Below are 141,317 nucleotides of genomic sequence, written 5' to 3'. Positions count from 1 at the left end.
TTTGTCTCTGCGTTTTCTCACGGAGGTATTGGGTAAATGTGTTACCTTGTGGGCAAACACTTCAGACGTTGATTCAGAAATGAGGAAAGTGCCGGAAATGAAGAAAACCTTGCCAATCCAGTTAGGAAACCGCCACCAGCTGTGACAGCACAGAAACCCTGAAGCTGGTGAAAAGACATCAAAAAACATAATAATCATTTGTTAAAATCCAGACGAGGGGTGGGCGATATAGCCCTAAAATAATATCACGATATTTCAGGCTGTTTTTGGCGATAAGTCAAAACACTGAAAATTAATTTTATTAATTCAATTGCAACTAAAGTGTTATTTTCATATTTGTTATATTTTAAATATACAGGGGTCCTCAACTTACGACGTTGATTCGTTCCTACATCGCGTCGTAAACCGATTTTCGGTGTAAGTCGGAACATACGTACATACTGTACATAAATAACATTCTGTAAGCTCTTATCCTATCCTAACACCTATCCTCCTTGATCCCGAGCCGCGTAACCGTGTATTCTTCCGCTGCGCACGCCAAACACGAAGTTCACGTTACAACGTTTACGACGCAAAACCACTTAAGTCAAAACAAGGCTTTATACAGTAAATGGGAGATGTGTCGTAACCACGAAACATCGTAACTCGGGACTGACGTAAACTGAGGACCTCCTGTACCGTTTATATTAAAATTATTAAGTGTTTTTAATTATTAAAAATGTTATTTAACTACAAACGTAACTGTTTCAAACATTGAGAACAAGGAATGAAAACGTGTGTCAACATTTGCTTGTTTTGAATTCTGATTTTGTATAAAATAAATAATGTAGTGTATAAATAACAAGGGCAGAGAATTTAGTGTGTGTTTATAAACAGCAAATGTAAACAAATAAACAGAAATGAACCTTTTAAAGCTTCACAGTAAATAACTAAAGAAGCCCAGAGTGGTGTCTGTGTGGAGTCAGTGGAGGTTATCTTCTGGGGTTAGAGCTCATTGGCTGCTGAACTCTTCTAACAGACATTTTGATTTTTCTCGTCCTCAGCCGGGTGCTTCTGCTCAAGACGGTGAATCAGATTAGTCGTGTTTCCCCCTTCTATTTTTACAGGCTTCTTTCATTTCTTACATAACACCATGGTTTCTGTACGTCTGATATTTTGTAACCAGTCCACCTCCACACGACTGTAGTCCCCCCCCCCCATTCCTCCACCTCAGAGCCACTTTCTACCGTACCGCACTGAGCCTAATGACTCTCATGAAGAACGTAAGCTGCGTTACAGTTAACTCGGTGACGTCATTGAGAAAACAAATCAGAATATCACTAATATCACGATATTTATTTTTTTAAAAATCATTTGAAATATATTGACGATATTATCGTGAACGATGCGAAGCGGCACAGCCCTGATCCCGACGCTCGCTCGTCTCAGACCTGTGAGCTCGTTTTTCAAGTCGTTCTGTATGAAGACAGTGAGGATGTGTCATCGTTTAAGGGCAGGAAAAGGAAGGGTGTTTTTACAGCGAAAGTTTTTGGAAATCGTGTGCTTGGCTCATCTTACATCAGTTCTTCTTTAATCAAAGACAGAATGTCCACAGATGTCTTAATCAAGTCCTCTCTCCTCTCAAAGACAAAACTGACCAACTGTGAAGGCCAAGATAGTATTAGGAATAATGTTTATACTCATTTATCAGCGCACGAGCCTAAGCTGTCCATGCTCAATGCTAATATTCAGGCTGAGTGCTATCAAATCCTCCCCACAATGTTCCCACATCTAGTAACATCTAGCAGATAGAAGGTAGACGTGCTCTCTGTAGAAGAATCTTGGTGAGTCCTTGAGTGCCTTATACTCTTGAGAGACGTTGGGTTTTCTGTGGTTTTGACCGCTGTTTCTGATCCCCCAGGTTTATAGCGGGTCCGTGTGCCCACCTCCTACACATTCAGGCCGAGGTGAGCCGGAGAGCCCAGCCCAACGCCGTGCTGGAGAAAGTGTTTACATCCATCTCAAAGGTACCACTAACCCTCCTCTCTTTATCCTGTGAGGCCTGTTTTATTGGGGATCATCAGCTCAGAAACACAGTTAGAACAGACACAGATGAATGAATACAGTAAATAGTGCCTTGGTGAATGTTAAAGAGCATCGTCAGTAAATAATTAAAAAAAATCCCAAGGTGAGATTTTGTTGATGTGAGAAACGTTTCTTTTCCAGTTAATCTCAGTTGGAAGTCTCCATTTAGCGTTTGCCGTGATGTCAGCAGCTCCTTGGGGCACGACCTAAAAATACATTTAACAGCAGGGCAACAAAATTCAAACACATACACACACACTGAGAAATGTACTAGTGTGTAGTAATTGCAAGCACAAACTAATGAACAACACATACACACACACACACTGCATCATACATCATGAAAACCAGAGTTAACCCTGTCTGTTAAAAACACACACACACACACACACAGACATACACTAGTGTGTAGTAATTGCAAGCACAAACTAGTGAACAACACACACACACACACACTGCATTATACATCATGAAATCCAGAGTTAACCCTGTCTGTTAAACACACACACACACACTGACATATACTAGTGAGTAGTAATTGCAAGCACAAACTAATGAACAACACACACACACTGCATTATACATCATGAAAACCAGAGTTAACCCTGTCTGTTAAAATAACACACACACACACTGACATATACTAGTGAGTAGTAATTGCAAGCACAAACTAATGAACAACACACACACACTGCATCATACATCATGAAATCCAGAGTTAACCCTGTCTGTTAAAAACACACACACACACACACACACACTGCATCATACATCATGAAATCCAGAGTTAACCCTGTCTGTTAAAAAAACACACACACACACACACACACACACACACTGCATCATACATCATGAAATCCAGAGTTAACCCTGTCTGTTAAAATAACACACACACACACTGACATATACTAGTGAGTAGTAATTGCAAGCACAAACTAATGAACAACACACACACACACTGCATCATACATCATGAAATCCAGAGTTAACCCTGTCTGTTAAAAAAACACACACACACACACACACACACACACACACACTGCATCATACATCATGAAATCCAGAGTTAACCCTGTCTGTTAAAAACACACACACACTGCATCATACATCATGAAATCCAGAGTTAACCCTGTCTGTTAAACACACACACACAGACATACACTAGTGTGTAGTAATTGCAAGCACAAACTAATGAACAACACACACACACATACGTACAGAAATATACTAGTGTGTAGTAATTGCAAGCACAAACTAATGAACAGTACACACACACACACGCACACAGAGCATTATACATCATGAAAACCAGAGTTAACCCTGTGTGTTAAAAATGCACAGGGAGTTGAGACTGAGTTAAACGGCCTCTGGTGCTGCTCTTTAATGTTTGCTCTTAACCATTTCCAAACCACACCTTAAAGCAGCCGCGTGTTAATCTCAAGCTTTAAGCCAGTACCTAGAAACACACTCACTGGAGTTAAATAATTAGCTTTGGTGCCTAAGACTTGTGTCCAGAGCTACGCCTTTTCACAGCCTCTTTACAGAGAAGAGCCATTTTCACATGGTGTAAGAAGCATGGGCTGGCGCTACAGAACCAGGCAGAGAATATCCTCACGGCATCTGTGTCTTAAAGAGCTGAGCCGCAGTGTTCTCTCCCTGCTCCACTCCCACTGTACACAGTCCGTCCCCATACGTCAGGCACAGTCCAGTCCCGTAGTAGCACTAATACACTCTTCTCACAAAAAAGAAAAAAAAAAAAAAAGGAAAGTCTTGGTCTTAGAAAGTCTTTTATGAAGCTCCCCCACCCCCTTCCTTTGTCTTTTACAGCAGGGGACCTACTCTTTTACTGTGTGTTTACAGCGACTTCGCCTTTACCCTTATCCTATAGCCCAGAGAGAACAACTGAGCCTTTACTGTCACAATAGGGTCAGGTTCAAAGCAGTGCTTCTTTTTCCAATCTCCAACAAGACTCCAAGGGCCGCTCTGAGCCAAGCTTTAAAGACCAGCCTGGCTCTAGATGACCGTGCTGCTGCGCTGTAGTAGTTTCAGGGATTCCTGAGTGCTGACACTACAGTTTATTGTTATAAAATGCACCCTTGCCCATGTTTATATCCAGCAGTGTGTCAGACAGAGGTAGAAAGTCTATCTGAGATTACGTTAAGGACCTTGTCATGGAAAACTAAATGTTCCTCACTATGTTTTTTGTTGAGCACTTTGATGTGTTATTAACCATCGTTAGTGTTTCCAGATCCACCTGGAACTGCCCTCTCCACCTATCACAGACGGGTTGTTCCTGTCCTAAGAGAACCCTGTGCATTTAAGTTGTGTGTTTTTTTTTTTTTTTTTTTTTTTTTTTTTTTTTTGTTTTTTTTTTTTTAATCCCTAGATTTGTTTGCTGTTTTCACACATGAACTGATCGCTGACACACTGTCAAGTGTGTGTTCACCTATTGAGTATACTCCATTTGGTTCTGATCTTGCTGTGCTTCAGACGTCAAGTGGAGAGTTTAGAATGGCCCAGCCCCCTGGTCTGAGTCTGTCCAATCACAGCGCTGGACCCGCGTTTATGTGAGAACACAAAGACGAAGTAAAATGCAGCAAAACAGACTCAGAAGAAGAAAGAGAACAGAGCAAAAACAGCTAAAAACCAGAGCTTCTGCTCCTCACTGCTGTGCACTCGGGGTCGGGGTGAACAGCGAGCGGCTCATTATCATTTAAAGGAACAGGTGCTGAAAGCGGGCGTTCTGAACAGGGTGTTTACACAGGGGGAGAACACTGCTGTGGGGCTTTAGTTTATTTTATAATATGTTTATAAACTGTCAGAAAAGATAAGCACACATGAAGATGATAATTGAAATAAGTGTGTGTGTCTCTCAGTCCCCAGATGTGCGCCAGCTCGATGGCCTCTCCAAACAGCTGGACTGGGAGGTGCGAAAGATCCAGCGATGGTTCCGACACCGGCGGAACCAGGACAAGCCCAGCACGAGAACCAAGTTCTGCGAGAGCATGTAGGTTCCCCTGCACGGGTTTTGGTCTTTACTCCACACCTGCCGACATGTAACCTCGCACCTTTTGTCACTGCTGCCAGGGTAGATTAGAGGGATAGGATTGTTGTCAGTGTCACCCTCGGCTTGGACTGACTCCAGATGGGAACTGGAGAGTGTATGTGGCCAGGTGGTTACACGTGTGTGTGTGTGTGTGTGTGTAAGCCTCAGTTCTTCTGCAGACGTAATGAGTTTAAGGCCTTGTTCTGATGAACGCATGTTCCTTTAACTCCAGGCCTGTGATTTTCTTTCAGGTGGAGGTTTACGTTTTATCTGTGCATATTTACCTACGGATTCTGCTTTCTGTGGCAGGTGAGCCGCACGCCATCAAACCAGTTTCTGAAAGGTGTTCTGTCGCTCAGTTAAGGGCAGGACAATGAGAGCTAAATTAACGAATTAAGGCATTCACAAAGGCGACGGAAAGAGGACTCTAGGTTTCACCAGCGACGGAACCACGGAACAGTTTCATTTACAGTGATGAGTTTCACAGAAATTCAGTTTATAACTTTTCCTCTTACTCCATTACAGTCGAATAGAGTTGAGCTTTGATTTATTTTTTTTACATTATTGTGAGGAACAGTAGCACAAAACAGCTCAGATAAAACAAAAAGTAATAATAAATAAATAAATAAATATTAATGAATTGTATAAAGAACACTGTAAACATGTTTCTGATTAGTGTCAAGAAATGTAGCATAGAGAATGGACAATGGTACATTGTCGTTGTGTGTGTGTGTGTTTATAGAACCCCTGGATGTGGGACACACGGCAGTGTTGGTACAATTACCCCTATCAGGTGAGGTAAACTGAGCCATAGTTTAACATTGCCTTTGTTTCTGTACACAGATGAATTGTTTTTGTTGTGTCTTTTATTTTATTGAGGTGTGTGTGTGTCTGTAAAGGTCCTCACTCCAGGACTGTATCACTACTACGTGACAGAGCTGGCCTTCTACTGGTCTCTAGTCTTCTCCCAGTTTACAGACATCAAAAGGAAGGTAGGTGTGTGTGTGTGTGTGTGTGTGTGTGTTATTGCTGTACTTGTTCTTGAAGAGTGTAACAGTGACAGGTCTGTTGTTCTGACTGAGTCTTTCCTGGTGGTAAAGGATTTGTTAAAGTTGCGTTCTTCAAAGGAAAATGGCTAAAGTCTTCTTTTAACTTCTATTCTCTCATTTGACTCTGAATCATTTGCAAATGAATCTTAAGAACATTAAAGTGTTGTTCATTCTTAAATAACTCTGCGTTGCTTGCAGTGAAGAAAACTGGTGACCCACTGCCATACTGACTGACACACACACACACACACACACACACACACCCTCTAGAATGGCCTTGCCTTTTGCACTGCCTCAAATACAACAACCATTCAGTTCAAAATACGTGTTGTATTTTTTTTCCTTTTTTTTCTTTTACAACAGAGTGTGCTTCAGTGAGAAGAGACTAAGCCCTGTGTGCTATGATATTATTGTTGGTTAATATTTATGGGCTGCTTTACCACACGTTACTCTTTGGGTTTTGGCTGGGTTTCTGTTGATGTGACACATGTTGAGCTTTGACCGAACTTTGTCCCTGGTCTTAGACAGGAATCCTTCACCTTTATGGTTTAATAAAAACTGAACGATGTTCTCGGTGGATGGTTTTTATCATAAGTCTTGTTATATATTACAGACTCTCGGGCTTCGAGGCTGTACTGGACCTTGTTTCTTTTGGGTCAGAGCAGCAGAATCAGATCAGTCGCGTGACTCTGGAATGTTAACTGTAACAGAATAATTGAAATTCTTGGGTTTGGACTGTGTGGGGGATATGTACAGTTCTGCTGTGTTTTGGGGGGTTTATAATTCCTCCTGGTTCTCCTTCAGTCGTTGGAGGTACAGTCTGCCTCGGGGTTTGTCTGTCTTCACACCAATAGTTTACACTACGGTCTGCACCATTTATATGAGGATTTGATGGCATACAGCTGCTTAAATATTAGTGAGGTCAAGTGCTGATGATAAATGATTAATTCTGGATCACTGACCCCTCCTGAAGTTATTGGGTGGAGCTACAACTCAAGAGAACACTGCTACACTCTCAGAAAAAAGGTACGGTGCGGGTCCATTACAGGTCACTAAAGGTACAGCAGTGGTGTTAAAGTCCAGTTTTGTTCCTAAAGGTCCTGGGGCCTCGTGTAAATGGCACATACGCACAGAAATGAGTCTGAAATGTGGGTACGCAACATCCAAACTGATTTAGAAAGACCCAATGCGTACCCAGAATACATTGCAGAGCGTGAGAATCGGCGTCATGTGGTAAATCAGAGAATTACAAGTAAATGTCCGAACCGTCTTCACGCACATCTACTTTATTTGTCGTATTGTTTTATTTCACTTATTATTTAAAATTATTTAAATTATTGTAGTCTATTTTGTTTTATGTTGCTGTAATAAATTGATTTGCAAAGTGCTTTTTAATCTCTGATGTAATGCCATATACATGAAGTTTGTTGTTGTTATTAAAGAATTAAAGTCCATAATAAATAGACAGTAAATGGACATGGGAGTGTCGCAGTCACACAGCTCCAGGGACCTGGAGGTTGTGGGTTCGATTCCCACTCCGGGTGACTGTCTGTGAGGAGTGTGGTGTGTTCTCTCTGTGTCTGCGTGGGTTTCCTCCGGGTGACTGTCTGTGAGGAGTGTGGTGTGTTCTCTCCGTGACTGCATGGGTTTCCTCCGGGTGACTGTCTGTGAGGAGTGTGGTGTGTTCTCCCTGTGTCTGTGTGGGTTTCCTTCATTTGACTGTCTGTGAGGAGTGTGGTGTGTTCTCCCTGTGTCTGCGTGGGTTTCCTCCGGGTGACTGTCTGTGAGGAGTGTGGTGTGTTCTCCCTGTGTCTGCGTGGGTTTCCTCCGGGTGACTGTCTGTGAGGAGTGTGGTGTGTTCTCCCTGTGTCTGCATGGGTTTCCTCCGGGTGACTGTCTGTGAGGAGTGTGGTGTGTTCTCCCTGTGTCTGCTTGGGTTTCCTCCAGGTGCTCCGGTTTCCTCCCACAGTCCAACAACACGTTGGAAGGTGGATTGGTGACTCAAAAGTGTCCGTAGGGGTGAGTGAATGTGTGTGTGTGTGTGTCGCCCTGTGAAGGACTGGTGCCCCCTCCAGGGTGTATTCCCGCCTTGCGCCTAATGATTCCAGGTAGGCTCTGGACCCACCGTGACCCTGAACTGGATAAGGGTTACAGATAATGAATGAATGAATGAATGAATGGACATGGGCAGTTAATTACTGCAGATAATTCCAAGCCTAAACAGCTGTGACTTGAACAGAATCACAGGTCTTCAGTAGTGCATCAGCCTCTTCCCTGTCTGTGGCGATGGCTTGTTTGGCGCTCACTGACAAATAAGGCGACAGCATGTTTACAGAGATCATGATTATTTTATTCACTGCGAATGATGATGACGGTTTAATGAGCTCCATTTAACACTGTTTACCGCTGCAGCCACTCGACGAACTTACACCAAACAACACATTTTTCTCGCCTCAACCTCGGAAACAATAACGTCTACAGCGCAGTCTCTAAAGCTTCTCTGGTTTTGTCTCTCAGTCCTCTGTTGTTTCCACTCTCTCGTGCGAAAATGAACGGAGAAGCCCGTATTTAAATATTCACCAGGTTATTTGCATTGACCAGAGGCAGATCATGAGACTGGTTCATCTGCACGTGTTTGGAAGAAGTATGTGAACATAGTCCAATGCTGGTTGGCTGTAGACTTCTCGGGCCGTTACTGGGCACTGGGCATGGGGACGTAAGGCTTATATGTGGCTCCTGGAGTCTGTCATTTCTTTGTAGGACGTCATAACTTTGAGAACCTTGAGGGGCCCCCTCCTCCCTCGCAGGGTTTTACCAAACCCCCCTTCACACAGCCTCAGGGGCTCGGGCCACAGTTTTTTTTTTTGTTTTGTTTTTTTTTTAATATAGCGTTATCATCACTCCCCACATCTCACACACTGCTCGAATGTGGTTTATGGTGCTGTAGCACAGTGTGGCAATTGCTATGCAGTCGTTTGCCGTAGTTTTTATTTTGTTAAAGGCAGTTTAGAGCGAATTACTCATTAAAATAACGTGCAGTTTGCTTAGAGCATTAACGTCCGCCGTAACCTGAGCTGACTCTGAGCGGAAGCGATGTTTTAAGCCCATCTGTACCCAGCAGCTGTCAGACGCTCCTGGCATATGTCTGTTATTGTTCTGTTTGCTGGTCTTTTGTGAGTTTTTGCGACCTGTTCCACGGTGTCCTGCGTGTGCCCAGGGATCAGCATTGTAAATTTACTCAGAGTGATGCTTTGAAAAGGACCTTCGTAGATCAGTGAGTGGAAAGAGATCTCCATGAGTGAAAGTGGTCTGACCTAATTGTTTTGAGTAGATTTTCATATCATTTCCATCACAGGAAGCAAAGCCTCAGATGTAGAAGCAGTGTCTGATTACATCAGCGGGGCCGTCACCTTTTCTCACTCGATGAGGCATTCATTAAAACGTGACTTGCTAAAACTTGTGGAGATGGTTTGACTGCGGGGTTGAGGATAACCCTCTCAGTCAGAAACAGTGGGTTTAACTGTGTTCAAGTTTATCTTTCACTGTTTGTAGTGTTTTGTAAGCTTTAAACAAGATGTATTATGATAAAAATTCTTTGTTTGATGATTGTGGACAGTCAGTGGAGTAGCTGGAGCCCACCAACACACACACTGTGAAACAAGAACACCAGTCTGTTTTCTGTGGATTGACTAATGGCAGAAAAAATGGTATAGAGATGGGAAACATTCTGATTCCGCTGCACGTCAGACGTCAAGTCTGATGACTTTAGAATGGCCCCGCCCCCTCGTCTGAGTCTGTCCAGTCACAGCGCTGGACCCGCGTTTATATGAGAGTGCAAAGACACAGTTAAGCATGGAGAAATAAGACGTCCTCGCTCCTCACTGCTGTGCACTCAGGGTCGGGGTGAACGGCGAGCGGCTCGTTATCATTTAAAGGAACAGGCGCTTGAGATCGCAGTGTGTTTGAAAATTCAGTCAGTTTTTAGATGAAACAGTTGCACAAGGCCACTGTTATTGCGCAGTGTTAAAGCACAGCTCAGTGTGCCACACTGTTTACAGTCTTGAAAAACCTGTTTTCCCCCAGCTTTACTGTTTTTAAAAGCTTCAGATGTTGAGACTAAATTAAAGGTCAGTGGAGAGGTCAGGTTTTAAGAAGCAGAACAGCCATTGAATGCATTAATAGCTTCCCTTCTTATGACAATTGTTGCTTGGGGCTACTTTAACCGCATTTGTCATGGTCAGGCGCTTTTCAGCACTTTTTGTCGCTGCCTATTGTTGTCATTAACTGCTTTGGAGTTGCTTTTCCAAGCTCAGTCCAGTCCTGGATCCTTTCAAACCTCCACAGGACGTTGGAACTGAACTCCTGTGCCCTGTGTGAAATAAATAAATAAATGAAATGCATGAGAAGTTGATGTGAAGTGTTTAGAGGTTGGGTTTCATATAAAACACTGCTTTGTTTAAGTGAATTAAAGGTCTGTTGTTCATCTTTTATTCACAGTGTTTATCTTGCGTTAAATGAAAGCAGTTAACGTCTTTGCAGAGAAAATGAGCTCACAGAGGAGCACAGAGCGAGGCATTCAGAGGCCTGACAAAGGAAACACCTGTCACAGGAGGCTCTCAACCTGCAGGACTGTTTTTAACGTTGCAGAAGAGGATGTTATTAGTTCCACTGTGCCATGAAGGCTCTGAATGCTCTTTAGAGCTGTTTTTTTTTTTTAGTCCTCTGAGGTTAGTGGTGCGCTCAAATTACACTGAAAGTGTGTGGGCACCTGCTCCTCCAGCGTTTCTTCTGAAGTGAAGTGTATTAAGCGAGAATTCCATTTTTTAACGGAAGAAAGAGTTGTATCTGTGAGGAGCTGTGAGGAGTTGATGGCATTCAGCCGTGAGACGTGTCGTGAGGTTGGGTGCAGGTTGTTTTACATTCTTGTGATCGTGCAGTGTATCAAACGCATTATTCATTCATGTACTGCACCTTCTTCTTCTTCCCCTGTGTTCTCAGGACTTCCTCATCATGTTTGTGCACCACCTGGCCACGGTGACTCTGATCAGTTTCTCATACGCCAACAACATGGCGCGAGTGGGCAGCCTGGTCCTGTGCATCCACGACACGTCCGACTTCCTCCTGGAGGTATGACTTTTATCTTAGATTTTAATGAGAGAGAGAGGGAGAGGAAATAAGGAGGGAGTGACAGATTGATTGATGTAGCGAGAGAGGGAGGTAAAGGGTGAGAGATAAGGAAGGGGAAAACCAAGAGATAAAAAGAAAGAGAGAAGAGAGAGACAGAAAGAGAGGGTGACAGAGGAATAAGAAAAAAGTTGAGTTGTGAAAAGGTAAGAAAAATGAGAGAGAGAGAGACACACACACACAGACAGACAGACAGAGAGAGAGAGAGACACAGACGGACAGAGAGAGAGAGAGAGACACACAGACGGACAGAGAGAGAGAGAGAGACACACAGACGGACAGAGAGAGAGAGAGACACACAGACGGACAGAGAGAGAGAGAGACACACAGACGGACACAGAGAGAGAGAGAGACACACAGACGGACAGAGAGAGAGAGAGACACACAGACGGACAGAGAGAGAGAGAGACACACAGACGGACAGAGAGAGAGAGACACACACAGACGGACATAGAGAGAGAGAGACACACACAGACGGACAGAGAGAGAGAGAGACACACACACACACAGACGGACAGAGAGAGAGAGAGAGAGAGAGAGAGACACAGACGGACAGAGAGAGAGAGAGAGATGACATGACAGTTGCTTGGTTGTGGTTCTGGGGACCTCTCTCTTTAAGGCCACTCAGGGCCCAAGCTTTGAGATATTAGTGTTTTATTACAAACATACTGTTCTCATAAGATGTCTCTTTAAATATCAGCAGGTCATCGGCATCCAATCTACAGCCGTCATATCCCCAACTAAGAGTTTGACATTTGTGCTGTACTCGAAATCAGCTGATGCCTGTCATTCTCATTATTTCTTTACTTTGCTTTAGTTCCTTTTAACAGCGTGTTTACACCAGAGGTGGGCGATACCGGGAAGTAAATACAGGGCCAGTATCAGTGATATCGATACCACTACTCTTCACCACGTGCCAGTGCAGAAGCAAATGGGGGGGGGGGTGCTGCTCTGCACTGAGTCACACACAGACTTTAGCGGGAGAGCAGCAGGAGAGAACAAAAGCTTGAGTATCGATCTTTTTACACGAGTATTGATCAATACCAATACCAGCGTTTGTATCGATATTCTCAATATTTGGATCATTCCGCCCACCTCTAGTTTACACCCGCACTTTATAGACCGGTTTAATTTGCCCCTTGGTATGAACGCGGATCAAAACAACACATTGAGAGGTGCAGTTCTCTAGAGCAGTTCTTTTGTGGTGAGAATGTGAACCCCCATCCTGCAGGTGGCGTTTAGAGCGGTTTACTGCATAGAGAATGACTGAAGCTATGAGGACGTGCCATTCTTCTGCTCTCCCTGCTACAGAGAACCACGCGCTGGTCCAGAACACCGGACCTACTTCTGCTGTTTACTTTCTTACTCCATTTGAGACAGGTCTGAGGAGGAGAGAGTGTTGTGATCCGTTTTGGTTCATTTGGATCTTTCCATGTGAAAACAGACCAAACCAAGGGGAAAACACTTAGAGTTGCCAAACGTAACAGATTCAGACCCGAGCAAAACAAACCGCAGGTGTGAGAGCGCCCCGGGCTACGTCTCCACATACTTGAAGGAGCCACCGTGCAGTTTAAACGTGACAAGCTTCTGCTGAAGTCATTGCCGTGGAGCACCTTGGGATTTGAGGTGGTGTTTCGTGTGTTTGGTGAAACGTTGAGCTTCTCTCTTACAGGCTGCCAAGCTGGCCAACTACGCCAAATACCAGCGGCTGTGTGACTTCCTGTTTGTGGTGTTCGGAGCAGCCTTCATCGGAACGAGGCTCATCATTTACCCTTTCTGGTGGGTGCCTTTCTGTGTTTTTTTTTTTTTCACGTAAAGGGCTTTGTGTTATGCGTAAAATAATAGAACGATGGTCCTTTCCCTCTGAGATAAAACAGCTACAGGACAGAAGCAGTCATGTGACTGTAGTCTTAGAGTCATCTGCATTAATGCGAGTCTAAAAGCACAATTAGGTGCTTTTGAGGCCGCGCGCAGGGATGGTTCAGATTGCCTCCAGTGGGAGTCCGTAATGCGAGACGGCAGATTCAGTGTCCAGGGTTTTGGGTTCGAGCCCTGACGTCCTTCACTGCGGACAGTAATCCACACCGGCTCACGATGGCCATGAGAACCCGACCTAAAGCACGTTCTCCGCTTGATGACTACACCACGGGGGCTGCGATCCAGAATGTGCACTTGACTCGGTTTGGTTTCTAAAATGTCACTATGGCGCCATCACATCACTATTACTCAGAGTTCATTCATTCATCTATTGTAACCACTTCAGGTAGATTCTAGATGTCCCTCAGAGCTGAACAGGATGGAGTGATTGGGCGCAAGGCAGGAACACACCCTGGACGGGGCATCTCTCACTCACCCTGTCTCACACACACACTCACTCTCTCACACACACACACACTCTCGGACACACACACTCTCTCACACACACACACACACACACACACACTCACTCTCGGACACAGACAGTCACACACACACTCACTCTCGGACTCTCACACTCACACACACACACACACACACACACACACACACACTCTCTCTCTCTCACACACACACACACACACACACTCTCTCTCTCTCGGACACTCGCACACACACACTCACTCTCTCTCGGACACTCGCGCACACACACTCACTCACTCTCTCTCGGACACTCGCGCACACACACTCACTCACTCTCTCTCGGACACTCGCGCACACACACTCACTCACTCTCTCTCGGACACTCGCGCACACACACTCACTCACTCTCTCTCGGACACTCGCGCACACACACTCACTCACTCTCTCTCGGACACTCGCGCACACACACTCACTCACTCTCTCTCGGACACACACTGGACACTGTCCAATCTTAGAGATGATCCACCATCATTCATTAAAGACTTGCTCCCTTGTGCCCTCTACTGTTGTGCTGTTCTGGGTAGTTTTGTTGGTCATAAATATGTCACTAATACTGAAGCATGATTCTGAGGACTGGACAGTGACGTACGTACATACGCGTGTGTGTGTGATGCAGGATCCTGAACAGTACGATGTTCGAGAGCTGGGACATCGTGGGGCCGTTCCCCTCCTGGTGGCTCTTCAACTCTCTGCTGCTGGTGCTTCAGGTGCTGCACATAATCTGGTCCTACCTCATCGCCCGCATCGCCTACAAAGCCGTCATGAGAGGGAAGGTGAGCAGCTCTGTGCGACCTGAAGAGGGCGCCAATGCATCTTTAATCCTGGCGTAGATCTTACTTTAAAGCATGAAAAATGAGCAGTGTATTAGTGTTTGGTGTTTTCTATTCTCTTCTCTGCAGCATCTACAAGCTTCCACTGTCTCTGCCTCTCTCCTGACTCCCCTCCTCTTTCTCCACTGGCTTCTTTCCCTCCCTCTCTCCTCCTCCTCCTCCTCCTCCTCCTTTCGGAAGGCAGTTGTTGTCTTTCCTTTACTCTTTCCCGACTCCGACCTAGTCTGCCTGCTCTAAGCACACTCGCTTCTGTCGCCTAGTAGAGTCCTCCTCTCTCACTCCTCAGCAGTAAGTCTGTCTCTCTGCCACACATTTATAGTAACTCTTTCATGTCCAGCCCTTTATTCCACTTTAGGATTCATTTTAAAAAACCAGAAGTGTAGAAAAGCATCAAGGAGCTTCAAGAAGGTGTAGTTATCTTGTCATTTAATGAAGAATATAAAGGTAAAGGGCCCTAACTATGTTGCGAGGGAAGAGGTAGTAAAAAGGACATGTTTATAAAATGCTTAGGATCCAAACGATCGCCCTGCAGCTCCCCCCCGAGTCGAACCTCACCGTTTCTGCATTTGCAGGTTTCCAAAGACGTCCGAAGCGACATCGAAAGCAGCTCAGAGGAAGAGACGGAAACGAGCCAAAGTCACGCAGTTTCAGCCAAACGCGAGAACGGCACCAACGGCCACTTCGCCTCCAAACCCTGGACCCAGAACCAGGAGAGCTGGTGACCCAGCGACCCGTCCGTCACAGACCTGCTGTCGACACGGCATCTTAATGGGACTTTACCTTCTTCTGATTCCCGAGCGAAACACAGGGGGATGTTTGAGACTGTTCGCACAATCCCTATTTTTACCGCGCACTTGAGTTGACTTTAGTGAGCCTTATTTTGGCTTCGTGGACACTGACGCTTAACGTGTGGAAAAAGTAAAAACAAAAACAAAAAAAAAAAAAAAGACACAAAGGACGAGGTGAGAGATTAAACGAGTGATTTTTGCATTTACTTGTTTCCAAAGCAGAAGCGTGCTCACTGTCTTCCTGAAGCTTCACGTTTTACTGAAGTCAGGGAAGACGTCCTGTCCCAGTTTTATTCCCCTACTGTCTGACGTACTTGAGGTTTATTTGTTGTTATTGTTGTTGTTGTTTATCTAGTCACTATTATTTTTGATGTCTTTTGCCTTTTCTGTTTTTCAATTTGCCTCATTTTTATTTGAGACCAAATAAGTTTATTAAAATATGATTCAATTTCTCCACGCTGTGAGGGATGGATTGTAACCAGCACCTTGTGTGAGTTCTTTTGCAGGATTACACACGACATTCATTCATTCATTATCTGTAATCTGGAATCATTGGGCGCAAGGTGGGAATACACTCCTCACAGACATTCACCCGGAGGAAACCCACGCAGCCACAGGGAGAACACGCCACACTCCTCACAGACAGTCACCCGGAGGAACCCCACGCAGACACAGGGAGAACACGCCACACTCCTCACAGACAGTCACCCGGAGGAAACCCACGTAGACACAGGGAGAACACGCCACACTCCTCACAGACAGTCACCCGGAGGAAACCCACGCAGACACAGGGAGAACACACCACACTCCTCACTGACAGTCATCCGGAGGAAACCCACGCAGACACAGGGAGAACACACCACACTCCTCACAGACAGTCACCCGGAGGACACCCTCACAGACACAGGGAGAACACGCCACACTCCTCACAGACAGTCACTCGGAGGAAACCCACGTAGACACAGGGAGAACACGCCACACTCCTCACTGACAGTCACCAGGAGGAAACCCACGCGGACACAGGGAGAACACGCCACACTCCTCACAGACAGTCACCCGGAGGAAACCCACGCAGACACAGGGAGAACACACCACACTCCTCACTGACAGTCATCCGGAGGAAACCCACGCAGACACAGGGAGAACACACCACACTCCTCACAGACAGTCACCCGGAGGAAACCCACACAGACACAGGGAGAACACACCACACTCCTCACAGACAGTCACCCGGAGGAAACCCACACAGACACAGGGAGAACACACCACACTCCTCACAGACAGTCACCCGGAGGAAACCCACACAGACACAGGGAGAACACACCACACTCCTCACAGACAGTCACCCGGAGGAAACCCACACAGACACAGGGAGAACACACCACACTCCTCACAGACAGTCACCCGGAGTGGGAATTGAACCCACAACCTCCAGGACCCTGGAGATTACACACGACATGAACAGGGCAAATTGTACATTATTGCTTTGGCAGACTCACTGCAGACTGAGGAGCCGACACTGTGCCATTTCAGAAATCAGTAGCACTTCAGAATACGACTGTTTACTGATGGTGATTAAGTAGGTTGTAAATGCATTAATACTCAGTTCTAACACATAGTTAGTGCAACAGTGACTTGCTCTTTGCCAAATAGTGAACCCACATCCATCTACAGTTAAAGCTCATGTCTTGCAGAAAACTCCATCTGTCGACATTAACCCTGTCAGCTCCAGCACTTATTTGTTACCTGTTAATGGGTTGATTTTAACTCCAAAAAAAAAAACCCAAGCATTCCTGGTGAGGTGTTGAGAGCATGACTAACAGGGAGGAGGCCCCGGGGAAGACCCAGAACATTCTGGAGAGACTACATGTCTCGACTGGCCTGGGAATGCCTCTGTATACGTCCGGAGGAGCTGGAAGCAGTGGCTGAGGAGAGGGAGGTCTGGGTTTCTTTACTCGGACTGCTTCCCCCGCGACCTGGACCTGGATAAGCGGTGGATGGATTGTTGAACCATCAAGTGTAACGAGTTAACCTCAGATGGAATGTCTGGTGATAATATGGTGCACCTTAACATGTGAAATGACTAAACTCACATTCTCAGGTCTGAGCTTATTCTTTACCTCTACATTTTCAGTTTTGACACTCACTATTAGACTCAAAGAGCTCACTGTATGTCTTTTTATCTCTGTGCTACACAAGCTTATTAATTATAATCATCAGTACAGTACGGCTCCCTGTGTAGCAGAATAATGAGAAATTGTTGTGGCACTGAAATCCTCCTGCGACTTCAGAACTGCTGTATGAGATGTCCACAAACCTTTGGCCACCGTGTATAAAGAGGTGGCTCCTCCGGGTGACTGTCTGTGAGGAGTGTGGTGTGTTCTCCCTGTGTCTGCGTGGGTGTCCGTAAGTGTGAGTGAGTGTGTGTGTTGCCCTGTGAAGGACTGGCGCCCCCTCCAGGGTGTATTCCTGCCTTGCACCCAATGATTCCAGGTAGGCTCTGGACCCTGAACTGGATAAGGGTTACAGATAATGAATGAATGAATGAATAATCAGCTCATTAGTTGCCTCAGGTATGTTGGGAGAAGAGGAATCTCTAAAACGTTTAGGCAGCGGCCCACCAGGACCACAACTGGGAAACAATGGCACATACCCTGTACATTCACTGCAATCAAATGTCCACTCCCACTGAGAGGAAACAGCAGAATCCCAGTGAGGAATCACTTTCAACTCACAGCCCTTTAATATTTTACAAACGCACACCACACCACAAGGACCTTTGTGACATTAATTCCTGCATAAAATGGTTACAGTAGATTTCCTTAAAGACGGAACTGAATCTGAAGTGTTGAAGATGAGAGGAAATCTCCTTTGGTCGAATTTTACGTCTCCATCCATGGGATTTAATAAAAGGTAAATGTCTGTTTGGGAGACCACACTTCAGCGGACCAGGCGTCTCAGTCCTTGACCACCTCCGGGTCCATGTTCTGGTTCTGAGCGGCCAGTTGGAGCTCTTTCTTGCGCTGCACGTAGCGATACGCTCGCAAGGTGCAGAGATAACCTCCGTAAACAGTGAGCAGCATCATGGAACCAGAGAACAGACGGTAGCCCACATCAGCCATACGCTTGGCACTCAGCATGGTGGCTCCCTTTAGGGCGACAAAAGAGTTACTGAAGTATGTTAAAGCCAAACAGTTCCTTCTTTTGGTAAGGAGTATTTTCACAGCTTGTCTATAAATTGCAATAAAGGATCAAGACAAAAAAGACCTTGGAGTTTACTAACTCCTGCAGCACTGCTGTGTCTGATCCACTCACACAAACACAACACACACTAACACACCACCACCACGTCACACCTGCTCTCCTTAGTGGTCCTGTCCATTAAAGAACAGGGTGAAAATAAAGTATTCACAGCAACACATGGACTACAAAGTGCTCCTGTGTGGTCAGTAGTCATTCTATGCCTGATCTGTGTTTAATGGATTATGAGTATCGCAGAGCACTAGGGAAGTTGTAGATTAATTAAACATTAAGCAGGTTACTGGGTGTTTTTACGAAGTTCGTCAGTAAAAGGAAACACTTCAGTTATGTCTGATCGCCCTATCGACACATTCAGGAGTTTATGACATATATAATATAGATTAAAACGTAGTTTCTTATCCCGGAGTGTTCACACAATTACCACATTTACAGGTGTATGTATGAACTATTAAAAATGACTCATAATTAATACAGAGAGGAATTAGTACAGGGTTTACATCGGAATTGGTTAAATATAAGACTTTGAGCAAAGGTTTATAAAAATTATAATAACAACAATCAACATTTATCCGGTATGTTAATTAGCTGACATTATAATGCCAGTACAGTCTGTTATAATGACAGTTTTATCTTAAATCACTATATCTACCCTCTCGGCTTAAATACTCTGAGCTGATCGAACACGTCATAAATGTTTAAAACACTTCAGTAAAGAATTTTAAAAAATATTTACCTGTTTATTTATTCCTCTCTGAATTTCTATCTGTAGGACTTCAATGACAATATGCTTCTGAAGACGGTGCTACGGATGCGCACAAGGGACACACCTCACCAAACGCGTTTTCAAATTTATACTGAATTAAAGTACTGCTAACTAGACGGAGAGCATTTTAAAATGTTTTATTCTGCGCCCACTGCCTCCTGTGTTATCCACCGTGGTAGTGTTTTAATCGGCTCCGGTTTTAGAGATTATTCCCGCCTCAGGAAACACGGTGGCTCTTATTTTGAAGAGTTAGAAAATGGCGCTGTCCGGAGACGGTGAGGGTCTAGAGGAGAAGGAAGACCCAGGAGCGGCTCCTTTTGGGAATTTTATGAATTATTACAGCTTTAATCCTCCAGAGAACCGCCTCACTTTAATACCGCCCACCCTGCTGCAGGAGCTCGGCCTGAGCCCCGAATCAGAACCGGTTCTGCTTCTGGACGTGGGCTGCAACTCCGGGGTGAGACTTCCTCTCAGAAATAACTAAATATATAACTGAATTATTCACACTAAATAATTCTTTTCTCAGCTCAGTAAACAATTAACTAAATAATTCACAATAATTTCTTCTGTCAGAAATAACAATATATATATATAAATAATGATCAAACATTCCTCTCAGAGATCACTGAATAAATACTAAACACTCCTTTTTAATTTACTAACTAAACTAGAAGTACTGCTCATTAATATCTAAACAACTAATTTAATAACAGGCATACCCATCCCAGTAGGGCACCAGCAAGTTTGGTCCATGGGTTAAAGGCTGGCCCCATACAATAATGTCCTCCAAGGTCAGTGATGGGCTAAGAACCCTCTATAAATTAAGATAAATTCACCCATACATAAAGAGATACTGAGCTGCCCACCTAAGTCTCACTAAAAGTTCATATACCAACGTACCATGGGCCCATGCCCAGTTTGTCCCAGCTAGCTCATGATCAACCCATGTGGGCCCCAATAACCAGCTTACTAACAGTCTTACAAATACATTCACTAATCTCCCCTTCAGATGGGACGACTTTTCACTGAGTGAATCAAACTAACTAACCAAGTTACTTATAAACTATAACAAATTTACCATTAGCTTGTTTTTCTAACTAAAGCAGTGAATAACAAACAAACTAATAATTAACAATCTAACCCAGCCAGCACGCCTTAGTGGCACCCACATGGGTTTAAAATGTTTGAGCTGGGTTCAAAAGAAGCATGGGTACTGGGTGGGTTGGCACATGGGCAATATGCGAGACTCCAGTGGACTGCCTATATATAATAAATAAAACCCTGTAAATCTGTATACATGGGTCAATATAGGGAAGCCCATACTGGCCTTACTTTTAAACCCATCCTGGTGCCAACACTGACCCTGGAGGCCTTCCATAGGAGGGTACGACCTTTAACGTGGACAAAACCTGCTGTGCTGCTCATGTGCGCCCCCACGTGGATGAGCTGACTGGCTGGCTAACAATCCAACAAACAGTATGACTTTCAAACTAGCAGCAGATCCAACAAACTAGGGAACAGATAAACATACAAATAAAATAGATTTAAACAAAAAACAGAGAGGCCTCCCAGGCCATAGCTATACAGAGATTTGTAATTTCCAGTTTAACTGAACTGAAGAAAGCTGTGCTAATTTACAAACAAGTTGAGCATGGGGTGTAGGAATGTGTGTAGCCTCTATGCAGCTGAACTTGCATTTATATGTTGATGAACCAGTAAAAACTGACACTTCAATTTGCTTTGTTTTGTTTGACAGGACCTGTCTATCGCACTGTTTAAGCATATTCTTCAAGATCGTCCATCTCACAGCCAGCTTCCAAACATTCACCTGCTTGGATTTGATCTCGATCAAGATCTGATCTCACGGGCCCAAATCTCCAACCCGTTCCCTGAAAATATTCAGTTTATTCCGCTTGACATCACCCAGGAGTCGAGCCACGGTGAATTATGTGCTTACCTGAAGAAATTTGGATGTAGTCGTTTTCATTTATGCTCATGTTTTGCGGTGACCATGTGGGTTCACCTGAACCACGGAGATGCTGCGTTTTTAGCCCTACTCTCCAGACTTGCTTCTGTCTGTGAATATTTATTACTTGAGGTACAGCCGTGGAAATGCTACCGTTCGGCCGCCAGACGTTTGCGCAAACTTGGACGCAGCGACTTTGACCACTTCAAGACTTTGGAAATCCGTGGAGACATGGCAGCACACGCTAAAGACCATTTAGAAAAGCAATGTAACATGGAGCTAGCACAGAGCTTCGGGAGTACATCATGGGACAGAAGCCTTCTGCTATTTAAGAGGCAGTATAAAAATAAATGAAAGGGAAAAATAGAAAGTGAATGGTGATAAGTTTGGTGAAGAAATCATTTTTTTTCTTTATAAAAAAAAGTTTTATAAAGTGGAGATATATGGACATTGGAGAAATGAAGAAGAACATGATGAGAGATTACAGATCAATTTTATCTATGTTAAATTTATTTACCTCAGTTTATGTTATACCAGGTCATAAAGTGTTAGAAAGTACGTTGACCAGTCAGTCATGAATCACTGAACACTGAGGGGAGTGAGCATTAGCACCATGCTAATGGAAGAGCACAATGCTTTGTCACCCCTGTAGCTCAAATGTAAAGCAAACGTAAAACACAAAACTCCATTTATTGTAAAAAGAACATTCAAATATTATGTTTATTTTTGTTTATTTATGTAATTATTTGGCCGAATTATCGCTTGAATTAAAGCCTAAGCAGGAAAACGCGTGTTATTGTTTGAACACAAGGGGGCAGTGTTGTCATTTGATTCTGTTGAAGAAACGTTAAGCTTTTTTTTTTAAACATATTTCAAACATAACCTTTAAAGTGTTATTTTTCATGGGTCTTGTTTCCTAGAACAAGCAAGTAACTTTCTGTATCCGTTTATCTCCTCATTCGCTAACGTTAGCACAAGCCCCTCGACAATAAAACAAATCATGAGGTGATTTTTCTCCAGCCGATATGGCGATTTTAAGCCAGAAAACCGTCAGTGGGGACCCTTCCCTTCCTTTCTAGCTCTTATCTGTTCACTAAAAGTGCTTTCAGCTGATAAGAGAGAATGAAAACTTGCAGATAAAGTGATGAACGTCTGCTAAAGTTTCAGTGAAGAAGAGGAGCTTTTGTGTTCTTGGAGAAAAAAAAGAGTGTCCAAGCATTAAATGCTCTCACTAAGCTCTAAAAGCCAGGCTTTAAAGCACATTGTGACACAAGGGGAAGCAGTTACTGTCTGTTCAGTGCCGACTGGCTTCTCTTATCCTTCAATATCAGTTAGAAACAGTTTGACATGCTTTTTGTTTGTGTCGATTATTGCAAATATGTCATGAATCATCGGTTCCATTTTGAATGTTAAAGAGTTATGGTAAATGTGTTCAGTCTCCGAGTAAAATAATGTTTAATAGGTACATGTTCATTTCATATAATCAGATACACACTTCACAGTAATTAACTCATCTTCATTTGAGAGAATAATATTGAAATCAGCTCTATTCATAAAGAAAATCAACAACAGATAAAGCTCCTTGTTACAAAGCTGTGAAATAACTCTCTTCAGGCTTTAAGCAGTTTCATAAAACTATTTTAAACATACTGTTGATGTTGGATTAATGCCTGGGGGTGGTCCACAAAGAAGGATTTCACTGTTTTAAACAAGTAACTCGAACATAGCCAGACTGATGTATAATTCCTATTTTTAACACTCGCTTTTACAAAATCTCACAACAAACAGATCAATGCTTCCAAATCCCTCCAGATTACATTTCTTTTCATTAACATACACTGTAAGTTAAAGGCAGCTTTTATTATAGTTGCTTTTTGGAGATACGTGTTTCGTTCAGACGGCGAGGAGGTGCTTTATTCCATGCTTCAGTGTGTGCTGAATCTGCTGTCTCTGGTCTCCGTGGTTTTAATCAGGATTTTCGGAGGTGGAGAGCTCATCTGCTGGTAGCCGTTCATCCCCTTAGAGCCTGGGGTAGAAACAGGGACTTTTAACTGACCCTATTAACAGGCGAAAGGGTTGTATCATATTCACACAGATTTAAACTCTACAGTTGTCCAAACTTCTCAGTGTACTCACTGTAACTGGGCATCGACTGGATGCTGACAATGGCCTGTTGTCCAAGTCTAAAAGTAAACAAACAAACAAACAATAAATACATCAGATTCAGTCAGAATCAGAAGTTTACACACACATCCCTTCACTTACTCTTCTAGGTTAACATTGTAGGAACATGGCTGTGAGGATTTAATTGCATTTAATTCCAGCTCATCCCAGTCATCGGCTTGAGCTCTATTCGTCCAGTGAAGGCAGTTCCACTGCTGGACTGGCCAGTGCTGAGAGCCTTTACACCCCTCCTGCTGACTGATAGCATTGGGCATGGTAGAGCTCATGTGCAGCTGCTCCAGAGCCATTCTGTTGGCAGTGCTTTTTAATGGAGTTTGTGTGCAGCTTAATGTAGATGAACTGACTACACTGAAGAGTGTGTATCTTACCGGTCCTCCTCGCCCTCCAGCAGCTTCCTGTAGGTGGCGATCTCGATGTCCAGCGCCAGTTTGACGTTCATGAGCTCCTGGTACTCGCGCAGCTGCCGGGCCATGTCCTGCTTGGCCCTCTGCAGCGCCTCCTCCAGGTCCCTGATCCGAGCTTTAGCCTCCTTCACGGCCAGCTCCCCACGACCCTCAGCCTCGGCGATCTGGTTCTCCAGGTTAGCGCGCTGGGAATGTGGGGAGAGGGGAGGGAAGACATTAGCCAGTTTGGACTGGATCTCCAAACTGACAAGGTTTTATCTGGATGAATAACATTTGTTCCGCAGTAGAGTAGGGATCTGGACTTGAGGTGAAGACCCCTGTTATACACCACACACACCTATGGCCACTGGAGTGAAGGAAAGACCAAGGTCTTCTAGACATTTTGGAGGCCGTTTGTTTTCTTTTACCTGTGCCTTCACAGTTTCGATCTCACTCTGCAGGCGGCTGATCATTCGGTTCAGCTCTGCGATCTCCCCCTTGGTGTTTCTCAGATCGTCTCCGTACTGAGAAGCCTGGCTGGCCATCTGGTCAAACTGGAGAACAGACACAGTAATAAATCAGTAATAAATAATAATTAATTACACTTTTATTTTGTAATAATTAGCTGCGAGGGACGTTTGAAGCGGCACAAATCTGACTTGGTTTCTCCAGAACACAGAAATGTCACCCCAGGTCCCTCTGGATGACTTTTAATAACATTAATTGTGATGATACATTTGGAAAATTGGTGGAATTGCCCTCTATCAAATGTTAAATATGTTACAAACTAAGCTACGGTGGCTAATCTCCAAATGATGCAGTTGATCTCTCGTTTCTGACAGTGTCTCTGTACCTTAGACTTGTACCAGGACTCGGCCTCCTCTCGACTCTTCGCTGCGATCTCCTCGTACTGGGCCTTCACTTCAGCCACGATCTGGTCCATGTTCAGATTGCGGGAGTTGTCCATTTGCACAATGACTGAGGTGTCCTTGATGCTGGCCTGCATCTCACGCAGCTCCTGAAACAAACAAGTAAGGAATGTCAGTACATATATATGATTTGGCTAAATGGAATACGCACGTATCCCAGCCCTTGTAAATAATCTCTAGTGACCTCTAACCTCAGATTGTTAAAACCCCAGTTGAAGATCTGTTCTTATTAATATACATTTTTTGTTCTGCATGTGTGGAAGGTTTATTACCTCGTCATAAACGCTCCTGAGGAAGTTGATCTCATCGGTCAGAGCACCCACTTTGTCCTCCAGGTCGGCCTTCACCAGGTACGCGGAGTCCACATCCTGCACGACACATGACCACAGCACACACCCTCATTAGATATCACACCATCAACCTGAAATATCAGCCTTAGATTAAAGTCAGCTCCTGGTAACTGCTTCTACACTGACCACACAGGAGCACTTTGTAGTTCTACAATTACAGCCTGTGGTTTAGAGTGAAAGCCCCCTTCCCCCCTGTTCTTCAGTGCTCAGGGCCCCCACAGAGCAGGTGTGAGGTGGTGGTGGATCATCCTCAGCGCTGCAGTGACACTGACGTGGTGGTGGTGTGTTAGTGTGTGTTGTGCTGGTGTAGAGTGGATCAGACACAGCAGTGCTACTGGAGTTTTTAAACCCTCATTGTCACTGCTGGAGTTGTTGGAATAGTCCACTGTGCAGCGACTGTCCCTGACTTTACATCTACAAGGTGGACCAACGAGGGAGGAGTGACTCACAGAGTGGACAGAGAGTGGACACAGGGTTTAAAAACTCCAGCAGCACTGCTGTGTCTGATCCACTCTACACCAGCACACCTGCTCTGTGGGGGACCTGAACATTGAAGAGCAGTGTGAAAGGGGGCTAACAAAGTATGCAGAGCCACATATGGACTACAGTATGTAAATGTAGAATAACACAGTGCTCCTGTTTGGTGAACACTTCATTTACCGGTTAAAGGTTTACCGTCCTTTTTACAGCTCTGGCCTCCACCCAGGCCTTTGTTTGGAGAGATATGATCCTCATACGTCCAGGTATCATCTAAAATAAAAGGTGTTCAGCTCCTCTATTGTTGACTCTCCTGCTCTGACTCCCTTTTTGCTAAAGCAGTGGCTATGGTTTACTCTTTCCTGTTCCCTTGTTGCTTAATTACCCGCCCTCTCAGAGATCCCAGCACAGTGAGGTCACACTCGCTATGTTTCAAAGCCCCTCTGTGTTTTTTTTTTTTGAGTGCCTCAGAAGGCAGCAGCTCAAACCTTTTTCAGAATCACAAAGTCGTTCTCCAGGTTGTTCCTCTTGTTGATCTCATCCTCGTATCTGGGTCAGACACAAGACAATGGCACAGTTTAGTGGAAATGGCAGAGGAGGCAAGTTTCATCAACAGACAGCACCTAGTGAGCACAATGCACCTCCAAAAGTTTGAGGACGTCCTTTTATATGAGTGAACACAGGGATACGGTTTGTGTAATCTACATAGAAAAGCATGGAAAGGTCTAGAGCAGCTGCACATGAGCCTAAAATCACAATGCCCAATGCCAAGCGTGAGCTAGAGGGGTTTAAAACCGCTTGCACTTGGCTGTGGGGATGTGGAGCTGTGTTCTCTGGGGAGTTCTCGGGATGGAGCTCCATCTAATAACACTGGGATGAGTTGAAGTGGTGTTTAAAGGAACACTGTGTGATATTTTACCTTAAAATTACAGCTTCAAAATCATTGTGATGTTTCACTGAGCTGTAATAAGGTGAGAAGTGTCTTTGTCATTGCTGCTGAGTGCTCAGCACTGCAGAGACTACTGTGTAACTTTTGGAGCAGGGTAGGAAATCACCTCCAAGGAGGAGGCCCATGCACAGTGTTATCGGCTGTATCAATCAGGGAAACCTACTTGTGCTTGAAGTCCTCCACCAGCCCCTGCATGTTCCTCAGCTCTCCGTCCAGCTTGATTTTGTCGTTGTTGACCACGTCCAACTGTCGGCGGAGGTTAGCCATGTAGGCCTCAAACATGGGCTCGATGTTGGACCTGCTGGGGCTCTGAGTGTGCAGGAGGTCAAATTTGGTCTCCAGCATCTTGTTCTGCTGCTCTAGGAACCTCACCTGAGGAGGATGAGATTTATATTTATGTATTTTTTCATTTACATTGGGCACATTGAACACTTAAAAGCGCTGTAGTAATATAATGTATTGATGTGTGTTATTATTATTTTTGTTCTTTTTGTTGTAACTTACTGTTTAATCATGTTACAGAGGTAGAGGAACACTTTGTAGAATCCTAGAACCCTCTGAGAAATGTTTTTTAATCGTCAACACGTGTCTGTGTGCTGAGCTGAACTGCACATCGCCGAAAACCCTTCGCTCGATTTTGCAATCACAGATATGAGGCTCACGCAGCTCGACAGTGTACCCCTCCCCCTACCGTAATACCATATATCATGCTAATATTTTGACACGGCGTAAAAATGTGGAAGTGGGTTCTCCCTGTGCCTGAGTGGGTTTCCTCCGGGTGACTGTCTGTGAGGAGTGTGGTGTGTTCTCCCTGTGTCTGCGTGGGTTTCCTCCGGGTGACTGTCTGTGAGGAGTGTGGTGTGTTCTCTTTGTGTCTGCGTGGGTTTCCTCCGGGTGACTGTCTGTGAGGAGTGTGGTGTGTTCTCTTTGTGTCTGCGTGGGTTTCCTCCGGGTGACTGTCTGTGAGGAGTGTGGTGTGTTCTCCCTGTGTCTGCGTGGGTTTCCTCCGGGTGACTGTCTGTGAGGAGTGTGGTGTGCTCTTCCTGTGTCTGCGTGGGTTTTCTCCAGGTGACTGTCTGTAAGGAGTGTGGTGTGTTGTCTCTGTGTCTCTCTGAGAAGGGCATTGAACCCCGTACTGTGATCTGCATATAATTAAGTTATTAATTAGTAACATGAATTTAATAGTAATTTAAATGTTGAAGTGTTGCCACAGAGATCTAAGAGTTGTCCCCTGTCATGAAAAGATCGCTGAGTCAAACCAAAACTTGCAAAGATGCTTCCATCTTCTCCTTTACCATTGAGATCCGGTGTCTCCCTTTGGGGCATGTTATTATCAGAGACTGGGTGTGGTGCTCAGCAGGTTACAGTTTCACCACCTTTACTTTTATTTTTTGGAGAACATCTGCTTGTTGAAAGCCATAAAAGTGAATTGGTATTTACCCTGTGAGCAAGAACAGGGATGTTGTGCAGAGCATGCTTCCCTGGAATTTGGGGATTTAATTGGATAACGAATGCCCTGGTCTGCTGCACATGTTGAAAGCCAGAGTGCTTTAACTGATAGCCCTTGTGCCAGTTTAGTGACTCTAATAGAGAAACTCTACCCCACCATTACGTGCCTTGCAGCACTTGAGAGACAAGTCATTGACCCAGATCAGCTACCACCTCCCAAAGCTAATCTAAGAGCCTTTAAAGACTGATCTGAGGCCTGTAGTTACAGCCTCCCCTTTTCCTGCCCTACCTGCAACAGTGAAAGTCTCTGTTTCAGTCCCCGGAGGCCAGGGGATTGGGTTGCCATTGTGCCCCAGCTCACAAAAGCTCTGTTCATACTCTCTGAGATAGTGGTGTCTTGGGTAACTTGGCCAAGTCTGACCTGGTTTTCATCAGGTTACAGCCCAGCTTTGGAGAAATGGGCCACGGTGCTAAAGCTCAACTATCGTTTTCGTGCACTTTCTACCTGTTTTGGGAACGTGCCTCCTGCCTGAGAGCACTCCAGAGTCTTGGGTGTCTAGAATTAAATCCCTTTGGTTCGACTTTGGCTTGCTATCAAGTCACAGGCTCAGGACGCGGTACAATACCTTCCTTTGTGGGGCAGACCTTTCTACTGCGATGGTTTAATATGAAGTCCCACTAAATATATTCCCCTCTGAGACCCCGGGAAACTCAGCAAGGTCCTACCTTGTCGATGAAGGATGCGAAGCGGTTATTCAGGGACTTGATCTGCTCCTTCTCCTGGGTGCGCACCATCTGGATGTTGGGGTCGATCTCCAGATTGAGAGGGGCCAGTAAGCTCTTGTTGACGGAAATGCTGGCTACTGGAGCGCCCAGGTAGGTGCTGCTGCTGCTGAAGCCGGGGGACGAGGCTCCGAGGGACATCCCGCTGAAACCACCGCTGTACCCGAAGCCCCCGAGCTTCCCGCTGCTCCGCACGGAACTGCTGGAGCTGATGCGCTTGCTCCTCAGACTCATGGCTCACGGCTCAGAGAAGGATGGATGGAAGGCGAGGATGGTGAGCAGGTGGAGGATGCCGTGGGAGTTTACCCGACCAGAGTGGGAACCTGGCCTTTTAAATCCCAGTCGGAACTGGGTGGAGTGACGCTGATGTGGGAAAACACCCTCGGACCGTCCTCTCTCTCTCTATGGGTCTCTTGTCCCTGTCTCCGAGAGCCACACTCAGTTCCGCTCCACATCCGCCCACTGATATTACACACTCACCCCTCCCAACTCTCCCTCTCTCCTTCTCTTTCATCCCCCTCTCAAACACTCTCCACCTTCCTCGGGTTTCCAAAGGAACTGTGGATGGACAACAACACGCCTCAGATCTCACTGGGAGGACGACACCGTCCCAAACCTCTGCTTGGACAGTCTTCATTTATGTAGAAGTGTCATGAACTAATGGGGGTTTTAAAACGTTTGCCATCAGAACAGAACCTTGTATCATGTCGCTGTGGCCAAAACTGTGTGGACAGCCACCTGTTTGTCCTGCATTTCTCCTGAAATCATGAGTCGGTTGCGGTGTTAGTTGCAGTAACTGCTTCTGGGAAGGGTTTCCACTGGATGTTGGAAGATGATCCACGATGTAACTCTCTGGTCCACGGTATGCTTTGGTCACAGTGGCCTTAAGCTCATATGCAGCTGCTCAAGGGTGTCCCATTTCACTTCATGCGTTTCTTCAATTTAAGGAGATGATTTGGACCCATAGTGGAGATCAGGAAGGCTACACTCAGGGAGAGGTAGCTGTGTTGGTAGAACCTCAGGTACGCGTGAAACCCGAGTGTGCCACTTACCCACTGCTGGACTGGCTTTATTATGGGGGACAGTGGATAAAGGCTGATGTTTCCAGTGTAATAGATCTGCTCCGGAATCAAATCTGATCTGGAAACCAAACCTACACCCTTTTCCATTGCAGTGAAACACAGCAGCCACAGCATGGTTCAAGGGAATCACTGCGGAATCTCAGGAAGGAAGTGTAAAGCTGCAGATTACATTGTGAAAAACTATTATATGTTACACACACACACACTGCAGTCACAGATCAACTACTGTCTACAAGGCAAACCGACGAGGTAGAGGTCATAGGGTTTAAAAACTCCAGCAGCACTGCTGTGTCTGATCCACTCTACACCAGCACAACACACACTAACACACCACCACCACGTCAGTGTCACTGCAGCGCTGAGAATGATCCACCACCACATCACACCTGCTCTGTGGGGGAAAGGGGGCTAACAAAGTATGCAGAGCAACAGGTTTGTAGTGGAATTGTAGTCTTTCAGTATTAGGAAGTGCAGGAGTGGAACAGTGTGAGGATCAGAGCAGTGAAAGAGCACTCCCGTGTGGTCACTCCTGGATCACCTCATGCTGCGATGGCCTTCTGGGTTTCATCGTCTCTTTATGGAAAACTACTGTAAATGAATTTGAGAATGTTTCACAGCCTTAAACTGAGCGCTGAGAAATTTCAGTTTCAACTGACACTGAGACACATTAAAAACGTAGGTTTGGTGCCCTGTAGAAATGAAGAGCACTTTATTAAAATGCTCGTGGAACTCGTTTTTTTTTATGGTGAATGTTGTGTTACTTTTAAAAACAATGATTCTCACTCTTGGACTCTTCACCACTGTGGGTCCTGAGGCTCTACGTCCCTCTGGGTCTCTGCACCCTGTCTGCATTAAAGCCCCGCCCCTCCCCTCCCCCCAGAATTACTACGTTCTACAACAGAAAAGAACCCGAGAGGGTCCTGGTCCATTACCTTCACATTTAAATAAAACAGTTGATCTTTTTTTCAGTCGGTGGTTATTCGTCATGTTTAGCACCAGGTGCTTATACTGACACCTTGTGGCCTGGATGTAAAAGATCCTATTCTAAACCACAGAGAAAAACCATGTGATACTGCTGAGAGCTTTATTTATTTATTTATTTATTTATTTATATTATATTGTATTTCACAGTGTCAGGGGGCCCTAGGGCCCCACTCCGCTCCGCCTTCGGCTCGCTCAGGGTGTTCTTGGCTTCAGAGATCCAACTAAGTTTCTCAAAGATTGTGGCTAAAATTTTATAAAAAAAAAAAAGCTTAGTCTTTTTTCAGGGGATTGGTGCAATGCACTCTGGTCTCAAAGGAGCAGAGAACTAGATCATTTCAGGCTGTCCAGTTTGCCTCACCTGCTCACAAGAGCAGAACGTGTCAAAAGTGGGTAGTCCTACTTGACCCGCCCACACTGGGCGGGGCTTAGATCGTGCAAGTCAGAAAACTCTCCCAGAACACACTCAGAGAAAGAGACAGATTGTTTTTCGGCCAGGTTTAATATGATAACATATCCTATGAAATGACTAAAGTTCTCAAGGATGGCGAAGAAAGCTCTAATTCCTGTCATTTTTTGTTAATTCACCATGAATTAAAAGAATAGACATCTGAGGGCCCATTTAAAACACTGAATTCAACTCATTATGTTAATTAAGCAGGTCCTGACTTACACAGGGGTGGGATTATTTTCAGCCTATCTCTTCCCAAAGCTGAGACATGAGGACTAACGTAACAGGGACGTTCAATAACGCAAAATACAGATGCAATGTAGGATATATTGGACTGACTAGGCTTTTCTGATCGCACCCTTCTACTCATATGTTTACCTAGCTCCACTGGAAGTAGGAATCCCATCATGAAATTTACAGTTATAAATTTTATGCAGTACAACATGTCCCTATAACAGAGGTCGCTCTCTGGCCTGGTGTGCCTAGTCAAATAATGGGTGTGTTCATAGAAGTCATGTGATACTGCTGAGAGGTATTTTTATTTTTTTTAATTGATTTATTTATTTATATTATATTGTATTTCACAGTGTCAGGGGGCCCTAGGGCCCCGCTCCGCTCCGCCTTCAGCTCGCTCAGGGTGTTCTTGGCTTCAGAGATCCAACTATGTTTCTCAAAGATAGTGGCTAAAATTTTGGTTCGCTCTCTGGCCTGTTGTGCCTAGCCAAATTGTGTGTGTGTCCACAGAAGTCATGTGATACAGCTGAGAGATTTTTTTTTTGCCACACTGGTCGGAGCTTAGATCGTGCAAGTCAGAAAACTCTCCCAAAACACACAGAAAGAGAAAGAGACAGATTGTTTTTCGGCCAGGTTTAATATGATAACATATCCTATGAAATGACTAAAGTTCTCAAGGATGGCGAAGAAAGCTCTAATTCCTGCCATTTTTGTCATAGGGTCACACACACACACACACACTCTCTCACACACACACACACACACACACACACTCTCACACACACACTCTCTCACACACACACACACTTTCTCTCTCACACACACACACACACACTCTCTCTCTCACACACACACACACACTCTCTCTCACACACACACACACTCTCTCTCACACACACACTTTCTCTCACACACACACACACTCTCTCTCTCACACACACACACACTTTCTCTCTCTCTCTCACACACACACACACACTCTCTCACACACACACGCACAGACAGACATGCACATGCACATGCACATACACACACACACACTCTCACACACACAGACACACACACACTCTTACGCACACAGACACACACAATCTCACACACACACACTCTCACACACACAAGGACACACACACACTGAAAGAGAAAAAAACAGTTCAGGTAAGAACACGTTTCCAACAAATCTTCTCATACTTCACATTTCTGTTTTTATTGGACGTCCCACCCTCGTGTTCGGGCTTTAGTTCTGGGGAATACAACCCCCCCATTCTTTTCTAAACAAAGGAGATTTGTTTCTTCTTGCCTTCGTGTCATTTTCTGCTCATCTTTGTCTTTAAATTCGCACTGCTGTGTCTGATCCACTCTACACCAGCACAACACACACTAACACACCACCACCACGTCAGTGTCACTGCAGCGCTGAGAATGACCCATCACCACATCACACCTGCTCTGTGGGGGTCCTGAGCGCTGAGGAACAGGGGGAAATGGGGCTAACAAAGTATGCAGAGCAACAACAAACTACAGTCTGTAACTGTAGAACTCCAACGTGCTCCTGTGTGGTCAGTGGTGCTGAGAGAATGCACAGTGAGTGGAGAAACAAGGTTATGTTAATGTCCTGGCTGATAAGTGAGTGAGTGAGTGAGGTAAGGTGATCAGGATCAACATCAGGTGTGTGGGGAAATTAGTGGGCGGAGCTAGAGCTGGAATGAACCATTCCAACCCAGAAGGGTGGGGGGTGTCATGTTGCAGTGTTCTCTGTTGTTTTGGGTGCAGCTTTTATCTCAGAGTTAATACCTTGGAATGTGGGAATAATAAACGTTCTTTAAATTTACATTAAACAAAAGTCTAGTGTAGAATACTGTGTAAAATTTTAAAAGCAATCACCCCCCGTCTCTCATCGTAAATAACACAATAATGAACACAGAGGGGCTGACAGATGGGGAAGCGTCTGTTTCTCATGCGAGCTGCTTGACCGCAGTGTGTTCCTCTTACTGCCAGACAAAACCCAACACTCATCTCTCTCACTCATCTGCGGAAATGTGTGTTTGAGGCACTGCAATTACTTTAAATACACGTATAGGAGTAGATACATCTCGCCAATCTAGTATCTACTCATTTCCTTACTTCAGTAACGTCATAATGAGTCTTTTATGTAATTACACACTTAAACTAGGGTAGATCTGTGAAGTAAAATATCACCTGACTATAAAGATGCAGTGGTAACATCATCATCATACGCAGAAACGGAACCTGAGGCTTGTTAAAATGTGCTACTGCAGTACACACTGCCACGGGGAATGATTTCAACATCAGCTGTAGTTATATTGTTATTATAAGTGTTATTAATGCATAACAACACACCGTGCGCATATGTAAATGAATCAAGATGTTAAATCTCATTTTTACGACTGCTACACTCATTATCTTAATTTAACAAAGCCTAGTACGTGAATAGTAAAAAAGCTGTGTTTACGTTGTTGTTACATGTGTTATTGATCTATAATTACATAGTTATTACTTAAATGATTTGAAAACTTGAAAATCAACTCGGATCTTAAATCTCTCTTCATACTCAGTGCTTTACATAACAGCCCTAATTATTTTAACAATGCTTAGTCTTTGAAAAGTGAAACATCAGCTGTAGTTACATTGTTGTTACAAGTGTTATTAATGCATAACAACACACTTAACATACGCATGTGTAAAGGAATCAAGGTGTTGAATCTCATTTTACAATTGCTACACTCATATCTTAATTTAACAAAGCCTAGTGTGTGAATAGTGAAAAAGTTGTGTTTATGTTGTTATTACATGTTATTGGTGTATAACTACATAGTTATTACTTAAATAATTTGAAAACTTGTAGATCAACTCGGATCTTAAATCTCTCTTCATACTCAGTGCTTTGCATAACCATAATTATTTTAACAATTCTTAGTCTTTGAAAAGTGAAACATCAACTGTAGTTACATTGTTGTTACATGTGTTATTGATGTATAACTACATAGTTATTACTTAAATAATTTGAAAACTTCTACGTCAAATCTCTCTTTATAATCAGTGCTTTACATAACAACCCTAATTATTTTAACACTGTTTAGTCTTTGAGAAGTGAAACATTCTGTAGTTACATTGTTGTTACAAGTGTTATTAGTGCATAACAACACACTTAACATGCCCATATGTAAATGAATCAAGATGTTGAATTTCATTTTACGATTGCTACACTCATATCTTAATTTAACAAAGTATAGTATGTGAATAGTGAAAAAGCTGTGTTTACGTTATTACATGTGTTATTGATGTATAACTACACAGTTATTACTTAAATGGTTTGAAAACTCGGATCTTAAATCTCTCTTCATACTCAGTGCTTTACATAACAGCCCTAATTATTTTAACAATGCTTAGTCTTTGAAAAGTGAAACATCAGCTGTAGTTACATTGTTGTTACAAGTGTTATTAGTGCATAACAACACACTTAACATGCCCATATGTAAATGAATCAAGATGTTGAATTTCATTTTACGATTGCTACACTCATATCTTAATTTAACAAAGTATAGTATGTGAATAGTGAAAAAGCTGTGTTTACGTTATTACATGTGTTATTGATGTATAACTACACAGTTATTACTTAAATGGTTTGAAAACTTGTATATCAAATCTCTCTTCATACTCAGTGCTTTACATAACAGCCCTAATTATTTTAACAATGCTTAGTCTTTGAGAAGTGAAACATTAGCTGTAGTCACATTGTTATTACGTGTTATTATTAATGTGTAACTACACAGTAATTACTAACACTTCCTACAAAATAGGATTGTTCTTGAGTTTAAGCCAAATGCTCCTTTGTCAGGAATGTTTGCAGTGTCATTAATATCGTCAGAAAGACAAGCCATGGACATGGCAGCACCTGTAGTTTGTAAACAAAGCTAAAAGAATTCACCACGCAGTAATGAGACATTCCCCGAGGCTCTGTTTGCCGTATTCAAATGAGCCTCACTGAGCTCTGCCTTTGTAACAGACGTCTGTTGCCGTTGCGACCTGCGGTGGAGATTACAGCTTTCTGCTTCCTGAACTGAAAGTGCAGACTTTGGGGGTTTTGCATTGTTTTGCATTCGGACTTCTCCTCTCCGTTCATTCAGATTCCCCTTCTCTTCGCTGACGGACGCGAGCAGAGGTGGGTCGGAACTCTCATTTACTCAAGTACACGCACTTAAGGGCAGGTTACACACCGCTGAGAGCGCTCAGGTGGAAACTAGACCCACTGCAGCTCTGTAAGGAACGCCGCTCTGGAGCTGAATCAAGGCTTTCCTCTCAGAAACGTTTAAGTTTTTTTATGTTTTTATCAGCACTTTTACTCACACTCAGCTGTGGTTGTGTCATCCTTGTAATACTCCCTTGTTAAGACTAGGACTAATAGCTCGTGTAAAAGAAGAGCAGCGTGAGTCAGTCTCTAATGAGTCTGAACATTTGAGCCAAGCCCAGAGGCAGCGGTTACTGCTCAAACGTTGCTCTTTAAAGGCTTTGGTGTCAAAGGTGATCCTCCTGAAATGTATCAGCAGTTATGTTGGTCGTTCCGAGCCCAGAGGGAGACACAGGTGAGAATCCTGGGCTCTTTGTCTTAGGAGAATTGTTGGCTCAGAGTATTTAAGGAGACACTGTAGAGGTATTGGGTAGTAACTAATACAAAGATATTAAACGTAAAAGAGATATTTAGGAGATGCATTTCTTGAGCGATTGAAGTGTCCTCACACTCTTCTGGGACGTACCGTGTGGAGCTGTGTGTAAACAGGCTGTGACTGTGCACTTGGGGCTTCTGATGTTGTCTGTAATCTCTCCTCTGTTTTTCCTGCTTCCTCTGGGAACTTCCTTAAAACACTGAGACTCTAATGTGTGTCGGTTGCTGCCAGGCTTCGAGGTGTGGCTTTCGTCCACATTATCACACGCCTCCTGGGACACCGCTGTTGTTTGTTGTGGCTGGTTGATGTCTGGGGCTGGGCTTGAGTGACAGCTGTGAGCCGGCCAATCAGAGAGCAGGATCCCTCTGTAAGTTTTGCTGAGGACTTTGTGTTTCACATTAGTCCCTTTGCCGTCCCTCAGGGTGCTTCCTGTCGTATATCTCTGAGCTTCAGAAGTGAGTGCTGTATTTTTTTATTGTGATTATTGTGTTGTTTTTGAACTGTGTAGTTTTCAGTCATTATCGTGTGTTGTATTTTTTTGTATTGAATGGGACTTCAAAGGCTTGACTTGCTGGTTATTTCAGTGCTTTTGAAATACAGTACAACCTCAGTGGGCTTAAAACTCAAGGCCCCTGGCTTATTACATTTACCACCTCCTGGAGTTGTCCTGAGCGTGTCTCAGCGTGTTGTACAACAAAACACAGGCTCAATACAGTGGCAACCTACATGTTCCTATGTTACTCTTTTAAGGATCCTTCAAAACATGCATAATCTTGGTTATTAACGAGAATTTGTTATTTGTTCTTAGTTATTCATGAGCCACACTCATTACAGCTCCATTTAATGAGTTTAAAAGTGAGAGTGTTATTTAGAAACAGTCACCCCATAAATGACCAGGAGCCTGTGGCATGTCCAGGCTTGCACCCCTCCACTGTAGTTCATTAAAGTTGAACCGAATTTCCATGCAATTACATAGTAATAAACCTGTAATAAGCCAAGCATTTAAAGGGTTAAAAAATAGCAAAGTTCCACTTGTTTGTTGTGAGTTCTGTTGAATTACATTTCCTTGTTCAGTGCCACTTGGACTTTGTTTTACGCTTCTGGAGCCCAGGACTATCACCCAGTTACTGACACTGAGATTATTATGATTTACTCTATCACTCTTCCCCACAAATGATGATGCAACAACTGCTGTAACATATGGAGTAATTTTTTAAGTCATCTATGCGGCACATATGAGGAATCATTTCATTCTGCAACATGAAACCAAGGTCACCGAGAGCGGTTTTGTGTGAATATCATCGTCAGGACTATTCCCAGTGTTGGTGAATGGAACCAGACGTCTGAAGATTTTCATTCTACATTTGAGTCGTCCTTACAGAGGTACAGCTGTGGGTTCACTGCCTGTACTAAATAAAAAAGCCCTATCTGTGCTACACACACTGTGATCCCTTTCATCTCAGATCTCTCAGAGAGACACAGAGCGACTGGTGTGGAGCACAATAGCGCCCCTTGTGGTACAGTCCATAAATGTGAGGGAACATGTGAATATGATGCTTGTTCATCTGTGGTATATCATCAGTACACTTTCATACTTTTTAAAATGTGAAGCACCTCATTGGTTGGCTGTTGGTTTTTCACTCTCTTACTCACTCACTCAAACCACATCTCCACAAGGGGGTGCTATACTGTGCTTACAGAATCAGGACAGTGTCCTTGTGTTTGGAAGATGTTTAGTTTGAATCCCGGAGAGTCATTGAATTCATATCAGTCACAAATCCACACCCACAACTTTGAGAAGATAAAGGAAAGCGTTTCCGACGACTCGGGGCCTCGTGTCTCCGGTATCAGCTCCGGTGTGTGTTCTTTATCACGCCCACTTTCTAAAACAGAGTGAGTCTTTGATCAGTGGGTTTTAAGCTGTTTTTAACAGTAGAACGGCTCTGTTTCAGACCTGTTTTTCTGCTTTCTCAGGAGAAACGCTCAGCCGGTTTGAACTGTGACTGTCACCATGTGAAAGGATTATTTGGATGAATCCTGATTAAGATCTTTGTGTTGCCACATTTTAAAAAGAGCTCTGTGGCTGAAAACAAATGGAAGGCAACGCCCACCTTTTATCTCGTGTAAAACATTTCCGCAAAAGTGTATCACAGGATCGATGACGTTATTATCATTGTTTTGGTCTTTTCTCACTTTCACCTTCTTAAAAGATTAATTAAATAATCTGTAAAAAAAAAATAAAATAAAGTCATCTGTTCCATGATCTAACTGACACATTTTAAAGGGCCCATACCATGGAAAACTGAACGTCTTTACCCCTCCAACAATCAAAGACCAATGTATTTACATACGTCTACATATTTAGCCCCGCCCCTTTCACGCTGAAGTTGTGTTGTTAACATGTGACAGAGTGAGTGTATGAGTGAGTTCAAGGCTAAACCTCCTAAGCCTCTTTTGATATAGTCTTTGACTCAGAGAAGTTACGGCTCTAAAGTAAATGTCCAAATAAAATGAGTGCTTTATTTATATTGTGCAGGAATCATGAAGATCGCCTCTTTCAACATCCAGAAGTTCGGGAAGCGGAAACTCTCAGATCCGGCAGTTATCGCAACTCTGGTGAAGGTAAAGAAAACCCTAAATTATTTATATTTATATTTATTTCCAGCACTTAGTTTGTGTTACATTCATTCATTTTAATTGAGTAGAATCATGAAGAATATGTAGTGTCTCTATCACAGCTCCAGGGTCCTGGAGGTTGAGGGTTTGAGTCCTGCTCCGGGTGACTGTCTGTGAGGAGTGTGGTGTGTTCTCTCTGTGTCTGCGTGGGTTTCCTCCGGGTGACTGTCTGTGAGGAGTGTGGTGTGTTCTCTCTGTGTCTGCGTGGGTTTCCTCCGGGTGACTGTCTGTGAGGAGTGTGGTGTGTTCTCTCTGTGTCTGCGTGGGTTTCCTTCGGGTGACTGTCTGTGAGGAGTGTGGTGTGTTCTCTCTGTGTCTGCGTGGGTTTCCTCCGGGTGACTGTCTGTGAGGAGTGTGGTGTGTTCTCTCTGTGTCTGTGTGGGTTTCCTCCGGATGACTGTCTGTGAGGAGTGTGGTGTGTTCTCTCTGTGTCTGCGTGGGTTTCCTCCGGGTGACTGTCTGTGAGGAGTGTGGTGTGTTCTCTCTGTGTCTGCGTGGGTTTCCTCCGGGTGACTGTCTGTGAGGAGTGTGGTGTGTTCTCTCTGTGTCTGTGTGGGTTTCCTCCGGATGACTGTCTGTGAGGAGTGTGGTGTGTTCTCTCTGTGTCTGTGTGGGTTTCCTCCGGATGACTGTCTGTGAGGAGTGTGGTGTGTTCTCTCTGTGTCTGCGTGGGTTTCCTCCGGGTGCTCCGGTTTCCTCCCACAGTCCAAAAACACACATTGGTAGGTGGATTGGCGACTCAAAAGTGTCCGTAGGTGTGAGTGTGTGTCTGTGCTGCTCTGTGAAGGACTGGCGCCCCCTTCCAGGGTGTGTTCCCGCCTTGCGCCCAATGATTCTGGGTAGACTCCGGACCCACCGCGACCCTGAACTGGATAAGAGTTACAGACAATCAATGAATGAATGAGAATCATGAAAGTGTTTGCAGTGAAGCTTTGGACTGAAATAATTTATTTTCCTGGTTATTTCCCTTAACCTCTCCTGTGAAAATGATCCTGAGGTCCTGTGTTTTTCAGATCGTGTCTCGCTATGACATCGTTGTGATTTTGGAGGTGGTGGACGGAAGCGGGAAAACTGTGGACACGTTTCTGAAGGAGCTCAATAAGTGAGAGGATCTTTCAGTTCGCTGAAATCGTTTGACGACCTTGGAGAACTGAAGTAGAATTTGATAGAAAAGTGTTTATTTTTTTTACAGAAACGACCCGAAGCGTCAGTACACGATGAAGATCAGCACACGTCTCGGAAGAACCGTCTACAAGGAGCAATTTCTCTTCATTTACAGGTGAGCAGAACACATCCACAGTGTGCACTGTTCCTACAGTCACTGACCACACAGGAGCACTTTGTAGTTCTACAATTACAGACTGTAGTCTATCTGTTGCTCTGCATACTTCCTCAGCCCCCTTTCCCCCTGTTCCTCAGCGCTCAGGACCCCCACAGAGCAGGTGTGATGTGGTGGTGGATCATTCTCAGCGCTGCAGTGACACTGACGTGGTGGTGGTGTGTTAGTGTGTGTTGTGCTGGTGTAGAGTGGATCAGACACAGCAGTGCTGCTGAAGTTTTTAAACCCTGTGTCCACTCTCTGTCCACTCTGTGAGACACTCCTCCCTCGTTGGTCCACCTTGTAGATGTAAAGTCAGAGACACTAGCTCATCTGTCGCTGCACAGTGTGTGTCGCTCGTCCTCTAGTCCTTCATCAGTGACACAGGACGCTGTCGGCTGGATGTTTTTGGTCGGTGGACTGTTCTCGGTCCAGACACTGAGGGGTTTAAAAACTCCAGCAGCACTGCTGTGTCTGATCCACTCTACACCAGCACAACACACCTACCACATTCATACCATACATTTCAACAGAAACACAAGACAAGTGGCTGCCTACAAACCTGTGGACATATGTCACCAAGTTAAGCGCCTCATATCTAAGAGTGTAGCTGTCTCTTATTGTCGTGTTACTGTGTGGGTGAATGGCAGGGAGGACGTGGCGAAAGTGGTCGGGACGTATCAGTATGAGGACAACCAGCCTGGAGATGAGGACGCCTTCGACAGAGAACCCTACATTCTGCGCTTCTCCTGTCCGTCCACGGGTGAGACACGTCAGAGCCCAAATATAAAAACTGCCTGGATTTTATTATGTTGCTGCCGCACAGCTCCAGCGCTCTGGGGTGGTGGGTTCGAGCCCTGCCTCGGGTCACTGAGGAGCGTGGTGTGTTCTCCCTGTGTCTGTGTGGGTTTCCTTTCACAGTTAAAAAAAAAAAAAAAACGAAAAGGAGAAAACACACTCAATGGTAGGTAAATTGGCTAAACAAACGTGTGAGTGACTGGGTGAGTGTGTGAAACTGTGCACGGGTGAGTGTGTGCGAGTGACTCGGTGAGTGTGTGAAACTGCCCGCAGGTGAGTGTGCGAGTGACTGGGTGAGTGTGTGAAACTGCCCGCAGGTGAGTGTGTGAGTGACTGGGTGAGTGTGTGCAAGTGACTGGGTGAGTGTGTGAGTGACTGGGTGAGTGTGTGCAAGTGACTGGGTGAGTGTGTGAGTGACTGGGTGAGTGTGCGAGTGACTGGGTGAGTGTGTGAAACTGCCCGCAGGTGTGTGTGTGAGTGACTGGGTGAGTGTGTGAAACTGCCCGCACGTGAGTGTGCGAGTGACTGGGTGAGTGTGTGCGAGTGACTGGGTGAGTGTGTGAAACTGTGCAGAGGTGTGAGTGACTGGGTGAGTGTGTGAAACTGTCCACAGGTGAGTGTGTGAATGACTGGGTGTGTGGGTGAAACTGTCCACAGGTGAGTGTGTGTGATTGACTGGGTGAGTGTGAGTGAGTGACAGGGTGAGTGTGCGAATGACTAGCTGAGTGTGTAACGTCCAGTGAATGTTCTTAGCTCATGCCTAATGATTTCAGGTAGACTCTGTACCAGCTGTGACCCAGAACAGGATGCTGTGGAGGCTATGAATGAATGAATACCTTACATGTTTATACAGATGTATTTGGTGACAGTACAGCACACCATATCTGGCTCCAGGGCTAAACAGACAGTGTAACAACTCTCCTGTCCTTAACGAGAAATAATAGTTTGTAATTGACAGCGCAAGTCTTGGGGATTAATAGTGAATTCTAAGTTACTGGTGTTTTATTTGCAGTGGTGAAAGACCTGGTGATGATCCCTGTCCACACAAAGCCTGAGGACTCGGAGAAAGAGATAGACGAGTTTTTCGATGTGGTCCAAGTCGTGAGAGACAAGTGGAAAACGGACGTAAGTTGAAGTCAATGGCTTTAATGACTGTGACAGACAGGGTATGAGGTGTAGAAGTAATTTGCAAAGCGATTTTGTGCAAAACAAAGATGGGGCTGAGCTGCAGCTATATTATTGATTACAAGGAATTATAAAGGTGAAAGAAATTGTGAAATATGAGGTGTATTTTTTTCTTTTCTTTTTTCACACTGTGCTGCATAACTACATCCTTTTGTGTTTTCCTTTATGCATCTTTACTGTTTTTACCTCGTCTGTTGTGTTTGCTGGACTCAGAACATCATGATCCTGGGAGACTTCAACGCAGACGGCGGCTATGTTTCTAAAAAAGAGATGAAACTGATTCGTATTTTCACTGATAAAAACTTCCACTGGTTGATCAACGACGACGTGGACACCACCACACGCCAGAAGAACGACAACACCTACGACAGGTTTGACCACCATCATCCTGTAGGTGTCAGGAAATATATCACATACTGCATGAGGCATAGGGTCACTGTCTGAGGAGTGTGGTGTGTTCTCCCTGTGTCTGCGTGGGTTTCCTCCCACCGTCTACACACACACACATTCTGGTGGGTGGAGTGTCTCTGTGAAACTAACCCCAGGTGTGAGTGAATGTGACATTTTCCACAGATGTGTGATTAGATTAGTTCAGGGTCTGTTCCTGCTTTGTGCTCCATAAATAACATTTAAAAAATGCCTTACAAGTAAATGACATTTACAGTCTCTCTCTAAACTCATGCAGGATCGTGGTTTACGGAAAAGCTCTTCTAGACGCCGTTGTGCCAAATTCCGCCAAAGCTTTCAACTTCCAGCAGGAGTACGGTCTGACTGAAGCTGATGTGAGTACAGTTATTATATCATCATCACCACATAAAAGTAAACATTCATCTGTATTTTAAGAAAAACCATGGACCATTTCTACTAAAGCAGTCTTCCAGACGGTTTTGTATGTTGCAAAATACATTGATCTTATCATTTACAAACTCTTCTATGACACAGGCCGTTTAAACTCTTTCTGCCTGTCATTGCTACCTCACGTTAGCGAGTGCTGTTCTTTAAAGGCTGTGAAACGTTTGTGTCCAGGCGCTGAAAGTGAGTGACCACTACCCTGTGGAGGTGGAGATGAAAAAAGCCAGTAAGAGTAAGCAATGTTAACTTTTATTTGTACATCCGAATTATTACAATGTGATCGCAATGTCTATGACACAACCAGTCGGTTAAACTACAAAAGCAAAGAAAACAAACCTCCCTCTTGTTTCAGGCTCAGGGAAACGTGGAAAATAACACAGTGGGAGAACAAGTGACAACCTGCAGCGGAGCTGGACATCGCCGCTTTCTGGAGAATGGGCAAAACGTGGATGAAATATCAGTTTTAAATGTGTTTTGACCTGTACTCTTATCTTTGGGTGTGTCGGGGGACTGTCCCAGGCAGTTGTAAATGTTATTACAGATGTGTGAACTTACAGAAGGGATGCAAAGAATTAGAAATGCTATTTCATGTACATGTGTGTGTGTGCACCCAGAGGAGCAGAGAACGGCAGTTAGTTCAGTAGATTACACCCACTTCATTTCTTCCCAGACTTTTTAATTCCTCCACCAGCTGCGAACAGAGAAGCAAAAAGAGTAGAGCATTAATGACAGAGCGAATCCAGGATGAATTATTCTAGCCCCAATGATAACAACAGCTTTACTGTTAGCTCAATACTGCCATCTACAGTGACGCAGAGTCAGAACATCAATCTCTAAAAGCTCAGGGAGATTCATACTTAAAGGTCCTTTTCCTGCTGCTTTGGCTTTCATTGCCTCCATGGCTTTCTGGTCCTCCTTCTGCTTCTGTTTGTAGGCCACTTCATCCTGTGTGTGTGTGTGTGGATGGAATACAAATGTTAGCGTGTAGCCAAAAAGGCTTTAGAAACAATTTCTGCAACAATTACTCCACACTTGTTTGTATCATCTGCAGCGAATAAACTCACCTCATCCATTTCCTTGGACTGTTTCTTGGGAGCCTTAAGGGGCTTCTTCTTGCCTCCTGGAAGGGTAAATAAGCATGGAGCTCAGACTACATTCACAAAACTGCTCTGTTCATACGAGTTTAATGAGTAAAGGAAAATAGCGAATACACACACAGCACCCAGGGGGCGACCCAGGTGCAGAGGACAGTGTTAATCTACAGAAATCCATGAGTCATATTCTAAATCCTGCTGGTAGGAGCAGCTCGCGCTGTACGCAACACACACATCGACAAATGTTATGTAACAAAACTTCTAAATTAAATAAATCATATAGAATTGTGTGCAGAAATCATAGGCACCTTAAATGATATTTAAAATGGTTTATTTACTGTTTTCAATCTTCAGGGAGATGACAGGAACCAAGCTGATGTTCTTCCAAACAACCTTACAATGAACTGTTTATTAAACATAAACCTGGTACGTGGTAAAACCAGCTTTGTGTTTACATCAAGGTTTACAAAACACACTCAGCCTAACGGTCACTTTATGGGAAAACCTCCTTGTTGGTAAAACTGGCACCTGCTAAACGACAGTGTCCATCTGCTGTTGCAAGCCTGAAATACTCTAGAATACACTCTAGAATAACTCCGGAGTATCAGGTCTGGGGATTTCACAACATGCTCTGTTTATACATGAGGTGCACAGGAGATTTTCTATTAGATGTGGTCTCTTAGCAGCACGCGCAGGAGATACTCCGGGACATTATCGGCACCATTCACACATGTGCTGACTCCAAGTTTAACATTTTACTCTGCTTCAAGGAGTAGTCCCTGAGGACTACTGCAGTAGTGGCATCAGCCATCTTTCTTGGAGTGGTCTGCTGGGGCAGCAGCATCTCCGCCACAGACAGGAGGAGGAGGAGATTGGTCAAACTCATTCGGAGGGCCCACTCTGTCCAGGGAAGTCCCCAGACCCGGTACAGGGGGTGGGAGACAGGAGGGTGCTCATGAAATTGTCATCAATGCTATTGCAGGTCCTTCCTTCCTGCTGCTGCTCCCAGTAAACCACTTACATCTACCCTGACATTTTACTTGCAATAAGAATACAGAACGTACACTTTTTGGATAATATATAATAAGTAATATTTAACAGAATATAATGTGCAATATTTCAGTCTACCAGTGAGCAATATTCAATGTACAATAGTCATTTACATTTGTTATTACTGAGTACTATCTGCTGTAACACACTATTTCCATAAGAGATGTGGCCAGTTTCACAGTTGCCAGTGGTTTATGAGGTTTAACTGTTTAAACCTATGGCTCCCATCAATACCATTGTGTACAACTGAACTGGAAAATACATTTCTCTAAAACTGACAGTTTAACGTCAAAAACACGACGAGCCGCGTGGTTTACATCCTAACAATGTAATTATTAAAAACTGTGTAAAAATAAATTGGATTAAAGAGTGAATGATGTGTTATAAGTTATATCTAAAATTATCTTGAAATTAGCTTCATGTGCTACGAACTGCTGTCCATTTAAGGTGGAGCGACGAGAACGCAATAAGGACCCAATTTCAATTTAACATGGCATTTCAGAATAACAGGTTACTTTAATTAAACAACAAATCGCCAAAGTAAATCTACTAAAGTTGGTCTTTTTTAAAAAATGTTATTTTACTCCTAAATGTCTCAACAGCAAAAAGCCCGCCTACTGTAGCCTAGCTTTGAGAAACGAGCTCTAAAGCCAAACCTAGACCTTTTACTGAGCACTTTAAACAAGCTGAGGACTAAATGGCATATATTATTAAAGTAAAGCCAGGAATAAACCCAGAAATGGGTTTAAATACACACCTTCTCTTCCAGACATGATAAGTATTAGTGGCTAAACGTGTGAGAGCTGCTTTTCTCTGAGGACCATCAGGCGCAGTGTTGCCAGATCCATTAAATATGCTCATGCCTAATAAGTCACCTCGAAAAGCTGAGGCTGCTTCAGTTATTTAGTACTTAAATAGCTTTTCTGTACTGCTTTGTGTTGCATTCTTAGTTTTACTGCTGTTCTAATTTCACATTTACCACGACGTAAGAATATTTTTGTTATTGATTTCCGTGGCTTTATGTCAGTACTAATTGTAAATTATACGTAAAACCAACGGACCTGGCAACCTTCACATAACGGCTTTCTGGACCGGATATGCAGGCTTCTCATTCGCCAGCTTCTTACTCGAATACTCCGTTCCACCTTAAATGCTCCATAGAACCGCGTCGTCATTTAAGGTGGAACGGAAGGTTTGTCTGAAAATGTGCCTAAATGAAAAGTTAGCCGGTTTTTGTAGCATGACTTTCATTGAGGAGAGCTACCTCTGATTTAATAGTTCACAATAGAGTTATTTATGTGTTAAAATGTTCGTTTTTTCGCTCGAACAGAGACCAGAGTAGACAAGAAGAGAACTGGTATGTGAATTTGGTGCTATGTTTTAGTTTTTAAAATAAATGAACTAGGAGACAGGTAGCTTCGTATTGGTCAGTTATTTACATGGGATAACATCGGTTAAATTGAGTCTCAGGTTATTAAGTATTTATTAATTCTCTAAAACCCTAATATAAGGATTTTATTTATTATTATTATTATTATTATTATTATTTTGCCTTTACTGCTATTATAGTGTACCCCTGCAGGAACAGTGACAGTGAAAATGTATGGTTGTCTATAATAAACTAAAATGTATGTTGTATTCCTGCCTCACAAACAGTATTTTTGCCACATGTCACAGGTTTCAGGTGTGTTTTCGTCCCAAATGAAAGAAAGTCAATGAGGTACAGAGGGAGCTGTATACTATCAAGGAGCTATGGCACCTGCCTCTACCTCCTACAAACTCCAGGCAGAGCTCAGTATAATGTCTCCATCAGCAGAACATACTGTTCCTCAAAACCAAGCCCACGGGAGAAGGCAGTGTCCGGTCAGGAGAAGGCTTCAGCCACGCTGAAAAATGTAGCAGAACTCGGGAAACAGTGGGGACAGAGTTCAGTAAGAACCATGACCACCACTATCAACTACTGGTGGGAAAGGTATGAGGAATTTGTGGGCCTCAATGAAGTCCGAGATGCCCAGAGCAAAGTTACTGAGGTAAGATACAGTACTAAAGCTTGTAGATCAGTTTAACAGACTCAGAATATCAAGGCCTTGATTACAAAGTGTTTTTGATGATGAAACACAACATAATTCATGCTGTGTGAATCTATGTATTTAAACAAACACGCAGTAAATCTATGTTAGGTCCTAACAGTGTGTCTCTCATTTCATCATAAGGCAGAGAAGGCGTTCATGGTTGCCAGAGGAATGGTCCGTGAGGCTCATTTAAGTTTGGAGGCTCTTCAGGTGAGACTCAAGGAGGTCCGAGATCGTCTGGATCGGGTTTCACGAGAGGAGGCACATTATCTAGAACTAGCCACACTGGAACACAAGTTGCTGCAGGTGAGGAAGCAAGGGTCAGACAGAGCAACTAGAACTATTTGAAATATATCTCTTATACGGCCCTGTCTCTGTCAGTTTGATAATGTTATACAAATATTAATACGCTGAAATGTCTGTCATTACCAGGAAGAGAGGCGTCTGAAAACAGCTTATGAAAACGCAGAGGAGTTAGAGAGAGAGAAGTTCGCCCTCTTCTCCGCCGGTGTGCGCGAGAGTCATGAGAAGGAGCGAGCCCGTGCCGAGAGGACAAAGAACTGGTCCATCATTGGTTCGGTGCTGGGCGCCATCATCGGGGTAATGGGGTCTACTTACATAAACAGGGTACGACTTCAGGAGCTGAAAGGTCTGCTCCTCGAGGCTCAGAAGGGACCGGCGAGCCTTCAAGAAGCAATTAAAAGCCAGGCCAGTTTGCACAAGAACCAGCAAGAAGAACTCAAAGGCCTGATAGATACGCTCAGAGGGGCTGTGAAAAACGGAGCCGAAGAGATGCGAAGTATTAAACCAGTGTCGGTTCCGGTTCCGGTGACTGCGCAGATGCCCATCGCTGTGCCGCCGTCCACACCCAGTGCCTCTGAAGAAACCGTCAAAGAAATCTTGCTCCAAAGCCAGAAAGCTCAGGCTCTTATGGAAAATCTCAAGCCTCAGCTGGAGCAGCTGGAACAGAGCGTGGGGAAAGTGGCCACTGAAATTCAGGCAGTAAAGAAATCTGTTGTGACTCGACCCAAGGAGAAGCCAGTCATTCAGGCAAAAGACTCCCAGCTCTTAGTGTGCGATACAGAGAGCATAATTCAAGGACTGGACCAGACAGAGAAAAGACTTGAGGCTCAGATTAATAAGACTTCTCTGTATACCACAGCTCTAACATACACGGCGTTTGCTTTAACCATGCCAGTGCTCTATATCATCTTTAAAGGCACATAATGACGTAGCATAGGCAAGTAATGTGTACTAAAGGGGCCATCGTTTTCAACAGAAGTAACCTCTGATTTTATATCAATGTAATTTTATCATGGTATTATCCACTGATAGATGTTTAGTTTGAGAAATATATGAACACTGATTAAAAATGTTGATCCTGTTACTTTTTTGCCGGGTGTATAAAATGCCTAAAATGTTATCACTTATATCATTCATTCATTAATTATCTGTAACCCTTATCCAGTTCAGGGTCACGGTGGGTCCAGAGCCTACCTGGAATCATTGGGTGCAAGGCGGGAATACACCCTGGAGGGGGCGCCAGTCCTTCACATGGCAACACACACTCACTCATACCTACGGACACTTTTTGAGTCGCCAATCCACCTACTAATGTGTGTTTTTGGACTGTTTTTTTGGGAGGAAACTGGAGCACCCGGAGGAAACACACAGACACAGAGAGAACACACCACACTCCTCACAGACAGTCACCCGGAGGAAACCCACACAGACACACAGAGAACACACAACACTCCTCACAGACAGTCACCCAGAGGAAACCCACACAGACACACAGAGAACACACAACACTCCTCACAGACAGTCACCCGGAGGAAACCCACACAGACACACAGAGAACACACCACACTCCTCACAGACAGTCACCCGGAGGAAACACACAGACACAGAGAGAACACACCACACTCCTCACAGACAGTCACCCGGAGGAAACCCACACAGACACACAGAGAACACACAACACTCCTCACAGACAGTCACCCGGAGGAAACCCACACAGACACACAGAGAACACACAACACTCCTCACAGACAGTCACCCGGAGGAAACCCACACAGACACACAGAGAACACACAACACTCCTCACAGACAGTCACCCAGAGGAAACCCACACAGACACACAGAGAACACACAACACTCCTCACAGACAGTCACCCAGAGGAAACCCACACAGACACACAGAGAACACACCACACTCCTCACAGACAGTCACCCGGAGGAAACACACAGACACAGAGAGAACACACCACACTCCTCACAGACAGTCACCCGGAGGAAACCCACACAGACACACAGAGAACACACAACACTCCTCACAGACAGTCACCCGGAGGAAACCCACACAGACACACAGAGAACACACAACACTCCTCACAGACAGTCACCCGGAGGAAACCCACACAGACACACAGAGAACACACCACACTCCTCACAGACAGTCACCCGGAGGAAACACACAGACACAGAGAGAACACACCACACTCCTCACAGACAGTCACCCGGAGGAAACCCACACAGACACACAGAGAACACACAACACTCCTCACAGACAGTCACCCAGAGGAAACCCACACAGACACACAGAGAACACACAACACTCCTCACAGACAGTCACCCAGAGGAAACCCACACAGACACACAGAGAACACACAACACTCCTCACAGACAGTCACCCAGAGGAAACCCACACAGACACACAGAGAACACACAACACTCCTCACAGACAGTCACCCAGAGGAAACCCACACAGACACACAGAGAACACACCACACTCCTCACAGACAGTCACCCGGAGGAAACACACAGACACAGAGAGAACACACCACACTCCTCACAGACAGTCACCCGGAGGAAACCCACACAGACACACAGAGAACACACAACACTCCTCACAGACAGTCACCCGGAGGAAACCCACACAGACACACAGAGAACACACAACACTCCTCACAGACAGTCACCCGGAGGAAACCCACACAGACACACAGAGAACACACAACACTCCTCACAGACAGTCACCCAGAGGAAACCCACGCAGACACAGGGAGAACACACCACACTCCTCACAGACAGTCATCTGGAGCAGGAATCGAACCCACAACCTACAGGTCCCTGGAGCTGTGTGAATGCGACACTACCTGCTGCACATGGAATTTGTAATGGCTAAAATAGGCTCAAGATTAATATAAAAAATATATCAATATGGTGACTGTATGTATACTTTTTTTTTTTTTTTTTTGTCTTTCTTAAATATAGCAGTAATATTAAAGACACACTCAACAGAAAAATAAGTGTTTAGCCATCTCTCTCTCTCTCTCTCTGGGAATGCAAATACTGAGTGAAAAAGCAGTGAAGCCCCATGGCTCAGCATTTCTGATTTGAAACTGCAGCGTTCCAAACACACTCTCAGAAACACGGATTCTGACAGACAGGAATTCTTAAGTCACAAAGCCAAGCAACCAATCCGGTCAGCCTGCAGGTTACAGATAAGCCACTTTTAAGGCATTAGGGGATTTTTCCTTAAAAAAAAAAACTTTTAAATTTGTAACTGTGATGAAAACGGCCCACACAGCTCCTCTGCTCAAGTCTGGGTCTGTGGTGATATATCGTCTGCAGTTGTGAATGTACGAGTGACTCGACCAGTGTGTTCCCGCCCTGCACCTAATGATTTCCAGCAGACTACAGACCCACTGTGACCCTGCTCAGGATGAAGTGTTTACAGAAATTGAACGAATGAAAAGAGTTATTTGTTAATATATCCAGTTTAACATGTTACATAACAACAATAAAAGTGACATTTACATAGGTTTGTTCATTCCTGAATACATCATTTGATCAGGAAATCTGCATTAAAATGTGCAAAAGTGAGTGGGAAACTCGACAAAAACCCCTCAGTTGGTGCAAAACGAACGTGTCCGCCTCCTCGTCTCGACGTATCAGTAAGGGGGCGTGGTAATGTAGGAAACAGGCCAGTTAGAAGTCACAGAAGCTCGGCCTTATTACATATTCATAAAGTTTCCCGCGCTTTGGGGTCACGTGGGACATTGCGCGCGAAAACTTTCTTGCCGGGAAACTGCAACAGCCACAGCAGCTGAGAGACGAGAGCAGACGGAGCACGATGGCGGTAAGTTACAGTTATTTCGTGTCGTGTTAATAACGCTGCTGTTGAGGACTGCGGAGCGAGCGAGACACATTCCGGGAATGAGCTGCTGTTTTCGTTTAAAAAGAAGCTGGGATTGTTTTTATTCACATTTCTCGCTCCATTATGGTGTGAAGTTATAGCCAACAGTTGAACAATTTAAGGTGGAACGGGAATTCAACAATAAATATGAAGCAAATCTGTTGGAGTTTATCTTAATCATGTTTTATAAATGTGAAAGCAGAAATACAAAATAGTTGACTTATGAACAAATGTATTTCTCTCAGAAAAAGTCCCTCTAATTCAGTGCATAATTTTTCGTCATTATGTTGTTGTTGTTGTTATTTATTCATTTATTATTAATATTTTTTAGAATTAAATTTACACATAGGGTTACAACTGAAAGTTTCTCGTGCAACAACTAGCTACAATTCTGCCCTAAAACAGTTTTTGTACTGTTGGTGATCCAGTACAAACCAGAATAAGTGTTTAACCTCCTTAACGTTAGTTAAATTAAGAATTCTCGTAGTTTTGCCGGAGTTTATCTGGTGAAGGACCACGTTGGGCGGTCTTTTGTTGGAGCTGGGCTCCGTCTTAATTCGCTCCTTGCGCCCTACGGAGTGCGCACTATTAGGTAGGTCATAAAACAACGTCTTGCGGATTACTGCGATCAGCCACTCAACGCAATTTAATCACCTCCCACTTTTAGTTCTATAATCACAGGCAGAAGTCTATATGTTGCTGTGCATACTTTGTTAGCACCCTTCACAGAGCAGGTGTGATGTGGTGGTGGATCGTTCTCAGCGCTGCAGTGACACTGATGTGGTGGTGGTGTGTTAGAGTGTGTTGTGCTGGTGTAGAGTGGGTCAGACACAGCAGTGCTGCTGGAGTTTAACCCTCTCAGAGTCACTGCTGCCTTGAGAATAGACCACAGACTAAAAACATCCACTGATGTACTAAAGGATGAGCTGCTGTCTTTGTTTTGACATCTACAAAGTGGACCAATGAGGTTGGAGTATCTAAAAGTGTGTAATAACTCGAGCATCACTGCTGTATCTGATCCACTTACGTACCAGTACAGCATATACATGTATATAACTGATAGACGCTGATCTCACATTACCCTGGAAAGCCACATAGGTAACGGGAATTAATATTGTACCAGTGCTCAACGTTTCTATGGCACTGCTGTCTCTAAAATGTTGTCTTTTCTCCGCAGGATTCATCCGAGTCTTTCCACATGGCGACCAGCCCGAGTCGAGGCTCGCGGCGAGGCGATCTGACCTCCAGCCCAGGCAGAGACCTACCTCCCTTCGAGGACGAGTCCGAGGGGCTGCTGGGGGACAACATTCCTGATGAGGATGAGGGCGACGGAGAGGAGCTCATTGGGAACGGGATGGAGATGTATGACTAACTTAACGTGAATGGCTAAAGTTCGGCTTGAAAATAGAACATTAGTCAATTAAATGTCCTCCTTTGGGCCGCACACAATCAGATGGCATTGCAGCAGTGGGTTGAATTGTTCATTAATTTAATTGTATGGGAATGTTGTGAACAAGGGTATCAGTAGTTTTCATAAATAAGGCCCCTTTCCAGAAAGAACTTGGTGAATTCCAAACCCCAGATTCCTCATGGTCCTTGTTTCTCAGGGATTACCGGGCGATTCCCGAGCTGGATCGTTATGAAGCAGAGGGTCTGGATGATGAGGATGACCTGAGTGAACTCTCTCCCGGAGCTCGAGCCGCTGCTGAGGAGGCGATGAGACGCAGAGACAGGGATCAGGGCCTGGGACGCATGGGGAGAGGCCTGCTGTACGGTGAGCTGGAAATTTTTGCTATGTTTTGTTTAATAAAATGACAGTAGTTTCTATTTTTTGTGTTTCCATAAAATGACAATTTTTCTATTAGCTTTATTCTATTAATATTTTATCTTACACAAAATATGCTTCAAATCCCAAATGTCTCAAGACCAATGTACACTTTCCCAACTCAGAATCCCATCCCTGCTCCAAAACTTGTGACTTACACCTGCATTTCCATTTTATATCTGTCTTTTAATCTGGACTTTGTTCTACTCCCTGTCCCTCCTGCAGACAGCGAGGATGAGGATGACGAGCGTCCGTCTAAGAGGCGCCGCCGTCTGGCCGAGAGAGCGGCAGAAGGAGCTGGAGCCGAGGGAGAGGACGAGGAGATGATCGAGAGCATCGAGAACCTGGAGGACATGAAGGGTCACACGGTCCGAGAGTGGGTCTCCATGGCCGCCCCTCGCCTGGAGATCTACCACCGCTTCAAGAACTTCCTGCGGACCCATGTGGACGAGCACGGACACAACGTCTTCAAGGAGAGGATCAGCGACATGTGTAAAGGTGAGACTCTTCAGTGGTGATGGAGAGAAGCCGTGGAATGGTTAGAAATGAAATCATGTTCTAATTGATAGGGTGGTATTTATCTTTGGAATCCGTTTGTAGAAAACAAGGAGAGCTTGCTGGTGAACTACGAGGAGCTGGCCTCCAGAGAGCACGTGCTGGCTTACTTTCTCCCTGAGGCTCCTGCTGAAATGCTGAAGATCCTTGACGAAGCAGCGAAGGAGGTGGTGTTGGCGATGTATCCCAAATACGATCGGATTGCCCATGAGATCCACGTTCGCGTCGGAAACCTGCCGCTCGTAGAGGAGCTGCGGTCTCTCAGGTACGTGTTCCCACCAGTAAAGACCCTTGTATATTTAACTCACGACTCAACTTTGTCTCACGTCTAACACTGATATTGATTGTACGTTAATTTTTATTTGTTTATACTCTCTGTAGACAGCTGCATCTGAACCAGCTGATCCGCACCAGTGGCGTGGTGACCAGCTGCACCGGGGTTCTGCCGCAGCTGGGAATGGTCAAGTACAACTGTAACAAGTGTAACTTCATCCTAGGGCCGTTCTTCCAGTCTCAGAACCAGGAGGTGAAGCCAGGCTCCTGTCCAGAGTGTCAGTCTCTGGGACCTTTTGAAATCAACATGGAGCAGGTACGTCTGTGTCATGTTTCTGTCAAAACCCCACAATGCCCCACAGCAGTGTTCTCCCCCTGTGTAAACAGCCCTGTTCAGAACGCCCGCTTTCAGCACCTGTTCCTTTAAATGATAATGAGCCGCTCGCTGTTCACCCCGACCCCGAGCGCACAGCAGTGAGGAGCGAGGAGCAGAAGCTCTGGTTTTTAGCCGTTTTCACTCTGTTCTTTCTTCTTCGTTTTTACTCCGTGCTCATTATCTGTTTTGCTGCGTGTAACCTCGTCTTTGCGCTGTCACATAAACGCGGGTCGAGCATTGTGATTGGACATATTCAGACGAGGGGGCAGGGCCACACAGAAAACTGACTGATTGGTCTTGTTTCACAGTGTGTGTTAGCTACAAACACAATGTGCATATGCACCGAACAAGGGAGTTTTTGCTGGCTTCAAACAGAGCTTTAAATGAGAGCCGTGTGAGTGATGCTTTGAACTAAAGACTCTTCTGAAAAGAAGAACACAAGCCGCAGTGGGCTCCTGTTTTAAAAAAATTTTCTGTTCATTGTATTGTTTGTAATTCACTAGAACTAGAAGTTCCCTGGTGATGCAACACTGCAGATTTTGTCTGCATTTCTTAACCTCTGCATTAACCGTTTCTCCCCCAGACCGTGTATCAGAACTATCAGCGCATCACCATCCAGGAGAGCCCCGGCAAAGTAGCAGCTGGACGTCTGCCCAGGTCTAAAGATGCCATCCTTCTGGCTGACCTGGTGGACAGCTGCAAGCCTGGAGACGAGATTGTGAGTCCCTCATATCATCTTAATGATGTATTTTATTCAAAATACTCACTGAAATGGCAGCTAAAGGTGATTGGATGTGTGCAAGATTCTGTAGGTGCCTTTCGGCCCTTGGAACAGCACTGACTTAAGGTCTACGTTTACTTTAAGGAGCACTCTTTCATCAACAGGAGCTCACTGGCATCTACCACAACAACTACGACGGCTCTCTGAATATGGCCAATGGCTTTCCTGTGTTTGCCACGGTGATCCTGGCCAATCACATCGCGAGGAAGGACGAGCGCGTGGCCGTGGCTGAGCTGACCGATGAGGACGTGAAGGCCATCGTAGCTCTGTCCAAGGACGAGCGCATCGGAGAGAGGGTGAGCTCAGAGAGAGGGGGACTGCAGATCAGATTGGATCGTACCTGGACTGAAAGGAATAGAGATGTGAGGTTTAAATAATTCATACCTCAACTGAATCAATGTGTCTCTGCAGATATTTGCCAGCATCGGACCCTCCATCTACGGTCATGAAGACATTAAGAGAGCTCTGGCTCTTGCGCTGTTTGGAGGCGAGGCCAAAAATCCAGGTGTGTGCTTGAAGAAATGTGGATTTCAGCTGGAATGTCTATATTTAGCAAATGCTTTTGTACTTTATTGAGCAATCCCAGACCTGAGTGGGGTGAACGTCTCAAGCATATTTTTGCTGTGGGTTTTAAAGGAACGATAAGTAAAAAATTTTATCAGAGAGTTACAGCGTAAAAAGCATTGTGATTCTTTTACTGAGCTGTTAAAGGGAGAAATTAACCTCTGTTGTTTGTACGCCATGCTCAGCGCTGCAGAAACTGCACTATGTAACTTTTGGTGGGGGGTAGGAAACCACTCCTCCCACCCCTCAAGTTGAGTTCAGTACAGTGCTGTAATAATAAGTCACACTAGGGGAAGCCCAAGGGGGGAAAAAACACAAACCCCAAATCTTGCCTAGTGTTGCTTTAAGCCTCTCGCTGAAGAAAATAACCTTTTTGTTAACCTCTTGTCCATAGGAGGGAAGCACAAAGTGCGCGGTGACATCAATGTGCTGATGTGTGGAGATCCAGGCACGGCTAAGTCTCAGTTCCTGAAGTACGTGGAGAAGGTGGCGAGCCGAGCTGTGTTCACCACCGGACAGGGCGCCTCGGCTGTGGGTTTAACGGCTTACGTCCAGAGACATCCTGTCACTCGCGAGTGGACGCTGGAGGCCGGTGCGCTGGTGCTGGCCGATAGAGGGGTCTGTCTTATTGATGAGTTTGATAAGGTGAGGGATTAAAGTGTCTCTGAAGTCTTAATAAGGTGCTCTCAGTAGGTGGTGCTTGAATCCTGAGCCCAACCATAGGGCTGTTTTAATTGCCTATTAAATCTAGTTTTAGATCGGTTGCCAGTTAATTTAAAATCCCCCCTCTTTCTCTCAAAGATGGCTGACTTAACTCTCAATGCTGATATTACATTACGCTGTAGGAAGATGTATCTTTCCCATTTTAAAAGTAGTTCTTTGATGCAGATATTTCAACCACTTCCTGTTGCAGTCTGTGGCTATAACCCAGACCTCCGCAGCTGAAAGGGCTTTGACTCACTGTGCGTTTCTACCTTTATTGCTCCAGATGAATGACCAGGACCGCACCAGTATCCATGAGGCCATGGAGCAGCAGAGTATCTCCATCTCCAAAGCAGGCATCGTCACTTCCCTTCAGGCCCGCTGCACAGTCATCGCCGCTGCCAACCCCATCGGTACGAGCTGGGATTAAACGAAGTAAAGGAAGGAAATGAGGGTCGTGCCATTAACTCAGCCAAGTGTAGTTGCTCCAATTATGAACTCTGTAAAGCTTTAAAAAGATTACTTTTATCCGGCCTTTCTTTTAACCTTTTCTTTTCCAATTATAGCTCCATTCTTTCATAACCCTCCACAAGTCTGTTTTTCTCTGTAGTCGAATGCTGCTGAGAGCAAAAGAAAGCAGTGATCAGCAGCTTGTCTCTGAACGGGCAGTGATTTTTCTCTAAAGGGAAACAGCAGACGTTTCCTCATCACTCTTAGACTCTGTAAGAAACTAATCCCTGACATCTCTCACTCTTTTTTTTAAGGTGGACGCTACGACCCGTCCCTCACATTCTCTGAGAACGTGGACCTGACTGAGCCCATCGTGTCTCGTTTTGACGTCCTGTGTGTCGTCAGAGACACTGTGGATCCTGTGCAGGTACGAGACATTGCAAAAACACTCAAAAATGGGGGCAACAAGTGGGTGTTCTCTTTAAACAAAGTAAACAATGATCGTCTCCTCTTGCGTAGGACGAGATGCTGGCGCGCTTTGTGGTCGGGAGCCACATCAAGCATCACCCTAGCAACAAGGAAGGGGGCATGGCCGGTCTGGAGGAGGTGGTGCTGCCGAACACCTCGGATGTGCCGCCCATCCCTCAAGACCTTCTCAGGAAGTACATCATCTACGCCAAGGAGCGCGTGAGGCCCAAACTGAACCAGATGGACCAGGACAAAGTGGCCCGCATTTACAGTGACCTCCGTAAAGAGTCTATGGTGAGAACTGGGGCTAGGGCTGTTATTCCACTACAGCAGTGTTTGATTATGTCGGATCCTGCTGGTGTGGGTTTCTTCTATTTCAATGATGCACTGAGGTGATTTGAGCAAACTGACTGTTAAATGCAAAATCTCACGTACGTTAAAAGTAATTGGTCATTGTTACTGCTCTAAATTCGTTATTAATAAAGAGAATCTAATAGAGAGTCTTTAACACGTCCTTGCACATTACTGTTATTAATTTGTGGATGGTTTATCTCCTGTGGTCCGTATTTATTTATTTTTACACATCCCCCTCCTCCAGGCTACGGGCAGCATCCCGATCACAGTCCGTCACATCGAGTCGATGATCCGGATGGCGGAGTCTCACGCACGAATGCATCTCCGGGATTACGTTCAGGAGGACGATGTGAACATGGCCATCCGTGTGATGCTGGAGAGCTTCATCGACACGCAGAAGTTCAGCGTGATGAAGAGCATGAGGAAGGTGTGGGGATTCTACATTTTCTTTACACATCGTACAAGTCTTATATAACGGGTCCCTGTTTATTTAAACACAGGCTTTCAGAGCCTAAGCATAGCGCCTTTAAATCCCTCTTACGTCTCCTGTAAATAACAAGGCTGCGCAAGTTTATTACTTGTGCTCAAGGCTCTCACGGATTCGTTCACAAAATTTTGCAGACTACTGTCCTAGCAGGAATATAGGACGGAGGCTAAAAATGCCTTTCCTGACCCTGGACGCCTACTGCTTTCTGTTATGAAGTGTTTGTTCAGTAGAAGCTGCCTGGTGTGGACTTAATTAACTGTTGATGGAGCTGGACACGTTCTGCAGCTTTAATTAACTGTGCTCCATAAGCATAAATCATGCCTGTATTTGCTTTTTTTGGGTGAGGGATATTTTTGAAAGCGTCAGCAAGTCTGAAGGCTTGCTTTTAGGTGAATATCAATCAATGGCCTAAGGGCTGTTTCATAATTTCAGCCTTGACATAATGCGGTGTCAATCAAAACTGTTCAGAAGTTCTTAAAGAAGAGGCCCGAGGCTCTTTAGCTGTAGAGAGCAGACAGGTTTGAGCCCTCGTACCTGCGCAGAATTGATTACAGTCTGACTCTGTGCCCTGTTGTAATTGATTATCTCCAGTTACTTCACACGCAGTATTAAGATGCCTGGTGGAGATAGGGACATACGGAGAAGCTGCAAAATCCTTTGATGTTGCAGTCCCCAGGTGATTGATCTCAGTTTTATTGATGCACATCTCTCTTCTAGACGTTCGCCCGCTACCTGGCCTTTAGGCGAGACAACAACGAGCTGCTGATGTTCGTCCTGAAGCAGCTGGTGGCGGAGCAGGTGGCGTACCAGCGCAACAGATACGGAGCCCAGCAGGACGTCATCGAGATCCCAGAGAAAGACCTGGTGGACAAGGTAAAGCAGTGCCCCGTTTGTCTCAGTTACTACACGTTCATCTTTAATGACAATAAAAAAAAAACAAAAAAATCCTTATGGTTTTACGAAAAGGAGGCGGAGTGGGCATTGTCCTCTTTTTCTTTCTTTCTTTTTGCTTACTACTTTTTTTTTAGCCTCCTTTCATTCTGTTGTTTAAAGTCAGGACCCACACAACAGGTATGATTTGAGTGACCCTGGGCTAATAGTGTGCACATCTTAATCGTATACCTAAGAGTGCTCCTGTGTGGTCAGAGGACCAGAGAGAATGTGCAAGGAGTCTAGAAACGAGGTGATCATAATGCAATGACTGTTCTGTGTTCCTGAGAAACATTATACATTATAATTTGATTTGTGACGCTCTAATCTGCATCATTACACAATCAAGGCTTGTGTGTGTCACATTACTGCCCTGAAGCTTCACAGATGGCGGGTGTCTCATCATTTGTTGCTAAATGTCTCCTAATTGATTACTGTTGTCTGCTCGAGCCTCGATGCCACTTCCTCTGCTGTGGACTGTGACCACTATAGTGCTGCAAGTGGTAATCACTTGTGATGAATGAAGAGGAATCCTCTGATTGTTTCATCTTATGGTCTCTCTCCTCCTAGGCTCGACAGATCAACATCCACAGCCTCTCAGCGTTTTACGACAGCGATGTGTTCCGTTCTAACAAGTTCTCCCATGATGTTAAGAAGAAGCTCATCACGCAGCAGTTCTAGGTTGCGTGCGGCTTCGAGCGGGACTGCTTTTGAGAACCTCTCTGAGAACATTCTGGATGTGTACATACTTTTCTGTATCAACTGAAGCGGTGGAGATGGAATGGTTCTGATATGGACAGACGTGATTAACCTCTGAGATGACCACACTGTCACTGTGGTGTTGCTTGTTGCAAAAAAAAGTGGTTTGAACTTGCTTCTGTATTTTTGTTTTTCTGTTTGATGCAGATGTGCTCTGCATGTGTTGGTTTAGCTGTGAAAAGATTTGTACTTTGTTATTAAATAAATGAACTATGGCTCTTACTAAGAAATTTGATTCGTACAGTCCCCTTCTGGTCATCAGTAAAGCCCCTGAAAGCTCCTCTCTGTTCAGAATTACAGATGAGCAGATGGTTTTTCTCTAAATAAATATCCCCTGAAAGCCATAAATCTGAGTCAGATACAACCTCATCTTCAGCTTTGTTCGGTGCAGATCTATGAATATGTAATTAGTCCCTGACACTCTCCTGTGTCTCAAAGCCCACACCGTGAGTCGACTGGACTGATTCTTTGAGGTGTGTGAGGTATGAAACTTTGGCTGTCTGACTCCATGCTTCTGAGATTGAGAATATGTCTCTTATGCCCCTTACACATGAACTCCGTCGTACACACGTGCAGCACACAGCGGGAGATTTTCTGCATCAGATTCACCCTCTCAGCACATGCTTTAGGTGTTGTGCAGTACATAGAGGAGAAGCTCTGGAATATTTCCCACTCTGTTCTTACATGCGCTGACTGAGTTTTTTTACTGGTGTGTGAGAAGGGCTACGTCTGGGATGAATGTTGCTGGTGGTTGTGTTCACACAGAGCTCCTCCTCGTAAATTCTGGAACATCTTATAGTTACTGTAGACATAAAATAACAAGGGGGTTAAGGGGTGTTAACTCTACAAGGAACACCCTTTGTATTACAGCATGGAGGGTGTGTATCTTATAGCATCATGGCTGTACACAGACCCGGTCAAGGCCTATATCCAAGGTCAGGTCAAACAGTGAAGTAACTTCTTAAGTGGGCGTTACTTGAAGATCTTACATGCCTATGAATATATAATAAAGGGGCGTGGCTTTCGCCATGGCTGACCTCATCTACACTGAGTAATATCTGAGTAATATTCTTATAAAGGGGATGATACTTGAAGATATTAAAAAGGGTGTTTCAATTTAATCAGGGGGAATGGCTTTGTGTTGTCTGTAAAAGTACCCATTCTGAATATTTAATAAGAGGGTGTGTCTTTATGTCAAAACTACATAGACATTCTACAGTGAGAGAAATGTAATAGAATATTTTATTAAGGGGCGTTGCTTATAAATATGAATAGACTTTGCATGTCTAATAAAGGGGCGTGGTTTAGTGAAAGTCTCAGCATATTTAAACAATGTGTTGTTACTGCAATATATCAAAGGGATGTGCACATGTAATAAGGGGCGTGGTTTTCCGATAGACCCTTTCTATAGTGAGAAATATATGAGCGTTTTTGATTGAAGGGGCGTTACTTGAATGTAACAAATCGCTTTGAAAATATAATAAGGAGGTGTGTCTTAATATTTTGTAGCCGTTGCTACAGTGAGTCAGTGAAGTCAGGGCTGAAATGGGCGTTGCTTGAAGTAGGCATACTATATTAAGTGGGCGTGTCTTCTCTGTGGTCCATAGAGACCTGAGCAAATCTGGACAGGCTTTAGGACCCTGAATTGCCCTCTGAGACACTGCAGGCTGACCCTCGCTGAATGCTGACCACGGTCCTCACAGCAAGGGCGGGGAGTTCATTGAGAAGAAAGACAACAGTGGCATGTATTTCACCACATGATCCTCCTCTCTTCTCTCTCTCTCTCTCTCCTCCTCCTACTCCTCCTCTCCTCTCATCCTCTCTACTCCTGTCTTCACGGCAGCATCATGCCTCGGCTCGTCGCAGATCGAGGTCACTAAGTCAGAGAGGTAGATTGCTGTGGGTCCAGGGCAGAAGCTGGATACACAGGTTTATTCCTTTAAAAATCTGTTTACATTTTTTTTGGTTTGCTTGCCTGTCTTTGGGCGTTGGAGCTACAGCTATGCGTCTTTCCTCCTTTCCTAGCCTCTTAGTAGGTGAGTACAGGGTTTGTTTTAATATATGAACATATATTGTATACAAATTTCTCCTATTCACCAGCTGAAATGGACTTCATTTTCGAACTCTCCGTTCCACCTTAAATGCAGCGGCAGTTCCATTCTGGCGCCTGAGCGGACAGAATGGAAGCGCTGCAGCATTTAAGGTGGAACTGAGTATTAAAAAAAAAAAAGCAAATTTAGCCTCTTATTCCTTCTTTTTGAGCACATTGTGGCTTGGAGTTTCTTTTAATGTGTTAAAAGCATTAACATTTCTCTCATATTTTCAATTTCTTTTGTCTATTTTCAAATGACCTGTTATTTATGACAGAAAATGGTTTATCTCGCTCTGCCACTGTTTTATATCCACGTTAAAGCCAGAAAATTGTGTTCTTCTGTAGTAGTATAGTGGTTATCCAGCATATCCAGGTCCCTGAGGAGCAGTGTGTACACAATGCTTTCCAAGTAACAGCAAAAAATGCAGAAATATGGCATGTTTATTTAGATATTTGAGAGATGTGAAGCAGTGAATGAATAGAAGCCAGACTGCTACAGTGTGGTCAGTTCATGTTCATGCTGAAGGCCATCCGTCCCCAGATTGTGTGGTCAAAAGCCCATGCTGTGTGTTTACTGCTCTGGTCAAGACTCAGACACAAAAGCCGGATGTTGTTTTCAGCCGCAAACTGTGTGAAGGATGCTGAAGAATAGGAGATGGCCTTGTGCAGCATCTTTTACTGTGCTGCAATACCTTGCCTTCAACCACATGAGTCATCGTTTTGTTGACCACTAGAAGGAGAAGCTGATGCTTCTTTTTTCCAGTCATGCTGGAGCTTTGTGTCCCGGTAATGTACAAATATTAGGGAAGTACCGTGACATCGGGATTGTATTCAAATCAACATATATTTAGAGTAAAGGTGCAGCGAACGCAGTTCTTTTTATCCACCAGGGCTTCTCACCACTCTAGCTGACACTTGGCATTGAGCTTGAGTTTCAGCTCATGTGCAGCTGCTCCAGAGTGAAACCCATTGTAAACTACAGAGTGAAACCTCTGTGTTTACAATGGGTTCAACCTATAAGGGGAGTCTACACATTTTTGGACATACAGTGCATGTATGACTCAGCTCTGTTATTTAATAAAGCCACGGTCTGCTAATGAACGAGGTATTGGTGATGTTTTGGTGTTTTTAAAGGGTTAGCATTACAGATATTAGCGATGCACAATGACATTACAGTCCCAGTGGGTCCTGTCTGAGACGACAAATTATAAAGGACACAGAGTTCATCTTAATGTCTCATAATGAATGACCCTCATCCATATACATGTTAATTTCCCAGAAACACTGCTTCTCTTTCCAGTCCATTGGATTTTTACGGAGATGCTGCTGTCCCTCCAGCTCCCGAGTCTCCGTCTCTTTGTCCACCCACTTCTCCATTCTCTAATGAGTATGGCCACTGCAGAACCTTCAGCCTGGACTTGAGACCATAAATCTCTCGTCTAGAGCGTACGTCCCACCTACACACTGCTGCAAAGTCAGCCAGACTGGGAACCTATTCAGGTCAGGTACAATCAGCATCTGTCTCTCCCTGTAGGGCCCGGTGAGAGGTGATTTGGCTGCAAATGGGATGAGACCCAGCACAGATAGAGCACAAGTGTTCCGTGGAGCTGGAAGTGAGAATTAATAGGGGGCTAAATAGGTCTCAGGTGGGCTGTTAATAGCCAGTTGGCTCAGCACAGTTGTTTGGTTTGCTCTGCAGCGTTAGACACACTTCTCAGACTTATCTGTTTGCTGAGAATTGTTTAAATATACATTTAGAGTAACAATGTACGCTCCATATCCTGAGAGACGCAGTCCAGCTTCAGTTGTATAATCTCCGTAGAGGAGTACGGGACGTGCACAGGAGGCTAAGGTCACGATGCTGAGGGATGAGTGTCGTCCAGAGGAGATGAGCTGCAGTGGCATTTATGATTCTATACTAATCATGAGCCATGGGGCATCTTCACAGCACCATTCCAGCGTCCAGTCGAAGGATTCCCAGAAGAGTAGAAGTGCTGTGACTGCTGCAGAAAGGGGACAGACACCCCGTTCGTCCTCTCTTCAACATCTTCGTCTCTAGCTGTCAGCAGGGTCCAGTCTTAAGGAGCAGGTGCCGGACAGACGCAGACATGTCGTGGTATAAATTTAAAGCCCGTTTCTGAAACCCTGGGCGCTCTGGGCTTTGTGAGCTGCTCATTCATGTGTTGTTTTTGTTCATGCTTCGTGTGGATTATAGATTACGGCGCTGAAAAAAGGAGACTCTCTGATCTTCCATACGGCAATTCCACAGCTAGTTTTCTCGGATGTTCAGATTAAGCTTAATCCTGTACTGAAATATGAGTGGGAAATAACTGTTCAAAGGGGTTGCTTTTTTGGTTCCAGGACGAGACTTAATCTGGATGGTGAAAAACTGGCTTCAATTCCAGAATGTAAATGTGCTTTTATTCGTCGTCTTGTTTGTTATGAAGTTGGAATAATGTTCTGAATTATGTAGCTGTATTATATGCCTCTTTTAGTAAAAGACTGAGGTATGAAAAGCTTTTGTGCTGCAAAAAATTAGTAAAAAACGTTTATGGAAGTGTTTATATAATATGTATAGCTTTTATAAATGAATACAAAAAAGTGCAAATCACCTGAGATGAAGAAACAAATGGATTTGTAGTCCTTGAATGAACCAGTTAATGCCTCATAGAGTGGGTCCCCACATTGGGCCGGCGTTGTTTACAGTAGCTACGAAATGAAAAAAAGTAACCTGATGGCCTTGTTGCCCTGTGAAGGACTGGTGCCCCCTCCAGGGTGTGTTCCCGCCTTGTGCCCAATGATTCCAGGTAGGCTCTGGACCCACCGCGACCCTGAACTGGATAAGGGTTTCAGACAATGAATGAATAAATGAATGATGGCCTTGTGAACTACAGAAGCAACCAAATAACATCACAACCATGACCACAATAAACTGTGGCCTCGTCAAGCCACAAAGACTCGATGTGCTGGTGCTTTGGGAAAACAGGACATTAATTAATATAAAACACTTACAACTGAAGTTGCAAATTAAAAAAAAACCTCAAAACAAAACAAAAACCCCACAGCAGTTACCCTCTAATCGTTAAGCCCTAGCTAATCCTAATAAATTGTCTAATGAATTCATTTCAAATGATTTGAACAAGTCTTCTCACTGTTGACCTTGAACAGCTTGACTCTCTATCCCCTAGACGCTGGAATTCCAGAGCACATAGCGTGTCGTCTCAGAGATGCTTCAGAAACGAAAGAGTGCTGACGTTTACAGCTTTAGCTCAGTTTCCACATCGTGAGAATCTCCTGGGCTCAGGTCCAGAGCTCGCCCTTGAAGAAGAAGCGCTGGGAAGTTGTCAGCAATCCCACAGCAGCTTCACTGGCAGGAAAAAAAAAAAAAAAAAAAAAAAAAAAAAAACAACACTGAGAGGTCATGAGCAGCGACGTGGAAACGGGGGCTGTGTAGTGGCGGGTACTCTGTACATCCAAATGTGTGTGAACTTCTTTATATTGAGTGAATCACACTCAATACTGAACAGGCGTTTCAATGTAGACACTAAAGTCACCATGGTAAATGCCAAGCGTTGACTAGAGGGTTATAAATCCACCAGCATTGGGCTGTGGAGCAGTGGAACTACATTCTCTGGAGCGATGAAAGCACATCTAATATAAGTGGCATGGGAACTAATCAGCATACAGTGATGTTTACGTGGCTGAAAGCAATCAAATCCTCACAGCAATGTTCTAGTATCTGTTGTAAAGCTGTCTAAATACACGTATATACTAAATACACACACGTTTGAACTTTAACGTATGAGCTTGTGCAGCGCATGCAGGAGATACTCCGGGACATTACCGGCTCTGTTCACACATGTACATTCATTCAGAGCTTTTACTAGAGTGCTAAGACTGCGTTAAGTCTGGGACAAATTTTGCGGGTGTTCGCATTCACACATACAGCTCCATGGAACCTTTCTGGGTAACCGTGCTTTCCTTAAGAACAGAAGAAGCTATTACTGTAGCAAAGGGTCCCCAGTAATGTATTCAGACCAGTGGAATCGCAGATGACTCAGGCACAAAAGCCACCATCTGAACCTCCATCTTGGATTTGATGGATGTGAATACCCCACTTTACACCATGTGGGCTTTCTGATGCCTCCAGTAATGCTAATGCTAACACTAATCCCCCAGTGACCTGATAGTGTAAGGAGTGATCTGGCTGGAGGGGTAAGTAAGAGGACACTAAGCTGCAGTGATACGAGGCCATCTGTTTTCAGTTGGCGGCTGGAGAAGATCTGAGGTGTCACCGGGCAGGTTAGGCCATGGATGCTAGCTGTGATGCATGCATTTGCAATGCCATCTGTCACAGCCATATTGCGGTTATGAATACGGATTATTAATATGCAGCTGGATGATGCAGTGATCGAGGGTACATTTGGTTTGTCTTTGGAAGGGGTACATACCATGTCCAGCACAAATACATTGCCATTCCTTTTAAGAAGAGCAACAACACCCTTATAGTTTGAGAACGTTTTTCCACACACTGAACACATGGAGTTCTACACCATTGAAGGAGAGCACTAACTACACTTGGGCTTATCCTCAAGCTCAGTGAGGCTCCATTTGTCTGAAAGGGAGATTTGCAGGCGTCTGGTTCTACACCTTTCAGGACTCTTTTGCTCAATTTCTCTCTTTCTTTTTTCTCTACAGGCTGCTCCCTTCTTCTCCTCATCCCTGCCGATGTTGCGAGAGCCAGCCCTGTGTCCAGGTCCTCTGGTTCTTCTCGAGCCCTTCTGGACGTTCCTCTTGGAGCTGATGAGCGTGAGGGTGTCCATCCAGGTCTAGTGGAAAACTCCCAGGAGATTTCTGGGTTCTACAGTGAGGACAGTGAGGAGAATAAAGTGCCTCGGGCAGAGCGACAGTGGGGCGTCCAGCGGGAGGTCAACACCAGCCTGGACACAGAGGCCTTGATAGGTATAGAGTGTGTTCCCCACTTAATAAAATCATAATGGCTTTTGGTAAACGGTTCTTTACTTTACTGAGTCCACTTCCTTTCAGACCGACAGAGTTCATCTCACAGTCATTTTGTGCGTTTGAGCTTTGGACATTTATATCAGTGTCTTCAGAAACAAGACATAACAAGACATTGTGACCGAAAATAAAACACACGTGGGGTGTTCTCTGACCCTACACTGTACTGTAAGCTGAGTGTGTACTCTGTAAAACTGGGCCAACGTCACTGTTTGAAAACACAATGAAAAAGGCTTTTTTTTGAGGGTGAAACATGGAGAGGACAGTTCTTATCCGTTCTTATTGTTCCATGCTCTAAAGTCAGGTCTTACCTTAGTTCAGAATATTCTTTCTGATTGGAGCTGGGCTTTAAAAGTGGGTCACTTGTCACGAATGGTCTCAGAACCAACAGTCTTCTCTCTGACAAAGATCTCCGGATCTCGCCAAACCACACCCTAGAATGTTGCGCCAATGTCAAAACAGCAATTAGATTCATGAAGAGGCGTGACAGCCTTTTAACACTCCCTAATGAGTGTTGGCCTTCATCCCACCAGCCTTTCAAGACTGATGACGATTTCTTTCACTCCGGCTTCGTCTGAGACTGTCATTTTTCTCCTGACAGTTTAAACAAAATGTCTGCTGGCTGTCTTGTTTGTCTTTAGCCGCAGCCCTGCTGTGAGAGACTGGAGATGAGAGACTGAAGGAGGCTGTGTTCTGAAGCCTAACAGAGACTTGTGGGAATTAAATGTCCCCCAGAATGAAGACGGCACTTATTTTTAGGCGAGCTCCAGGTCCGGTGAAATTGCTGTTCACTGCGGCGCCCTGTTTCTTTCCTGTGCGGTGTTTGTGAGAAAGTAGGTGAACGAGGCGATACGGAGAAACGTCGTATCATAGTCATACACAATACGCTTCATAATGTTTTGATGTAGACACAATACAGTCGTGCCACATCTAAATGACCATCTGGTCATTGATTAATCTCTGAAAGTTCAGCTCTATTCAGAATTACGGATGTGGGAGTTATATTCAAGGTGAATGTTTCTCAAAACCTTAAAAGTGCTTTCAGTTCTAGACAGATCTGTCATATGTTGTATGCAATTAGCCCTCGTCTCCCACCTGACAGTGTTTGGAATGTGGGCGGCATGGTGGTGCAGCAGGTAGTGTCGCAGTCACACTGCTCACAGGGACGTGGAAGTTGTGGGTTCGATTCCCGCTCCGGGTGACTGTCTGTGAGGAGTGTGGTGTGTTCTCCCTGTGTCTGCGTGGGTTTCCTCCGGGTGACTGTCTGTGAGGAGTGTGGTGTGTTCTCCCTGTGTCTGCATGGGTTTCCTCCGGGTGACTGTCTGTGAGGAGTGTGGTGTGTTCTCTCTGTGTCTGCGTGGGTTTCCTCCGGGTGACTGTCTGTGAGGAGTGTGGTGTGTTCTCTCTGTGTCTGCGTGGGTTTCCTCCGGGTGCTCCCACAGTCCAAAAACACACGTTGGTAGGTGGATTGGCGACACAAAAGTGTCCGTAGGTGTGAGCGTGTGTGTCACCTTGCGCCCAATGATTCCAGGTAGGCTCTGGACCCACCGCGACCCTCAACTGTGCAAGGGTTACAGATAATGAATGAATGAATGTTTGGAATCCAAAACCAAATTGTCCATCCACAGGGCAAAAAGTAGTTTTACCTTAAAAACACACACTGTTCTAACTTCTCCTGAGAAAGTGATTGCTGTGAACCCTTGAAACGTAAAATGATAGTTGTGTATCCCTTGAAGTACTTGTTTCTCAAACACTGTATGAGTGTGTGTTTGAGTGAAAGAAGTGGGAAGTGGTAAGACCAGAGCCGTCCAGCAGATTCCCGTTGAGGGGTGGAGAATTGGGATTCTATGCGGTCTCTATCTTCGGGACTCAGCTTGCAGATTTAGGCACGGCACGTCGTTTAATCTCCTCTGTGGAGGGAGCGCGGCGATGCCAGTTGTTTTTATTCCAGTATTAGTTCTGCCTTTTGCTTTATAGCTAAGCCCCGTCTTAAAGCAGAACCGCCCAACAGCTGCTGAAATAATAACCAACATATTTGTCTTCATCGACAGCAGGACATGGTCGAGCATGGATCACGAGGCTAATTATACTCCAGCATTAAAGGAGCACCTCAGTCTCAGAGGTCTTCAGCCTACGTGCTTTTGTCTGTGTCTGCTGCGTATGGTCAGTTAACGTGTAAAAAAACAAACAAAATTCAAACCATTTGGGAAGACCATGGTCATTAGCTTCCACAGTGTTTTTATGCTTTTATTTATTCGGCAGATTTGTGTTTCTTTTACTCGGTAGGGGCTTCCTGACAAATCCACATCCTTTCAGACCCAGTGTTGAGTTTTTCTGCTCAGTGCAGTTTCATTTTCTCTTCTCTCTCAAAGACGAAAGCTTTAAGGGAACGTACTCTCTCTCTTTTCCACAAGGGAACAATTCCGACAGCCGCTCGCTGTTCACCCCAACCCTGAGCACACAGCAGTGAGGAGCGAGGAGCAGAAGCTCTGGTTTTTAGCCGATTTTACTCTGTTCTCTTCCTTCTCCGTCCTCCTTTTCTCAGTTTTTACTCAATGCTCTTATTTCTCAGCGCTCGTTGTGTCTGTTTTGCTGGCTTTACTCTACGTAAGAAGTGGTGCAGTAGCAGAAGAAGTGTTTTTTCCCCTTGTATTGACTTGGGTGGTCTTGTTTCACAGTGTGTGGGTTGGTGGGCTTCATCATCAGGGGCCGTGGAAGGCTCCTCAGTCTGATTTCCTCATTCACTGATTGTAGCTCAGACTCAGACCACAATCCCATTCCCTGAGATAATCCCATCACAGGCCTCGCGTCTTAAACCACTAGCAGCGATGCACTGTTGTGCATTAACGACTGATCTGAGAGCAGGGTTGTATTCCCTCCTGTTTAGGATTAATACTTGTATTTGGGTTTGAAATCTGATCCTGCGGCACTAGGAGCGAGCGGCGTCTATTCTGAGCACATTGTCTTTATCCTGCTTCGCTGCTGTTGACGAAGCAGTTGCCGTGGGTTGCGATGCTCTCGTTGTTCCACGTTGATGTGATGCTTAGTAAGCATTCTGATATTAACATGTAATAGTATGTAATAACTGGCCACTTTATTAGAAACATCATCTGTCGATGGCTAGTGTGTGTTGGACAAATTCTAGCCTCAAGGTCACCGTGGCCAATGCCAAGTGTCAGCCAGAGGGGTATAAAGTTCTGGCTGTGGATACTTCGCTCTCGTAGCTTTATGAAGGACCTTGTAACCCTCGCCACGCTTTTGACTGCTCTTTGTCTGTTGTGGTGCGACGTGGCTGCTTCTGCAACACTGTAAATGCCTTCAGAATCAATAAAGTGTTAGCTTTTCTTTAGGGACAATGAAGGGCTGTCGTCTGGACGTCACTTTAAAACGTCCCTAGTCTGATGTGATTAGCTTTGCCCCGTTTATGCACTGAACAGTAGGTTGTGAGCTTTAACAGCAGTGATTCATTAACAGACACAGCTGTCGATGCAGTGTGTGTGTGTGTTGAACTGGTTAGTCTTTGACATGTAAAGACACACCTACTTTTGTGTGTCTGGTAAGAATCTGAATTAATGCATCAAAGCATTAACTCCACACATGACACATTCTTTTGTTTCTCTCTTTCTCTCTCTCCCCCTTCTCCCCTTTCTCTCTTTCTTACCTGTCAGTGAGTACACAGGGATATATATATATATATATATATATATGTGTGTGTGTGTGTGTCTGTGTTTTGTTGACTGATAAATAGCCTCTGTCTCTTTGTTCTCCTTTGTTTCTCTCTTTCACTCTGAAGTATTGCTCATTCTGTTATTCCTGTCGCTCTGTGTTCAGCACTCTCTCTCTCTCTCTCTCTCTCTCTCTGTTCAGTATTGGGTCGTGTTGGTGACTGTATGAATAAACAGGTTGAGGCTGAGACGAAGAGAGCTGCTGTGAATGAGGGTTGTTTTGCTGCATTGTTGCCAGCATTGCAGAAACCCCCCTCTGCAGCTCACTGCTCAAAAAATTCCTGCTGGTGGCATTTGGAATAGACAGACAGGTGGAGAGTGAGACAAGTCCCCTCCGCAGCCCTTAACTGTGCTTAATGCGAAGTGTTGTCTAGAGGGGTGTAAAGCCCCCAGCACTGGGCCGTGGAGCATTGGAGCTGTGTTCTCTGGAGGGATGGGCTGGTTTAGGAGGTGTTAGCTTCACTCTGGCATTTTCAATGTAGTGAAATGAAGAACTGTAGACTTTCTGGAGCTTTGGGCTGTGTATTTCCACAGTTAAAACATTCACTCAGTATCCTCTCCTTCTGTCTCTCCTCTCTTCTCTCAGGCTACAATCCGTCTCACCCTCGTCTCTCATCCCTCTCTCTCCGGAAAGAGCCCAGAGAGGTCAACTCCTCGTCCTTCTTCGTCTCCACGGCCGAAGCCCTGAACCCAGAGCGGTGGGAGGGAGATTCAGAGTCCAGCGGCTTTCCTCTTCACCCCTCCTCTTTAAGCCTGTCTACAACAGCTGCCGGCCCCCTCGCCCACGCCACCGTCGGCACATTTAATCAGAACAGCCCCCCAGCCGGGGCCACAGCTGCGCAGGACGTCCCCCACGTCCCAGAGGACGAGGAGAGACAGAACCTCCTCACACAAGCCCCCACTGTCCCAGAGGCAGGACCGTTCCCCAGCCACTCCCCACTGCAGCCGGACAACCCCCACAGAGACCATTCCGAGGTGAGGGTGGGCCACAAACAGAACATTACAGCACTTAAAGGCCTTTTCCTCACGTATAAATCATATGCAAATTGCTCGAACAGCCCTGCTCTGACACGTTTTGGTTTTTCCCTCTACCTGACCTCACCATTGTTGTTTGTGACTGTATGCAAGCAAATGCTCACAGCAATGTTCCAGCAACTAGATATTTGACGATAGGTTGGGCACATATTTACATCTAACAAAGTACTGTTTTAATTAGATTCTACGAATTAAATAGTATTTTTAACGCAATGCTACGAGGGGTCACTGAGGTGACATTTTGACAGCCATGGCAACAGTAACTAAGTAGCTATGTCTAGGGGCTTTTCCACTGCATGGTACCTACTTTACCTGCAGCTACTCACTTTGGGCCCATGGTTCTTGGTTGCATTCCACTACCACAGCTCCCCCTGCAGAACTGTATCCGGTGTCGTCTCAAAACTCCGTCTCTAACGGGAACAACGGGCTTTGGAAACCATAACAACTGTGTTGTTTATTCCTGGTGTATTGGCGTGTTGTTGTTGTTGTTTGGGACTGAACACAGCTCCGTCATCAGTTCCGACAGATCAGTAGAGTTCGTTCCTTTAATGAGCACAACATGCTCAAAGTAGCTTTGTATTTGTTATTTAAATACTTACGTACTGAATTGCATTAAAAATGTTGTAAAACTTAACGGAACACCAGGTAAGAATTGTGTTTTTTGCTCCTGAGGCTTCCCTTAGTGTAATTCACATTTCCAGCACTGTCCGGAAATCAAGCAGGAGTTACATAGTGCAGATTCTGCACTGCTGCGCCTAGATCTAGGTCAGTGAAGCATAACAATTGTAATTTTAAGATGAAATTTTTACCTAGCATTGTGTTTTTAATAAAAAACATTTATTTTATTATTAGATTTCCATGTGAATTTTCCGGCGTGTGTCCGGTGTTCCAGAATTACTGATGACACCAGTGACACAAAGGTTACTTCACAATAAACATCTAACTTTGCTTTTCTGAGGAACAGGAGGAAGAGGAAGAAGATGATGATGAAGAAGAAGACAGAGAAGACGAAGATGACGAAATGGTGGCTTTCCCCATGGAGGTGGACGGTGAAGAAGAAGACGAGTGGACTCACCTCACAGCCGGACCGTCCTCCACTTCTCCGTCAGACATCCCAGCGGTGGCCTTCACTCAGCTGACCTGGCAGGATGTAGAGGTCACCAGAGCTGGAAATGATGAAGACACTGAGCTTCGTCACGGAGGAACCGAGTATCTCTCTGAGACCTTCCACGATCCCTCAGTCCAGGTAAACACCAGAAACACTGCTCCTACTTCTCTAAAGCTGTCATTCATTTTCTCCGAGGATTCTTTTTCATGTCGTGAAACATGTTACTGACACCTAGTGGCCTGGATGTGTCAGATCCTCTCAGGTCTAAGGGTGTTTTCACAGCTGTAGTTTGCTGGTTGTGGTCCGAAAGATTTGGAGCTTTATCCACTTTAGTTGTGGATTTGTGAAACTCCTCATTAACAGATGTGTCCTTGGTGTTGATGTGGATTATAGAGATTTCCTTTTTTTGTAAAAATTCTCAACAACTTTCAACATATTTACGTTTAAGTGACCAATAACACACTGTAAAGTTGAGCCCAGTTTGACCTTAATTCGCAGTGTTTCACGTTTAAACCATAGTTATGTAAACACCTGAAGGAAGTGAGTGTGTTAGGGTTAGGGTTCCCTTTGGCTCACCCTTCGACAACATCATCAAACATCATCAAAGTGCTCACTTAAAGGAAGGGCTTAGGGCTTGGGGCTTAGGGCAAGAATTAGGACAGAGGAACTTTACCCAGTTCTGTTTCCCTTCTCTGCTGCGTCCAAAACTCACAGCGCCTCCGGCTACGGGAGCCTTTCAGCTCAGACCTGCACCTGAAAGTTGGGTCGGATCGAGGTCAGATTACCTTCTCACCAGAAACGAACCGCACCAGTTTGTTTGGGACTGGACCGAGACCTACTTCTCTGAGTGTGATTACTTCTTTGGATGTTTTCACAACTAAAATCTGTAGCCCGGTGAAAATCGGACTCTGGTTTGTTTACACTTTTGGTGCGATTGGTTTGTGAACGCAGTAATCACACTCAGATGCGGACCAACACAACCGCACCGAGACTCTTGAGAGGAGGTGGTCTCAGTCCAGTCCCAAACGAATTCTGGAGCGGTTTGTTTGTGGTGAGAGTGTGATCCGTCCTCAGAACCAGAGTTTGATTTAAACAGACCAAATAGTGCAGTGGTGAAAACGCCCTGAATCTCAAACCTGGCCAGCCCCGTGTGGGAGACCCCCTCTATGGAGCATAAAGAGAACAATCTGATTCTTCACACCAATCGCATTCTTTCAACTAAAATTAAGTAAAAATAATAAATAATGCCTCTCCCGTGTCTTCCAGCCCAGCAGTGAGTTCTTCCCGACTGCCGCTCAGTTTTGTTTCACGATGGATACCTCGTTATTCATTCTTCTTTTTTTAAAGTGGAATGTCCTGAACTTGCTTATGTAGCTGTTGGAGCCATTTCAAACATTTCAGAATGCAGTTCAGTCTGAAAACACACATTCCTCGTCTGTTAATAACGTGTGAGGTCGTGCAGATCTAATCGGCAAAGCATGAAGAAAAGAAACAAAGGCAGAAATGAACAAGCGTTCCCGGTTTTGTCTGCGCCAGAATGTCTTTAATGAGGTTCATTTTGCCACAGCTCTGCTTTGTAGACGTTTTAATCTTTGGGCTGATTCGTCTGCCCCTAATGAATGGGGATAATTATGTTGAATTAATCACTATTTTTGTGGAAACTGGTGTTCACTCGAACAGGAAGATGTCACTTCCACTGACTGATGTTCCGGTACTTTGCAGATTATCCGTGTTTTTGTGTCTAATGTTTTTAGGTGAATTGCGTGGACTGGAAAAATCTGGAGGAAAAAGGCTACATCATCCTCAACATGTCGGAAAACTACGACTGCGTGAGTTCTTCTTTTGGTTTTCCCCCTATTCAGCTTGTGTACACATTTATTCTGTTCATTGTTGATTATTTAAAGTCACTGTGAATGGGAAATGAGTGCAAATCTGGGGTGAATTCAGAGCTGAACCGAGGACACGGCGGGAGCTAGTCACCGTTACATAACGGTACACTTCTGCACCATGTTGTCATCAAAAGTTCAGACATTTTAAAGCAGCGGCTCTCAAAACTCTTGTAGATAGTAAGATCCTACCCTCCGTCAAATTTACATAGTGTAGTTTCTGCAGTGCTGAGCCTGGAGTATCAATAACAGAGGCTCTGTTCTCCCTGTTACAGCTCAGTGAAACATCACAATGATTTTGAAGCTGTAATTTTAGGGTAAAAGAGTTCCTTTAATATACATGACATTTGCAGCTGTTTTCCCCTCGACCGGATCATTGTCTATTACTCATATTTCTGGTAGTGTATCTGCAGCACAATAAGTAAAACCTGAGGGAATATCAGTGGCTGGCAAAAGGCTGACTGCGCTGTTTCACGGTGAAAAATATTAAACAAATGATCTCCGTTAGACGCAGCATTTGGGCACAGTGTGTGTATGAGGTTTATCTTTTCTAATGTGTGTATACAGCTACTTTAATGGGTACCCACAGTGGATACACACCTTCCACTGTACACACTCAGTTTGGATAAAAGTGTGTAACGAAATGGACCACTCTGGAGCAGCTACACATGAGCTTAAGGTCACAAGGTTACTAATCAAAACCTGAACTCATGTTCAGTGGGTGAATGCATTCAGATCCTCACAGCAATGTATCAGCAACTAGTGGAAGATTCTGGAGAAAATAAGGGACAGACTCTCTGGTAATAACCCTTCATTTCAGGAGAAATGATGGTTGAGGAGGAGTCCATGAACCTTTGGCCCCACAGTGTGTTTGTATATCCATGGCTGTCCCCTGTTGGCTGTGTGCAGTCGCAGCGGTGGCGGTGCCAGCAGTACATTAGCACAGACCCAGCTTCATCACATTCTCTGTTGATGCCACTGCAGCAGGCTGATCACAAAATCCAGACACACACACACACACACACACATCTATCTGTCTCGCTCACACTCTCGTTGATTTTCTCTTTCCTCAGACACACTCTCTCCTTCCTGCTCTCTCTCTCTCTCTCTCTCTCGCTCTTGCTATCTTTCTCTCTCTCTGTAGTATTCGCTCTCCTCACACACACACACAACCTCATCGAAAACTTCGCCTGTCGCCATGACGACCACCAAAAGCCGCTCAATTATAATCAGCATGACCTTCTACGACTCGCGTGAGACAGCTGCGTGACAAACTCACTGAAGCGTGTGCCAAACGGGACGAGGGTCGGCCAATCAGAGAGAGGGTCTTTAACAGAAAAAATACTCCAACCAGAACGATCAATATCCCAATGACCAATGTCTTATGCTTCCCTTTAACTCTGAGGAAGGTAACAGAACTTTGCACAAGACAGAGACCACCCTTTTATCATTTCCTGTTCAAAACCACCATCATTCATTCATTATCTGTAACACTTTTCCTGTTCAGGGTCGTGGTGGGTCCAGAGCCTACCTGGAAACACTGGGCGCAAGGTGGGAATACACCCTGGAGGGGGCGCTAGTCCTTCACAGGGCAACACACACACACACATTCACTCACACACTCACACCAACGGACACTTTTGAGTCGCCAATCCACCTACCAACGTGTGTTTTTGGACTGTGGGAGGAAACCGGAGCACCCGGAGGAAACCCACGCAGACACAGGGAGAACACACCACACTCCTCACAGGCAGTCACCTGGAGGAAACTCACGCAGACACAGGGAGAACACACCACACTCCTCACAGACAGTCACCTGGAGGAAACTCACGCAGACACAGGGAGAACACACCACACTCCTCACAGACAGTCAACCGGAGCTGGATTTGAACCCACAACCTCCAGGTCCCTGGAGCTGTGACAGTGACACCACCTGCTGCTCCTCCATGCTGCTCCAAAATCACAATTATGTACAAGCTATTTATTTTTGCTAGATGAGATTAGATATTGGTTTATACAATGGAATGGGTAAAAACAAGTTCAAAAACAAGTGCAAATCCACTGGTTACATAAATCACAACTCAACATTGTGGGTCTGAAAGAATGTGAATGGAAAAGTAAATCTGCGAAAACACAAGCTGCTGGTGTTCTCTGGACTATCAACTGGCCGCACCAGAGCCTCAACGTCACTGAATGAGTTTAGAAATAGTGCAGCTGATAAATGTCCGCCAATGTCTAATGATGTCACTTAACAGACCAAACCAGGAGCAGTAATCATTGTAGATTGTGCATTGATTGGTCAGTGAGTGTCTAGATGAGGTCTCTCTCCTCTGGCCGAGTGAATAATCAGTTGCTGGTGTGGGTCGCCCCCAAAGTCGTCTCTGCTTTAACACAAGGACAAGTGGAGGAAGTGGACGTGTGCAGTTTTTGAAGATCCACAAATGGTTGGTTTTTGTGAGTTTAACTGAAGCTTGGATCACTTTAGTTAACTTTGCTCCCTTTGTTCTTTTTGTACATGAAAGTGTGTATTCATAAGTGTATTCTTACAAATAGACAACAGGGTACAGTACACAGACTGCAGTGGATATAAACCACACCACACCTGTGGTGTGTTCTCCCTGTGACTGCGTGGGTTTCCTCCGGGTGACTGTCTGTGAGGAGTGTGGTGTGTTCTCCCTGTGTCTGTGTGGGTTTCCTCCAGGTGACTGTCTGTGAGGAGTGTGGTGTGTTCTCCCTTTGTCTGTGTGGGTTTCCTCCGGGTGACTGTCTGTGAGGAGTGTGGTGTGTTCTCCCTGTGTCTGCGTGGGTTTCCTCCGGGTGACTGTCTGTGAGGAGTGTGGTGTGTTCTCCCTGTGTCTGGGTGGGTTTCCTCCGGGTGACTGTCTGTGAGGAGTGTGGTGTGTTCTCCCCGTGTCTGCGTGGGTTTCCTCCCATGCTCCAAAAACACATGTTGGTAGGTGGATTGGAGACTCAAAAGTGTGTGAGTGTATGTTTGCTCTGTGAAGGACTGGCGTCCTCTCCAGGGTGTGTTCCCACCTTGCGCCCAGTGATTCCAGGTAGGCTCTGGACCCACCGCGACCCTGAACTGGATAAGGGTTACAGATAATGAATAATATTTGCAATTGCACCTCAGAGAATATTCTCTGAGCTGATTGACATTAGCCAAGAAGGTCTTCAAGTTGAAAATGGACTGATAATTGATCATAAATTAATGTAAAATATGGAGTCAGCTGGGAGCATTTATCAGTGTGCAAATAAATGTAGTTTTCTCCCCTGAGAGTGGTACTGAGGTGTGTGTGTGTGTTTTTGTGTGTGTGCGTTACAGGAGGAATTCCGTATGGACAGTGGAGACCGGCTGCTGGAGATGTTGGAAAGTGCTTTTTCCAGGAAGATGAACAGTCCTCAGGGATCATGGGGAATAACACTCAGTAAACCCAGCAGAAAGGAGCGCCAGCTACTCATGTCATTGACTACTGAACATGGTAACACACACACACACACACACACACATTTTACACTGCTCATTTTTTTCTGATAAAACCAATGCATCCTCTTTCACCTGGCAGTTCACTGTAACATTAATGATCAGTTTAATCAAATAGAACTCATCTGTAATCAGATTGTTGTGTGTCTGAGTGTGAAATATTGTGACTCTATGTTGATCTGTCAGTGAGAAATGAGGAATGAAAATGAAGCCTTGAGGACCCTCTTTTACGCTCTGAGTACAATTGATTATTCACCAGAAAACTGATGAAATGGCCTTTAAACCCCGTAAAACCGCTTTTATTAACCTCTCATTTAAGTTTGTTCACATTACAATTTAAATACGCAGTGTGTTATGTGTTAACACTCTGATTTTCTTCATGTTCTAGAACCGATTTCCACTAAAGAAGTGCTGGCAATGTTGGGAGAAATGAGAAGAGGTTTATATGAGGTACGAGCAGCACACGTGCTTTTCCATCCATCCATCCATCCATCCATTATCTGTAACCCTTATCCAATTCAGGGTCACGGTGGGTCCAGAGCCTACCTGGAATCACTGAGCACAAGGTGGGAATACACCCTGGAGGGGGCGCCAGTCCTTCACAGGGCAACACAAACACACACACATTCACTCACACACTCACACCTACGGACACTTTTGAATCTCAAATCCATCTACCAACGTGTGTTTTTGGAGCGTGGGAGGAAACCGGAGCACCCGGAGGAATCCCACGCAGACACAGAGAGAACACACCACACTCCTCACAGACAGTCACCCGGAGGAAACTCACGCAGACACAGGGAGAACACACCACACTCCTCACAGACAGTCACCCGGAGGAAACTCACGCAGACACAGGGAGAACACACCACACTCCTCACAGACAGTCACCCGGAGGAAACCCATGCAGACACAGAGAGAACACACCACACTCCTCACAGACAGTCACCCGGAGGAAACCCACACAGACACAGAGAGAACACACCACACTCCTCACAGACAGTCACCCGGAGGAAACCCACACAGACACAGGGAGAACACACCATACTCCTCACAGACAGTCACCCAGAGGAAACCCACGCAGACACAGAGAGAACACACCACACTCCTCACAGACAGTCACCCGGAGGAAACCCACGCAGACACAGGGAGAACACACCACACTCCTCACAGACAGTCACCCGGAGGAAACCCACGCAGACACAGGGAGAACACACCACACTCCTCACAGACAGTCACCCGGAGGAAACCCACGCAGACACAGAGAGAACACACCACACTCCTCACAGAGAGTCACCCGGAGGAAACCCACGCAGACACAGGGAGAACACACCACACTCCTCACAGACAGTCACCCGGAGGAAACCCACGCAGACACAGGGAGAACACACCACACTCCTCACAGACAGTCACCCGGAGCGGGAATCAAACCTACACGTGCTTTTCCTCTAGGGCTTATTTCCACACGTGTTGTGATTGTTAACTGAGCTGGGATCAGCTGATCTGCATCATACATGTTGTGTTTGGAAATTTTTCAGCTGATTTAAATATTGTTCTTACTTCAGATTGGCATTCAGAACTTCTCCAGCGTGAGCACCTGTCACTCTAAGAGCGGTCAGATCCAGAGCGACTACGGAAAGCTGTTCGTGGTGTTGGTCATCATCGGCTCCGTGTGTATGATCATCATCGCGTCCAGCCTCATCTACATCTGCTGGCAGCGCCGCCTTCCCAAGATGAAGAACATGGTGAGTGTGATTCAGGCTGAAGGCAAAGGCCAGGCACAACAAGAAAACAAAAACTGGACGCAGCGCTAATGTTGCTACACAAATACGAGCGTACGTGCACACACACTGTTGGGTTTTATGGATAGAGAAGAGCTACGTGCAGCATTTACTGAAGTGTCTCTGATTAAAGCCTATACACACATGACTTATGTGTAACACACGATTAGAATTCAAACACCTCTCTTTTGTCATTTTATGGAAACTGTTGTGATTAAAAAAACGGCGAGTGAAGGCTCCGTTCTGAGCTCCATCAGGAAAAAGCTGACTGTGATGGGTTTGTTCTGTTCTTGAGGATAACACTGTGTCCAGGACTGTGCGGTTAGCATTCTCCTCCGAGCGTGTGGAGAGGGCCAATGGTGTAATGGCAGGAGTTGTGGGTAACATCCTGTGTTTGGAGCACTTTTTGGAATCGGAGGCGGCCCTAGATTTAGACACCATCTGTTTCTGATTTCTCTCGCAGAGGTTCTCCGCTGTGTTTTCCCCCGACACTTTGTTTGCACCTCCTCCGTCATCCATTCATCTGATCTGCTACGTTTCTCACGCCTCAAACCCAAATCCTACCAAGGTTTGACATGTAGCAAAAGTGTGGTGCTTAGAACAAGGGGGAAACAAAGGGCCTATATCTGGCTTTTTTTTATATATACCTTGTTTTTGTTAGCATTTTTGAGGCATTAAAAAGCTCTAATCCATGTTCCAGCGAGTGTCTTTGTGACATCACAAAAACAACAAACACAAACCAGGCTGTTTAAACAACTTTAATATGTTTATATACTTCATTAAACTCTACTGAGCATGATACGGGCCCCGGGAGACATGGCTCCGTCTGTACAGAGAACTGGAGTGGAGCCTTTTAAAAATCATGTATTCACACATATTTGTTCTAACCACACGTCTCCAAACATTAATTATTCATGTGTTTTGGAGGGTAATCTGTGTCTGGTTTGAAACAAATATGTGAGGCATGTGTTTCCTCTTTAAACTTAGAAAGAAAGCATCTTAGAAGACTTGTGTGTGTGTAGCTGTTAAAAATGGTGTTCAAGGCATTACCAACTGCTTGTATAATCTCTGTAGAAAACCATGACCTTCAGTAGGACGCTCTGGAGCAGCGACACCGCTGCAGTGTGGGCTAAAACTACACTGGTTTAATGAAGAAAAGTTGCAGGTGTCCACAGACGTTTGGCAGTATTTATTAAGTGCCAGCCTTGTATCTCCAGCGCCACAATTCTGACACCACACAAGTCTTTGGATAAACTCTTCCCCGAATGAGAACTGTTTAATCCGTTTGTACACTTCATTTTAAGTGATCTTTCATTTCTGTGTGTGTGTGTTTGTGTTTGTGTTTGTGTGTGTGTGTGTGTGTATGTGTGTGTTTGTGTTTGTGTGTGTGTGTGTGTATGTGTGTGTGTGTGTGTGTATGTGCATGCGCACCCCAAGTCTCGTGGAGAGGAGCTCCATTTTGTGGAGAACGGCTGCCATGACAACCCCACTCTGGATGTGGCGAGCGACGGCCAGTCTGAGATGCAGGAGAAGAAGCACAGCGCCAACGGAGTGGCAGTGGGCAGCGGAGGCGGAGGAGGGGGCAGCGGCTGGCAGGTACTGGTCAACAAACCGGGCAAAGAGGAGGAAGACAATCAGGAGGAGGACACCCACCTTTAACAAGGGGACGGAGGGGTGGGATGAATGACAACAAGAAGCTGTTTTGTTCTGGACGTCTTTGGCACCAAAAAACCCCCGAGCTTTTTTTTTGTTTATTTGTTTGTTTTTTAATTCCCAGAAAAAAATCTGAATATTTCAAATGATGTCATTTGGCTCGTGGGGTCTTTTCATTTATCTGCACCTGTGAGGGTCCAGTTACAATCCTTTAATTGGGATCGCTATGGATTCATTAATTGTTAATAGAGGCTTAGCTACGGAGGTCTATTGGTTCATTAATTAGCTGATGACCAATCAGACGAGGTCGAAACGAAACTTGCCAAATTTCCCATTCCCAACAAATCTGCCTGTATTTTTTGCACACTGTCAGAAATCCACCACCACCGCAGTATCTCGTAGATTGTGAATCGACGTGTTACGACTAGCGACTGCAGATATACTCCGTTTTATTTCAATGGATGCATCTAGTTACCGTATTTGAAGCAGTACATTAGCACTTTGTATTGTAACATGGTGAACGACGCCTACATGCCTTGCTCTTTAATCGCTTGTTGGAATGGCTGCTCTGACAATGATCTGTTCTCAGTGTCCTGTGTTTTCAGCTTTACCGTCCAGGGGAAGGGGGACTAGGATGTTTGCTGTACAACACGTGCTAGTGAAGAATCGCACAGAACAGACCCAAGGTTGTGAATGTCAGCTCTAAACGTCAATCGGTTTTACTACTTCTTTGTTTACGCCGAAGCAGAAGGAGACTACGATAATTCATATTTTTCCAGTCCACCTCAAATGACGCACAGTTTAAGTGGAGAGGGACTGGCACGAGAACAGGGCACAGCCGAAGAGACTTTAATTTAAATTTCAAACGACGTCACCCTTCAAGAGATCGTCGAAGTCCTGTCGTGGTTCTGATGTCGGTGTCGCGCCTACAGCAGGGGTTCTGGGTCTGAAAAGGTGGGGAATGCAAGTCCAGAAAGCAGTGTTTCCACTGCTCCCTCTTTCCTCTGAGGCCTGGCTTGAGATGATTAGGAAAAACAAGGATTTGAAATGAATTCTTGAGCCATCGAGAGATTGGTTTAATTCAAATGCAGCTTACAAATTAAAGATGGCGGCATTATGTTCTAATCCGTGCAAAATTAGTGTTTACGCTTGTTATTTTCCCATTGAAATACCACATAATGCCAGGCCAGAAACGTAAAAGCAGACTTCTCAGCTGTAAAAAGCCCTCTATGAATAAATTAAGTTAAATTCAGTAGTTGTGAATGTTGAACTTAATTACTATTGAATTTAACGACTCAGACTCCGCGGGCACGACCCCGACTGCAGAATGACGACCGGTCGTCCGCGGTTGACTCCCTCGAGTGACAGTATGAATATTGCTGTGGTTCACAGTACAGTGAAGCTGCATTAATCCGATGTTCGGTGACTGCATAAGTTCCATTTGTAGCAAACCCCACGCTCTGAATATCCGCTGTGTCACACGTGACAGTTCCTATGTAACCTGCTCATTTTAAATGCATGATGTCATTATAGTAATAAACCCTGGGCACATTATGAGGGGTTTGACAGATGTCTAATAGCTGTGAGAAGCCTAGGTGTACCTGGATAGTTCCGTATGTGGGTTTTCTGTACGCTCTGCACACACACGCATCGTTCGAACACCTGACTTTAAAACATGTTGTTGAACTAGAAGAGGCTGATATTGATAATCATAGAGTGAGCCTAGTTTTTTGTATTCTACAGTGAACTGTACAGTTATGAGAGCTATTTGCAAATTGCACTTTTTTTCATTTGGATGTTTATCTCAGTAGCTTTGTAATGAGAAACTCTCAGCTGCTTTGTATGGAAAGTTTGTACGGAGACACTTCAGCCTCATTGTGTTATCTAATGTACCATTAGGTTCGACCATTTTGAAATGCAAGGAAATAAATGTTCGGAGATGTTGACGTGCTGTCGTGAAGTGTGTGACCAGTGTTTGGACGGGACGGGGATGTAGCAGTGGCGCCACCTAGTGTATCAGTGGTGAAGTCGCAAGACGATGGGTACATGGCCTGTTTATTTGGTGGTAAAACGATTTAAATAATTGACTTAATAACAAGCATTAACTGTTTTCAAATGGCACCTTTAACACAAACACTGCCCCCAGTAAACAATGAACGTCTCTGGACGTTCAAAATAGGTCTAAAAGTAGTCTGTCAGTCAAGGAGCTATTTTAAACGTCAATGGACGTCCAAAATCCATCTTAATAAGTTAGTTAAGTGGTGACCAATCAATAACGTCAGTGGACGTCCAAAACATGTTTTATACAAGTAATTTATTTCGGGACCAATTAATAACGTCAATGGACGTCCAAAATACGTCTAATAGTCGTCTTTTCAACTTTCATTTTCAACCTTAAGAGAACGTTGATTAGACGGCAGTCATTATGTTATTTCAACGTTGAATCAACGTCTAAATGTTTACTGGGAATGCAGGGGCTGCAGGTTCTACTTTGTGCCCCTCATCAAAATGCAGATTCAGAATCATTGCGATGCTCCACTGAGCTGTAACAGGGAGAATACACCCTTTCAGCACTACAGAAAAAGCACTGTGTAACTTACGGTGGACAGTATAAGACCTTGAATTCAGGACAGTGCTGTAAAATTAAAATGACTCTGACTGTAGGGGGAGCCCAAGAGCAAAAATACCAAATGTTACCCAGTGTTGCTTTTAAAATGCAACGTTTCTTGGTGTATTTATAGATTACAAAATGGTCGAATTTGTGGATAAATGAACATACGACATTCAAAATTGCACATCCCCATGTTTTTTTCCTGTGGTAACATTTTAGTGGTAAACAGGAGGAGACCCTCGCCCTAAAGCAATTCTGCAAAATCTCAGAGGGCTTTAGAGCATGTGTTCTCTACATCTTTAATATTCTCCATCACTTCCAGGTAGATTTCATTCATTATTTTTAATGAAACTCTTACACATTCAGAGAACCTCAGCACACAGATCAGACGTGATATCTGCAAAAACAGTACAGCGTTAACACAGACAGATGTAGAATTACAGTATGAGGCATTCGGACTTTCACAGGAACGTAACACGGCATGCTTCATGTTTGTTCTAGAAGATTCCTGGTCAAAGGTCTCCACTGGTCAGCAGCAGTGTCAGCTATTCCTGACTGGGACATGCAAAGCATGTGAGGATATCATTCTGTACTAGATTCTGTTGTCGGTTTTACATTGCACAGTGAAACCTGCGGCCCACGTGATTAAAAACACAAGCTCTCCAACACAAAAAAACAGCAGATAAATTCGACAATAAAAGGCAGGTCGCTTAAAAGATTGTCTGAAAAAGCACAAGACACTACTCCTTCAGCCGAAGCAAGATGTGAATAGATCAGTGAACACTTAATGTTCTCATCAGACAGCACTGCTACATTCAACGATGCTGAGTTTAAAAACAACATGCCACATTTACCTCCTACCTACGACAAAACCAGAAAAATAAAAATTCAAGCTTGATAGGTTTGCATTCACATAAAAACTGTAAACTGAGTGCACCATTCAACTTTGCGGAAGATTAAAGACATTTTTAATGAACATCACCACCAAGGACAGCTGGCCTCAGCTGCGGTGAACAACGCTCGTGATCTGACAGAGGAACACTGGAACAAACAAAACACCACCTCAACGTTAAAACAGCGATTCAGAATGTGATACAGTAATAATGCCCCTGAGGCTTAATCAAAATAATAATTCTGTATGAATATTGCGTCCCGGCCGTTGAAGACAGGCAGGTGGTTGTAAATGAGAGCCTTTTCCTCCTCCTGTGGCGTGGGGAAGCGATGTTGGTTTTTCATGGCTGCAAGAAACAGAGGGTTTATATCATGTTATAGACTCGTACTGGAAATAGGTACATGAGCTTTGCCTGACGTAAACAAGGACTACTGACGTGCAGACTGACCAATTAAATGTTTACAGAGAAGGTTATCGACCAATAACTGTAGCTCTACAGTCAGACCGTCCAATCAGAAGATTTTAAGCTACATCACCACGCCCCTTCTCACTCAAGCGAACCAATCGGAGTAGGGGAGGGCGGGACTAGTTTGTGAATTAAACTTCTGGAAGTTCTATGTAAGCTCTAGAAAAACAAAATCCCGGACGTTTGTGAAATTCCGCCCGGACATTTATTGAAGTCTAAAAAAGAGGACATGTCCGGGTAAAAGAGGACTTCTGGTCACCCTAGATATATATATATATATATATATATATATATTACATATAAACAATAAAATGAAGCTAAACAGAACATTTTAAATGTGCTTCTTTAATTTCTACCCCTTTAAAAAAGCAAATATTACTGTTGTAGAACGTCATGTTTCTAAATAAATAGCTACAAATCATTTTTAAAGATAATCTCCCAACGTTTCTTTGTTCCTCAGAAATCATAAGACAATATCCACATGAGACTGTCAGTTTTACATTGTTCTGAACAGCACAGCCCACCTTCAGACACAAAGAAGCTCGCCGTGTAGAAGGAGGCTCTGACGGCAGAGACGGAGTGGATCATGCCAGGTTTGTCTATCCACTCAAACGGGCTTTTCTCAGGATGCCACTGGACTGCGTAGAATGGGTATCTGTAGGCTGCAGGGTCACAGTATTAGTGTGGTTATACACACACACACACACACACGCACACACAGAGGTACAGAGTTCAGTCACACTGATGTGATTAAAAACCACATTTAAACATCAGCTCTAATCAGCTCTAATTGTGTAGTCAGTGACACTCAAAGCAGTGGACTCTTCAGTCTTTGTGACAAGATTCTGCAGACTCTGCGCTTCCTCACCTTCCATCGTAGAGATGAACTCCTTTTTGCCGTCTGTGTTCGTACTCAAGACTTTGTAGAAGCGCTTGAGTTTCGCATTACGGGTGTAGTTCTGTTGGGAGGAAACACGCTCTCAGTTGTGGTATATGAAACTGATACTTGCGTCTAGGCTGGTGCTAAAATACAATCCATGCAATACCTGTACAGACAAGCTCCAGCTGTGGAAGTTGGATGTGATGTTCTCCTCTGAAAGAGCGAGGAAGAGGTCCTTTGGGAAGCTTTTAAACAGCCGACTGTTCTGTGAACCTATTCTCATCAGATGGAACATAAATAAATCACCACATTGTTAGATTTAGCGTGGAACAGAGGAAACAAATAGAAACAAAGTCTGGATAATAAGGAATAGTTCGACCAAATGTGCTCTGAATGTGGGAGGCACCATTTTGGAAATCCATGTGTGGATTAGCTGTACAGAGAAATATGGCATATACTTCTGGTGGGATATAAGAAATGATCTGCCAATGCAATACAGCATGATTCGTGACTATTACAATTTGAATTATTCATTCATTCATTTATTATCTGTAACCCTTATCCAGTTCAGGGTTGTGGTGGTCCAGAGCCTACCTGGAATCATTGGGCGAAATACACCCTGGAGGGGGCACCAGTCCTTCACAGGGCAACACACACACACACACACACACACTCACACCTACGGACACTTTTGAGTCTTCAATCCACCTACCAACGTGGGTTTTTGGACTGTGGGAGGAAGCTGGAGCACCCAGAGGAAACCCACACAGACACAGAGAGAACACACCACACTCCTCACAGACAGTCACCCGGAGGAAACCCACACAGACACAGGGAGAACACACCACACTCCTCACAGACAGTCACCCGGAGTGGGACTTGAACCCACAACCTCCAGGTCCCTGGAGCTGTGTGACTGCGCCACTGTGCCGCCCCCAATTTGAATTAGCAGAAGGAAATTTGGGAAGACACCACTAACCCTGGGAAAAGACGAGTGGCAGTGCCACAGCCTTGGTGTTTGTTGAGGTCAGCAGGTTCTTGTTGCTGGTTAGGACGGTCAGCTGTTGAAAGCCTTGACAAGTTCCCCATATCGGAAAATAATCTGCTGCATCATTGGCCTACGGGGAACAAGGGAATGTAAAGTCATGGAAAGCTTGAAAACAGAGCGTTATTATCATCTTGTGACATAAACCGCTGCATTAAGGACAGATGGCAGTGTTTACAACCCAAAGACCACATTTTGAAAGTGTGTCATTTTTACAGGGGACCTTTTATAAACAAATAATTCGTTCAGTGAATGTTCCTGCTGTATCTACATCCCACCGAACCACAGAATCTGAGACAAGACCACCACATTTGTGTTTTGGGCTGCTTAAGTTGAAGCTCCAAGTAAAAGTGCTCCATAAAACAATAAAAATTCTGTATTTCATACAATTGCTTTTGGTGTAACGCTGAAATACAAGTATGGGATAAATTGAGCCGTTCTAATTCTGCTTCGCTTAAAAGGGCTGAGACTTTTAAATTGCCATGCCTCCTCCTCCGAGTCTGTCCAATCACAGCACACACTGGTTTATATGAGAGCGCAAAGACAAGGTTAAACACAGCAAAACAAGCATAAGTGCAGAGAAATAAGAGCCCTGAGTAAAATCAGAGAAAACGAGAATGGGGAAGAAAGAGAACCAAGGGAAAACGGCTAAAAAACCAGAGCTTCTGCTCCTCACTGCTGTGTGCTCTGTGTCAGGGTGAACAGCGAGTGGCTCATTATCATTTACAGCTACTGATGAAAAGGTGCTCCACCTTGATTGCCAGTTCATAGAAAATCTTGGACACCCGACTGAACTGGGACTTTTGAAGGTCAACATCTCCACCCGGCAGCAACAACCTGGGACATGAAGACGAAAAGACTTGTGTTACCACAGAACCATAATTAACATTTACATTATATGTCCCACACACAAACACACTACTGTCCACTAACCCATTTATTGCATAGAATAGTTTCGTATATTCCTCTTCTGTGTCATTGATCCTGAGGAAAAAGAGAACTTTCAGATTAAAATGTGACTTAATGTTATATGAACATAGCTGAATTGGACTATTTAAAATTGAGCCTACCTTATTGGTACAACCCTGGCGCCCGCCGACTCCAAATACTTCACATAAGAAGCAGCTATATAGGAGGATCCCTGGGCGTGAGGGTCATCCTCTAACTTTTCTTGGGCTAAAACACCTAAATAAAAGTAAAGAGCAACACAATAACATCTGCTTCCAACACATCTTTTTAAAACAGCAAAATCTAAAAAAAAATGAAAATGTCTCAATTAACTGTTTGAATAAAAAGCTGCTGGCTGAGGTTCCCACGTTTGGCTTATTTCTGAAGGCAGTGTAGATGTATCCGTCAATACCTTGGATTTCCCACAATGCTGTGAGTCAACAGTCAGCAGAACTCTCTAAAACCAGCAGTGAGCTGCTACTGGTTACACATCTCCCAAAATAAACTAGGGTGTGTGAAAAAATATACAACGTGTGAGAGTGACACATTTAAACAGCTCACTCCAGTGCATTACTGAGACTTTCTGACACCTTTAGTGTGAAGAAGGATCGTCAAAAGCAAGACTCTTAACATTTCAAACTGAAAAATCTTCTGTATAAATTTAAGTATTGTTTCATCCGTAGATTCAGAATAGGATTTATATTTTACATATTCATGTATTCAAATTCATATATATATATTGTATTGGTAGCACTGTAATTCCCAGGAATACTCATGGGTTGGAAAAAAGGTCATAAAATAATTATCCATGGCTACTTTGATACATAAAAACACAAATATGTTATAAACGGACCTCAGTGAGAAAAAGTAGAGGGCAAGATTTGGGCCTTTTACAGTAAACAACCACGGTTTCCAGAATATTCCAGAATAAAATGTACTGAATGTACAAAAACAGGGCGAATTTAAGATTATTTTTCTGTAATTATCGATAAAATCACCTCATAATAAGCTGTAACTCGCCTCATAAAAAGCCCAGGAGTCGTTTAAACACTAAACAGTGTTAAATTGTGTATATTTTCGCCGGACTCACCGATGATGGGTCTGTGGTTGAGGTGAACGCCGCCCGAAGCAGAGAGAGGCAAACCGCAGGCAAACGCGGCAAAAACCGCCAAAACCACGACACGACACATTCACTTCAGGTGGCAAATTAAAAGACGGATTAAAATGTAGTCAAGTAAATGTTTAGGTAAAAAAGTAAAGCGTCTGTTTCCCTTTCTAAATGATCTCGCCGTGAAACTGACCCTCTCCTGTCCATCTAGTGATGCCCTGCGCGTAGGAGCTCTGAATCGACTCTTTGAATCACTTCTTCTAATTGAACTTTGTGAACCGACTCCCGTTAAAAAGCTATTGAAGCCTGACCTGCCCGGCCAATAAAAGTCCCGCACTAATATTGTAAACTCATATGTCAGCTCCACTGACAATACAGGAGCACTTTGTAATTTTACAGATACAAATTCTAGTCCATTTGTTGCTTTGTTTCCCGCTTCTTGGCCAACTAGTATCTTAACCATTAAAACAAGAATATACGGCTGAATTGCTGTTAATTCCAGTCAGGAATTTTCAATCTCTTAAGAATTGCATTATGTTTTTACTCATTACACTAATTCAAACAATGACAAAATAAATCCTTATGAAGAGAATATATTATGTCAGATATTTATGTTATAACTTTCAAAAACAGACTGATTATTGTTTTTATAAAACCTAAAATAACAAAACCTATGTTTTATTAAAAATGAAAAGTAATATAAATGGTCGTTTTGCAAACAAACAACAAGCTGAGAGTGCTGCAGAAACAAGAGTCGACTCTTTGTGTATTTGACTCTACAGTGATTCACTGAGAGGATGCTCTGGCTGCTGCTGCTGCTTAGCGACAGCTACAGCGCTGAGGCTCTAAAACGAGCTGAGATGTAATAAAGTAAACCAACCAATCAAACAAACATCTAGACACGTTAAATATTATTTAAATAACAGCCTCTTTATATTAAGAAACAAAAAAGGTTAGTTAAATAATACAAAAAGCATACATATATATAATTTAAAAATGTATATATTATGAATACTGTAAGTCATGTAGTCTACATGTTTTATAAAGCGTTTCCCATTGGTTAAATCTTAAAGTATTTCTCTCTATTTAGCACTAACACCGTAATATAATTAATTTATTAATTGAATTGCTCTGAATAAACCTTTTTTTCTACATGAAGGTAATAATTTTAAATGTTAAAAATCTTAATTTATATGTTAATATATTATATCTTAAAGTTGTAAAATATGTTAATTTAAACTATATTTTTCACAGGTGAAGCTTATAAACGCGGAGCTGGTGTTTGTTCAATAAGAACCCGTTGTTTTAGATTTGTGTAGATTCCACCCAATTTAGGAATACAGTCATGAACGTTTTGTGGTGTTTAGCTCACACGAACGCGCCTCAGGTTCGCGGGATACTGCTCTAACATGGCGGACGAAGTTGAACAGGTTTGAATATTTTAGGTTTTTAATCAAATATCCGCTGTTTTATGCGCTTTATTTGCTGTTTTTCTACACTGCCAGTGTTCAACCTCCAGCATGGGTCCGTTACAAATCTTTGCTACGTACTAAACGGTGTAATAATGGCGTTATATTATTATTTAAGCAGCCAGTGCTAATTCCAACTAGCCGTTCCACCTTAAAGAGTCCTGAAGTTATGGTTAAAACCACGCGCCTGCAAAGTCCATCTTTAGTCGGCTGCATATTCCAATTTTCCATCCCATATTAAATAATCCACCCTCTTCATTCTGGCTCATGTAGCTACAGTTATTTTTTAAATTTTTTTATTTTTTTTATTCCGGCTCCCCTTTCCACCTTAAAAGTGCCGCAGTTTCATTCTGGCGCCTGTACTGAACTTGGTTCATATTTCCGATCCACCTTAAAGGGTCATTACAGCAGTGTAAACTGAACTGATTTCATGTGATGTAGAGGAATTTGGAGCGTTTTGATGTGAAACATAAATCTCCAAACACATACAGCCTCTAAAGTAATACCCATAATGCAAATATTTCAAATCATCTATAACAAAATATACACCCTTCAGCCTTAATTTACAAAGACCTCATTTTTCTACCTCATTGTCCTCTCAGAATTACTCGTTTTAATTAATACTGCTGTTTAATAGCCACTTTCTTAATTATTTCTTAATTGTTATTGCAGCAACAGACCACCAACACAGTGGAAGAGCCGCTGGACCTGATCCGGCTGAGCTTAGACGAGCGAATTTATGTCAAGATGAGGAACGACAGAGAGCTTCGAGGAAGGTTACATGTAAGATGCATGATGTCTGATATTTTTGTGTTTAAGGTTAATTTGGAATGGTCAGGTTTATAGACAACTGTGACTGTGTCTCCTTCATTTCTTACTGATGGTCTCTCTCTCTCGCCCCTTTGGACATCAGCCTTAACACACTGATGATTTTTTTATCATTATTTTTAATGAAGATTGTTTTCTTAAAAGGCATTTTTCTTCTTCTGAGATCTTTAGTGTTTTTTAATGGTTTTAGGCTTATGACCAACATTTGAACATGATCCTTGGAGATGTGGAAGAGACTGTAACAACGGTGGAGATTGATGAGGAGACATATGAAGAAATTTACAAGGTTTGTAGTAGATGTTGACTGTCCTACATTAGAACTGTACTAGGTACGTAAAATAGTTATATGTATAATAGAACATTCATTCATTCATTATCTATAACCCTTATCCAGTTCAGGGTCGTGGTGGGTCCAGAGCCTACCTGGAATCATTGGGTGCAAGGCAGGAATACACCCTGGAGGGGGCGCCAGTCCTTCACAGGGCAACACACACACACACACACATACACACTCGCACATACGGACACTTTTGAGTCTCCAATCCACCTACCAACGTGTGTTTTTGGACTGTGGGAGAAAACCAGAGCACCCAGAGGAAACCCACGCAGACACAGGGAGAACACACCACACTCGTCACAGACAGTCACCCGGAGGAAACCCACGCAGACACAGAGAACACACCACACTCCTCGCAGACAGTCACCCGGAGGAAACCCACGCAGACACAGGGACAATACACCACACTCGTCGCAGACAGTCACCCGGAGAAAACCCACGCAGACACAGGGACAATACACCACACTCGTCACAGACAGTCACCCGGAGGAAACCCACGCAGACACAGGGAGAACACACCACACTCCTCACAGACAGTCACCCGGAGGAAACCCACGCAGACACAGGGAGAACACACCACGCTCCTCACAGACAGTCACCCGGAGGAAACCCACGCAGACACAGGGAGAACACACCACGCTCCTCACAGACAGTCACCCGGAGGAAACCCACGCAGACACAGAGAGAACACACCACACTCCTCACAGAACAGTTGTCTGTAATTATTTTATTCATCCAGTTCCTATACTCAAATGTTCCTGTTCACACATTACTACAACTGTGCAAACACACACTTATAATGATAGATTAATACATACTTTAATGGTCCAAACACACATTCTCCGTTTGAAAGATGACTACAGTTACTAACAAACACTAACCAGTCCTCTGTAGAGGTGGTGGTGCCAAAATAAAAGGAAACCCAAGAGCTGTGCTGTAAAATATGGACCAAGAAATCTTGATAATTTAGAGCTGAATGGCAGCGAAACATATCACAGTATTTTCAACAAAGTTGTCTTAATGTTAGACTCTAAGTCAAATCCACACGAGATGCCGCAGGAATGTCTTTTAAAATACATCAGAATTAAAACGCGAAGACTGGACATGGTCTGTGTATCTTATGAAATCAATACGCTCAACACAAACGTCCCTGAAAATCAAGACGTTCATTTTAATGAGCCGCTCTGTGCATTCTCCTGCAGAATGTGACTCCCTCCCTCTCCAGTAGACGCGTGTGATGTGACATGGAAGGGTTTATTTGAAACTCCTCAGCGCACCAGCAGAGGAAACCAGATTGACAGCTTTTAATGTGTAGGCTGCAGTTCTGTGTGTAGCGCTGTGAAATGATTAAAAGGACTGCAGTGAAATATCACAAGTCACAGAGAGTGCCTGTAGGATGCGTGAGGTCAGGTGCGGATGAGGGATCATTAGTTGTGGATCACACAACATCACTCCAACTCTTTCTAAGGTACAGAATGCTGCTCCATCACTTTGGAGAATGCACTTCTACTGCTTTACAGTTCAGTGCCTCTGTGTCTGACCTGGTGAGCGTTTTTTAAAGGTTTCGGTTTCTAAAAAGCTTGCAGAGGTTTGTGACTGTGCTACATAATGCAGCTCTAGATAGAGGTGGGTAATGTGGTGCTCTTTTATCATTATGCTTATGGTATGATGCTCATTAGGACCGTACGGTTTGGGTCCATTAGAGCCCTTAATATCTGGCTGTAATTCTGAGTGCTGAATGTAGAATAGCAGACGGTCGGCCGGTTGTGGTCATGTACACAGCAGTGTCTCTGCGACTCTGAATTAACTCTGTTATAGAAACTGAATGACACAGCTCCTGGGACCTGGGGGTTGTGGGTTCGATTCCCGCTCCGGGGGACAGTCTGTGAGGAGTGTGGTGTGTTCTCTCTGTGTCTGCGTGGGTTTCCTCCGGGTGACTGTCTGTGAGGAGTGTGGTGTGTTCTCTCTGTGTCTGTGTGGGTTTCCTCCGGGTGCTCCGGTTTCCTCCCACAGTCCAAAAACACACGTTGGTAGGTGGATTGGAGACTCAAGTGTGTGTTGCCCTGTGAAGTACTGGCGCCCCCTCCAGGGTGTATTCCCACCTTGCGCCCAATGATTCCATGTAGACTCTGGACCCACCGTGACCCTGAACTGGATAAGGGTTACAGATAATGAGTGAATGAATAGAAGCTGAATGCCTCTGTTTAAATGAGTGAAGACACTTCTGCAGCTCATGATTTGAAAATGACTCGTTCTTACTGTGATTTTTATTTAAAAATGATTAATTGTTCAGCTCTGATAGTGACAAAATATGCTTTTTTTTTATAGATGTTATGGATATCATGAATATTTACAGAACATTTAACCATTTTAAAATGTCTCTAGTGCATTGTGTTCGTAGTAAAATGTGGTATACGTCAGAACGCTCTTTAAAAGAGTCATGGTTTGTTTTTACCATTTCGCCCACTCCTACACTCGGGGGACTTCAGTTTCATGGAAGTGTCCCAGTTGAGTTCAATTACTAGTCCATCATCTCCCACTCATGTTTCCTGGAAATCTCAATAACACACCACCTCTTGTTACAGTCTACGAAGAGGAACATCCCGATGCTGTTCGTCCGAGGCGATGGTGTGGTGCTGGTGGCTCCGCCTTTGAGGGTTGGGTAACGTGACTGGAGGACCGCCCCCCTGCGAATCATGTGATGGACTGTACATTGTTTTCCAGACAGGATTTCACGTGTTGTCTTTTGATAAACCACAGCTTTTGAGAAATGTTTGTACCTTTAGTTGAAACGTCCTGTTGGTGTGTAGCGGACAGTTTTCAGTTGGTTGTGTTTGAGTTATGGGTTTTCCTGGAAAGATTGGTATTCCCAGAAGTGGAATAAAAGAACGTTAACATGAGCAAGATATGGTTTTATTATTGGTCACCTTTTTTCTATTTGATTTTCTGTTTCAATCCAGTGCTGTCAGCTTCCTGTTGTAGGTGTCCAGAAGGGGGTGCCATTTCATCATTCATTGCTCAGCTCCTGTAGTCACTAAGGGGCGCTGTTGAGTTGTTTAAAACACTCTACTTTGCTTCATAGCAGTTAATTCCAGCCAGTCTCTCCCCAGATGACACTGTACCATTATAAACTCCCCTAATATTTTAATGTAATGTCCAGTTTGAAATGAGATGATAAACATGAAAAAAAAAAAACGTATTAATGGGATGTTTTTTGAGAAGATGTCCACCCTCATTCTTTCCCATGATAATGCAATTTCTGTGAGAGTGTTGCAAACTCATTGAGGATGCCCTATGTTTTCCCACAGCTTAAAAATATCTGTCTGAATTGGGTTTTTAACCAAATATAGTCAAGACAGGGGCAGGCTGGAGATGAGTTTGAGGCTTGTGAACTTTCCCGAGATGTAAACAACTCTGCTAAGCTTGCGTATATAAATAAGTCCGGATATTTTAAAAGTGTTTAAGCTTTTTTTGATCTATTGTTGGTCAAGTGAACAACTGCTAAATATAAGAATGTACAAATAAATTACAGGATTTACAGCCAAATCTGTACCATTTACACAACGGAGCAAAATATTACTTAAAGGAAGGGGCATATCCCTGAGAAATGAAAGTAAATATATGGTTCTGATATAGGCATCCTAAAAACATATAGAAAAAATTAACAGCCTAACAGCCGTGCAAGACTGGGGGGGGGGGGGTTAAGAAAAGTGTCCTCCTCATACAAAAAAGCACCTCTGTCATAGAAAGGAGGAAATCCAGCTGTGCTCTTGCATGGTCATTGTATCCATTCACCTATAGGTAGGGGACAATTAAACTGTGTCTGAAAGAATGTAGAACTGTTGGGGGGAGGAAAAAAAAACTCTTAAGCAGGGCCTACACTATCCATCCATCCATTGTCTGTAACCCTTATCCAGTTCAGGGTCGCGGTGGGTCCAGAGCCTACCTGGAATCATTGGGTGCAAGGTGGGAACACACCCTGGATGGGGCACCAGTCCTTCACAGGGCAACACAGACACACACACACACACACACACACACACATTCACTCACATCAATCTACCTACCAATGTGTGTTTTTGGACTGGGAGGAAACCCACACAGACACAGGGAGAACACACCACACTCCTCACAGACAGTCACCCGGAGGAAACCCACGCAGACACAGATAGAACACACCACACTCCTCACAGACAGTCACCCGGAGGAAACCCACACAGACACAGGGAGAACACACCACACTCCTCACAGACAGTCACCCGGAGGAAACCCACGCAGACACAGGGAGAACACACCACACTCCTCACAGACAGTCACCCGGAGGAAACCCACGCAGACACAGAGAGAACACACCACACTCCTCACAGACAGTCACCCGGAGCAGGAATCGAACCCTGGAGCAGGTCCCTGGAGCTGTGTGACTGCGACACTAACAAGGCATAGGCTACGAGTACATTCAAAAGTCACAGGGCATCCTTTTATCTGAAAAACCTTGCAAGTAATGGATGGGGGGGGGGTGGCAGCTATCATTTAGAATATGTCTGAAACATAGCCGCCATCTTGAAAGCCACCATACTGGATCAAGGGCAGGGTTTTCCAATGGGAAGTGGTCATGTAGCATATCAAAGGATTAAAAGGGTGTCCTGCGACTTTTGACTCAACTTCATTAAGAAACGAAGCCTGTGCCTTTACCTCTTCAACTAAAAGAAAACTTTATAAATTTTACATTTTTGAGGTTGTAGCATGCTGAACTGGGGGAAGGATCCTGTCTAAAATGCAAGCAAACCTTGCAAAACGGCTACAAACTGCCAACCCATTTGCTCACCCTGTTGATAAATGACGGGCAATCAGCCCTGCCTTGGTCGGACGGTTGAGGTCATTCTTAAACGACATGGTACAGAGACACTCCTGCATTTGCCAGTTTCGATTAGCGGCAGCTGGTGCACCATCTTTGGCTCCACTGGATGCACACTATATCTCCTCCCCATTGCTGTTGTTTATCTTTGTAAATTGTGCTTTGGCTATCAGATGAATCTATCGTACGTGAATATCGATGACTGTATCACACTACAGGGAGGTAGTCCATAAATCAGGGTCTCTCAGTTTAGTCTGATTAGCCCCGTCCAATAGGAACAGAGCTGAGGGACAGTCCTATTGGGCAGTGATTAACATTGGGCTTAAGTTAACTGACTAACTGAGGTTTAATCAAAACATCCTAAGGCCTCTGATGACTCTGGTACTCGATCAAATGGCTAAACGTTTCTGTCTTTCTCGCACTACCAGATTTTTCAGAGCCGCCCCAGAGCCCAGACCTCAGCATCGCTGAATGTGTTTGTGTTTTCTCAGGGCGTGAGAAGCAGAAACTGCGACCTAACACTGGAAATTTGCAAGCTCCGAACAGGGTGGACACAGTAAATCTGGGCGAGTGTGATCGTGTATTCCGGGATTGGTTCATACTGTGCAGCCCCGGTCTAAACCCACTTTGCTGAACTGAAAACAGATGACATCATCTTTTCTTCCTGCGCAACTAATATTTCTTCTGATGTGATCATCGGCGTGTACAACTCCCTTAAAACCTTAGGGGGTGTATCACATCCTCGGGTTTCGTGGGGATTGCATAATGAAACACTGGGGATCTGCTGTGAGATGGAACCATGAAAACAGTGATTATGGAGTAAAACGACTGAAATTAAGCTTAATTCATCAACGGGAACAGCCTCGGTCCACAGCAGAGAGAGTAGTTGGTTGTTGTTGACTAGGAATCGGCTCCGCTTGGGTTTATTTTCTGCTGTTTTGTCAGTAAACACACTCAATTCTCTATTTATGTGTTTTACTTCAGTCGCTGGACTGCAGATGTTTGCCTGGAAGCTGATAATATAAATTTCTGAGACGCTATGCAAAGAATGCAGTGCCGTCAATGAAACATGAAACATGAGAATTCTTTGCTAAAATAAGAAGCGAGTACCAATTTAGTGCAGCACTAGTTTGTGATAAGCATCTGAAAGAAGAAAATAACCCCATTTATTTATTCCCTTCTGTTTTCGCAGACCTGGAATTCATGAGTGAACCTCGCTGCAGGTCTCGAGTAAGTGAGTGTTTCTCAGCTGTGGTCCACCTGCACGGCTCGGTCTGCTCTTGATTAGATTGCGATGTGAGTGGAGTTCATGCAGAAGGAGGAAGGCAAGAGGGCATTGAGGTTAAAGGAGAATTACACAGTTTTTTCCCTAATTTTAGCAAGAATCAAAAGCAAAGCCTCTTCCTGATCAGGGCTGTGATGGGTCCAGAAGCAGGTTGCTTTTCCCAAAACCACTCTGTGTGAACACAACGTCATAATGCATTGGGCAGTTGGATGAATTCCATTTCTTATATTTACCCCTACCCCTTGTTTGACAGGCGTATCATCTTACCATCTTACCTCAAGTAGAGGAGTTTAAATACCTCGGGGTCTTGTTCATGAGTGAGGGAAAGATGGAGCGGGAGATTGACAGGCGGATCGTTGCAGCGTCAGCAGTAATACGGGCTCTGTACCGGTCCGTTGTGGTGAAGAGAGAGCTGAGCAGAAAAGCAAAGTTCTCGATTTACCGTTCAATCTACGTCCCAACCCTCACCTATGGTCATGAGCTTTGGGTAGTGACCGAAAGAACGAGATCGCGGGTACAAGTGGCTGAAATGAGTTTTCATCTCCGCAGGGTGTCTGGACTCTCCCTTAGAGACAGGGTTCGGAGCTCGGACGTCCGGGAGAGACTCGGAGTGGAGCCACTGCTCCTCCACGTCGAGAGGAGCCAGTTGAGGTGGTTCGGATGCCTCCTGGATGCCTTCCTGGTGAGGTGTTCCGGGCATGTCCAACAGGGAGGAGGCCCTGGGGCTGACTAAGAACACGCTGGAGAGACTACATGTCTCGACTGGCCTGGGAACGCCTCGGTATACCTCCGGAGGAGCTGGAAGCAGTGGCTGGGGAGCGGGAGGTCTGGGTTTATTTGCTCTGACTGCTTCCCCCATGACCCGGACCCGGATAAGCGGTGGATAATGGATGGATGGATCTTACCCGTGAAACTGTGTGACAGGATAGAGTATATAAAACCCTTCAAAATCCTGATACATCATCAGAACGCACAAAAAGGGCGCTTCTAGGGCGACTAGTGGAGCTCTGTAGCAGCTCTGCACCAGTCTGCAGTGATATCAGATGAGCTTTAGTTACATTTAGGGCCTCGTTCTCCTTCAGAAGAGTTCCACAATCAGAGATTACCCCCCTCTCCTCACTCTTCTGTGACATGGAGCTCAGCTCAGATTCTCATTCTACGTCTTTCCTGTTCCACCTTCAATGTTACTGTAGCATCAGGTGCTAGAATGTAATTGCTTCACTGTTTAACATAGAACTTGAAACTTACAGCGTCCTACTAGTGATGCTTTCTGCTTGTTCTGGAGTAAAGGGCCTTAATCCATTGAAACTACATCAAACTGAAATGGGACACACTCTAAGGTCACAATAACCAAAGCTAAGCATGGACCAGAAGGCCTTAAATTAACCCAGATTAGAGATACAGTGTTCTCTGGAGTGTTATATAGAATCCAATAGCTGTAGATGGCAGAGACATTAATGCCCTGATGAATCTATCAAACAAATGGATATTGAGCCACTCTTCACAGTGCGTGGAGTGTATTAGCTGCTTTAAGCTCCTTACGTGGCCGTTAATGGATGTTGTGTAGATGCTGCTTTTGAACACCTTGTGTTTTACGTCAAGATAGCGACTTTTTTTTTAGATTTATTGTTTTGTTGTTTTCATTTTTCTAACCCAGTCTCCAAAAATGCTCAACGGCTTGTTCTATCATAGCCTTCATTCGCCGCATAATGAAGAATCAGGCCATTTGGAGTGATATGCTGAGGTTTTGGAGGAGTGAACTATTTATGATGTTATATTTCCTTACGCCTTTAATGTTGTCTGTTATGTAAAATGCCGATGTGCTCTCAGCCTCGCCTCAGGATTCTGACCAGAGAAACCTAATATGCAGCTTCTCTATTAGAGCCGGGATTAAGATGACTGATGTTGACCATAATGAATCCGACACTGAATTATTGGTTTCCCTGAGCTTTTGGCGAAAACATCTTCCTTTTCCTCAAAAGACTTGTGTCTGAAATCACAGGCCAAGCAGTTCTTCAGATCCATCATCTCGATCTGGAGAGACGGATGAGGCTGTTGATTCCATTATTAAAGAAAGTTTGTTTTCGAAACACTTTTGGGCCGTTGATTTACACTGAAAGATCACTGGATGAGGAACACCTACCTCGCCACTACAATCACTGTCCACTTTATCAGCTCTGCTGACCACCCAGGAGCTCTTTGTAGTTCTAGAATTACACACTGTAGTCAATCTGTTGCTCTGCGTACGTTCGTATCCCCATTTCCCCTTGTTCTTTGACGCAAAGGACCCCACAGAGCAGGTATGGTTTGGTTTGGTGGTGGATCATTCTCAGCGCTGCAGTGACACTGACGGGATCAGACACAGCAGTGCTGCTGGGGTTTTTAAACCCTTTGGCCACTTAATGTCCACTTTGTTAGACACGCCTACCTCATTGGTCAACCTCATCCCACTGTCTAAACAGCCTTGCTCGTGACTGGCTGTTTCAGCGCCTGTTCCTTTAAATAATAACGAGCCACTCGCCGTTCACCTCGACCCTGAGCTCACAGCAGTGAAGAACGAGGATCCGGTTCTCTTTTTTTCCCCCTATTCATGGTTATACTCAGCGCTCGTTGTGTCTGTTTTGCTGCGTTTAGCCTCGTCTTTGGCCTCTCTTGTTTCACAGTGTGTGTGTTGGTGGGTTCCGGATTTACGTGTTAACGCACACATGCACTGAACAGGGATGTTTTTCATAGTAGGTCCCCTTTAAATAATGTCAGAATATTGGTGCAAAACAAGGCTTAGGCCCCTCTCAGAAACTGAAAAGGCGGTCACATCACTAGCCTCTGGGTTTTCTAACAGCTGCAGTCATAAACCCTCGGTATGCGATTGTGGCCAGATTGTTTTTCGAAAGCGTCTGTTGTTGCTGTACTCAAATCCTCCGCCAGTTGCTGCAAAGCTTAATTGTACATTGAAATTTATTGCACACAATTCAGACCTTTATTTACTCGCTGAAGCCAAACCGAGGCCAGTGTCTAATTTGTAGCGTGGCTCTGCTTCAAAACACGAATGAAAACTTTAAAATGTGAACGTGCAAATGGGTAAACACTGCATTAAGGCTGTTACAGTGCAGTAAATCCATAAAATGGCCAAATGTTTTTGGACACCTGCTTATACAACAGCAGTTGGATGTAATCGTGTGTTAATGTGGAATTACCTCGAGTCACAGTCTCCACAGTCCTGGGAATGAGGGGGCATTTCTGTGGGGGTTTGACTGTATTCAGCCACGAGAAATCCAAACTGCGTGAACGTCTGTGCCACAGTGGGTGCAATAATCATAAGAGGTGTCTACAAACTACTGGACGGAGTGTATAAATACCACAAGCCTTTCATTCTCGCTAAAATGGAGGTGTTTTTTTTTTCCCACAGAAAACAGTGGAATAAGTTGTTTTTCTGTTAATTTTGAAGCAGTGTTTACATCCAATATAAAAAAAATGCTCACCCTTGTCCAAAATATGTTCACCTCCTACCAATCAGGCTAAATTAGCATATTTAAGATAATACCCCACAGGAATTTACTATGCCCAGCCTCCTCCATCAAACTTTATTGTCCATCAGATCCAGTGCAGCGAGAGAGTACATATATACACACATATACATACACACGAACCCTTTTCCCAGACACAACACGGATATTTTGAGGAAATCCAACGCTGTGGATGTTTCAGTAAACAACAGAAAGGAATTTTTTCATCAGCCTTCAGTCTCCTGCTAATGTTAGCCTGCAGGTCTTCTGCTTCCCCTCACGTTGTGTTTACATGCCCAGGTTTTTATGGACAGGCTTCTCGCGAGGTGTGTGTGTGTGTGGTGGTCTGGAGGGAGCTCTGACTCACAGTTCGCCGCCTTTAATTGGAGAGGGACGCACGATGCTTACATAAGAATCAGAGCGTTTCAGCAACAGTCGCACGAGCAGCGTTCTTTTAATCAGAGTTTAGCTGACGGCCTCCGTTTGCTCTCTCTCTCTCTCTCTCTCTCTCTCTCTCTCTTTCTCTTTTTTTTTGTTGTTGTTGTTTTTGCCGTGATGTCTGCTCTTTAAAAAAATTGAATGTTTACTTCTCAGTGGTTCTATAGGGTTTCATTAAAATAAAGCAGCTACTGTACTTTGCAGAAGTCCAAAGACCACCTGTCATTTATTTAACTTCCAGGCAAAATAGCCATTAACTCCAAGCTGTTAATTTCTAGTGTTAGGAATAACAGCATAACACCTGTATTTAACAGAAACGGAACAGCTAAGGGGCGGCAGGGTGGCGCTGCAGCAGTGTCACTGTTTTGGGGGGGTGAGTAATGTGTTCACAGTGTGTCTGTGTGGGTTTCCTCCAGGTAGTTTCCACAGAGTCTAAAAAACATGTTGGTTGTCCGTAGAGAAACTTGCCTCAGGACAGCAATGAAAAACTACAGGACATCGGCGCTTCTGGTTCACAGATTATATCATGTTGTCACATGATCACGAGCACTCGTTTGAATATAAATGTTACGCTATTTACCTGCAGCTGTCGTTGTAATCACTTATTTTATCCGCCGGTGTACTCTTCTTCTTCTCATTGATTGTCTGCCATGTTCTTATTGTTTCACTGCTCTGAAAACATTGAAACTTGTGCTCAGAGGCTAAATACGGTGTGCAGCAGCGCCCAAACTGTTATTGAATCCAGCGTGAGGCGAGATCTGCCTGTTAAAGAGATTTGCATTCTGACAGGACTGAAATGATCAGATGATCAGTGAAAACAGTAGGGAATTCGGCCTGTAATTTTCTCAGAGAACGTCAGGGAAAAACACAGTCACGGTTGTTTTGAATGGAAATAAAACTACAGAGGACCCCCGTGTAGAGAGAATTACCCCAGGACCCCATGGAAATTTAACCCTGTTGGGGCAGGGCTTCAGTCTGTTGTGTTGTTTGTGGAGGACATAAGTAGTTGATGGAACTGGCCACTAATAATTAGGGGAAGACAATGTGGGAGATGCTTGGATAAAAACATCATCCAAAGAAATGAGGCTCATCTTCAGTGTTTTGAAACTGTTGTTGCTGTTTTTACCAGCAGGCCGTCTGAGGGCAGAGCTTTCCATGTGCCTCTGACCACAGCAGCTCTGCGGAGCCACATTCTTACTCCTTCCCTGACCACAGGTGGCACAGTACAAGCCAAACACATGATAAATAACAGAGTGGTCTACTTTCCATTCCCTGGTGGTCTCTCAACGTATTTAATGCAGTGATTATATACAAGCTTTACGACTACATGTAGATACCCCTTAATATTATTCATTCAACTGCTTTAAGATGATGTCAGAGGAGCGGGACACTAAGGTCACTATGTCCAGTGCCACTGGAACCGTTCAGTGTGCCCCAAAACCTAGTGAGTTGTAGGCACTGACTCCGTAGGCAGCTGTGTAGGTAGACAGCGTTCTAACAGTTGTCTGTACTCATGCAGCAGGTTGTTGAGACGTAACTGTAGCTAGAGAGCGATTGTGTCACGGCTTGTTCTCCCCCACCGCACGCAACCGGTGTTTTTTTGCCGGTGGATTCTAATCTTCCCATTTTTGTCTCGATTTTAATTATTTTTGCTCTGGGACTTGTCTTTGCATTGCATCATGGGATTGCCTTTGTGGTTGAGGAAGGGTTCAATGCTGCCTGAAATCTTAGTAGACAGCACAGTGAGGTGTCTAAGGACTGGGACAGCCTACGTGTCGGGGGCACACACACTGTGACGTAAAATGACCTCGAGATAGACAGCTCACTGGGTTTTGGGACCCTCTGTCTAAACCATTCAGGATGATTTGGAGTGCCATCTGTGATCCACAAACATTCAACAACACCCAGTCACTCACAGTCACCTGTGGACCGTTTCACACACTCACCCAGTCACTCACACACTCACCCAGTTACTCACACTCACCTGTGGAGTTTCCACACACTCACCCAGTCACTCACAGTCACCTGTGGACCGTTTCACACACTCACCCAGTCACTCACACACTCACCCAGTTACTCACACTCACCAGTGGAGTTTCCACACACTCACCCAGTCACTCACAGTCACCTGTGGACCGTTTCACACACTCACCCAGTCACTCACACACTCACCCGTGGACAGTTTCACACATTCACCCAGTCACTCACCCAGTCACTCACACTCACCTGTGGACAGTTTCACACACTCACCCAGTCACTCACACACTCACACTCATCCGTGGACAGTTTCACACACTCACGTGAACCGTTTCACACATTCACCCAGTCACTCACACACACCCGTGGAGTTTCCACACACTCACCCAGTCACTCACACTCACCTGTGGACAGTTTCCACACACAGTTCTGTAGACAATCACAATTATATGCAACAGAATATTAAAAAAGTGTTTAAAAAGCATTTTAAATATGAAATCAGTGCCTAAAGGATGGATAGTAGATTCTCAAAAGACACAAAGAATGATCTTCTGATGCTTCAGCACATTTTTCTTTCAGAGAAAAGCTACAAAGGAGGAAATCTAGCGAGTGTGAATGTGTTGTGCCCGCGCGCCTGTGCGGCTAACGGACAGCTAGCCTTTGTTTTCAGAAAGTGAACAAACCCCTAAGATTCCACATTGTGTGGATCAAAGACTGTCATACTGTACTTCACACACTAGAGACCCATGCCCATTGTCTGGAGCCCGGGCCAGGGGCCAGGGCAGAAGAGGCCTGTCACAGTGAATGTTAGCTTTGGACAAAAGGGTGTATCTACTTGTTATAGACACTGAAAATCTGGGCAAATCTGGGGGTCTTAGATTTGAGAGTGGGCCCCAAACGGAGGAGAAAAAACCATGTGTGACGTCCAGGAAAACTGTCGAACAAAAGAACAATTGAAGGACAAAGCTCGGCTGTGATTTTCCGAGAGTATGAAGGTCACATGCCTGAGCCCTGACCTGTCCACTGTCAAAGAGCATATATCCACAGCGGCATGTGCCACTGGAGAGAGATTTAGAAGGTCAACTGCCATGAGAAACAAAAGAGAAGAAACAGAAAGTCCTCCATTTCCATGTAATTCTTTTATCTGCAACATTTTCTGTTAGGTTTCCCAACGTATTCGATGTGTAACACCCACCTACAGAGGTGGTGTCTCTGCCACACAGTTCCAGGGTCTCAGGGTGGGACCCTCTCCTCAGGTCACTGTCTGTTAGGAGTGCAGTGTGTTCTCCTTGTGTCTGAGTGGGTTTCCTCCAGTTGCTTTAGCATCCTCCCACAGTCAAAACACGTTGTCCATAGGTGTGTGACTGAATGAGTGATGGTGTGATGCCCTGTGATGGACTGTAGCTATTTCCAGGGTGTGTTTCTGCTTTGCATCTAATGTTTCTGGACCCACAGCAACTGACCACGATGAAGTGATTACAGATGATGAATTCATTAAAATAAATGGAGAATATCTGACTTTGGTAGACGTTGATGTTTAACCCGGGATCTCTGAAATTCAGGGAATCTTTCAAGACGACCTCAAAAATGTTGGAGATGTTAACTAATAGCCCTCGTTAAAGTTGCTGGAGTCTGGCCCTTCATTTCCCAGCAGTTCCACAGCATCCGCGACCTCCCCGACGACGTGGTGAGGCCGAATGGAAACGTGCCCCTTCCAGGTGAAGTTCCCCCCTCCTGTCGGCTTACATACAAATTGATAACCATTTGGGTCGGGACATTTTTGTTTTCTTTCGCAAGCGGATTACCTTGATGGGATCGGAGCGGGGAATGTGGGTCAAAAGGCTCTAGAGCTGCAGCAGAGGGAAGCCACGGTGAGATCATTAAGCCCCAACATGGCTCACCAATCAGCTGTTAGCTAACGGCCAGGGAATGTCCCAGAGATGTCCTCGATGCAAGGTGAGGGGATTAAAAGGCCCCAAGGACGCATTCTGGAAGAGGCGACTGATAACAAGGGACAGACTTTCAGCTTAACGTTAAAGTGTATGTTCTTCTGTAGACATCTGCATTTTACGTACTTTCTTGATAGGACTGCGTGTGTATTACAGCTTATAGATACCAGTGGAGGACTTGATAATGTAATGTTACTACAACAAAAACAAAGAGGCAGCGGTGTAAAAGGCTGTGGTACGAGGGGACCACATGTATTTTACCATACTGCAAAAAATGAAATCTAAGCAAGTAAAATTTACTCGCAGGTCAGAGGTCGTGTTTCACTTTAACTATCAGCTACATTGCTAACACCCCTCCCCCCTCCCCATGGTTTCCGGTGGTCCAGAACGTGTACGAATACGAATTAAATGAATGCAGACAATGGACCGACGTATCTGTGCATATCCATATCTGTATTTAATGCGGAGCAGAAATTAGCTTTAGGTTTAAATCAATGAGCAGCAAACTAACAAAAGCAACAAAGTAAAAGCTGAAGATAAAAACTGCACAAGGTTCACTCTTTGTAAATATTTCTTTATTGTGGTAGTTGTAGTTCCACTTTCAGCTGCTCCCACCCCCGGACTCACCGCGACCTTGAACTTAATTAGTGGTTACAGACATTGAATGAATAAACAACACCATTCAATAATCACAATAAACAGATGTTCTACTTAAAAGCCTAGATACGATTTGATAGTTTTGCTCTTGGGCTCCCCCTATAGATGCAGGGTGTTATTCACAGCTCTGAGCTGAAATCGAGGGAGGTGGGTGGTTTCCTACCCTCCTCCAAAAGTTACATAGTGCAGTTTCTGAAGTGCCAGGCCTGGAGTGGCAACAACAGAGGCTCTATTCTCCCTCGGACAGTTGGAGAAGCGAGAGATAAATGCCAGGCTAGCTTCGTTTTGGCTTTGGAGTGTTTTTACACAGTTTGGTTGAGGATTTCATGCTCAGCTCCAGGGCAATGGCTCGCTGACGACTGTTTGTCCTCGGTTCTTGTTTTTGCGAGCAGCACTCTTACAGTAACCATAAACTCAATAACAGCGTCTGGTCAGGAACAGTCATTTGGGAGAAGCCGCAGACTGGTGTAAACAGAGGTAAGCGGGGTCCTGCTCCAGCGCGTTATAACTGCCTTTCCCCTCTGGTTGGGGAGACGCGATGCCTCAAACCCAAAATGATCATTAAACGGCCTTAATAGAGCCCTCTTCTATCTGCAGGTCATATGGAACTCATCTGGCAGACGTTCCTGCGAGTGTCTTTCCCCATATTTGTGGACAGCTTTATGGTGAGCGTTGCCCTCGCCAGAGCATACCGGGAAGCACTTGCAGCAACCATTCTTAGCATGCCATTCTTCTCCAGGACACGTAATCCAGCATGCAGCGGCCTCAGAGACACTCCGAGAAGGACTCTCATCTGTGTGTTGTTGACTCACACAGAGGCTGCATCCCCTCTCTTCTCCGCTTTCTTCTTCCACACTCTCCCTCTTTTCTTTCTATTCCCTCTCATCTCGAAATTCTCTTCCTGTCTTTCTTCGTCCCACCCTCCACTTCTCATCACCATCTCCTCCGATCTTCTTGTCACTTCTCCTCTTCTGTGTCATCACCCCACTCTTCTATCCCTCTCTCTTATCCTTCTCTACCTTTTTTTCTGTTCTCCCCCACTCTTCTCAGGAAGCTTTCCATGGGCTTAATTTGTTTCTGTCAAACTCTCATTCATTTGAAGGAAAACTCATTGTCCTCTTTTGGTCACAGCAGACCACAGCTACATTGCCTCTTTCATTGCTCATGTCTTTTTTTTCTCTCCGTTTGTTGGTTTTGGGTTCAAGCCAAAGGACATTCAGTGAGGCTTTGCCAGCTTTGGTGTGCACCCTGAATAACCTGTCCTGACTAAAAATGAGGGATGAGAAAACACCAGAGAGAACCTCTTATACATACAAAGTGCGAGAGTGATTCTGCAGCCTCAGACTCAGACTAAAGTCCAGATGTTAGTTAGATAGTTAGAATAAGAACGGTGTTAAGGTAAAGGTTGTAGGTGAATTGGCTTCTCTCCTAACTGTCCTGGAGTGTGAGTGAATGTGTGAGTGCCCAGATATGGATTGGATTCTCTGTCCTGGGTGAAACCCTAGTGCCCGATGCAGTCCTCCAGGTGGACGGTCGTTCCTGGTCCAGAGTCTCGCCAGTGTGTGTGTGGATTAAATATTGAGTGTTGATTGTAAAGCAGAAAAACCTGGACCGGAACTAGATACTATGGAGCAAGCACAAGGTCATCAAGTGCACTGCCAAGCGTTGACTACAGGGATAGAGCTGCAGTCTCTGGAGTGGTAAAGCACTCAAGTACTTTGGGATGAGCAGGAGTCACCCCACTCTGTGTTGAGGTTGAATGCAGTTAAAGGTGAAGTCTGTGATTGTGGGAAACACTGTTCTCCCTGGTTTGTTTACATTCAGAAATTCTGCATCTTTTAAGATGTAATGGTGTGTTTGAGGTGAAAATAATGGTTGTTGTTTGTTGGTGTCTGAAGTGTAACTCATCTGTAAGTGTTTATTCATCGTTTGAATTCCCACAGAAACTCATGTGTAACTCAAGGTGTTTAGTTTTGTAGCGCTGTCGCTAACGCAGTTAGCCGTCTCCTGAGTTCTGAGACATTTCCACTTTACGAGATCCGAAAACAGCAAAAATAAGTCAGTGTTACCCCACTGTGGAGCAGGAATAGAGCAACATCCTCATCTCTGTTCGTGCTGTTCAATATTTGGAGTTCTTCCCATTCTCCAGATGCCATTTCTCTGCCATGAGCAGAGAGAGAGAAAGCGTAGCATATCGTACACTGGGGGTCCGTGAACTCATTAGACAGGTTTGCAGCACAAACCGACTGGAGAGCAGCACATGGTGAGGAAACATCAGACTTTTATAAAACTTGTTGTTTGATTAAAACTGTGAGAATTGCCTTCAATTTCCCACAGCAATTGCTCCAAACTCCAGTGTAATGTCTTCTCAGTAACAAGCGCAAAGTGTGTCTGCACAGTATCTACTCAACACATAATACCAAACGCTTCTGCACTGCCATGAAGTTCTGCTAAACTTCGGTAACACTGTTTAAATCCAGACCATGCTGAGGAGTGACTCATGTGTGAACCCATTCACCTGAAAAACAAACACACAGCCCTCTGTTGGGGTGATATCACTCCTGGAGCATGGCTGTTGTGTTCTCGTTGGTTTTTCGCACGAACGCTCAAACTCTCACCAGAATCGAGTAGACCATGTTCACTTGAGGTCTGTAAACTACAGCCCACACACAGACAGCAGTGAAGTACCACTGCCCTTCACTCTCACAGCGCCACCTGCTGAACATAGACCTTAAATACCCTACGTTCACAATGGCTAACGTCGAAATCGTCTAAACCAGTGGTTCTCAACATGTTTTAGACCAAGTACCACCTGTGAATCATGGGGTGGTGGAGTGGGGGGTGGAGGGGGTTGTACTTGAAATTTGCATGAATTACACAAAAGTATTCTAAAATAACAATTATACATTTATAGTTACAGGGTTATAGTTATTTATAGGCTACAGAGTGGAGCAGGTCACAACGGCACTCTGCACTTGTGTGTTGGGACGGATGCAAAGGTCGGCCATCTTGTTTTCCTTCAGCTGAGCGTTTTCTTCTATTTTCTCCTCAGGTGTACAGAATTCTCACTTTATTTCTCTCTCTGTTCCATCTCTGGAATTAATCCTAGGCTCAGGAGTATTTCTCGGGCCGGGTCTCAGCTTGTTCTTGTCGGTTCTGCTTTGCCCGTTTTGTAATAAGCCCGAATTGCTCACGTCTGTCTCTAGTCTTTGCTTATGTTCAGTAAGAAGCTGAAACTTGGCTTTTCTTTACATGGATTTAGCAAAATACTGGGGGATCGCGTTCCTCATCCTGGAAAAACGAAGCTGGGGAACGCTGCCCCAGACCTTCCCTCCTTTTATCCCCAAGAACAGGACGAATCCATCACATGCAGCACCCCATAAGTTCTTCACTTGCCATTTTCACAGCTTCATTTTTATTTGTATTTATTTATGTATTTTCAAATAAAATGACAATGGTCAATTTTAATGCTACACAACTGCACAAGAGAGAGGAGGATGTTTGAATTCTGAGTTACAATTAGACGTTACACAAAAGACACTGGAAATTCAGTGAAAGATCAGTAACTAGTAGCAAATCTCACAAGAAAGAGACAATTGTGCTCCACTGTAAACCATTGAAGTTCACAGTGCCATAAATTTACCTGCATTCACAGCCCAGCCATCACCAGTCTGATAAATGTGCAGTGATTCCAGAGCAGTTCTGTATTTACCCCTGTGACCCCTGTCAAAGTTGTGTTAACAAGCCTGGGACAGGCCCTGCCAGTTTGCCTGTGTTTGCCGGAGGTTGCGTTCTTCCCTGCTGGGATTTACAGCACTGCCCTGAACCAGGTCTGTTCCCTGGATGAGCTCGGCTGAATTAAAGGCATTCCATGAGGGTGTGAGCCTGTGCATGCATCTGTTTACAAGCGGCGGGTTTGTTCGGTGCGTGTAGAATACAGCAGGCCACAAGCAATTAGCACGCCGCAGATTTGTCATCATTTACCCACGAGTGGCATTGACAACATAACTGCCTTTCGGAGCTGTTTTTCGCATGGAAAAGTCATCGAGTCTGTGGTTGGAGAGAGTCATCTTGGGAATTTCCTTCTTTTTTCGGCGACACACTGGAGCTCGGTCCAGCTCACGCAGATCGGCGGCTAAAAATGCAACGTCCCCTCCGCTGTAAACCTCGCTGAGTGTACACCCAAACAACCCTGATGTGAACCACAGAGCGGCACGGAAAGCACACGCCGCTGACCCTGGGTCAGCCGATGAGGGCCTGCTTTAGGTGGCTGTGACCCAAATCTCACCTGGGTCTTACCTCCTTTTAATTGGCAGCAGAGTGAATGACTCAAGGATAAAGATGTGGCACACTCTGCACATTCGACCCTGGTCCTGGTATTTACCGTGGATTTAGGTTACAACTGGACCGTGCCCTGGTTCCTTCATCCCGCAGGACTCGCATCAGCATTAACTGGGCTTTATTCATCCTACAGGTGATAGTTCTGACTGAGATGGCCTGAAGGAAAGTAACTCTGATCATAACCCAGAAAACCTCTTCAATCAAGTTACTATATATAACACTTCTCAAGAAAAGACTGAGTATAAATATAAGTTTTAGATTTTATCTTTGAAATTTCTTACTGCAGAGGCCCAGCCAGTAGTGTTCTCCCTGTGTCTGCGTGGGTTTCCTCCGGGTGACTATCTGTGAGGAGTGTGGTGTGTTCTCCCTGTGTCTGCGTGGGTTTCCTCCGGGTGACTGTCTGTGAGGAGTGTGGTGTGTTCTCCCTGTGTCTGTGTGGGTTTCCTCCGGGTGACTGTCTGTGAGGAGTGTGGTGTGTTCTCTCTGTGTCTGTGTGGGTTTCCTCCGGGTGACTGTCTGTGAGGAGTGTGGTGTGTTCTCTCTGTCTCTGCGTGGGTTTCCTCCGGGTGCTCTTGTTTTCTCCCACAGTCCAAAAACACACGTTGGTAGGTGGATTGGAAGTGTCTGTAGGTGTGAGTGTGTGAGTGAATGTGTGAGTTTGTGTGTTGCCCTGTGAGTTCCCACCTTGCACCCAGTGATTCCGGGTAGGCTCTGGACCCACCGCGACCCTGAACTGGACAAGTGCCTACAGACAATGAATGAAGAATAAATTATTTGCTGGAGAAAGTAACAGAAACATCCAGAAATTCACAAAATAATCCTGTAATATTCTTAAAACTTGTCCTTTCCCCTGGACAAGAAATGTTCAGTGGACCAAGGTGGCATTGATATGAGGGCACCCACTGTGTGCTGTGACCCTGGTAATAGCCTTAGTGCAACAGTGAGATGGTTGGCGAGAGCAGAATTAGGTCAGTTCTTAGATGGAGATGAAGCATTATAGGACATGGCCTCTGCTGCGTGGTGCAGAGTGGCTCCCAAAACAACACTGTACTCTCAGTTCTTTAGGCTGCTAAGATGTTATTGAAATGAAGGGAGTTCTTAGGGGTTTTTGTTTGTTTATTGTAGTATTAATATGATCCAGGGATTGCTTTGTGTATAAACAAATATCAGCATTTTATTTACTACACAACATACTTCGAGCCCAAGCCCTAGCTTATCTTCTGTGTTCGTGTGTGACATCACTAACGTCTGTGATGGACTGGTACCACGTCCATGTGTGTCCCCGCCTTCAGCCCAGTGATTCTGAGTAGTCTCTGGACCCACCCTGTGCCTGATCAGGATGGTGCACTTACAGAAGTTTAATGAATGAGTGAATGCTGGCAAAAGTAAAGTAATCAATAAATTAACTTCACCAAAACTCTCTGTAGCTTTGAATAGTTGGGATTAGCACAACAAAACAGCCATTTTCAAAGACCATCTTAAAACCAAGACAGTGCCCTTCTCTATTTAGATGTTAACCACACTCTGGGCACTGCTCCAAATGAAGTTCACGGTGAGGCTGGACTTGTCAGCATCCTTTAATGAGGAGACAATGGGCTCAAGTTTCACCACAATAGATCTTCACTTCTAAACACTAGCCGCTAGCGACAAGCTACGCATGTGAATGAGCTCCGGTGTGAACTGCTTCAGTTACTGCGTAATGCATATTCACACTGGATCATTCGCTCTAGCTACTGACTAATTAATAATTCATACTGGATCATTCACAGTAGTTAGTCATTCTTATTCAAACTGGATCTAATTCGGAGTGGTGCTAGGCGTTGCTCTATTCCTGCTCAGTAGGTGGGTAATACTGATGTATTCTTGCTGTTTTGGATCAAATAAGTGCTACAAAACTAAACAACTCGAGTTACCAATGAGTTTCTGTGGTAAAAAAAAATATACACAGACTCTTAAACACACCGTTCCACCTTAAAAAAACGTCAAACTGCATTTCCCCACAATCGTAGACATTCCCTTTAATAAAAAAGCAGTAATTAGTAAACAATAAAAAGTAGATACTGAATAATTAATAGTAGTTGTTGGGTTATTTATATTAGGAGTGATCATACTGTACTTACCAAATAAAAGCAAATAACTGAATGTGTGCACAGCGCTGGGGGTTAGTAAACGTGCAAAAGAACAGTACAGTCACGGATGCTGAGGGATGAAGCAGGAAAGTGCTGTTCCTTCACCACCCACAATCCCATTTTTCCTGCTGTCCTTTCAGTTTCTTTCATATTCTTCATAGACAAGGACTGAGCAGTAGAATATTATCAGCCACACCTGAGCCTCAGGGCACCATGCTTAATGCCAAATGACGGCACTAGGGTCTAACTCTGGACTAACCTGGCCTCACTGACACTCTCATGACCGTATGCAATGAAACCCTCACGACAATGTCCCACCGTCTAGTCTTAAGCCTTCCAAGAAGATCACAAACTCTTCCTGCAGCAAATAAAGAGACACTGCCGAAAAACAGCCTTGATTTCTGAGGACCCTTGGACGAGCAGGTGTCCACAGATGTCTGGTTTCTAGGCCCACTTCGGACACCGTTTCCTGAAAGTCTTCTTGGAATTATCAGTGTTGGGAAACACCGATGTTGACACCGCCTGACTGCTTTTCATGTTTCATAACGCAGAATTGCGAAAGAAGCTCGGACATACATCCCATCGAAACAGGCCCTGGTTCCCCTGCAGTGCTGACCTCATCTGTAATCCTGGAGAACCTACTGAAAATACTGTTTAACTCTGCTCAGGTCAGTTCAGGTGAAGAAGGGTCTTTGAGCTACTGGGTGTTTATTATGGCAACTTCCCTTTCAGGAAATCATAGTAATATGAGTGTGTGGATCCAAAATATGGGCTGCAGTGAAGGGAAACCATGCGGCGTGGTCAAAACAGCCATTAAGATAGTGATTCATTCTTTAAGGAGACTTTTCTGAGGAGGTTGGGTATAATACCCACTTTCAGAAGCAGGGGGAAAACAAGAGTTTGTTCAGTTATTTCAAATGAACTTTAGGACTCTTAACAACAACAGAAGACCAACAGAACTGACCCCATCAGATACACAGCTCTTAAAGCTTGAATCTCTGAGAGAGAGAGAGAGAGAGAGAGAGAGAGAGAGAGAGAGAGAGAGAGAGAGAGAGAGAAGATCCAGGCACTGAGAAAAAGAAATAAACACAAAAGAGGAACATGTGCAAATCAAGGAAGCTACTGGTGTTTCTCAGAAAAATAAACAATGGGGTTTCTCAGATCATGACTCGAAAAAATAAATAAATAAAAATAAATAAATAAATGTGTGTGTGTGTATGAGAGAGAGAGTGACTGGGTGAGTGAGTGAGTGACTGGGTGAATAAGTGAGTGACTGTGTGAGTGCGTGAAACTGTCAACAGGTGTGTGTGTGTGTGTGAATGAGTGAATGACTGGGTGAGTGTGTGTAACTGTCCACGGGTGTGGGAGTGAGTGAGTGACTGGTTCATTGTGTGAGTGACTGGGTGAAATCTGTGAAACTGTCCACTGGTGTGAGGGTGTGTGTGTGTGTGTGTGACTGGGTGAATGTGTGTGTGAGTGAGTGACTGGGTAATTGAGTGAGTGAGTGACTGGGTGAGTGTATGAAACTGTCCACAGGTGTGAGAGTGAGTGTGTGTGAGTAACTGGTTCATTGCGTGAGTGACTGGGTGAATGTGTGAAACTGTCCACCAATGTGTGTGTGTGTGTGGGGGGGACTGGGTGAGTGTGTGTGTGTGAGACTGGGTGAGTATGTGAAACTGTCCTCTGGTGTGTTTGTGTGTGTGTGTGTGTGTGTGTGTGTGTGTGTGTGTGTGTGAGAGAGACTGGGTGAGTGTATGAAACTGTCCTCTGGTGTGTGTGTGTGTGTGTGTGAGACTGGGTGAGAATGTGAAACTGTCCTCTGGTGTGTGTGTGTGTGAGTGAGTGACTGGGTGAGTGAGTGAGTGAGTGACTGGGTGAGTGTATGAAACTGTCCACAGGTGTGAGAGTGAGTGAGTGACTGGATGAGTGAGTGAGTGACTGGATGAGTGTGTGAAAGTGTCCACAGGTGTGAGAGTGAGTGAGTGACTGGGTGAATGTGTATGTGTGTGTGAGTGAGTGACTGGATGAGTGTGTGAAATTGTCCACAGGTGTGGAAGTGAGTGTGTGTGAGTAACTGGTTCATTGTGTGAGTGACTGGGTGAGTGTGTGAAACTGTCCTCTGGTGTGTGTGTGTGTGTGTGTGTGTGTGAGACCGGGTGAGTATGTGAAACTGTCCTCAGGTGTGTTTGTGTGTGTGTGTGTGAGAGAGAGAGACTTGGTGAGTGTGTGTGTGTGAGTGACTGACTGGGTGAATGTGTGAAACTGTCCACCAGTGTGTGTGTGTGTGGCTGTGACGCTGACCTGGATAAAACACTTAGAGAAGATGAATAAATAAATTATTATTTAAAAAGCAGAGAGTAATTTATTGCTGAGTCACCGATGCACATCTTGTATTGAGAACGGAATCTGATTACAGTGACATGTTTAGAGCCTGAGGTTTTCATGATCATAGCAGGGACGTGATCATGAATCTGATGCTCTGCAGTTATCTGATTATTCTGTGGATGTAAACACACTCATTATTCTTGGCACAACAGACAACAGCGGCTCTAAATGTGAGGACCGTGTGGCCATTAAATCAAAGCCTGTTCTATAGCTGTCGCTGAGGTGAGGGGGTGTTGACAGAACTTTGTTGCTATGAACTATCAGATCTCACCCAAAGTGTAATCAGATATTTCTGGAAAAGTATCTGTAACTTTCAGACCACGGAGCTGAGTTAATGATCAGAGATCTACTGATTCCGTACTGTCGGTGTAACTAAGCCTCATTCTGCAAGTGATATCAAGTCATTAGACCAAGTCTGATCACATGAATGATCACTATTGATAATGTATTGAGAGCATAACAGATGGAGACATACGTCCGGTCAGAAGTTAATACAGTCTTCAGTTGCGTTTTTCCAATGAATCAAATCTCCTGACCATAGAGTAGCACTTTGCAGTTCTGCGATTACAGACTGTAGTCCATTTGTTGTTCCACATACATTTGCTAGCCACATTTCACCCTGTACTTAGGCCTATAGATACTCTATTTAGATCAACATGCAGTGTCCACTGAAGAAGGACTAGGGGTCCTGCGCAGCGACAGATGAGCTACTGACTCACTTTACAATCTACAAGGTGGACCCACAAGGTAGGAGTAGGTTTGCTAATAATTATTAAATGTTTATTACAGTTTTGTACACCATTATTAGAACAAACGTGTATATTTTGTTTCCATATGTGACACGCTGTGATTTAACAGTCTAAAGGTAAGTCCCTTTACTTCATAACAGCCACAGAACATCAGTAGTAGTATGCTGCTGTGTCTGAACTGACGATGGGGGTGGACGTCCATGCAAGGAAGGACCTTAATACAGATAACAAAACCAAAATATAGCCGCAAGCGGCAATTCCCGGGGTCCAAGCGAGCAGTCTTTGCAGAGCAAGAGGTGAGCATATGACATTTCCTGATACAGGAGCCACACTTTAGGATAGATTTTGTAGTGCTTTTAAACATGATCCTTGGTGTTCTGGTGTCTCAGCAGAGCTGGATTTTAAGAGAGAGTGGTAGTGAATGAGTGGGTGACTTTCTGGTCTGCATACAAGTGAGGGTTGGGCTTGTTTTACAGAGACAGCAGAGAGCACAGAACTGACTCTGGAATTTCACCCTGGATTCTGAAACAATGTTCAGGACCCTGAAGGGAGATGAGGGAGGTGGACGTCCATGCAAGGAAGGACCTTAATACAGATAAGAAAACCAAACAAGACGAAGCACAATCTGAAAATAAACATGGGCAGGTCACAGAAACAAACTAGAACTGAACAGAACTAAGATAGGAACCAAACGAAACAGCCGTGACCCGGCGTAGACATAGATAAAGACGCTCAAACAGAGAAACACATATCTACACACAAGACCAGACCCTAGGAAACCAGTCACAGAGCAGGAAAACACGACTGAAGCTACTGCAAGGTTTAAGGTGGAACTGGAAGTTTCGATGAGAGCGCAGCTGAATTATTTCAGATCACAGTGAGTTAGAAGTGGGTGATGATGCCTTATGTGTTCTGATGACGTATCAGACACCTGAAGAGTTGTCCTGTTTTGTAGGGGAAGATTTGAACCACTACGACCTGTAACTCAGTTCCAAGAGGCTTGATGACACTCAAAAACAAGCAGTAGGTGTCAAATGAAGAAATGGGATTCACTCTAAAGCGTCATGTGTAAACATGTCCTCTGTAAAAGATCCACTGACATCTCCTAGAACTCCAACAAAACTCTGGTTTGACTCTGACCCACAACAGTGTTCTCAAACAAAGCTGGATGCATCGCCTTTCGAGTGTAAGGCCAGACGGTGCAGTATCTCTGGACCCAAGCGGGTGATGAGGCTGAGGATTAGTGATGAGGCCGAGGGCTTGTGTCAGCAGTGAAGCACAGGTCGGATTACAAACAGGCCGTGAACAGAAACTATCAAATGAGCTGCTCTGTCGCTGACTTATTGATGTACTTTAAGTTCAGGCACTGTGTTGGATTATGGCTGGTGGAGCCAGCCTTTGTGGCCTCCTCATATTTTTTAAAGGCCCCTCACATTTGTTTTTTCTCCTGATATGTAAAGATTACATCAGCATTGCACTGTTGTTTCCTTTATACATATCTCTATCTAACTATATCCCACTTATACAATCTTAGAGTAGCGTAGTCGATGGCAGGGTCAGTGGAAAATGTCTATTTATGTGAATTAAGTGAGCAATAATATGCTGAATTCATTTTATAATTTAAATTTTGAAACCCAAATTTAACGGTTTATTTTCTATTGTAAATTTTATTGCACCATTTTTTCTTGGTTCATTAGGTGTACAAATACGTTTTAAAGTGTTTATTTAGTGACATAATTGTACAGTGGAACCTCTACCTACGAACTTGATCTGTTCCGTGACCCGGTTCGTAAGTGGAAAAGTTCATTTCTCGAGTCAATTTTCCCCATTTAAAATAATGGAAAAGCAATTAATGCGTTCCAGCCCCCACCCCGAAAGTCTCCCTTTTGGCACTGATATATGTTTACAACACTCTCAAATTAGTAAAAAAATACATGTAGCGTTACTAAAAATAAAAGAGAAATACAGTGGAAACAGTAATAAAAGAGAAATAATAAAGTTTTAAGTGGTTACACATCGCTACCTTGAAGACGTGACGACTGGCTGGAGGAGTAACACAGGCGCTGGCTGTATGACGGGAGGTGGGGGGAATAACGGAGAGTAGGTGGTGAATGTGGGGAGACGAAGCGTAGATACGGTTTAACTAAAGCACGAATTTCGATGTCTGCTATTTACACTAATGCTAAATTGCTAAAGCTACAATGTGCTAATCTTAAAAGCTCACTCAAGTCTGGGGGCGCTGGGAGACTCGCCTATTGGGGTCAGTGGCCATTTCCAGCCGCCGGCTCGGAGGAGGCTCGTGTTCGTTTCTAGAGTCGTGGTTCGTTGGTGGAGGCAAAAAATATTCAAATGCCTGGTTCGTATCTTGGAAAGTTCATTAGTAGAGGTTCCACTGTAATTAAAAATCCAAATATTCTGACCTTTGACAAACACTGACAATTGTCATTTTATTCAACAAAAAATAATCTAAAAACGATGCAGAAACGGCAATTTTTGGGAGAATTTACTGGGGGCGCTGCATTTGAAAAAAAAAACACTGCAGAAGCATGTGTAGGATTTGTTCGGTTCTTGGGGATAATATTGTATCCAAAATTACGTGTGAGTTTTGGTTTTGACGATTTAAAGGTGGGGATGTATTTGTTATCGTAAACCTTGTGTATTAATGCTTACATTTTAGGTTGTTGTTGTTGTTTTTAATAAAATAACAATTGTCATTTTTAATACGACACAACGGTTACCAAAAAATCACAAGAGTGACAGAATGTTAGAATTTTGAATTACAATATTAAATATAAATATTTTAAAATTATAATAATTAATAACAACATATTATTACAAATATTACATTATAAAATATGCCATAACGTTTACACAGGACGCTCTTACCTCTACCTCCATCACAATGTCACAAACCCAGCAAATAAGCGTTAAATAATGGTCCACAGAGATGTGAGAAGCGTGTTCTCTGAGGGGGACGTGTTGACGACTTATTGTCACTTAGAAATCTAACAAAACATGAAACATGACCAGATGAGCGCTCAGACCTTTGCACACGACCGAGGCGATCTTCATTACTGGCCCAGGGCTCTTCTCCTCACTCCGCTGAGCTGATCGCCCGAGACATAGAGATACAATGACGTCTCGAGTTCCTCGGTTTCACTGGAGCCACTTCATCAGACACAGAATCTGCAAATCAAACAAACAAGGTATAAACCCGCTGCAGGTCCTGATATCTGACCGTGAAACTCAGAGACAAAGACCTGGGCTTCTGTGTTTTATTGCATTGTCTCACAAGGCCGAGGCTGTTATTATAAACAGAATGGAAATCTAGGATATAACATATCTGCTGTCAGGTGTGAAAACGTGTGAGCCAAATTACTCAGGGCGGCGTCCAGCGGAGTGTTTTTTAAAGAGATGTTGAAGAACACTAGATTTTATTTGGTTTTATTTTTTTATTTTTTTTTCACTGAAACTGCTATGATTGTTTGTCATTTATCAGAACCGAACTTCATCCAGTCACTTGCACACTCACCCAGTCACTCACACAGACACTCACACACTCACCCAGTCACTCACACAGTCACTCACCCAGACATTCACCCAGTCACTCGCACACTCACCCAGTCACTGACACAGACACTCACACACTCACCCAGTTACTCACACAGACACTCACACACTCACCCAGACACTCACACACTCACCCAGTCACTGACACAGACACTCACACACTCACCCAGACACTCACCCAGTCACTCACACAGACACTTACACACTCACCCAGTCACTCACACACTCACCCAGACACACACACAGTCACACCCACAGTCACTCACACACTCACCCAGACACTTACACACTCACCCTGTCACTCACACAGACACTCACACACTCACCCAGACACTCACACAGACACTCACACACTCACCCAGACACTCACACAGACACTCACACACTCACCCAGTCACTCACACACTCACCAAGTCACTCACACACTCACCCAGTCACTCACACAGACACTCACACACTCACCCAGACACTCACACAGTCAGTCACACATACAGTCACTCACACACTCACCCAGACACTTACACACTCACCCTGTCACTCACACAGACACTCACACACTCACCCAGTCACTCACACACTCACACAGACACTCACACACTCACCCAGTCATTCACACAGACACTCACCCACTCACCCAGTCACTCACACACTCACCCAGACACTCACACAGTCACACATACAGTCACTCACACACTCACCCAGACAGTTACACACTCACCCTGTCACTCACCCAGACACTCACACACTCACCCAGACACTCACACACTCACCCTGTCACTCACACACTCACCCAGTCACTCACACAGACACTCACACACTCACTCAGTCACTCAAACAGACACTCACACACTCACCCAGACACTTACACACTCACCCTGTCACTCACACAGACACTCACACACTCACAGCTGTGGACAGTTTCACACCTAGTGGCCTGGATTTGTAAGAGGATCTATAGTCTATGTTAAACATGGCCATGTTTTTGGGGACCTGCTTTATGGACTGTAACCTGGTTCCTTCAGCAAACACACAGCCGTCTGGGTCACCGTCTCATGTGAGCTGCATTTTATAGGAAAATAATAATTATCAAAAAATATTGTTTATATTTCTGTCACGCTTGTGTCCAAACACTCTGATAAAAATGTGCCATAACAGATCAGTGGCAGCTGACTGGAGGCTTATAATCTACAACTCCTCTATCTGAAGCTCTTTGTTTCATTTATTTCCCACATAAACCACATAAATGTGACCTCGCCGGGTGAATGGGTTCCTATTCGGAGAAAACTACATCCTGGTTAAAAGTAATGTGGTGAGCGTCGAATCTTTTTCAGCTGGCGACCCTTCTGGAGGGTCTCTGGAGGCGATAGTTAAACTCCCACAGCTTGTAGAAGCGTTCCTGGAAGGACGGATAAATTACAGTGGAATGCTGAAGGAGGGAAATTATTTGTACAGAAGAATAACTCATAAAAACATGTTTTTCTACTGTGTAACTTGGATTTCTTGAGTTAAGACTGTAATCCAATTCTGACAGCTTGCATAATGATGTACACTTAAATTTAATCAGTCTCTTGGCCTTTAGCGAGTGCTCACGCTTCGATGCGCAGACATCTCGCTTCACCGGTGCAGGCATGAATTATATAATGATCTAATCCTCACACGGCCACTTGTAGGCATGATATGGCCGGCGATGTTGAGTCATGGACAGTGAAGGAGAACTCTGCACGTTTAATCAGAGCTGTGTACCTTGTTTATAACCAAAGTCTTTATAGAAACATCTTCCCAGACGATGGTGGTTATTTCAACTCGTACGCGACCGGACTCCAGTCTCAGAACCATGAGAGACTTCAGAAACATATTGGAAATCACTAGTAAAACGTGATTAAAAAAAGTATTATGAAGAAGAAATGTTACCCAGTAAAATAGGTCTAAAAGTAGTCATTTTAAACATCAATGGACGTCCAAAATCCATCCTAATAAGTTAGTTAAGTGGTGACCAATCGATAACGTCAGTGGACGTCCAAAAGGGCTTTTATACAAGTAATTTAATTCGGGACCAATTAATAACGTCAGTGGACGTCCAAAATACGTCTAATAGTCGTCTTTTCAATGTCTGTATTTGCGCGTCTTTTCAACTTTCATTGAACGTTGATTAGACGACAGTCATTACGTTATTTCAACGTTGAATCAACGGCTAATTGTTTACTGGGTAGTGTCCAGGCTGCTTTGAATTTCACATTTAATTGAATTATTAATAACAACAAGCTGACAGAACACGAATCTGTGTCCATCGCTGTCAATGTATATTACAAGCTCATTTTAAAGTGGTTTGGGAACCATTCTTTTAAAAATAAAACACACACATACACACAGTACATACATACAGTACAGTGTTTTGAGGTCCTCATAAGTATAGGAATATCTCACATTTTGTTGTATTGAGTATGAGTTATGGTGGTTCTCACAACTGTTTTTTTAACAAATATAACGTTAATTTAACGTGAAAAACTAAAACAGTGGAATGATTTATTTTGGTTACTGAGTTTAGGTTAGTTTTGGGTTTAGGTGTAGCTTTATAGGGGATGTCTACAATTGTGGGGAAACAGTTTGTTTACGTTCTCTCTGAGTCTTTTAAGGCGGAACGGTGTGTTTGAGAAAAAAACGACTTGTTTGTACGTGTCTGAAGTGTAACTAGTGTGTTCATTTTTATTCACTGTTTGAATTCCCACAGAGACTCAGGTGTAACTCGAGTTGTTTGATTTTGTAGCGCTGTCGCTAATGCAGTTAGCTGTCTCCCAAGTTTGGATACGGTTCCACCTTAAGAGATCTGAAACAGCAAAAATGAGTGAATATTACCCACCTATGGAGCAGGAATAGAGCAACATACTCATTTCAGTTTGTGCTTTTCAACATTTGGAGTTCTGTCCATTTTCTAAAAGAAGCTAATGCCTCTCCCATGAGCAGAGAGACTAGCATACCCGTGTGTGTGTGTGTGTGTGCTCGGATATGGTTTCTCAACATGTCTATTTGCCTGGCAGCTTGTGCTTGTATAAACAGGTATTTTGTGTTATGTAAACTGGTATGTGTTTCAGGGTTTGTACAATAGCCCGAGAGATGGTGATACTCTGAAGAATGTGGACATTAGTGTCATTTTTGCCAAAAGACACACGCACAGCTTCAGACTAAATCTGGAAGTGTGTTTAAAACCTCACCGCACAAATATTGACAAGTGTAGCGCCATTACACTGAGACTCAAATAAAACAGCTCTGTTTGTGTGTGATAGAAACTGACTGGAGTGGCTTCACAATGCGGACAATCTCACGTACAGTCGAGTCCAAACGATGGCTCTGGGCACACCACGACCCTGACCAGGATGAAGTGGATGCAGATGATGAATAAATGAATGACAATAAATATCCACTACAAGAAAACACTCCTATGCTTTTAATGCAGTGAAGGAAATGTTCTTCCCCTTCAACATTCATGGCTGAAGTGCTCTTGAGCTAGATACTTAACCCCCAACTGCTCCCTTGACTCTATGGCTGGCTAGTGCTTGTGTGTGTGTGTGTTCTGCCACAAATGGGTTAAAAGAGAAGACTCCCTAAGGGGGTTATTAAAGTTGAGAATATCATTTTGGAGATACGTTTTTCTTTTGGATACCAATGACATGTTTTATTCGAGTTCATCAAAAACAGTTCGTCACAAACGCTCTCAGATTGGACGAGGGTTTCTAGCCCTGAGCGACCAACACAAGTGTGAAATTTAACCTGCGAGGACAATCTGAGGCTTTTAAAGAATTCCCCCACACTTTACAGATTATACACCGCACAACAGTCGCCTTTTGTCGTCGCAGAGCTCAAAGACGAACAAAACATGCCAGCAGCTGAAAGGCAGCAGTGTGCTGGGAGAAACTGCTGTGGGCCGAGTGGTTTCACTTACTTCTCACTGCATTGTCTCCTCTGTAAACCACAGAAGCTACCGCCGGAGGGGGGGCTGTGTCTTTAAACTGATCGTATTATGTCCTGGCCACAGAGCCACATAGTTTGGTCCTCATTGTGGGAAACAAATTTACAGACCATTATCCCATTCTGCAGGTTTAAGGCGAGGTAAAACATGCCAGATGTTTCAGCCCACAGTTCAAACGATATTAATACATAAATGTTTCTCAATGTTAATGTTAATGGACCACTTCAAAAAAGTAAACATCTGTGCTTCTTTTACACAGTGATAGGAAACACAGAAACCCCCCAGAAAGCTTCAGTTCCACAGGCACACCACACTCCTCAAAGACAGCCACCCGGAGGAAACCCACGCAGACACAGAGAGAACACACCACACTTCTCACAGACAGTCACTAGGAGGAAACCCACGCAGACACAGGGAGAACACACCACACTCCTCACAGACAGTCACCCCGAGGAAACCTACGCAGACACAGGGAGAACACACCACACTCCTCACAGACAGTCACCCGGAGGAAACCCACGCAGACACAGAGAGAACACACCATACTCAGATTGACCAAAGTTACACAAACATGAGTCATATATCTGTACATACGCATATATTTTTTGAACACCTTACACAATGTCCCTGTTTGTCACAGGACCCAATGTTAAGAAAGTGAAGCAAAGGTGAAAAGATTTTACTAAACACTCTTATCACATTTCAACACCTTCAGTAGGCGTGTTTGAATAATCGCCCGAGCTGTAGCCGCAGGTATCAGAGTGAAATTCTGAGCTTATGTAATGTTGGTTCGCTGGAGACTCACTGGTGATCTGTGCGTGGGAGGAAAGAGTGTGTTTGATTGCTTTTTTTAATTGTAAGCAGTTTGAGTTGTAATACCTTTCACTCATTCCTCTGGATCATGGGAACATACCTGTTAAAGCCCAAGTGCAGTACAACAGTATACAACACTAATACAACACTCCATCAGTCTCAGCTAAACACATGAATGACACACCCTCTGCAGAGATCGTAAATCTGCACATTATTACCATCTGTCACTGTTTATAACTCGGCGAAGAAATAATAAACAGATCTGAAAATAAAGGAAGCCCAGTGCCTGTTTTAAACAGTTATAGGAAATCACTAGCAGAGAATATACCAGATTTAAAGGGAATGTCTACAACTGTGGGGCAATGCTACTTTTAGCTCTGCGTCTTTTATGGTGGAATGGTGTGTTTGATGTGTGAATGATTGTTGTTTGTACGCAGCTGGAGTGTAACTCGTCTAAGGTTTGAATACCCGCGGAAACTCATGTGTAACTCAAGTTGTTTAGTTCTGTAGCACTGTCGCTAATGCGTCCAAGGTTGGAGGCATTTCCACCTTAAGTGATTTGAAACAGCAAAAATAAGTCAACGTTACTCCACTATGGAGTAGGAATAGAGCAGCATTCTCATTCTGGTTCATGCTTTTCATTGTTTGGAGTTCTCTCTGTTGTCTAAAACAACTCCAGATTCCTCTGCCATGAGGAGAGAGAGAGAGAGAGAGAGAGAGAGAGAGAGAGACTAGCATACCGGACTGAGACACTGTCTTTTCATTCGAAGCCTAGTACTTGAAACGAGCGATGAATGGGAATGTCCTGCTCCTGCTAGAAGGTGAACTTCCACAGTGTTGAAGACAGGGGGCGTGTACCGTCGCAGATTTACAGCTCATGTGTTTGTGGTGTGTTTCTGGCTCTGATGACCTTGCCTTCATTAATGAGCAGATCCTCTCAGGGAGATTACAGGAAGCTAGACATGATTCACCACTGCTGTCACTTCTATTCGTCTAAGACTCTGCGGGATTAGCGCCAAGACAAACCAGGAGCTGATTGAACACACGCCGAGGAACAGCGTTACCAAACAAAAGAGCGAGATGCTGCAGCAGTCACGTTTACTCTGTAAAAAAACCCTGAAAACAGCTTCCATTCCAGACTGTGACCTCACAAACAACAATAGTGTGTGGTCACTGTGTCTGTGATGAAGGACAACTGCTCGTCCAATAGTTCCTCTGAAATCGGGTTAATCAGGAGTTGCAGTAACAGCTGGATGCTGGAACATTTCTGTGAGGATTTGTTGCTGTTCATCCACAGAAGTCTGAGTGAGGTCAGGTGCTGATGTTGGAGTAATTAGTTTTGAATCATAAACTCCACTCTGATTGTTTCTAAGGCAGTGATGCACCTGTTGAACAGCCCAGTGTCAGGGGATTCACAGATGTCTAGGCCACACTTGACACCGGGACCTTAAGCTCATGTGCAGCTGCTCCAGAGTGTTGGAGGTCATACATGATGCACAAACGGCAGTTCATTTTTCTAAACTGTGTGCACTTTAAAGAAGCCGCATTAATAGACTATACTTTTAGTTTTAAACTGTTTATTTGCGCAATGCAAGGAGATTCTCTGTTGCTTTTTTTAAATTGAATTGGTAAGTGTTTAAAAGTGACTCTTCAAGTGATTACTCTTTCTTCATTTGGTGATTGAGGATGTTCTCATTACAGGGGTCTGAAATACAGTTAGTGGCTGTGTGCAAGACCTTCTCCAAGGCAAGGTGGCAACTCCCTTGTAAATCATGGAGGTTTATATCTGGACTGGACTAAAGTGATCAGTGCGCTGAGTTGGGTGAAGAACAGTAGATAATTCACTGTGTAATTTTCCCAGACTTCTTTTCCCCTAACACTCCTATATTACTGTATTGGGTGTCATTATATAAACCTGTTCCACTTATAGAGCAGATAGGCTTTGGCTGTATCAGGCTCCTGGGCCTTATGCTATTCACCACAAGTCTATTTTAAGAACTTTGTCCACTCATCAAATGCTCCTTATCTCCAGTGGCCGACTGACCTGTAAATGAAAGACTCCACTGTGGAGGCTTAGCAGATATGACCCACTAAGGGACTCTGAAGCTCATGAGTGGCGTGTGCCTTTCCAGTAACACATCAGCAAACTGTAGATGAACATTAAAAGAAAGGCTGTGCTTTCCCAGGTTCAGAGGAGCAGGTGAATCATTGATTTTACTGTGATTTACGTTTTTCTAAATATCTGCCCGACCTCCAATGTTCTGGCTCCGAAGCTGGATGCATTTTCTGGCGCTTACTGTCCAAGTTAATTCCAGACCCATTCAGTGATGTTGAGGTCTGGGCTCTGGGGTGGCCAGTCTGTTAATCTGAGACCACTTGAAGAAGACTTGCTCCTGTCCAGAAAGCTCCTAAAAGCTAAGCTTGAATGTGTGGCACTGGGCACTATGATTCACCCACATGAACGACTTGATGTGTAGCGCACTGTGCTGTAACCAGTCTGGTCTCAAAGTAACTATATATGTAAATATATTAGTGGATTTTCACATGAATTTCTGGCAACCCAGTCTTAAAATTTCCTCTCTCTTACTCTAAACCTAACCTTAATATTATACCCAAACAACACTATCTTAACCATGAGCCCAACTTTAAGCACCAATGTTAGAAACCCTAACCCTAACATTTACTGTAGGCTTCCAACGGTTAGAAAGAAGCAGTTTACAATACTGTTTCTGTAGCTCTTCTTCAGGCATGTATCCTAGAGCTTGAGTGAATTAAGTGAAACAGCACCATCAGTGGACGGGAGCTCATTTAGTGACTGTAAAATTACTATGAATTATAATGGATCAAAAATACAAATGTTAGGAATATCGTTGTTTTTAGTGATATTTGTGCTCATTATTGGAATCTTGTTGTTACCTGCCTTTGTTTCATACATCTTCAGTCTCTGTCTCAGCTGTCACTGTTTGAGTTTTGTAAACCTTGAATCTCAGTTTTCTAGATATTTTGTCTTATGATTGTTTTCTAAAAAAAATAATAATAATTTAACAACGATCCACAGCATTTCCATCCATTAGAAATTATCAGAAATTATTTAAAGAGACGAGAGAATGTGCAGTTCATTCATCCATTATCTGTAACCCTTATCCAGTTCAGGGTCGCGGTGGGTCCAGAGCCTACCTGGAATCATTGGGCGCAAGGCGGGAATACACCCTGGAGGGGGCGCCAGTCCTTCACAGGGTAACAGACACATTCAGACACAGAGAGTCGCCAATCCACCTACCAACGTGTGCTTTTGGACTGTGGGAGGAAACCAGAGCACCCGGAGGAAACCCACACAGACACAGGGAGAACACACCACACTCCTCACAGACAGTCACCCGGAGGAAACCCACGCAGACACAGGGAGAACACACCACACTCCTCACAGACAGTCACCCGGAGGAAACCCACGCAGACACAGAGAGAACACACCACACTCCTCACAGACAGTCACCCGGAGGAAACCCACGCAGACACAGGGAGAACACACCACACTCCTCACAGACAGTCACCCGGAGGAAACCCACGCAGACACAGAGAGAACACACCACACTCCTCACAGACAGTCACCCGGAGGAAACCCACGCGGACACAGAGAGAACACACCACACTCCTCACAGACAGTCACCCGGAGGAAGCCCACGCAGACACAGGGAGAACACACCACACTCCTCACAGACAGTCACCCGGAGGAAACCCACGCAGACACAGGGAGAACACACCACACTCCTCACAGACAGTCACCCGGAGAAAACCCACGCAGACACAGGGAGAACACACCACACTCCTCATAGACAGTCACCCGGAGGAAACCCACGCAGACACAGAGAGAACACACCACACTCCTCACAGACAGTCACCCGGAGGAAGCCCACGCAGACAGTCCGTGAACAACTCCCCTGTGGATACAGAGGGCTGATTGTATTTCCTCTACTCAGTAAGAGCTCCACATCCTTTCAGACCAAAAGTGTTGCGTTGTCTTTCCACAGAAACCCCAACCCAGTAAATGAAATATCTGAAGATACATCTCAAGCTTGAAGCCTTTACACTACACACTGGAACATTTATGTATGACTTCAGAGAAAGTGGCTCCAGTGCTCCACATCCATTTGCTGAGGAGCTATACCTCCCTTTAGCTGAGAGTTGGCACAGAGCATTATGACCTTAGGCTCATTGGGGCTGGTCCAAAGCATCTAATTTTGTTTCACTCTGTTTTATAGAGACTGCACAAACAGAACATCTGTACCCGCGAGCTGAATTCACTAATCATAAAGGGTGTCCACAAATGTTTGGATATGCCGTGTACTTGCGTTCTGGACACACAGTTCTGGAACATACAGCGCAGCTTGCCAACCGCTACTCTGCACCTCACGTTGATAAGGCAGTCATGTTACACCAATTACAGCCCGACAAGTCTTTATTTACGAAGCTCGGAGGAATTCAGAGTCTGTGATGCTTTAAGCTCTGTTCCAGCCCACTGCTCTAATGACTCCCGACAAGAATCAGAACCAATCACGCTGATTTACAGGAAGCTTTTATTGGGATCTATTTTTGAACATTGCCCCCCCTCCCCTCCCCTCCTCTCCTGTCCCCTCCTCCCGTCCCTTCCTCGTACCCTAACAATGTCCATGTCCACCCAGAGTAGAACAGTGGAGGAGACAGCTCAAATGACCCGATTACAGTCCTGCTCCTAATGAGGGGTTTATGAATGCTGAGGCCAGCTGTGTTCTGGAACAAAACAACCCACCTGATGAAATTCAGTACATTTTTTACTGGTAAGAAAATCAGAAGATTACCCACAGTCTCATCACACGCATGCCCCAAGATGCCTCAGACATAAACTGAGGCTTCTGTAAATGCTTCATCCTGATCAGGGTCTCACTGGGTCCAGGGCCTTCACTGCGCCTGGAGGAAACCATACAGACACAGGGTGTGGGGTGGGGGATTGACACATGGCATTGGGCAAGGTTACCTGTGTGGGCAACTGAGCATCTGTGTTGTAACAGGTTTCTACAAACCTTTGGAAACTAGTGTAAACTTGCAGTTTCCACGATGGTAATTGGTTGAGTATCAGCTCAGACACCACATATTTTACCATTAAAAGCAATAACAGGACAATTATGACAGTGATTATTATTATAAGCTTCAAAATAAAGTCTCGCGTTTAAGCCGCGAATGATCTCTTAACCTTTTAGACTCAGATCTGAAGACCTCTGCTGCCCTGTGTTTGTGAGGCCTTTTTGGAAAAACCAGGGGCTGGAGATCTGAGCTCAGCTGGCCATTAATGTGCTTTAGATCGTATATAAAAATAATTTCATGGACTGCTGACCTTCATTTCATTTTTTTAATATTAGGCACTTCCTGTAAACAACTGACTCAGACGTCCCGATTCTGCAGTGTCTTTTTATTAGCGCTTGATTCTCCCATGTGAAAGTCACAAGACTCCTCTCCATTCGCTGCTGTAACAACAAAGCAGACAGAAAAAAGGCTTTATTCTGAACCAAAAAATAACCACTTATCCTCCCACTCGTGAAGAAACATCCTCTGTGAGCTCTCCCACTGGGTATCTGCGCTATTTCAGAAACCTCTCGTGGATGGCTGGACCGATTGTGGTTCCTGATAAAAACGGAAGAGTACTTCTACAGCCTTAAAGCTACAAAGACTGAAAATGATCCATTCATTTTAAGTATGGGCTAAAAGAGCAACAAAATTGGGCTTTGGAGCAGTGTTCTCCGGAGTGATGGAACATATTTTGGGGATATATCCAGCTCAAACTGTCCATGAGCTCAGAAAACCTCACATGTCTAAATGCCATCAAATTCTCACAGCAATGTTCCACAAATAAAGGCTTCCTATAAGAGTAGAAGCTGTAATTTAAATCAAACATTCTTTAATCTCCACAATCCTCTGTCCACAGTGAGTGTTTATAGTTGTTTTGGCCTTTACCCTCCACTATGTTGTCTCCAGTGTTGCTATGGAGATGGTTAGCCTAGCAGGGCTAGCCTTTTTTTGTTGTTGTTAATGCTAACAGCTGTGTGTGTTTATAAAAGTAATAAGAGACATAGCTATTTAGTTATTTTCTCCTTTAATTGTTTATCTTCAGTGTGTAGATAAAACATTGCTTTCGGAAATCCAGATTACATGCCGCTTTACAGTCGATATTAAGGGTTTACTATGTTTCCTTAAGGTTGCATCTTAAGGTGGACTCCTAGGGTTTGAGACTAGCTTTAGGAGGGTAGACCACCAAAGATGATGGTAAACCAAGGATCTGGAGCTGTATGGATGCTTTGATCTTGTATTTATCTATGTCTTTGTGAAATGTGGGCAAGCGTGAGTAAAAAGAGAGTAAATGAAGATCCATTTTAAAAAAGCTATAAAATGTGAGTTTACTTGCATTTACATCCTACGTAGTGTATGTAGCAATTAACAAATACAATTAAATGCTCATTAAATCCAATAATCTAGATCCAAAACAGCAACTTGTGAGTAGATAATTGCATGTTGTTTTAATTAATTATGGAAAAACTAATACTAAACAAACCGTGATAGAATCTTTATCTCTTACATGGATATGTTAGTCCTGGCTGCTTCCTTTGGGATGGTGATGTATGAATGTTTTAATATCTATTTGTATATTCACTGCAAAGGCATTGAGCTTTTGATACACAGTGCAGCAGCATCCAGAAGATCCCAAGAGTTCCTTCCAGTGGCTCAGGAACGACGTGTTTGCTTGTTGGCTTTCTGTTGTGTGACTGCTTCTTTTCCTGCTTTTGTTTCTGTTGGCAGACAAATGAGGGCTGAAAACAAAAAGGTGGAACTTTGGAAACAGGATGAGCTGTTTTCCCGTCCAGGCACGCAGTCGCTCGCCCCAGAGCCAGGTGAAGAGTGAGGACCCGGGAGATTATAAGCAGTGCAGATCCCACAGGAAAGTTTTATTGCTTAAATTTTCTCTTTAATGGCTCAGGAGACTCAGTGTTGATCCCCTTAAACTCCCTCAGGAGAAACGGCTTCTGACAAAACGAGACATGAGACGCAGGAGAGATAAAGGCGAGATTAATGTTATGTTATCTTTGTTAATCTGAGCCAACTGTGAGACTCAACCCAGATCTGCGCTAATATAAGAGGAGACACGGGGGAGATTTCTGGGGTCTGTTTCTCAAGAGAAACATCAGAGCAGCAGGAGACACAATTCACCACTGTCTGTCCATCTGACAAGAAGTAACTTGTGGAAATGTTAAGGAGACACTACAGGTGTTATATTATTATTTGTATGGGCCAACATCCTGGATTTTTGGAAATGTATTTTATAATGTGGTGGTTTGGGCAGTCACCCGGAGCAGGAGTCAAACCCAGGACCCTGGAGCTGTGTGACTGCGACACTACCTGCTGCACCACCGTGTCAAACCCTGTTACACCTTTCATTCTTTCATTATATGTAACCCATGCAGACACAGGGAGAACACACCACACTCCTCACAGACAGTCACCCGGAGGAAACACACACAGACACAGGGAGAACACACCACACTCCTCACAGACAGTCACCCGGAGGAAACCCACACAGACACAGGGAGAACACACCACACTCCTCACAGACAGTCACCCAGAGGAAACCCACACAGACACAGGGAGAACACACCACACTCCTCACAGACAGTCACTCGGAGGATACCCACGCAGACACAGGGAGAACACACCACACTCCTCACAGACAGTCACCCAGAGCGGGTCTCGAACACACAACCTCCAGGACCCTGATTTGATTGAAGCTGTTTGATTGCGACACTTACCTGCTGCGCCACCGTGCCGCCCCAGCCTCACTATATTTATTGCTTTTTTGTTAGTTACCTTGTTTGTAATATATTGTACCTATTTTAATGACTAAATTTATGAAATTTTCCACCAGAAAATTGCATTAACTGGGGTTCTCCACCCAGGCAGTGTGGACTGTCTGACCTTTTCAGTCAGTAATCTGTAAAACAAGAGCAATACGGATCTCTGGCAAGCGGAGAACCGTCATGTGGCAGCACATGCTGCAAATCTCCCCTTGGGGGACAATGACAAGCGGGCACTTGTGTTACACAGATGCAGTGAGGTACAGAGACTTGGGGATAACAGATGGATGTACAAATGTATGGCCATAGGGATGGATGGACAGAGATTGGCATATTCTCCTGGCACATGTATTGTGTATATACTGTACTTTAGAGTGGACTTATTTGTTTTATTACATTTTAGAGGGAACCTGGATTTAAACAGCAGTGACTTAAACGAGACGTATGAGTCAAATAAAATGCACAGCTGGTTTTAACTGTAAACCTTTGAAATGAGGGATTGGTTGTAAAACCATAAACCAAACCTTTGAAGACTTCTGGGAAAAGGTCTGATTGAATAATGCCTGGCTTTCTTTTATTATTTTGTGAAAAAAACATAATCATTATCAATCAAATCAGAATCTAACATTTACTCCAGCACCACCGGAGCCAGGCGTGAGACACTACGGTAAAGGGACAGTAAAAGTGTCACTAAAAACAGGAACCAGCTGCTGTGTTCACCCTCATAAAGTATGAGAAAGGACATGCTAATCTTAGATTCAGCACCGATTATTTATTAATATCAGCAAGTATGACTTTTACAGCTAGGGTTAGGAATATCACAGATATCACAACTATGGGAAAAAAGCTAAGAACGCCTTGAAGATAGCGTTATTTTCTGCTCAGGTTTGAAGCTAAATATAGGACCTATAGGATTAGCATTTAGCTACACAATTGTAACAAAAATTTGTAATATTTGCCCAGTGGGAAAGATCAGTTTAAACTCTCTCCTAACTTTAACCCTAAATCTAACTCTCCAAAAAGTCAGGAGCTGCAGGATTGTCTCCTGTGTAATGTTCTCCCACAGCAGTTTACAGCACTGTTTCTGTGATTCTACTTCAGGGTTCAGAACACAGAGTTAGCATGTATTTATTGAACAGCGCCACCAGTGGATGGGAGATCAATTAGCGACTGTAGAGTAACAAAAAAATGTCCATCCATCCATCCATTCATCCATTTTCCACCACTTATCTGGGTTCAGGTCATGGGGGAAGCAGTCGGAGCAAAGAAACCCAGACTTCCCTCTCCCCAGCCGCTGCTTCCAGCTCCTCCGAGGGTATACCGAGGCGTTCCCAGGCCAGTCGAGACATGTAGTCTTTCCAGAGTGTTCTTGGTCTGCCCCGGGGCCTCCTCCCCATTGGACATGCCCAGAACACCTCACCTGGAAGGCGTCAAGGAGGCATCCGGACCAGATGCCCGAACCACCTCAACTGGCTCCTCTCGACGTGGAGGAGTAGCGGCTCCACTCCGAGTCCCTCCCAGACGTCCGAGCTCCTAACCCTAACAACAAAACTCTGAATACCATATCAGTACTAATTTCTGGAGATCTTGTGCATTAAAAGGCGACACAGGGAGCTCATCGGTCCAGGAGAGTAGAGCCGTGACTCTGGTGCGAATCCTCAGTGAAAGGTTTTAAACTGTATTCCAGTGGTTGTGCCTAAGCCCAAGATGCAGTTTTGAAGGCATCAAAGCTGGGGATGGTGAACTGTGTCAAAGGCGAAAGGCTTCACTGAGAAGAGCCAGGGCTAAGTTTAGCTTTCGCTCTCTAGCACAGCGTCAAACTATTGACACTATTTGGAATTCGCATCCTTCTTGCCCAGCTGCTGGACCGAAGTGTGGTCGGGAGCCATGTCAAATGCAGTTTGGGGTGTCATGAATGTGGAGACTCTGCACTAGGTGTTGGAATATTGCTGTGAGGGGAGGTGATCGCATTCAGCCATAAGAATTAAGGTCAAGTAAATGTATTGGGTGATTAGGTGTAGATTAAATATAAATGTGACTTGTCCCAGAGCTACTGGATTAATAGGGGGTGGGGTTTTGATGTGTGTGTGTGTGTGTGTGTGTGTGTGTTGGGAATCTATCAATGTTCAAGGAGAAAAGAGTTAGTTAATGCTCTTTGGGGTGGGTGCTCACTGAGTGTAGATTTACCCCACTCTGAGCTCACACCTGTCAGGATGCCTTGGGCAAAACATGAGCTATGGGATCTTCCAGGAGTTTTGTGGGTGCGCCAGCCTACAGTCCATGTCCTATACCTGGTTCCCTGTAGAGGACATTTAACGAGCTTGGATTTGACATGATTTTACTGAAATCTAGTTAAGATCTTGGTGTTTTTTTCTCTTTCATTTTACACCACTATCATTTCCACTGTGATGGACTCACACCCTCTCAGACCATCCAGAGCCCCTTCCTTTGTGGCCAGTAATTCCAGATATAGACCCACTATGATTAGGATGAAGCTGTTAAAGCATAAAAATGAATGGACGAACCGTTTTCCAGCCCCTTGGTAACTCTGGTAAATATGTAAAAGTCCTCTCTGGTTTGATTGGCTGCCCTGTACCCATCTCTCTGATTGGCTGAAATCCTCAACGTGACAAGTCCAGGAAACTAATGTGTTCCTATTTGTATATGATAAAGAAAATCAATGAAATATGATATAATTCGGTTCTACAAGCCACAGCACAACCTACCCTTGTATGGATCTATGACCTAGGCCGTGTTTTCTGGCTGGACAGGAATGTGCGGGCGGCCGTGGACGATGTGCATGTAAACACACTCCTATGGTCAGAGGCTCGCGAGGAGGTCACTCAGTGGAGCTCTGCAGACTTCAGAGATTAACACTGTAAAAGGCAATGCAGAGCTCTGGGAGATAAAAATATGCTCCGATACCGGGGCTGTGACTCTTATCAGGAGGAAGTGCACACTAAGTGGGTCACATGACTGAAGCTCAGCAAAAGCAGAAGCTAAATGCTCAGATGCAAAACAACAATGACTGCCTTGTTGTCCTCCAATAATACTGACCTCATGTTTAGAGAATACTCAATACACAGTGAAGATTAATCTAGACTATCAATACAAAACACATGATGATGTTGATGATGATAGTTCCACTTCTACAGCGCTTTATAAATGATCCCTAGTATGTTTACCTTAACATTACAGCCTCAGAAATGCTGTGATGCTCATCTGACCTGAAATTAGAGAAAATGGAGTCTTTCTCATTGGGGCTTCAGTCTTATCACAGCTGAAACTGCACTGTGTAAGTTTTGGAGGTTGGAGCAACATAGGGTCACTATATGCAGTTCCCCCTGTGAATGCTGAGAGGTTTATACCTTGCTAGCTACACTTTGAGCATTGAGCACAGTGACCATAAAAAATGCTCCACAATGCTCTGTTGCATTACATGTTTTTAATGTTTGAGTACATTAATACATTCTAAGGTAGTTTCTACAAATAATATATTCCAGTTAGTTTGAGAGAAGTGAGAGTGAAGAGTTACAGAACACAGAGATGTGACACATAGGAAAAGAGTACTAAAGGAGACAGATATGAAAGAGGGGTCGGATGAGGCAATGAGAATAATGAAGCAATAGAGAGAGAGAGAGAGAATAGAGAGAGAGAGAATAGAGAGAGAGAGAGAGAGAGAGAGAGCAGGAGGAAGGGAGGTTAAGAGGTGATCAGGAAAGGACCAGGAGGCAAAGTGATAATTCTCTGCCAGAAGTGTCATAGGGGATTTCTGCTAAAAGTGGTGTCACACATTTATGCAGAACCCAATCAGGCAATAAAAGTCTAGGCCAGTGACTTTTGGCTGTATTGGGTCAAAAATTAATTCATGATTTTTTTTACACATCAAATGACACGATTTCTTCATCAAAACAAACATTCAGTTCTCGTTCTACATATATTCTTGATGTGATGCCCTGTCATGGACTAGCACCCTCTTCAGGGTGTGTTCATGCATTGTGCCCAATGATTCTGGGTAGGTTATGGACCCACTTAACAGGAATAAGGCATTTACAGAAGATGAATGAATGAATGAATGAATGAGTTGAGTGGGAGAATTAGTTGTGGCATTCCACAGGGTTCAATCCTGGGATCCCTTTTGATGTACATAATAATGGATGTGATATCCCTGGTGTAAAGTCCAATAAATAGAAGATCAATTATGATAATTCATTATAAAATAATAGTTTTTTTTTTTTTATCTCAGTACTCTGGGTCTGTGAGAAATGTTGCTGATATGATTCCTCATGCTTTTTTTGGCTCTCAGATCACAGACCTCAATCCCATGATAATGGCCATTTGTCATCTGCAGAAACAGTCTTGATTTGTTTCACTTGATGAAATCTTTATTTAGCAACTTCCCTCGACCCCCTGAGTGGATGTGGATATGGCTGCTTTTATTCCACTGAGTTCTGAAAGCTTTGTGAGTGGCGCTGTTGGTACTGTTGATATTGGAAGGTACTGCTTGTTGACAGTTGATTTGGTTTCATAGCTGAACCACAAGGGCATTCAGACCTGCATCCCTGTGGTCACAGACTTCACCGCTGGCCAACGTTCACCAGAGTTTTTTACTAGAAATAATCCAAGATTCCTTAAATGTTATTACTTTCTTTGGTATTTTGGCATTTTTCTTCTGACCACAAAGGAACGTTAAGGATCACTTTTCTTTATTAAAGGCCAGCATGTTTCTTCCCTTCCAGTCCTGCAGGCCCCAAGCACTGCACACAGGTTTGAGTGTTCTCATTATAAAAAGAGTTTATCTCACAAAAACCTAGTCTTCAATCATTCCAGTTTTAGTAATGAGATATGATCTCATCTATTCTCATCACATCTCATATTATTACATCTCTTATGTCTCATCTAATCTTGTTATGTCTCATATTCACCTGATCTAATCTCAGCTCATGTAATTTAGTCACATCTCATCATATCACATTTCATTTCATCATTTCACATCACATCTGATCACATCACTTAACCTTATCTCATGTCATCACTTCACATCTCATCACTTTATATATCATCTCATCTCATCTCATCACTTTACATATCATCACATTTCATCCCATCACTTTACATAGCATCACATCTCATCACTTTACATACCATAACATCTCATCTCATCACTTTACATATCATCACATCTCATCACATCTCATCTCATCACTTTACATATCATCACATCTCATCACATCTCATCTCATCGCTTTACATACCATAACATCTCATCACTTTACATATCATCACATCTCATCACTTTACATATCATCACATCTCATCACTTTACATATCATCACATCTCATCACTTTACATATCATCACATCTCATCTCATCACTTTACATATCATCACATCTCATCTCATCACATCTCTTCACTTTACATATCATCACATCTCATCTCATCACTTTACATATCATCACATCTCATCTCATCGCTTTACATACCATAACATCTCATCACTTTACATATCATCACATCTCATCTCATCACATCTCATCTCATCACATCTCATCTCATCACATCTCATCACTTTACATATCATCACATCTCATCTCATCACATCTCATCACTTTACATATCATCACATCTCATCACTTTACATATCATCACATCTCATCTCATCACATCTCTTCACTTTACATATCATCTCATCTCATCACTTTACATATCATCACATCTCATCTCATCACTTTACATATCATCACATCTCATCTCATCACATCTCTTCACTTTACATATCATCACATCTCATCACTTTACATATCATCTCATCTCATCACTTTACATATCATCACATCTCATCTCATCACATATCATCTCATCTCATCACATATCATCACATATCTCATATTATTACATCTCTTATGTCTCATCTAATCTTGTTATGTCTCATATTCACCTGATCTAATCTCAGCTCATGTCATTTAGTCACATCTCATCATATCTTATCACATTTCATCTCATCATTTCACATCACATCTGATCACATCACTTAACCTTATCTCATGTCATCACTTCACATCTCATCACTTTATATATCATCTCATCTCATCTCATCTCATCTCATCTCATCTCATCACTTTACATATCATCACATTTCATCCCATCACTTTACATAGCATCACATCTCATCACTTTACATACCATAACATCTCATCTCATCACTTTACATATCATCACATCTCATCACATCTCATCTCATCTCATTGCTTTACATACCATAACATCTCATCTCATCACTTTACATATCATCACATCTCATCTCATCACTTTACATATCATCACATCTCATCACTTTCATATCATCACATCTCATCTCATCACTTTACATATCATCACATCTCATCTCATCACTTTACATATCATCTCATCTCATCACTTTACATACCATAACATCTCATCTCATCACTTTACATATCATCACATCTCATCTCATCACATCTCTTCACTTTACATATCATCTCATCTCATCTCATCTTATTACTTTACATATCATCACATCTCATCTCATCACATATCATCACATCTCATCACTTTACATGTCATCACATCTCATCTCATCTATTCTCATCACTTTATATTTCATCTCATCTCATCTCATCTCATCTCAACCCATATCATCACTTCACATATCATCACTTCACATCTCATCTCATCTCATTTCATCTCATCTCATCTCATCTCATCACTGTACATTTCATTTCATCTCATCTCATCTCATCTCATCTCATCACTGTACATTTCATTTCATCTCATCTCATCACTTTACATCTCATCTTATCACTTTACATATCATCACATCTCATCTCATCACATCTCATCACTTTACATATCATCACATCACATCTCATCACTTTACAAATCATCACATCTCATCTCATGTCACCTCACCTCATCTCAACTCATGTCATTTAGTCCCATCTCATGACATCTCATCACTTTACGCATCATCACATCTCATCTCATCACATCTCATCACTTTACATCTAATTTCATCACATCTCATCACTTTACATCTCATTTCATCACATCTCATCACTTTACATCTCATCATATTTCATCACTTTACATGTCATCTCATCACATCTCATCACTTTACATATCCTCACATCTCATCTCATGTCATTTAGTCCCATCTCATCATATCACATTTCATCTCTTCATATCTCATCTCATTTCATCTCATTAAATCTAATCACATCTGATCATGTCACTTAACCTTAACTCATATCATCTAATAACATCATCTCATTTGATCTCAGTTCACGTCATTTAGTCCCATCTCTTCATATCTTGTCACATTTCATCTAACCATGTCTCAGTTCGTATCATGTCATCACCTCAACTCAACTCATCTCATTAAATCTCATCACATCTCATCTCATCTTTGGGCATGACTCGTTATGCTACATTTGTCCTCATCTGTAACATGATTAAAATCTTACGTCACTGCGGATAAAGATATCTGCCGTATAACATAAACATAAATGCTTTGATCCTGAAAAAAGTAAAGCCTAGTTCCTTATCTTGATGTAGAAGCAGCTTAAATTGGTGCCTGATAAATGTATGACTTTAAATATATCCTCAAGTTAATGGTTTTTGAATTGTAAATGGCAGAGGGACAGATAAAGCTTTGCTAAGCAAGAACCAGTAAGTAATTTACTACTAAAATAAGTATTGTAACATACATTGATTTGTCAAATATATTGGGTTTTTCCTTTATCATTGATAGGATGTGACTACGAAGGAAAAGAAAACGAGTGCAGGCATTCCTCACACTTTTCACAACCTTTAAACACCCAAGAGTTTGTTAGAAAAAGAAATAAAATATAAGAAAGAAAGAAAACAAGCTCCCAGAACATGGGCTCAGTTGACCAGGCATCTCAGGGAATAGAAATTGCTCTCTCTTGAACTCCTTCCCACAGGGGAGATGCACAGTGCCAAATGGAATAATTTGAATTTATGGAGGGCACGCAAGCGAAGCTTTAATTTCACGCTGCTGAGAAATAGAGGAACAAACAGGGCTATTTTGGACAGGAGCATTTATCTGACTCAATATACGGCCCGTCCACAAGGTGCTTTAGTGGAGAATAAAGTTTAATTTTAGCATCAAACAAGAAGCTCAAGAACCTGGAAATTCCTTTCAGCTATCAACAAGTTCTGAATGTGAGGAATTCAGCCAGAGGATGTTGGATGCTGGACAGTGTTGGAAGGTGAAAGAGCCAGAGAGCGTCTGTCAACACAAGTATTAGCCCTCTACATTTCACGCAGTCTGCCCACAATAATGTGAGGAATGCAGTGTTATTGAGTTTATGGTCTCCTGGATTTATTAAAAATGGATACATGTTCACTGATTTGCCCA

At 44.1% G+C, this 141,317-nt stretch overlaps 11 protein-coding genes across 14 annotated transcripts in view; 7 read left to right on the top strand and 4 right to left on the bottom strand.

The window, feature by feature from the left end:
• cers5 (ceramide synthase 5) overlaps positions 1-15,988 on the top strand; it is a 27,341-nt gene extending 11,353 nt beyond the window's left edge. The window contains exons 3-11 of the mRNA XM_066672899.1: positions 1,901-2,006; positions 4,941-5,071; positions 5,362-5,419; positions 5,853-5,903; positions 6,010-6,102; positions 11,158-11,286; positions 13,016-13,122; positions 14,360-14,516; positions 15,146-15,988. Of these exons, the coding sequence (XP_066528996.1) occupies positions 1,901-2,006; positions 4,941-5,071; positions 5,362-5,419; positions 5,853-5,903; positions 6,010-6,102; positions 11,158-11,286; positions 13,016-13,122; positions 14,360-14,516; positions 15,146-15,295 (982 nt within the window). The 3' untranslated portion in view covers positions 15,296-15,988. The remainder of the gene's footprint in view (positions 1-1,900; positions 2,007-4,940; positions 5,072-5,361; positions 5,420-5,852; positions 5,904-6,009; positions 6,103-11,157; positions 11,287-13,015; positions 13,123-14,359; positions 14,517-15,145) is intronic.
• A 798-nt stretch (positions 15,989-16,786) lies between these two features.
• Positions 16,787-20,275, bottom strand: cox14 (cytochrome c oxidase assembly factor COX14). 3 transcript variants are annotated; one of them, XM_066672901.1, is made up of 2 exons: positions 20,105-20,275; positions 16,787-18,510 (listed from the first exon to the last, which is right to left on the bottom strand). In XM_066672901.1, the coding sequence occupies exons 1-2, from the start codon at positions 20,156-20,158 to the stop codon at positions 18,319-18,321; spliced, it is 246 nt and encodes an 81-aa protein (XP_066528998.1). In that variant the 5' UTR covers positions 20,159-20,275; the 3' UTR covers positions 16,787-18,318. The 3 variants fall into 3 exon arrangements, with proteins under 3 accessions (XP_066528998.1, XP_066529001.1, XP_066529000.1); XM_066672904.1 differs by lacking the exon at positions 20,105-20,275 and adding an exon at positions 18,629-18,703; XM_066672903.1 differs by lacking the exon at positions 20,105-20,275 and adding an exon at positions 19,356-19,492 and having other exon boundaries at positions 16,788-18,510.
• bcdin3d (BCDIN3 domain containing) lies at positions 19,630-22,150 on the top strand. The gene is made up of 2 exons (XM_066672900.1): positions 19,630-19,842; positions 21,142-22,150. Exons 1-2 carry the CDS (start codon positions 19,642-19,644, stop codon positions 21,703-21,705), a joined length of 765 nt encoding a protein of 254 aa, XP_066528997.1. The 5' UTR covers positions 19,630-19,641; the 3' UTR covers positions 21,706-22,150.
• Positions 22,151-23,198: 1,048 nt separating this feature from the next.
• On the bottom strand, positions 23,199-29,089 carry si:dkey-222f2.1 (intermediate filament protein ON3). The gene is made up of 9 exons (XM_066672898.1): positions 28,799-29,089; positions 26,787-26,995; positions 26,163-26,223; positions 25,120-25,215; positions 24,772-24,936; positions 24,347-24,472; positions 23,904-24,124; positions 23,488-23,534; positions 23,199-23,377 (listed from the first exon to the last, which is right to left on the bottom strand). The coding sequence occupies exons 1-9, from the start codon at positions 29,087-29,089 to the stop codon at positions 23,277-23,279; spliced, it is 1,317 nt and encodes a 438-aa protein (XP_066528995.1). The 3' UTR covers positions 23,199-23,276.
• Positions 29,090-35,630: 6,541 nt separating this feature from the next.
• Positions 35,631-43,708, top strand: dnase1l4.1 (deoxyribonuclease 1 like 4, tandem duplicate 1). Of its 2 annotated transcripts, none has more exons than XM_066670422.1 (10): positions 35,631-35,786; positions 38,825-38,910; positions 39,978-40,066; positions 40,157-40,243; positions 40,933-41,045; positions 42,093-42,205; positions 42,479-42,636; positions 42,951-43,047; positions 43,292-43,349; positions 43,470-43,708. In XM_066670422.1, the coding sequence occupies exons 2-10, from the start codon at positions 38,830-38,832 to the stop codon at positions 43,490-43,492; spliced, it is 819 nt and encodes a 272-aa protein (XP_066526519.1). In that variant the 5' UTR covers positions 35,631-35,786; positions 38,825-38,829; the 3' UTR covers positions 43,493-43,708. The 2 variants fall into 2 exon arrangements, with proteins under 2 accessions (XP_066526519.1, XP_066526520.1); XM_066670423.1 differs by lacking the exon at positions 35,631-35,786 and adding an exon at positions 36,700-36,743.
• On the bottom strand, positions 43,349-46,119 carry tma7 (translation machinery associated 7 homolog). The gene is made up of 4 exons (XM_066670424.1): positions 46,019-46,119; positions 44,182-44,237; positions 43,975-44,062; positions 43,349-43,808 (listed from the first exon to the last, which is right to left on the bottom strand). The coding sequence occupies exons 1-4, from the start codon at positions 46,032-46,034 to the stop codon at positions 43,774-43,776; spliced, it is 195 nt and encodes a 64-aa protein (XP_066526521.1). The 5' UTR covers positions 46,035-46,119; the 3' UTR covers positions 43,349-43,773.
• An 83-nt stretch (positions 46,120-46,202) lies between these two features.
• ccdc51 (coiled-coil domain containing 51) lies at positions 46,203-49,123 on the top strand. Its single transcript, XM_066670420.1, has 4 exons — positions 46,203-46,618; positions 46,939-47,291; positions 47,475-47,639; positions 47,766-49,123. The coding sequence occupies exons 2-4, from the start codon at positions 46,977-46,979 to the stop codon at positions 48,558-48,560; spliced, it is 1,275 nt and encodes a 424-aa protein (XP_066526517.1). The 5' UTR covers positions 46,203-46,618; positions 46,939-46,976; the 3' UTR covers positions 48,561-49,123.
• A 2,234-nt stretch (positions 49,124-51,357) lies between these two features.
• Positions 51,358-60,299, top strand: mcm2 (minichromosome maintenance complex component 2). The gene is made up of 16 exons (XM_066670419.1): positions 51,358-51,477; positions 52,712-52,896; positions 53,142-53,308; positions 53,585-53,857; positions 53,960-54,179; positions 54,296-54,503; positions 55,147-55,281; positions 55,449-55,640; positions 55,756-55,849; positions 56,303-56,553; positions 56,897-57,023; positions 57,375-57,487; positions 57,580-57,822; positions 58,127-58,309; positions 59,087-59,242; positions 59,870-60,299. The coding sequence occupies exons 1-16, from the start codon at positions 51,472-51,474 to the stop codon at positions 59,978-59,980; spliced, it is 2,664 nt and encodes an 887-aa protein (XP_066526516.1). The 5' UTR covers positions 51,358-51,471; the 3' UTR covers positions 59,981-60,299.
• Positions 60,300-61,775: 1,476 nt separating this feature from the next.
• On the top strand, positions 61,776-83,972 carry podxl2 (podocalyxin-like 2). The gene is made up of 9 exons (XM_066670187.1): positions 61,776-62,094; positions 66,849-67,112; positions 71,481-71,869; positions 72,894-73,175; positions 74,792-74,866; positions 78,249-78,405; positions 78,796-78,857; positions 79,973-80,152; positions 81,626-83,972. The coding sequence occupies exons 1-9, from the start codon at positions 62,061-62,063 to the stop codon at positions 81,845-81,847; spliced, it is 1,665 nt and encodes a 554-aa protein (XP_066526284.1). The 5' UTR covers positions 61,776-62,060; the 3' UTR covers positions 81,848-83,972.
• A 518-nt stretch (positions 83,973-84,490) lies between these two features.
• Positions 84,491-90,037, bottom strand: zgc:171566. The gene is made up of 9 exons (XM_066671700.1): positions 89,774-90,037; positions 88,806-88,920; positions 88,669-88,719; positions 88,488-88,572; positions 87,670-87,808; positions 86,857-86,963; positions 86,679-86,769; positions 86,335-86,472; positions 84,491-85,690 (listed from the first exon to the last, which is right to left on the bottom strand). Exons 1-9 carry the CDS (start codon positions 89,871-89,873, stop codon positions 85,569-85,571), a joined length of 948 nt encoding a protein of 315 aa, XP_066527797.1. The 5' UTR covers positions 89,874-90,037; the 3' UTR covers positions 84,491-85,568.
• A 1,027-nt stretch (positions 90,038-91,064) lies between these two features.
• lsm3 (LSM3 homolog, U6 small nuclear RNA and mRNA degradation associated) lies at positions 91,065-95,863 on the top strand. Its single transcript, XM_066672592.1, has 4 exons — positions 91,065-91,221; positions 91,933-92,043; positions 92,279-92,374; positions 95,011-95,863. Exons 1-4 carry the CDS (start codon positions 91,201-91,203, stop codon positions 95,089-95,091), a joined length of 309 nt encoding a protein of 102 aa, XP_066528689.1. The 5' UTR covers positions 91,065-91,200; the 3' UTR covers positions 95,092-95,863.
• Positions 95,864-141,317: the final 45,454 nt, after the last annotated feature.

The sequence above is a fragment of the Hoplias malabaricus genome, chromosome 5, assembly GCF_029633855.1.
Source record: "Hoplias malabaricus isolate fHopMal1 chromosome 5, fHopMal1.hap1, whole genome shotgun sequence".
Classification (NCBI taxonomy): Eukaryota; Metazoa; Chordata; class Actinopteri; order Characiformes; family Erythrinidae; genus Hoplias; species Hoplias malabaricus.
This window is presented reverse-complemented; position numbering and strand designations above follow the sequence as displayed.

Excerpts from the sequence above, each read along its gene's own strand:
- bcdin3d (XM_066672900.1), top strand. The coding sequence starts at position 19,642 with ATGGCGCTGTCCGGAGACGGTGAGGGTCTAGAGGAGAAGGAAGACCCA. Across the intron at positions 19,843-21,141 it reads ACGTGGGCTGCAACTCCGGG|GACCTGTCTATCGCACTGTT; the intron begins GTGAGACTTCCT and ends TTTGTTTGACAG.
- tma7 (XM_066670424.1), bottom strand. Across the intron at positions 44,063-44,181 it reads AGTCCAAGGAAATGGATGAG|GATGAAGTGGCCTACAAACA; the intron begins GTGAGTTTATTC and ends ACACACACACAG. Across the intron at positions 43,809-43,974 it reads AGCAGGAAAAGGACCTTTAA|CTGGTGGAGGAATTAAAAAG; the intron begins GTATGAATCTCC and ends CTCTGTTCGCAG.
- dnase1l4.1 (XM_066670422.1), top strand. The coding sequence starts at position 38,830 with ATGAAGATCGCCTCTTTCAACATCCAGAAGTTCGGGAAGCGGAAACTC. Across the intron at positions 40,244-40,932 it reads CAATTTCTCTTCATTTACAG|GGAGGACGTGGCGAAAGTGG; the intron begins GTGAGCAGAACA and ends GGTGAATGGCAG. Across the intron at positions 41,046-42,092 it reads CTTCTCCTGTCCGTCCACGG|TGGTGAAAGACCTGGTGATG; the intron begins GTGAGACACGTC and ends TTTTATTTGCAG.
- lsm3 (XM_066672592.1), top strand. The coding sequence starts at position 91,201 with ATGGCGGACGAAGTTGAACAG. Across the intron at positions 91,222-91,932 it reads TGGCGGACGAAGTTGAACAG|CAACAGACCACCAACACAGT; the intron begins GTTTGAATATTT and ends TTGTTATTGCAG. Across the intron at positions 92,044-92,278 it reads AGCTTCGAGGAAGGTTACAT|GCTTATGACCAACATTTGAA; the intron begins GTAAGATGCATG and ends TAATGGTTTTAG.
- si:dkey-222f2.1 (XM_066672898.1), bottom strand. The coding sequence starts at position 29,089 with ATGAGTCTGAGGAGCAAGCGCATCAGCTCCAGCAGTTCCGTGCGGAGC. Across the intron at positions 26,996-28,798 it reads TCGCATCCTTCATCGACAAG|GTGAGGTTCCTAGAGCAGCA; the intron begins GTAGGACCTTGC and ends CATCCTCCTCAG. Across the intron at positions 25,216-26,162 it reads ACTTTGTGATTCTGAAAAAG|GATGTGGACTCCGCGTACCT; the intron begins GTTTGAGCTGCT and ends TGTGTCGTGCAG.
- zgc:171566 (XM_066671700.1), bottom strand. The coding sequence starts at position 89,873 with ATGTGTCGTGTCGTGGTTTTGGCGGTTTTTGCCGCGTTTGCCTGCGGT. Across the intron at positions 86,770-86,856 it reads GCTGGAGCTTGTCTGTACAG|AACTACACCCGTAATGCGAA; the intron begins GTATTGCATGGA and ends TCCTCCCAACAG. Across the intron at positions 85,691-86,334 it reads GAGCTTCTTTGTGTCTGAAG|CCATGAAAAACCAACATCGC; the intron begins GTGGGCTGTGCT and ends TGTTTCTTGCAG.
- podxl2 (XM_066670187.1), top strand. The coding sequence starts at position 62,061 with ATGCGTCTTTCCTCCTTTCCTAGCCTCTTAGTAG. Across the intron at positions 74,867-78,248 it reads TGTCGGAAAACTACGACTGC|GAGGAATTCCGTATGGACAG; the intron begins GTGAGTTCTTCT and ends TGTGCGTTACAG. Across the intron at positions 80,153-81,625 it reads TTCCCAAGATGAAGAACATG|TCTCGTGGAGAGGAGCTCCA; the intron begins GTGAGTGTGATT and ends GCGCACCCCAAG.
- ccdc51 (XM_066670420.1), top strand. The coding sequence starts at position 46,977 with ATGAGGTACAGAGGGAGCTGTATACTATCAAGGAGCTATGGCACCTGC. Across the intron at positions 47,292-47,474 it reads CCCAGAGCAAAGTTACTGAG|GCAGAGAAGGCGTTCATGGT; the intron begins GTAAGATACAGT and ends TTTCATCATAAG. Across the intron at positions 47,640-47,765 it reads TGGAACACAAGTTGCTGCAG|GAAGAGAGGCGTCTGAAAAC; the intron begins GTGAGGAAGCAA and ends TGTCATTACCAG.
- cox14 (XM_066672901.1), bottom strand. The coding sequence starts at position 20,158 with ATGGGGCCAGCCTTTAACCCATGGACCAAACTTGCTGGTGCCCTACTG. Across the intron at positions 18,511-20,104 it reads CTGGTGCCCTACTGGGATGG|GGAGCCACCATGCTGAGTGC; the intron begins GTATGCCTGTTA and ends GTCGCCCTAAAG.
- mcm2 (XM_066670419.1), top strand. Across the intron at positions 52,897-53,141 it reads ATTGGGAACGGGATGGAGAT|GGATTACCGGGCGATTCCCG; the intron begins GTATGACTAACT and ends CTTGTTTCTCAG. Across the intron at positions 55,282-55,448 it reads GCAAGCCTGGAGACGAGATT|GAGCTCACTGGCATCTACCA; the intron begins GTGAGTCCCTCA and ends TTTCATCAACAG.